At 41.4% G+C, this 144179-nt stretch overlaps 1 pseudogene; it reads right to left on the minus strand.

Moving 5' to 3' along the window:
• Nucleotides 1-24711: 24711 nt before the first annotated feature.
• Nucleotides 24712-102686, minus strand: LOC121273855 (annotated as a pseudogene).
• Between the last annotated feature and the right edge of the window lie 41493 nt (nt 102687-144179).

The raw sequence follows: 144179 nt of genomic DNA on the forward strand, positions 1-144179 counted from the left end.
GGGAAGTAATTCAGTTGGGTGTAGTCGAGGTAGTAGGGGAATCCTGCGGGGCGTCCATGTGGGTGTGTACAATAGTTACCCATAAGGTAGAGTAGTTCAGTTTTCCAACATTTTCTCAGTAACTACAGATGCAGGACAGCTGGGACTATATGGAGTTTGCGATGTAGTTTGTACTTTTGGATGGTTCCCAGCGCAGCGCAGTTGCCCATCGGAACTTCACAGATCGTGGGCAATTGCCGATAAAATCCTACCTGGGAAATTCCGCAGCTGGCTTTCCCCAGTGCATCTGCTGGGTACCCGCCAGTTAAACTGGCCTGGAGCCCGGAAGATACAGCCCAATACAAACCCTACCGAACAAGGGAGTTATCAAACATTGAGAAATGTGAAGTATAGCAATGAATTGTCTGAGTGGATCTCAAAAGTTAAAACAATGCATGGCCAACCTTATTGAATGTTGTGAGGGAGTAATAGAGTGAATGGACAATGGTGCTGTAGCAGAATTAGATGCCCCATAATAGACTTTTGAATAATGCCAGGGAATGTGGAGTCAGGGGACAAGTGGCAGAATGTATTGCTGGCAGGTTTCAAGACAGAATCCGAGGGAGTAAATGATAGTTATTCATAGTGATAGAAAATGGGAAATTGTGTTCCACAAGGAACACTGCTGGGACAACTGCTGTTCACAATTTGCACTCATGATTTGGAATCAAAGACACAATTTCTAAATTTGGGGATGACATCAGAATGCGGAGATAGTCAGTACTGAGTAGAGCTACAACAAATTACTGGAGGACCGTAATAAACTGCAGGATGGACAAATATTTGAAAGAGCAGATACAGAGAGAATGTCTCCTCTCTGGGGAAGAGCAAAACTCGAGACCATCAATACGAGCCAGTCACCAAGAAATATGATAGGGAATGCAGAAGAACGTTCTCAACTCAAACGAGCTAAAAGTGTGGATCTTGCGACCAAAGGGAGTGCTTGAAGTAGATGTAATTATAGGGAGGTTAGACAAGCATATGAGGGAGAAGGGATTGTCGGGTTACAGTGACAGATTTGGAAGTGGAAAGTTGGGAGGAGACTCGAGACAAGCATTAGCACCAACATGGACTGTTTGGGCTCAATGTCCTGTTTATGTTGAGTATTTCCTGTGTAAAGACCCACAGTGCTACTGCATGACAAGTGGCAGAATGTATTACTAGCCGATTTCTCCAGGGGGCATTTGCAGCGAACTGTTTCCTTAATGCTCACGTTTGCCCAACACATACATATTTTCTGTTTCGAAACCATTGAGAAATAGTAACAAACTTAGTTATTTAAGCCAGAGAAAAGTTGAATCAGTATTATTTGTTGTTGAACATAAACTGAATGTTGCATCTTACAAATCTTACAGCCATGTTACATTCGCTCTTCGCCACTTCACAAAATAATCATTCAGCTATGTGTGAAAATCCTCCTGCTGGCAGCGGGTGACTGGAGAGTGCGGGACCAGAATATTGCTGCTTTTCTGCTTTTCCCTTTCTCACTGACCGTGGAGATGAGGAAGTGAGAATAATTGATGGGATTGTTTGAATACAATAAATGCACAGTTTTCCAAAGGGTTCGATATATGCCCATAGTCGGTCATTTCTATTATATTTCAAAGCATTATTAATCAAAGTATTAATGTGAAAAGTCATTGGATAGCCGTAGAGTTAGCAACTTTGGGGGATATGCTTTTGCAGCCAAAGAACCCATTCATAACCCAGAAGTGTGTGACAATGAATGCTGACGATGAGAATACAGTGAAGTCTTCGTCCGCGGATGGCCTCGGAACACCCGCCTTTCACATAATAGCCGAAGGCCCTGACCAAATGCGCCGGAGACATTAATGTGTCCGAAGCCGGCAATACGCCCTAAACCAGATCGTTAGTGAGTTAAAGCTTCAGATTGTCGCTACCGGAATGACAAATGTTCTCTATCAGTTTTACTGTTCCAAAATAAAGGGTGGGACTCTCATAGTGGATACATGGAAACAACCTGATGCCACCCACTGCAGACACATGCATGCAAGCGACAGCCACTCTCCTACAACCAGCGCAGTCTCCCTTCGAGCCTTTCGCAGTCTTGTCTGTTATCAAGTATTCTGATTGTTCCGAAGCCGATATTAGGTTTGAATTCCTCATTTGCAGTTAAGAGAATCCTTCCAAAGTCTCAGATCAGTTAATTTCCCTGATAACATCAGAGTCAATGTTCCAGCGTCTTAATAAAGGGAAAGCTGCCTTGACTGACTCTGGTCAGTCGGGCAGTTCATCCTTCATTCTCCTCTGATTCCGGTTCCCAAAGAGTTTCTTGAGATTCACATTGGTTGGCGGGGAGGGTGAGGACATTGGGAAGGATGTTTTGATAGACCAGATGGGGAGAAACTATTTCCACTGACGAGGGTCTGTAACCAGAGGACTGGGATTTAAAATAATTAAAGAATGACTGACATATATTTTTATCGCGCTTTTCCCGACCAGCGGCCGTCTCAAAGTGCTTTCCAGCCAATGAAGGACTTTTTGTAGTCAGTGTTGTGATGTAGGAGACACGGCAGCCAATCACTGCTCAGCAACATCCCACAAACAGCAACGTCACAATGAGAGGATGATACGTTTCTGTGAAGTTGATTGAGGGATGAACTTTGACCAGGACATATGGCTGTGAGTTCAAGCACCTCCTCGTTTTTCTCAGTCCATATTTGCAAGTTAATTGCTCTTGTTGAACAGCCTGTGACTGATGTTGTAATTGAGTACAGGAAACGGTTTGCCACATCTATACAAAGCCCCGGTTAGATCACCCCTCGAGGGCTGTGCATAGTTTTGGGAACGGCACGTTAGAAAGGGTGAAAACTTGTCTTGAAGGATTCAGAGGAGCCGCCCTGATTAGGCTGCTGGGTTTTGGAAATTGAAAGTTGTTCATCCGCAGTTTGTGGCACTATTTCACCTCACTGTTCACTTCATTTTCATGTCTAACAAACTCGCTGCTGTTATTGGCTGAACAAGTCTTCTGTGTTTGAACTAATCATGCTATAATTCGACGCTCCCACTCCTGCCGCCCGGGTTTGGCCCTCATCAGGGAATGTTGTTTTCTTGTTGCTGTGTTAACTGTCACAATGATCTGATCCTGGAGTCTCGTTCCCCTGGGATCTACAAAACCCATCACTTCTCTTCCTCATTCATTCTCACTCTTTCATTTCCAGTTTGGTGAGAAAATGAGCAGAACCATTATAAACAGCAGTCTCTGGAGAAATGTTGTGATAATGGAGAATGCAGAAAGAGCACAATGTGAACTTTCTCTTTAATAATCACTTTTATTGCTGTGTGAACAATAGTGTAATAAAAGTAGCTTCTTTGTTCGTGGTCGAGTGATTAAAACGATGGATGCCACATCCATTGGGGTTTCACTATATAGGTTTGAGTCCTGCTGATGGTGTTGCTCATTGTTACGGATTGAACCAGTTGCCTTCAGAATTAATTATCGAAAAAGAGGAAAAGCAATCCATACACACCCGCTTTCCATGATCAATTGTCATAATCCTATAAATTTGCCATCCAAAACGAAGCACAAACTAACACAAGATGGTGACACCGTTGCTTTCTGGGTGTATGTCTCTCCATCGGCCTCTATCACTTTCTCTGTGTTTGCCTTACTTTTTTCAAATCAATTTACGGCTTGTGTGTTTCGCTGGCTGGGCCAGCATTTATTGCCCTTCTGTCGATGCAATTGAGAAGTTAGTTGAACGTTGCGCTCCATGTGGTGTGGGTTATGGATGGGGCTCCAGGAGTTTACAAAGACACTGAAGGAACGGCCATATATTTCGAAGTCAGGATGGTGAGTGGCTTGGAGTAGAACTTCCCTGTGGTGGCGCCCTCAACTATAAGGCTGCCCCAGTTCTTCTAGATGGTAGTGGTCGTCCGTTTGGCAGGTGCTGCCTAAGGAGCCTTAGCAAGTTTCTGCAGTGCATCTTGTATAAGGCAAACACCGCTGCCACTGTGTGCCCGTGGTGGAGTGAGTGAATGTTTGTGGAGGGGGTGGGGGGTAACCAAGCAGGATCCTTTGTCCTGGATGGTGTCAGGCTTCCTGAGTATTGTTGGAGCTGCACTTATCCGGGCAAGTGGGGAGTATTCCTTCACAATTCTTACTTGTGCCTTGTAGATGGCTTTGGAGAATGAGGAGATGAGTTACTCGCCTCAGGATTCCTAACCTCTGCCGTGCTTTTGGAGCCATAGTATGTATATGGCCAGTCAAGTTCAGTTTCTGGTCAATGGAAACCTAAAGGATGTTCATAATGGAGGAGTGAGCGATAGTAATGCAACTGAAAGTCAAGGGTCGATGGGTGGATTCTACCTTATTGGAGATGGTCTTCTTTGAAGTCGTGTGGTGCGAAAATTACCAGTCACTTGTCTGCCCAAGTCTGGATATTGCTGCATGTGGACACGGACTACTTCAATATCTGAGGAATCGCGAATGCTGCTGAATATTGTGCAATCATGAGGGAACATCCCCACTTCTGACCATATGATGGAAGGAAGGTCATTGATGAGGCAGCTGAAGAGGGTTAGGCCGAGGACACTACCCTGAGGAACTCCTGAAGTGATGTCCTGGAGCTGAGATGACTGACCTCCAAAAATCATAATCATCTCCCTTTTCCAAGGTATGACTCCAACCAGCGGGGTGTATACCTCCTGATTCCCATTGACTCCAATTTTTGCTAGGTCTCTCTGATGCCACACTTGGTCATATGTGGCGTTCAAAGCAAGGGCAGTGATGTCACCTTACCTCTGTCTTTCATCTCTTTTCTCCATATTTAAACAAAGGCTTTAATGAGGTCAGGAGCTGAGTGGCTTTGAGGGGACCTAAACAGGGCGTCAGTGAGCTGGTTATTGCTAAGCATGTGTAGCTTGGCAGCACTGTTGGTGATCCATTCCATTACTTTACTGATGACCCAGAACAGACTGAGGGGGCGCTAATTGTGTCGGCTGGATTTGTCCTGCTTCTTTTGTATAGAATAAAGCTGAGCAATTTTTCTGATAGCCCGGTAAATGTGAGTGTTGCAGCTGTACTGGAGCAGCTGGGCTAGGTGCGGGAAAGCTTCTGGGGCACAGATCTTCAGTAGAATTGGCTGAATATTGTCAGGGGCCATAACATTTGCAGTATTCAGTGCCTTAAGCCCTTTCTTGATTTAATGCGGAATGAATCGAATTGGCTGAAGATGTAATACTGGCGACCTCCGGAGGAGGCCGAAATGGATTATCCACTCGGCATTTCTGGCTGAAGGTTGTTACGAATGCTTCAGCCTTATCTTTTGCACTGTTGTGTTGGGCTTCCCCATCACTGCGGATGCGGATATTTTTGGAGTCTGCTCCTTCAGTGTGTTGTTTAATTGTCTACCACCATTCAAAACTGAATATGGCAAAACTGCCGAGCTTTGATCTGATACATTGGTTGTGGAATTGCATAGCTGTGTATCACTTGCCAATTATGCTGCTTGGCAATTAAGTAGTGCTGTGTTGCAGCTTCATCAGATTGGCTCCTCATTTTTATGTATGCCTGGGTAGACGCAGTGGCGTAGTGCTATTATCGTTGGATTAGTCATGCAGAGACACATTGCAATGCCAAGGGGATCCAAGTTGGAACCTCACTGTTGCAGGTGGTGAAATTTGAATTCAAGAAAAATATCGAATTAAAAGTTTAATGATGAACATGAAACCAGTTTCAATTATCGTAATAAGACCACCAGGCTCGAAATTGCTATTAAGGGAAGGAAATCTTCCATTGTTACCTGGTGTGGGGTACATTTGAATCCAGACCCATAGCAATGCGGCTGAATTTTAACTGCCCTCTGAAATAGACGAGCAGGCAACTCAGTTGTATTGATCAACGAAAAAGCCTTAAAGGAATGTATCCAAATGTGCCACCCAGTATCGAAACATGCACCGGAAATGACAAAAGCATATTGTTGTTCTTAATCACATCCAGGATTGAACCATGTTCATTCTCAAAGTTGAGGTTTGTTTCTGCTCATGTTAATAATCCTTGTAACAGGGCTGGAGTTTAATATTATGGATCTATAGTTGATTGTGTTCTCCGGGCTGCAGTTTCACTTTAAGAGCCGCTGCCTTTCATCTCTTCCCAGGATTAAGGAATTTTCATCAGAAATTAGTTTACAACAAGATTCTGAACTTTTGCTTCAATCCTAAATTGATCTTTAGTAAGAACACTAAAATTTAGTGCCTGAAACGTTCCACTGATTAACATCTCCAATTAAAAAATGTTGATTCATCCTTGCTGACAAATTTTACTGACTTGCATATTAGGCATAGTGACACTTCCATTTTGAACCAGAAAGAAGAGAATGGGAATTGGTGCAGAATCAAGAATTCCAAATTGTTAGCCCTCCCAACTGGTCCAGAACTCCTCTCGGCACGGGAATGGAGACAAGTTCAATCCAAATAACAGATTGTAAGAAATCGCTGTCTACTGACCCTATAAAAGCTACAGTAGTTTAGGTAATACTATATAAACAGCTCTCTCGCTCTCTCTCTCTCTCTAATGAAGAAAGATTCCATAGTAGCATGCTGGCTAACAAATACAGAGCTCGTCTGTTATCTCTGGCATGTATAAATCTCCAGAACAGTCCCTGAAACAAGACATTTCTAATCCTGATACGATTGGATCTCATGACCCATTAGCAAACCAATAATGTAAAACAGGCTCTCGAAAGCACAGTGATTTTGAAGTGATCGATACTGGCTTCAGCTCAACATCCACACTCATGCTCACACCAGGTAACTGGTCAGAGGAGACTGCCGCCGCCAGCTACAGAAACCAGTACTCAATCTGCATCATCCATTCGTTTAACCTCTGGATCCGGTAAACCATTCTCACCTGTCACAGGTCCTGTGTTTTTCTTCCCTATTTGTCTGATACATCATATTTAAACTGCTGCGCCTCAAGAAACCACTTTAAAATCATTACTGAGCTCTGCCCCCATTTTTGGGTAATCTGCTACTCTCGATCTTAAATCTTACTAGCTATAATTAAGACGGAAGATTTTGTCGCCATATTATAGAAAAAGGTATCGAGTCACTGGATAGGGTACACAGCATATTCGTAATCATGCACAAAATGTGCAGGTGAACATATCAGGAAAGGATTGACAGACTTGGTATCCTCTCTTGAGAAAATAAGGCTTAGGCTAATCGAAGTCCTTAAAATGCGAAAGGTTTTGCTCGTGTGGATGGACGGAGGTTGTTTCTTCTTGGTGGGGAAAGCATAACTAGGACCATTTATATAAGATAGTCACCAAGAAATCCAATAGGGAATTCAGAAGAATTGTCTTCACTCAGAGAATGTTGAGGAAGTCAGGCTCACCAGCACTGGGAGTGCTTAAAGTGAATTGTAGAGCTTTTGTTTAGTTGAGAAAGGTGCAGTGCATGGGTGTTTCTTTTTTGCTGTGTGAATACATGTAGTTTCTAGAATGTACAAGTGAGCCACACTGTGAGCCCAACTGCTGATATTTAATTGGTTGTTAGTGTACATCTTAGCACGATCAGGATTCTTCAGTAAGTGTTGTACAGTCGTGCCATCACACCTAATATTATTCAAGGGGTGAGCTAGACAAGCACAAGAGGCAGAAGGGAATAGAGGGTTACGATGATTCAGATGAGGTAAGATGGGAGTGATCTCGAGTGGAGCTGAAACACTAGCATGGACTGATTGGGCCGAATGGCCTTTTTCTGCGTCATGAATCCTGTGTAATTAAACTCCTGAACGGCCTGGCCCTAAGGCTTAGACTATACCATCTATTTCTAGACTGCCTAACCAGCGGATATAATTCACATGTATTCCCTGTCCTCCTTAAGATGATTGATTCTGCTGTTGCTGTTACAATTAAATAAATCTGGAACTCAACCATGTTCATTCTGATAGTTGGGATTTATTTCTACTGATGTTAGTAATCTCTGTAACTGTGCAGGAGTTTAATACCTTGATGTCTGTTAAATAAATCAGCTTTGTTTCAAACAGACAGTATGTCGAGTCATTGATTTCTCCAAGATAAAAGGAAACTAATTGAAGTCCTGTTAACGATAGCTCCATTTGTGGGCCTTTTGTTCCCTTTCTAGCTCTAGGTTCTTTGAATTCTCATTCCTTTTGGTTACTCTCATGGACAATTTCCAGTCTCTGATTCCTCCCAGAGATCCGTTCTTCACCTTAGGATCCAGGGAAGATATCAGCATTAAAAGCAGCAAATGCTGGAATTAATAATCCTTACTTTTCCAAGTGCCAATTGATTTTGTCCGGGATTATTTGCTCCACCCTTTCCCCACCACTGACGTGAAGCTGTCCTTTAATTGTTGTGTTTTTGAACAGAGGAGTAATATTTACAATCTTTCAGCCCTTTGACCCGCTACTATATATGTAGTATTGGAAGATTTTGACCAGAGCCTCCACAAGTTCCATCTGAAGGATGCTGTCCCTGAAAGTGCAGCAGTCCCTCAATGTCACCCTAGAGTGTCAGCCTAAATAATGTGCTCAGGTTTATTAATATTTCTTCTTATTACTGATATGGATCATGAAGAAACAATGGACTCTTATGATGCTATCCAGTCCCAGTTCAATGATGTCATTAAGACTTCTCAATAACAGCTGAATAAACCTGAAACGGTGACCATTAAATCATCACATTCTAATGGTGATTGACCTGCTGCCCCAGGTTTGTCTTTTTCAGTATTAATATATATCTTTTTTATTATCTCAACTGAAATCCAAAGGATTATATCTCCATTAAAGTCAATCCCCAACCGAGAACAAAGGAGGATTCCACTGGTCCTAGTTTTCTCATGGTATCAATAAACAATAATCTTATAAGATGTTTATGTGGGGAATTATTTTTTTATCTGAGACCTGGGATGGTGAAACTATGTCCCAAAGTTCAAGCCTGGACCTTGAGCATGAGATGTGGTGCCCACATACATGGAACACCATTACCGCATGTCCTTCATCCCTGATTTCAATCACCCCACCACTGGTGGCCGCATCTTCAGCTGCCTGGACACTAATCTCTGGAATTTCCTCCTAAACCTCTGCAACTTTCCAATTCACTTTCTTTCTTTAAGAGTCTCCCCAGAAACTACCTCATTGACCAAGCTTCTGGTCAACTGACCTAATATATCCTTATGCCCCTGTGAAACTCCGTGGGACATTTAATTATGTAAAATCTCGATATAAATATAAGTCGTTGCAGTTGTTGCTGTAGCTTTGTAGACGGGCCTGAGCCATCCATTGTACCTCTGCTTTATGAGACTAAAGACTTGGGGATTCTGTCTTTGAGAGGACCGCCACATCCCTGATTGTGTTCTGTAAAGAGATACCCTTAACCACTGCACACAACACAGGTGAAAATTGTGGATCTTCTTTTCTTGATAACTGTCAGCCGGCCATGATTCACAATCAGACCAGGTAATGAAAAGTCTGCCTTAATACACTATCCGTTTGGTCCCAAGGGTGAGATTGGTGTTAATCTATGTGTGTTTCATGAGCCAGGTGGTATCTGCTTTCCCCATATGGGAATAAAGAAATGTATAAAGTACCAGACTGTCTGTCACTGTGGAACCTGGGGAGCAGCATTTGCTAACCACTTCCAGCGGAGGGGTTGGCGGGGGATGGGGGGGGGGGGGGGGGGGGGGTGGGGGGGGGCAGTTTTGCGGGGGCGGGGGGCTGAGGGGGTGTTTACCGAGTGTGATCACTGCTGGACATGCAACACCTTGTTCTATAAAGACGGTTTTCTTGATGCTTTTCGTCAGAGAGAACAAGTTACAAGCACAGGAGAGTTCGGAAATGAATCGCTGTTGGCCTTCCAGACTTCCTTGTGCTCCCCTGCCTAATTGACATTAATAAACCAGCACAATGGGTGGATGGGGGGCGTGATGGGGGGCGAGGGCTGAGGCTCTCTCATGTAGTTCGATTGCAATGCCACCAGCTGCAAACGGTGTCTTTAATGCCAGAATCTCGTCCACATTATCCAAATGTCGTTCCAGTAAAATTTCTGCTCTAGGTGAGGCTCGAACACATAACCTTGGCATAGTCTTCTTACTGTACTGCTCTATAAGTACCTTGGCATAGCCTGTTGACTGTACTGCTCTATAAGTAGGAGACGCTAACCAATGGCGCCATCATAACACGCATTATCACGGACATTTCACTGATGACATAGATGATGCCTCAGTGACAGAATGAACAATGAGACCTCAATAAATCCTTAATGATATTAAATGAACTTAAATATATTTTGAATAAAATAAAATATTGAAAATAGTTGTTAAGTATAATGACTTAACATTTTGAATTATTTATTATTCGTGAATTTCATTCCTTATCTTTGTGACCCTTATTATTAACCTTCTCCTCCTCTGCTGGAGGATAGGGTCTGTTCCACTGGTGATGCATGATGCAAAAATCTAACGCTATATCTAAAGCTGACAGGGGAGACTGCAACATCATTCATATTTAGGAGTATAGATAGGCTCTTCCGTGGCCACATATGTGAATCCATGATGGTGTGTTGCCCTTCCCGTCCTAACGTCAGTGATGGAACACCCTGAGGGAAGGTGAACAACCAGTTGTCGTGGTCCACATCCATACCAGAGATAGAGGTAAAAAGAGGGATGTGGTCATGCAGTAGAATTTAGGGAGGTAGGTAAAAAATTATGATGCAGGCCTTCAAATATAATAATCTCCGGTTTAGTCCCAGTGCCAAGCGTGTGAGAATGCAAAAAAAAATAAAAAGATAAGACAGATGAATGCATGGCTTGAAAGTGAATACAGGAGGGAGGGCTTTAGATTCCTGGGATATTGAGACAGCTTATGGGGTAGGTGAGACAAGTAGGCCAAATGGGTTGCACTTGAACAGAATTCCTTGAGGGGTGTTTTGGGAATGCTGCTCGAAAGCAATAAGATTAACAAAGCAGATGTGTGTGAACCATAAGATGGTATTAGATAGGAGCACCAAGTTGGAGAGAGCATTTCAAGAGACAGATCTCCCTCTCATAAGGAATAGTAAGCTAATAGGCTGGGTTAGCGTACAGGCAGAAGTAATTGATTCTAATTCAAGGTTACTGTGCATGCATGTGAATGCACAGATTGCGGTAAAGAAGATTCATGAGTTAGAGCCACAGGTTGCAATGTGGAAATACGATGTTGTGTCTTTAACAGAGGCCTGACTCAAGGAAGGGCAAGACTGGTTGTTAAATATCCCTCAAAGGAAAGTATTCAGGAATGATAGGAAAGGAAGAAAGGGGGGCAGAGTTGTATTAATTAAGTGCAGCATTGCAATGCTGGAGAAAGAGGGTGACACAAATGGATCAAGGGCAGAATCCATTTGGCTAGTGTTCAGGAGCAAAAAATGTACAATTGCATTGATCTGTGTCATCTATATGTCACCAAATGATGAGGATGATGTAGAGAAACACATTTGAAAAAATTACAGAGAGGTGCAAACATTTACTTGTACTTAGAATGCTGGACATTAATTGTCCAAATATGTTTTGGGACAGTGGAAGTGTAAATGGCAGAGAGAGGAACGAGTTGCTGGAATGTGGTGAGGGACATTTTCTTCAGCATTATGTTTCCAGTCCAGCGGGGGCGTTGCTCTTGGAAATAAGATGAGCCAAGCAGATCAAGTGTGAGTGGGCGACCATTTAGGGGACAATGATCATTTTATCAAACATTTGAAGTTGTCTGTGAGAAAACACAAATAACAGTCCAAAGTAAGATAAATTAACTGAGGGGAAGCCAACTTCGATCGGGTAAGAACGAATCTAGGCAGAATTATTGGTGTGAAAAGTTGGGAGGGAAAAGATAGCTGATCAATTGGCTACAGTCAAGCAATATTCCCTCGAAAGGAAAATGCAGAGCTAACAAATACACAGCTCCTTGGATGATTAAAAGAGAAAGCAAGACAAAGAAGAAAAAATGTTTGTTTGACAGTTGTCAGGAGAAAATACCATTGAAAACCAATCTGAATGCAGGACGTTCAGAGGAGAGATGAAAAAGCAAATAAAAGAAGCAAAGAGCGATTATGAAAAGAGACTGGCAACTAACTGAAAATTAAATCTCAAAGCATTCTATGGGCATATGAATAGGAAAAGTGTGGTAAAAGGAAAAGTGTGGAAGATTAGGTACTAAAGACGGGGTTACCACATGAAGGTAGAGGGTATACCTGAAGAGTCAAATGAATATTTTGCATCTGTCTTCACAAAGGAGGAAGAAGTGACCCAGACCGTTCTGAACAATAAGGGAATTCAGGTACAAATTGGTTTACAATTGAAAAGAAAAGAATGGATATTGGATAGGTTATCTATATTTAACTTCGAGAAGGCAGCAGGACTACATGACATACTTCAAGGATACCGATGGAAGTGAGGGTGGAAACGACAGAAGCAGTGGTGTGGGATCCATGAGATGATATTAGATCGGGGTACCATAACTCTTCAGGTTTCTTTAAACTCGGGGTTCTCATGGGAGACGAGCCAAATGCAGATGTTGCAAACTTGTTCAAAGGAGGGTGTAAAGATAAGCCCAGCAACTATAGGCCACTCACTTCTACTTCAGTGGTGGAGGAAATTCTAGTCACAATAATTCAAAACTAAATCAATAATCATGGGGACAAATAAGGGTTAATTAGGGAAAGCTGAGATGGATTTATTAAGCAAAAATCTCGTTTAGCTAAACTGTTCGAGTTGCTTGAGGAGGTAACAAAGAGGGTTGTTGAGGGAAATGCTGTTGATGTGGTGTACATGGACTCCAAAGGGCAATTCCACACAACAGACTTGTGAGCAAAAGTGTAGCTCAGGAATAAAAGGAACAGTGTGACATGGATACAAGATCGGCTGAGTGACAGGAAACAGAGAGTAATTGGTGATAGATGTTTTTCAGGCAGGATGCAGGCTTGTAGTGTTCTGTGTTGGGGCCCTTGCTTTTCTTGATATATTCCTAACATAGACTTTGCTGTACAGGGCACTATTTCAAAGTCTGTGAATGATTCATAACTTGGAGTCATTGTGAGCTGTGAGGAGGACAGTATTGAACTATAAAAGGGCATAGATAAATCGGTGGGATGGTTGGTCAGGTGGTAGATGAAGTTCAAAGCATAAAAATATTAAACTAATTCATTTGTTAGGAAGAACATAGACAGACATTATCAAATAAAGAGTACCTTTCTTTAGGAAGTGCAGGAGCAGAGGTAACTGGTTGTATATGTGCATAACTCATTGAAGGAGGTAGGAGATGTTGAGAGAGTGATTCATGAAGCATACGGCATCCCGGGCCTTATTCATAGAGGCAAAGAGTACAAGAGGAGGGTGGTTATGTTGAATATAGGTAAGTCATTAGTTTTGCTTCAGCTGGAGTATTGCATCCAGTTCTGGGCTCCATACCTTCAGGAGGGTGTGAAGGCGATAGATCGGTGCTGAAAAGCTTCACGTGAATGGTTCCAGTGATGAGGGACTTCAATTATGAAGATAAAGTGAGAAAGTTAGGTCTGTTTTCGTTGAGAGAGAAAAAACGTTCAGACGAGATTTCATGGAGTTGTGCAAAATCACGAAGGGTATGGACAGAGTAGATAGGGAGAAACTGTTCCCTCTCTTGAAAGGGTCAGAAACGAATGGGAACAAAGCTAAAATAATTTTTAAAATAAGCGGAATTGATACAAGGGAAAAATATATAATGAAGCCTGTGGTTAGGGTTTGGAATGAACTACATGAAAATGTGATGGAGACAAATTCAATTGAGAAAATGATAAGGGAATTAAACAATATCGAAGAAGGAAGAGTGTTCAAGGTTCTGGGAAGAAGATGGGTTAATGATACTGCGTGAGTTGCTCATTCGAAGAGCCAGTGCTGAAACGATTGGCTAAGTGACCTCTTTTTGCGGTGTAACAATTCTGTGATTCTGTGATATGAGCAGCTACCCAGCAGTCAACACTTTATTGACAAATAATTGCCTCATCACCAGCACGAAGCTCCTGATATATAATCCGGTTATGTGATGATTTGAAAACAGTTTGTATAAAAGAACTTAATGTTATTCCCGATTTATTATTAGGGCAGAAATAAAGCAAGAGGTTTCAGGTCTATTCATCCAACCATACATCATCTTTTCCAGACAGCTCTCAATCTAATCATTGATTCTTCAATCAAAATATTCATACATCTAACTATCATACATTCGTGCCTCACCAGAGCCATGCCTCCACTCACGCTAACATGCCTCTCTCTGCGTTCAGTCTGGCAGTAAGCCTGATTATCTATTTATCTATCTATCAATCAATCTATCTATCCACACCCCCCCCCCCCCCACACACACACACACACACACATGCCTGTCTGTCCAAAGATCTATTTTCCTGTCTGCATAACGATCTTTCTGTCTAACTATCAATCTTTCTGACTTGTTTTCAATTTCTTATTATCATTATTGCTTTTATTATTAATGCTGTTGCTTTTTTTAGCAGCATTATTATCAATAAAGGTTAATTTCAGAATCAATTATATTGTTCTCAATGATAATGTATTTCAGACTATAACACATTTTATAATGCTGGTTGCATCAAAATATCAAACATTGCACTAAACTTACGGCACAACAATGGAATTACAAAAAGTCAATTTCGGGGAAAAACAGGTTTTGTACCATATCTGTCTAAAGCTACGTAAAATTGAAATTTATGTGTCAAACATTACTCAATGATCACATACAGGAAGCATGCCTGTGACATCATTCTGGATCGTTTGGCTGTCAACAGCTTGGTCATCTAGCTTGGCCATGATGGGTGAGCAACATTGTAAATGTATGCATTTAAAGGAGAAGAGAGCTGATAATGCAAGGGAAAGAGAGGGACTGGAGGCGTGCACCTTACATGGGCACGCCACATCTGTAGACGAAGAGTTAGGCTGCATCGAGGAAGGACAGGCAATCACTAACAGTGAGTCGGGGCTAGAGGTCTCAAAGAGTGATGGACGATTGGATGCTACTGCCACCGTCTGCCTAGCAAAATGCGTAGTGATCATGTGTGTGTGTACTCCATTCTCAGATGGAGCTCCACACGATGAGTAGTCAGATGGATATTTTGCCCTCTCATTGCTCTCCACCCTAGTGCAGGTCATGAAAAGAGCTGTCAGATCCAGGGTCTCTGCAAAAAACCTCGTCCTCTGCGGGGGAGAAAGAGATCACAGAGGGTGCACGTCACTTAATTTCCCTGCACCCTCTACCACAACAGGGACCCCTAACTTGAAAGCTGTAGGCATGCGAGGAGCATTAGGGTTTCAACCTGGTGAGCACCGCTGAGATGCACCCGAATAGCTGATTGTGACAGGCACTGTTGAGGCCACTAACTTTCGGAAATCCGTGGGATAGCCCTCCAGTGCTCAGTGTCAGGTCGAGGAGGTACGTCTGGAGTCATCAGCAGGATGGGAAATCCTGGAAGTGCAGCGGGAAGTAGAAATCTGATACAGGTTCAGGGACTGTGCGATGATGTGTGAACCATGGAGGAGTCCATCCAGTCCATGAGTGCAGCCAGGACGTTGGTTTGACAAGGCAAACTAGGCATTGGCAAGGAATGCTGACCTTCCCAGCGACCCTTGCATCACATGTCATAATAATAATAGTAACAATAATAATAAATTATAATTATTAATATTATTATATCATTCCTGCATGTGTTAATAAGTGTTGTTTAGAGTTTATTTGCTGGCCTCCAGAGCCATCAGGGTTGATGGAAACACCAAGCTTTAGTCACCGCAGGACAGGTGATGGGAATTCAACTTCGGACAGTTTACCGCATTGAACTGAGAGGGAATACAGCTTTTCTCATGTGTTCTTCAATTCACACGCAGGAAACGGACATAAAATACAAGTCACCTTGGAAGTGGGCCCGTGTCTTTCAGGGGCAAGAAGAAGAAATTGTGGAATTGAATATGGAATGCAATGGAAACAATGTAAAGTTCATGTTAGTTTCTTATTTTCAATGTTTAAATATTTTAACAAATAACCTCAGTGGGTATTTCACCCCATTCTTTAACTCGGCTCTGATTTTACTCTGGGTCCCAGCATAAATAAACGGGTTGATGCAGGAACTCAATAACTGAAGCATGTATCCAATTTGGTAGAGACCAAATGTGAAATCACTGAAATCGGAAACTGAAGAATAAGTAATATTCGCAGCTCAGATGTAAAGTACCGTTATAAAGAAAAACAAATATAACAGGATGAAACTGCCTGAGATAGTGAAGAGTAAAACCATGGACTTTCTCCGCTTCTCCATCTCTGGGTCACTCTGATTCTCTCCATTGCTGGTTCAGAATCTCGTGCGGTCTCTATTGGCCGTTAGAATGTGTCTGACGGTCAGAGCATTGAGCAGTAAAATCAGAATGAATGGGAGACTCGGGGTTAAAATCGAACGAATGGAGTCATATGCGACCCATGCAGGTGACGTATAAAATACTAATTTTACGTTGCAGAACCAGGGTACATTGTTAATTATGTATTTAGTTTCTGTTGCAAAATACATGAAGGAACTTGTTACGCAGTTCAGTGTTGCCACGATACCTATAACCAGCGACGCTGCCCTCTCAGTACTGAATATTACTTTCAGCTTCGGACAACAAACGGCCACAGATCGATCAAAGCTGAAAGCAACTGTTAACCAAACGGAGCTATCAATTGGCTGTGTAGATTAAGGAAGCTCGGAGGCTGCACACCGGTGTGATGTACAAGAAACTGGATGGGAAATAAATTCCCACAACCCGGCTTAATATCACAGCAGTGATCAAGACCATGAGATCCGCCACCGCCATGGACACCAGGTAGTAAGTGATACATCCAGAGAGTCCGCATCTTCTTTGAGACATGTTAGCTGTAATGGAGGGAAATATAGGTATAGAGGCAGTGGTATTTGTTTGGGAGGGAGAGAGGTCAGCCAAGCTACATGTTTGAGTTGCCAAAAAAATCTGTTTTTCATCATGATGTGTAAAATTGATACTTTTCATGCATTATCCTGATGAGCAAGACATTCGCTAACATGGAGACAATTGTTTGTAGTTTTTGCAACAATCGCCTATATTAGAAATAAGATATGTCAATGACATAAGGATACTAATTAATATATTAAGAGCCAACCGGGAACAAAAAGGCTTCGTAAACACATTGAAGCCAACACGGGAGAATCGAAATTTCTTCTTGAGTTCTCGGCCTGAAGGTAGGTTCTACCCAGAGTGCCGCAATCCCCACAACACGTAGGGCATTGAGGGAGATCCCAAATCTCCACAGGAAGGAACAGGGAGCGAACGCAGTGCTGCTATCACCAATCTGATCCGCGCAGGCCGTGCAACCAGATAAGGCAATCGATTGTTACGCCCGTCCCACAAACAGTCTGAGTTATTGTGCCAGCCATTCAATTTTACATGCATGAAATACAGTTTGTGATTAAATTTCCTGCTACAAATTTTAAATTTGAACAAACACGCTCAATGTACACCACCGCATTCTTTAACTCGGCTCTCATTTTAATCTGTTTACCAGTATTTAAAAAATGGATTAGCGCAGGAAGTGGATATCTGAATCATAACTCATTTTTGCAGGAGGATAATTGTGGAATCACTGAAGTGAGAATAAGAAAGCAAAATATTGCGACTGCTGGAGATCTGTAATAAAAATAGGAAGTGCTGGGAAAACTCAACAGGCCTGGCAGCAACTCTGGAGGAGGAACATAGGTAACATTGCGAGTCCATTATGACTTCTTCAGAATTGAAATCGGAAACTGAGAAATGAACAACATTCTCCATTCAGACAGAGGATGGCTATATAATACAACAAATATAACAGGGTGAAACTGTCCGAGATGGTGAAGAGTAAAGCAATGAACTTCCGCTTCTCCATCTCTGGGTCACTCTGATTCTCTCCAATACTCTGTGCCTGGAGTCTCCTGCCGCTAAAATGTGTCTGACGGTCAGAGCATTGAACAGTGAAATCAGAATGAATGGGAGACAAGGAGTGACAATAGACGGAATCCAGTCATATGCGGTCCATGCAGGTGCCGCATAAAATGTGAATCTTCTGTGGCAGAAAGACGGTATATTGTTAATTATGTACGAAGGTTCATAACCAAATCAAGTGCTATTTTATCCACAACACAGTGCAGAAACTATTCCTGGAACACGCGTAGCCATCATCCCGGTGAAATATTTATTTTCAGCTTCTGGCAAGAAATGTCCATAAACAGATCAAAGGGAAAAGCGACCGTGAATCAAGTCGAACTGTCAATGGCTTGCCAAATTTAAGGCAGCACTAAAACTGCAAACTGGTGTGAGAGACGGGGAGCTGGATGGAACATAAATTAGACCAGTACAGTTTAATATTACAGCCAAGACCTGTCACCGCCATGGACACCACGTTAGAAGTGACACATCTTCTATGAGACTGGAACACAAAAAAAGTCTGTGTGCGACAAAGTGAGAACAGTCAATTTTCCGATTTCAATCCAAGCAAAAGGGATGGAGCGAGAGAGAGAGACGAAGGGAGGGAGAGAGATAGAGAGAGAGATGGAGGGAGAGAGAGAGAGAAAGGGAGAGAGCTAGTGCTGCAAGCTATTAAGAATTATTTCTGCACTCAATACCGTAATTTCAATGAACAGAAGGCAGGTGAAATGCGAAGTAATGCAAAATGCGATAATCAGACTTAACTAAGAACAAGAGGAACAGAAAACAAACCGAAACCAAGATGGAAATGTGAAATAAAAACGGGAAATGACAAAACAGCACACAATAAGGCAACACATTGAAGCGGGTGAATAACACAACAGCCAGCGTAGAAATGAAGAAAAATGTAGATTATACTCATGGAGACTCAAAAGTAGATCCTTCCAACAAATTACTGTAATATTATTGACTGGTAGTAAAGCTGATGTTCAAATTTATCAAACATATCCTCAAACAGGGGTAAGTGAATGGACAAGTACCGTTTCTCTGACTTTGCAGAGGAAATGGTGTGAAGGGCGCATTTGTAACTCCGAGCCCTTCACCTGGCAATCATGTGTGGTCTTCGGTATCCATATGGATCATTGGAATTTGCAAGTGATGAGGTCCAAATTGAAGAAAGAACCTCCTACACTGCTGGACTTTCTGTCAACATTAATAATGTCCCTTCAATAAATAAATTCATGAAATTCACTCGGGAACAATTCAAAGGTTCGATTATCAAACAATCGTTAATTAAATTATTCTCCCGTTCTGTAAGTGAAAGGCACAATAGAACGATATATTCAACGTGACAACAATGTGATAATTTACCCACAATAACAGTGGTAAGAATACAATGGGTCCACATTTGTACAGTCTTCATGGTGTGTTAATTCACCCACTGGAACAGTGTCAACCACAGAATCCCTTTACCTTTGCATTGTAATAACATGTGTGACATTTTCACTTCAGTAACAGCGCCATTAACACAACAAAGCTCCATTACTCTGTGTTCACATAATGATAATTGACCGACTCTAACAATGTTAATAGCCTAATATAATTACATTTACTTATTGTGATGGCAGTGGCAAATGGCAAGGAATAATATCATTAAAACAATGGAATGTTATCAGTCACAGGGAGATACTATAAATTTAAACGAGAGAAATTATACAGGTAATGTCAAGAAACTATGTTGGCAAAGGGTACATTATTAAAGGGGAAATAGAAGCCTTTAATACTGAAAAAATAACTTGACTGAAGTGCGAAGGTAAAATGGCGAATTAATCCATAAAGGTGGAAAAATGGTTCTGTAAAAGTCTGAAATTATACCAGTTAAGGGACAGAAAATATAATGGTAAGGGTGGAATATGCATCTCATGATACTGGAGAAAGGATACCGGCATCATTGAGATGCGCTACAGGCAAAATTGTAGAATTCTTGCTGCCAACGAATGATCCTTGCAGCTGCTGACCGACTACACTATTTTACCTGGAACCCCGATAACTCCAATGACGGGATAGTAAATGGCAAATACCCGACCGTTCGGTACTCTGTGCATTTCTCCCAGGAGCCCTGAGCACGTTCTGCAATTCACCAAAAATGCTCACATTTATACCTGCTGTTAGGCTCCGGGGAGATAACCAATTGGTTTGACATTTTAAGTTAATTAAAGTTATTGCAACAAACAAATTCATGCAGCTGCCACTGGGCTGGTCTTTCTCTTTTGATGGGATCTGAAATAGTTCTAAAGTGAAATACACAGAAACTTCATAATGATAATAGTTGCAGTTCTTTATAAAATACTCAACTGTCTGGATTTTGGGGCCAGGTCAAGTCATTGGTTTTCAGTCCTGAGCGTGCTGAGGAATGATTTTTTTTAACATAAAACTGAGCCGGGTTCTCAGTCCTGTTCAATATTCAGTCGCTGTGGCCACGGAGCAGGTGCAACGTGGTTGCAAATATTTCTGAGACTTTACACACATTATAAGGCACCTGCCTGTATATTCATTGTCGACATGCCCTGTTAAAAACCACTATATTAGTTGTTAATAGGCTAAGTTCTTCATGAAAAGATTCAGTGCAGATTTTCCCAGGTTATTGTTGGCATATTCACTGATGGCAGGTCCGGTTCATCGTGGACATGTCCAGTAGAGTACAGTTGCGTTCAGTGGGAATATACCCAGTTCCTCCAAATCTCGTTTGCCGTCGAGGTGCCTTTTTTGCGTGTGAAAATTCAATGCATTCTGGTCTAGTTCAGCATGGTTACATTCTGTTCCTAAAGCATACTTCAATTCACGATGGGCCAAGTTCCTTCAAATAAATACAGAGATAAAAACAAAAAACTGCGGATGCTGGAAATCCAAAACAAAAACAGAATTACCTGGAAAAACTCAATAGGTCTGGCGGAGAAGTAAAGCATTGACGTTTCGAGTCCTCATGACCCTTCAACAGAACTGAGTGAATATAAGGAGAGGGGTGAAATATAAGCTAGTTTAAGGTGGGGGGTGGAGTGTGGGGGGTGGTGTGGTTGTGGGGACAAGAAAACAGTGATAGGAGCAGATAATCAAAAGATGCCACAGACAAGAGAACAAAGAGTTGTTGAAGGTGGTGATATTATCTAAATGAATGTGCTAATTATGAATGGATGGCAGAATACTCAAGGTACAGCTCTAGTGGGGGTGGGGTGGAAAGGCTAACAGGGCATAAAAGATATATATTTTAAAATAATGGATATGTGTGGGAAAAGAAAAATCGATATAAATTATTGGAAAAAACAAAAGAAAGGGGGAAGAAACGGAAAGGGGCGGGGATGGAGGAGTAAATTCAAGTTCTAAAGTTGTTGAATTCAATATTCAGTCTGGAAGGCTGTAAAATGCCTGGTCGGAAGATGAGGTGCTGTTCCTCCAATTTGCGTTGAGCTTCACTGGAACAATGCAGCAAGCCAAGGACAGACATATGGGCAAGAGAGCAGGGTGGAGTGTTAAAATGGCAAGTGACAGGGAGGTTTGGGTCTTTCTTGCAGTCAGACTGCAGGTGTTCTGCAAAGCGGTCACCCAGTTTACGTTTGGTCTCTCCAATGTAGAGGAGACCGCGTTGGGAGCAACGAATGCAGTAGATTAAGTTAGGGGAAAGTTCCTTCAAGCATCGTTCCATAGTTCTGGTCAGGCCGCATTCGGCATAGTTATGTTAATTGTGGTAAGATACAATTCTGTACGTTTACATTCAATGCGGCCAGATCCATGTCGGGATCAGGTGCAGTGGGGTGAGCAGTAAATCAGGACAGATGTGGTTCAGCAATCCTAAGGTCAGTGTGGATTTGCACAGCCGACATCCGACGGCATTAAATTCACTGCTAGTAGACGGAAGGACTCCTTTTCCTTCTTTTTTATGGAAGGGGGTGACCTAGAATATTTGAAGAAGGTTACTTTTTGAAATAAGCCTTTACCCACATAAGTGATTAGTGTGTAAACTTAAAGCACAATTAAATTGTTGGTAGTGTATTGAGATGGATAGAAAACTGGAAAAAAGAATAACTAATAGTGTCTGTGAAGCTGTTGAAAGGCGTTTGGATTAGGTGTGTAAGGAAGCTTTGCTGCAAACTTTGCAAACAACGCATTTGGAGTACTGTGCTCAGTTTTCGTCTACTTAACTGGGGCAGGGTAACTCTGCCATAGATTGGTGCAACCAGGTTCACCAGTCTCATTAAAGGAGGCTGGAGGGGAAGGGGTGTGCGGGTGCTGGTGGGATTCGAAATGCACAGTCTTCGCTGAGCCTCTGGAGAACAAACCACACAGATCATCAATATTATCTTCGTCGTCTTCTTCTTCTTCTTCTTCTTCTTTTCATCATCATCACCATCATCATCATGAATGTGTCAGCCTTGACCAATCGGGTTCGAGCTGCCTGGTTTAAATTTCAAACAATGCTTGGCAGTTAACTGTCAGTCACCATCGGCGATGCATTCTTCATGGTAATGCCACATGCCAACCAATCAGCGCTCTCCTCACATACACCATAAATTGTCCCCCCCCCCCCCACCCCTTTATGTTTTCATTCTTCCGAGTGTCCTGATGATTGCAGGGCGATAAGCTTAGGCCTGTCTCTTTCTCAGAAATACTCAAGCTCTGTCCGACCAAAAAACAAAATGTATTATTTCTGCATTGAGTAACGCTGACAAATGCTGATTGTTATATATGAGTGGCTATTGGTGTCCATCACAAAACGATGTTCATTGGTATCCATTCATAGCATTGATTAGTATTGGCTGTTGAATAAGAATAACCATTTACCGCCATTAAACTTAAAAAGTCGTCGATTCCAAACACATAACAATAGACACTTGCGTCGGCAAAAGAATGGATTGAATGACATTATAACAATCAATTGCATCTGTCAAGTAACAATGACCTTTGATGTCCATCAACTCAGTGGCGGGGCTATAGTTATGAATTTGGAACTTTTTAAAAATTTTGATTCGATGACTTTGTTTGTCTGCCCCACCCCTCCCAGCATCGCACCTATTAGCTGCTATAAGACGTCAAAAAGAGTAAACTGACATTTGCGATTGCCATGTTGCTTAGAAATCTCGAATTTGTGCTCATGTGAAGGTAAATGCTGTAGCAGGAAGTTGCAAATATCTTGAATGTACACCGCTTACTTCTGTACTGTATGGAATTGTCATACAGAATACAAAATCAACATGTTTACTGATCGTCATTGTGTCTTGAGGACCACAATAATATTCACCAAAGTGTGCCTTTTCCTCATCAATGTTCAAGCAAGTAAGTATTTCATGCGATTGTAACGCTTTTATTTTGTTTATTGTATTGTTATATTCCTCCAATCTTTCTTCACTCCATTGGTGAGGTCAGCTTCCTCGGCTTCGCTCACCGCTCAGTGAGTGTCCGTACAGTATCTACATTAGCCACAAGCTGATCTGTCACTGTCTCAACGGGCCAGAGAAGAGCTTCTCTATTTCCTGCGCAAACGGTAGCCTTGGCTGATGAATACACCCAGAAGGAAATTGCACGATGATGGCCTGGATTCAGTTAACTGAGGGGCGAAATCGCTGGAGCTCCGTGGTTTTTGTTGTTGTTGTTCACACTCGAAATGCATTCGACCGTCGTATTGAAGGGAATGATTTAACGTGAGCCCGTGTGCGCACGCGTGTGCGTGTGCACTGAAATGCCTCTTTCATCCAAATGAAAAAAAAATCGAAAAGTTGCATTCATAACATTCTGTTATTGTTTTTCAGAATACAGCCAACAGGATAAACTGTTCCAAATACCCCCAGTTGTAGCAGTGAGTGAAGGAGATACTGCGGTGTTGTCCTGTAACTATCCAGCGACATACACAGCTGCTTACCTATTCTGGTACGTACAGTACTCGGGAAAAGGCCTTCAGTATGTGCTGCTCAGACACACGGCTGGGAATGAAGAGAATGCACCAGCTTTTGTAAAGCGCTTTTCGGCCGTACAGAACAGGAGGAAGACAAACATCCCTTTGAAGATCACAGACACCCAGCTTTCTGACTCAGCCTTGTATTACTGCGCGGCTATGAAGCACCACGTTACATAAACCCTTACCACTAGTACAAAAACTATCATCTCCAGTTGTTGTGAATTCTCTGAATTCCCCGCTTCAATCAGATATCGCACTTCGGGCATTCATTTACAGATTTGTGGATCAGCGGTAGCACTCTGGCCTCAGAATCAGAAAATGTTATTTTAAGTCCCAGTCCGGAGATTGCGCATATAATGTAGACTGACCTTTCGGTGCAGGACTATGGGACCTTTCGAATGTATTGTTAAACTGAAGCTCCGTTTGCTTCCTCCGTTACACATAACGGATGGCATATTTCCAGAAGTGCATTGCACGTCTCCCAGTGCCCTGAATCACTACTTCAAGCCGGCAGAGCGGCAGACTCCGTCTGAACATAACTTTGATGGTGGGATGTGTTGTCAACATTCGGAAGTCCTAAGATCGCGAAATAAACACAATGAGATGAGGGGCAACGATGAAGAAACTATGTCCATTTACATGGGTTTACTTGGACAGCAGGCACGATCTGTTCAAGAGTCATATGGACTCGAAACGAAAACTGTGTTTCTCCCCGCAGAAACTGTCAGAACTTTTGAGTTTTTTCCATGTATTTTTATTTTTGTTTTCATTTAATGCAAATGTGGCTCATCCCGCCATTTGGCACCGATTACACGGTTAGCAGATTCAACATCAATATCTATTGTATAAAATGGCCAACTGCGTTTGATATTCACAAGTCTATAATTGGGTACTCCGCGGTATACCTGTGTGCGCAGGAATAGACAGTGTTAAAGTCACACGGAGTCTGCCCAATAACAGAGCAGTTGTGGTGTATCACTTGTGAGGATACAACATTCAGTTGTGACAGTGAAAACTTCACGTTACATATTGAAGGGTTGCGATGGGAGGAATGGAGATATCAATGCTGGAATGGAAGAACGAAATTAGGAAGGGGCCGAGGAAGGATGAAGTTAGGAAGGTGAGTAGGATGGAAGGGATGAAAATAAAGATCTGCCTGATCTGTTGGTTAACATTTATCCTCAACCAATATAATAAAAATGGGTTACATCGTCAGGATCACATTGCTGCTTTTTGGGAGCTTGCTGGGCTAAAGTTTCCTGTCGTGCTTCTTAACTTTCTTTTATTTCTTTCATAAGATGTCGGCGTTGCTGGCAAGACCAGCATAAGCTGTCCATGCCTAAGTGTCACTGAGCAGAATCATTTGTTAGGGTGCTTCATCAGAGGGCAGGTAACAATCAATTTGGAGTCACATAGAGGCCAGGCCAGGTAAGGGCAACAGATTTCCTTCCCTGAAGGATATGACTGAACCACACGGGTTTTTGCGATAATTCACAGACACGATCATTGAAACGAATTCTCTATTCGGATTTTGTTAAGTTAATTTTACCACCTTTCTGTGGAGGTATTTGAATATGCATCCTCCGAAGATGAGCCTGAGTCTCTGAATAATTATTCGAGTGACATTGCTACTAAGCCATTGTCTGCTCTCTAAGAGGTGATGTTGCACGGCGTTACTTTACACGCAAAGTACGTAAAGAGCAGCCTTAGTTTCGTGTATTCCATGAAAACATTCTCCCCACCCCCTTGTCTGTTTCGATCTTAATTCATGTCCTTTTTTTTTTCAAATTTAATTCTATAATCATGTCCCCAGAAATGCACTTGGAGAATGAAAATGTGATGTCACCAGTGTTTTCAAATGCTGAACCATTTTCTATGAATAATTTCCTCATAGAATTGCCCTACTTTCCGTTCAGCCTTTTTATCTGTTTCGATTCAGTTGGAGATGAGGAGCCGCCGTTAGAGGCGGAAGTGCACCTGTCTCGTTCTGACGCACCTTGTACCGCAACTGTCACTCCCAACTTACAGCAGCAGCGAGAAGGTTCACCTCACGAGGTGGTTTTAACATAACCTCAACGATTAAAAATGCCAACGTGTGTTTTATCTCTCTTGGAAGCTTTGGCAGGGCAAACGCGATACAGTTAGCATTTCATTGACAATGCAAATTATTGCACATGTTAATGTCACAGAAGGAAGTAAAATACAAAGTATCGTTTTGATGAGCAGTTGCTAACTAATAATGTAACAGAATTGTCCACAGGGGAAACCTTTTATTTATATGTCCCTTGATTATTTTTGTGAACTTCATGCAGGACTCTAATATCCGGGTGCCTTTAATGGAACTAAAACCAAAAAAGAAAGTTTCAATATTTGTAGAATATTCCCCGGAAGTGACTAACTTCTGCCACGTTCTGTGACACGCTATATTATATATAAGACGTTGGTGAACTTCAATGTACTTGGTGAAATTCAGTCGTTACTTCCAACTGTTAGTGATTGCAACAAGTTCACAAATACGTCAAGAGTGAATAATCTAAGCTTGATACTATAAAAATATATTGCTTCCCTCTGAATGCAATCTTTATCCTGTTTGGTTCTTTTAATGCTTGCAGCTTGTGCGATTGGAACATTTCCTTTCTCATTGTCTGGAGACTCGTAGCCGTGGTTTACCCCAAAGACAACATTACGACATATCAGTGGGAACATAAGAAGGGAACATCGACCCTCAATGCGGATAGTTTCAGAGATCAATTTGTGCCAGTTTCTATAAGTTCCTAAGTTAATACACATTAATGAAAGCGGCAGTGTGCTTAGTCATTTTCGGTGCTGTGTTTGGAGCACTTATTACGGGTAATTATTCTGGGAAATAATTTTGAACCAAACGTACCAGCACTTTAAAAATGGGTTAGTTTTTGACTTTATTTTCCATTTAATGCAGGCCTGACTCACGAAATCTCTGTGACACAACGCCTCCTGACAGTGGTTTGGAAGAAAGGAGGCATTACAACTTCAGACTGCTTCTATTTCAGTGCCAAGAGTTCCTTCAGATAATTCTGGGTCCTGCAATACCCTGGCAAAAAATTACAAATTCTCCTTTGCAGGTTCTCGGCTGATTACCAAATGAGAGCAGTTTTTGCTCGAAGCATTTTCTCCTTTGGACTGGTCACTACGAATGCCACCATTACCTTAAAATTTTCCAAACTGCGGCTCTCTGACGGAGCCGACGTATTACTGCGTATTGACTCTCACAGCGATAGGAACCAGCCGAAACTCGTAGAATAACTAGCTGGGCCCTTGTGACTTGTAGGTAAGCTCTCATTGCGACTGTGGAGCCTGGTAGTGAGAAGTATACGGTGTGTTGTCAGGGTCACAGGACAGATATAATGTAGAGATTCAGGTAAATATTTACAAACTGTACCAAAGCTTCAAATGTATCAACATGGCCTATAGAATGGATTGAGTTCGTTTTAATTTCCAGTTATCAATCCAAACATGAAAGTCATATTTCTCTGGTGCATCTCCAGTAAAAGAGTAAATAAAGAATTCAGCAAGGAGTAGGTTTACATTATAACTTTTTTTTCTTTTTAAAAACGTTGTCGATGAAGTGAGTTTCTGTGAGTAGTACACAGTTTAATTGAAAGCATTTCCAAGCAGTGAAGGGAGATCAGTTCATCAAGGTTAGATTTCCTTGCTTGGGAGTTCACTTTGCTTACTGGTAGAGCTAGTCTTCATTTCTCTTGCTAACCTCCAGGTCTATACGGTATACCTTCAGAAAATGCCTCCATCGAGGCCGGTGGCATTAGAAATGTGGGGACTCCCTGTTTGGCGCTGTAATTGTCTTCCGTTGCATGATTAGATTGGTAGTTCAGCCAAAGGCAATGTTTGGGGAGTGATCCTTGCTAAAACTGATATTTCCGGAGCTATACCTGGTGAAGTAATGTCCCGGAACAGGTGACATGTAATATGAGAGAAAGTAAAGATCAAAAAGTTGGTGTTAGGGCAGGTACGAATCAGCCGTTCCTCTTCAACCATGGATCTGTAATAAGAATTCCCCAGGAGCTTGTGTTGCCCGAAACGCTCTATTAAATGTAAAGTATCAATAAAATCCTTCTGCAACTTCAAACTTTCAAAGCATAGAGACTACACCTGAGCTCAGAACAAAACTGTCAATGCCAAACAGATGACTAATTTCAGAGCTATTCTAAAATTCATACCGTTAACATTGATGCGTTAATGTTCATCAAAACACTCAGAAACAGCTGGAGACGGCTTTCAACCAGGTGGAAAATCGAATTTAATGAAACATCACAAACATTGGCAATAATGTTGAAACCCATAAATATACATCGCATTATGTTAAAACATCATGAAATACGTTTTCATATGCAGCTTGTTTCTCCTATATCTACATCCATAGGTAATTCATTTTAAATCTGCATAAAGTCCTTTGGAAATCTATATGAGAAACTGTTATCAATAGTATTTCTCTATGTACGAGTAATGATTATGAAGGTGAACTTATGGCCTTGAACCTTATTAAATTGTCAGATAACGTATAAATTTAACATAGAGGGACCATTCACTAAAATTACAACACATCGATAAAAGGAAATGTCTGTCATATTTGTCACATGTCTCGCAAAGGCATCAACATGAAACACATCCCACACATCACCATCTCGGTTCTATTCTAGACGACGAAAACGAGCAGAGAAAGTTAGAATTAATATTTTTTCTATCCTATTCATATGGATAAAATAGATAAGATAAAGAAGCAAGATCATGTGATTCTGATACTCCTGGCTCCTTTGGCATTCGCTAGAATCCTGACTAAAATTATTGACTGAAATTCTCTGCGACATTTATTTGATTCTCATTGATTTCTTTGATTTCTCGATTTCTGTCTTGAATCTCTGAGTGTGAAAATTTAATGACACCTCAGTGCAAAATGGCCGATCTCTTATTTAGCACGTAATCTATTAATACAACCACAAATCCTAAATCTGGACTAGTAACCAGTATTTGACAAAGCCTTATGTGAAAATCATTCCTCTTGTAAGTATTCCTCTATTAGGAAAACGATGATCCTGTATGAATTTGAGCAGTAATCTCTGATCATCCTGCGACCTTCAAATTTTGGTTCCATAAAACCCCAGGAGCTCTTGGCCCCTGATAAAATCACGCATTTAATCCATATTACCTTTCCTCAGTATGCCTACGAAAGTGGATAATTTAATACTTCTCCGATGTAAGTGTTACCTGTTATGTGTCTGCCTATATCACCAGAATGTGTTAATTATTTTCCACGTCATTAGTGGATTACATGGTTTCCAATCATCTGCAAACTTAGATGTTATGGTGCGAAAACCAATTGAAATTATCCCAACGTGCGGACCAGATGATTCTCAGCCTTCCATATGACCTGCAGGGATCGCAGCGATTCTGTAAGTTCAGAGAGCCTGAGCTGGACAACGAGCAATTGGAGGTACTTCCTGCTTATTTTTAGAAAGAGGATACACCAATCGTCTTGGACTTCCCACATGGCACATAAATTACAGGCAACGAGACTACGTCTCCATGCTGAGTGCCGAATGCGAGCTGATTTAATGTTAAATATGTGACATTTTTCTGTCATTAATGTGTGAACATTTATACGACTTATTCGCATAATTAAAAGATAAAATTATGTAAGTACATCTCCGGACGATGAAGGTGGCTGTAACTCTGTGGATTTGTGCTCGCGAACCCTCATCAAAGCAGAGAAACTGCCCGTTTGAAAAGCAAAACAAAAAAAAAAGTGCTTAAAAGTCCTAGTTTGGCTGCATTCTAACCACTAATAATAACAAACAAAATATAAGTGTTTGCAATTTTAAAAATGGAAGCAGATATTAGTTGACATTAAATGTGGCCCGAAATCTGCTTGAGCCCCCAGAGCAACAATTCACTGCCTGTTAATCAGCGTTTGGAAGAATGTACTAATCTTGACTCATCTGTGGATCGTCACTCGTAATAGCTTAAACATGAAAGGCACTTCTTGCAATTGTCCCACTGGCTGCTGTAAAAAGTGCCTGAAACACATTTTGTTCTTAATACCCCAGAGATGGTGAACAATACTGTAAGACAACTTTTAGAAACTTCATTTAGTATAAAGCAGATCAGCATTCAAAATTTCACGCGGGTTTTCCAAAGTGTACAAAAATATCCGATATCCACTAGGTGATGTTTTAAATAAAGACATTTTTTTTCAAAAAGCCGAATGTTTAGAAATCGAACAGTTCTGAGCAATTGTTCCAGCAGTGTCAGCAGATCAATGAGCAAATTATCATTGAAATAATATCTATAATTGATTTTAACTGAAACACTAGTCTCTTATTGTGATGCGTGTCGAATCACACTGATGTATAAAACCTCGGCTGCTAATCCGCCAGCAAAAACACCTGGGCTGTATTTCAGGGCGATGCACTGGGTGTTTCTTCCTTTCCTATAGAATAGAACTGCCCCTCGTGACTCTATTTTATCAAGGGGTATCTTACCTCCTTATTATTTCAAATAAAAATGAATGACTACACACATACACACAAACATTTTTTTTTGTATTTCTTTCGCTATATTTCCAGGGTGTCCCTTAGCTAAGGACAATTACATCACGGGGTATTGGGCTAAGGAGAGCAAATAGATTTAGGCATCAGACGAAATGAGAACTAAGTGAATTTGCAACAGGTCTGAAGAATTGAAAGTCCAACACCGGCCCCTATGTTCCGAGATACATGTTGGGACTGATTGGAGCTGATGGCTTTGCTCCCGTGGTCTCTTTGTGTGTTACACGTAAAAGAAACGTTATACAAGCTTAACCATCACAGACTCCGGGTGAACAGAAAATGATATCGATACACTGCCGCAAAATCATTCCATTCCCTGTGATATATTGGTACGTTCAGCCTCCAAGCCAGAGCCCAAATCTGCTGTTAATGGCGTTGACAAGCAGTGAACATTCAGGTCGATTTAGAGCCGTCATTCGAAGTTTGGAGAAAGGCAGCTCCCTGACCATCTCAGCCTTGAGTCTCATAAACACTGCGACCTACTTCTGTGTTGTACACACAGTGTAGTAAGGAGTGGCAGCGGTCATACAAAAACCTCAGCTCTGATTACAACATCTTTAGGAACAAAAATTAATGAAGTAGGTTTTAACCTTGAATGATGATGTAAATTAGATTATAAAGAAATTGGCAGGAGGTTTTAAGTCTATCTGTTTTTGATTTTACTCTCTTTACCATACGGAAAGGTAAACCTACCCACTCAAACTTATTGTTGGCTTAAAACCTCATCTGAGGGAAAAAAATTAGATCATTAAAATAACATAGTCAGGTTTGCCAGCTATAAACTTGGTCCCGAAATTAAATACCTTCACCTCTCGGTGTTGTCGAATCAGCAGAATTATGCCAGATTAGAATATTACTACAGGTATATTATGGTAAGAAAAAAACTCTTTAAAAGTTGACTAATATCCGCACGTATAAAGCAAACTTACCATTTCTACAATATTGTTACTTATATGTGGGTTTGTGAGGATTTTAATAAGAGGCTACAACTCATATCTATATCAATACTGTCATCATCGCATAAAACCTAACAATCCTACGTAAGATAGTATAAAATTATAGATCCACTTTAATGAACAATCTGGATATTCAAACAAATACTTATTTGAAGACTTATTTGAAGAAGCTATGCTTAAAATCCAGTATAATTTCTTAATAGTATAGTGTGCCTTTGTCTTAACTTTTAAAAGGAATTCTCTCAAAACTCAACCCTTTGCATCCCAAAGATGGCTAAGCTATTTCTCTGTGGTTTTGTGTCTGGGTAATGGCTTTTACAGGGGCATGCGTTTTGTCTCTGTAGTTTACTGTGCTATCTGGCATTATTCATTGTATGCTACATATTTTTCCGTAATTAGGTCTTCTCAACCTTTCTTTAACTATGAATCCTTGAGGGTCAGATGTTTACTATCTAGCTTCTACACGTTTTTGGCTGCCTTCCAGTGGCAAGACATTCAAGATTGTTGTATGTGTTCCCGCGCTTTCTGTGTCTTGTGCTGATGGGATTTTTGGCAATGATACAAATGCTGCAAAATGTAGTTTAATTGTTACTTCAATATTGTAATTTACACCACAATTTCTTCATTAAACGGGTCATTAATTTTACATGCCAAGAAGTTAATTTACATTGATATCGACGTAAATTTAACTCGCGATGGCTGCGGTGTGTATAAAACTCATTAATTTGTTGATAGATAATGTGAATACAGTTCAATTGACAGATGGTGACAGCTGATTCTCAGGATTTGTATTTGGGCCTCAGCTTTTCACCGCATTTAGAAGGATCAAAATGAAGCAACAGTAAGTTTCGTATCCAAATTGCTGCCGAAAATAAGCCATATGGTACAGTAAATAGTTTAGAGAAGAACAGGACATTGAAAAGGGTTGTTGTTGGATAACTGAATGAGCTAACGGTGGGAGAAGGAATAGAATTTGTGGAAGGGTGCTTTTCTCTGGCGCTTTAAGCTTCAACATTGCAGGTCACCGTATTTTGTAATTAGCGTGAAACTATAAATGATATGGTAAGGTTTTCAATGTTTATGCTTTCATTCCACATGTTTACTGTTGTTCATTTTGCAATGCGTAACTTTAACAAATCATTGCAAACGATGAACAGTAATGAAGATCACATTTAACTCCGTTGCTGCTGTTAACAGCTGCATTGAGTTCTCCTAAGAAGTGCATTTTGTTGTCAAGTATGTGTGATAACCTTCAGAGCCGGAATTCCTTATTCTCATAGCCACTTTATTTAGCCAAAATTAATTTCGAAATCTCACTGTTCATTCGGAAAACCCTGGGTTTGAGCTCTACTTCTGACCTCATGTCGGAAGCCTAGCTCCATGACCCTGAGCAAATCCAACACTATCTATTCTGTCGTCCTTCTGATGAGGCTCTAAACCGAGGCCTTTCTGCTTTAACAGTTGAAAATTCTCACTACTACTGCGAGACCTAATCTCCCATTACAGCAATCACTGAACTGCAATAAAGCCTTTGATGCGCTTTGACTTGTTTCCACAGGGGCAAAACGCAAATTGAATCAATGGCGTTGGCTCAACTTTTCTTTTGCATTGTTCCTTGGTTCCTTCTGATATTTGTTAAGAATTCGTTATTACCCATATCTTATTTCCTGTCATCCGATTGGTTTCACTATTATAGTGGTTTAATGTTTCATAACATTATTTACCGTATTTTTAAATGAATAAATGTAGTGATTTTTCATCTGTATTTTTATGCCATTTTCAGGTTGCCCTTTTGTCAATTTAATACGTTAGTGAAGCTCAATACATTCAACTTCTAGGTTACATAAAATTTTCACGAATCGGAAAATAAGTGTTTTGTGTTATTTATATTCCGACTTCCACTTTATTTGAGACAATATAAATAAAAAAAGGACCAGCATTAATACATTGGTAAACTAATCAGTTCCAGCGTTGAATGAATTATTGATGGTCCATATGCCATACCATTCTCCAGCCAAACTGATGGTCCAGCTGGGAGTTTGAGCATTAATTCTTCCCTTCTCTCTCCTCTCTTTCTCTCCCTCTCTCTCTCTGCCTAAGAGCTAACTTTCTGACTATCGTGATCCGTTCCCGAGGAAGATGTGGTCTCTCGAGATACACAGTTTCTGGCATCCATGGCAGTGATGGATCTCCTTGTTATTATCATTACACTGGTATTAAGCCGGTTTACGGCTGCTAAGTTTCCAGTCAGTTTTCTGAAACATTCAAAATGTGAAACGGAATCATTCTGAATCTGAATTCATTGTATTCTACATATTTTTCCTGAATTAGGTCTTATCAATCTTTGTTTAACTGTGAAGCCTTGAGATTCAGATGTTTACTATCTGACTTCTATGGGTGTTTGGCTGCCCTCTAACAGCAGAGCATTCAAGATTGCTTTATGTGTTCCCGCGAATTTTGTGTCTCGTGTTCATGGACGTTTTGGCAATGATACAAGTGCTGCACAATGTAGCTTAATTGTTACTTCAATAATGTCATTAAAACATGAATTTCTTAGTTAAACAGGTTTTATATGCCTAGATGTTATTGATACCGACCTAAATTTAACTCGCGATGGCTGTGGTATGTACAAAGCTCATCTAATTTGTTGATGGATAATGTGAATATAGTTCAATTGACAAGAGGTGACAGCTTATTGGCAGGATTTGTATTTGGGCTTCAGCTTTTCACCGCATTTAGAAGGATCAAAATGAAGCAACAGGAAGTTTCATATCCAAATTGCTACCAGCAATAAGTCAAATGGCACAGCAAATAGTTTAGAGAAGAACAGAACATTGGGAAGGGTTGTTGTTGGTTAACTGAATGAGCTAACTGTGGGAGAAGGAATACAATTTGTGGAATGGATTTTTTGTGGCAGTTTGAGCATAACCATTACAGATCACCATATTTTCTAATTGGCACAAAATTACAAATGATAGTCAAATGTGTTACTGATATTTTCGTTTATCCTCCACTTGTTTATTCGTAAATTTAACAAATAATTGCAATCAATGAACTGTTATGAAGACCATTTTTAACTCTGATGCTACTGTTAACTGCTCCATACAATTCTCCTAAGATGCAATTTGTTATCAAGGCTGTGTGAGACACTTCGAGCCGACATTTATTACGTTCATAGCCACCCTCTTTCGGGGAACTAAATTTTGAATTCTCAGTGTTCAAGCCCTGGGTTTGAGCGCTAATCCCGATCTCGAATCCCTAACCTAGTTGCATACTCCTGAGGAAGGACAGCACTATCTGCTCTGTGGCTCTTTTGATGAGACTCTAAACCGAGGTCTTTCTGCTTCTTCAACTGATAATCTTCACAACTGCTGCCAGACTTAAGCTTCCACTACAGCAATCATTGAGCTGCAAAAAAAACTGCTAATGCTCTTTGACCTATTTTTCCACAGGAACAAAACCCGAATTGAATCAATGGAGTTCACTCAACTTCATTTTCCATCGTCCTTCAGGTATTTCTTAGGAATGAGTTTTATCCAGATCTTATTTCCTGACATTCGATTGCTTTAACTATTATAACGGTTTAAGATTTCATACGTTATTTTTTACCACATTTTAAACGAGCAAATGTACTGATTTATTATTTGTACTTAATACGTTGATCTTGTTCAATTTCTTCTACTTCTGGATTGCATAAAAATTTACAAGAATCAGAAAATAAGTGTTTTGTGTTATTTCATGTTCCAACTTGCAATTTAATTAGGAAAATATTAATAAAAAACAATAGTACTACATTGGTAAATTAATGAGTTCCAGCGTTGAATCAAGTATTCATGATCCAAATTCCATACCATTCTCCCACAAAACTGCTGGTGTAGCTGAGAGTTTCGGCACTAATTCTCTCCTCTCTCTCTCTTTGCCTTCCAGCTAACTTTCTAATGATTGTGATTTTTTTCCTGAGGAACATGTGGTCTCTCCCAATGTATCACACCGTATCTGGTAGCCGTGGTGGTGACAGATTTACTTGTCATTAGCATTACCGTGATATTAAGCCCATTTCAGGCTTTTTATTTTCCAGTCAGTTTTCCATCTATCATTCTTGTGTGTCGCCTTTGTTGCTTTAAACTTTGGTTCCAGAGGTTGTACTCTCTGGTCAACCTTCACTTTCACCTTTTACTGCTTCCTAGCCATTTTTCTCCAGGAGCTGAAAATGAAATATTGCAGTTAGAAAACAGCAGCTGTAAATTTAGGAATGATCTGTGCGCTGTTCTCTTTCATAAACACCCATTTTTATTTCATATGCAAACCCGGTGCACTATCATAGGGAACGCATTTTATATTTCATTTCCATGGAGAATGTTTGACCTGCTGGACCATATTCTAACCCCATGTCTCTCGAACCTCCTGATTTTGCTGCTTGATACTGAGACATTCAGAAATATTCTACACTAAAGTAGATCCTGCAGCAGACTCTTATCCCACAGAAATGGAGAGAATCAGAGTGACCCACAGATGGGTCTACTGTTGCAGTGTTCTCCATCTCAGGCAGTTTCTTCCTGCTGGCGTTGACGCATATTGTAAGTTTCCTGTTTGCAGAAATTACAGGAAATAGCTGTTCTATCAATTCCATCTCCAATGACCCAAAATTAATTCTGCAGGAAAGCTGATAGATGTTCTAACTCCTTAGTTCCTGCACCAATACGCCTATGTATGCAGGGACCCAGATTAAATTCAAAACGGGGTTGAAAAATGCGTTTAAATACCCTTTCAATCTATTACCAAATGGCATAAACGGTGACAATGGCTGGATATTTATCTGAAGTCATTAAGATCACGAGAAATGAGAGCCACTGTAAGCTTTTCAGCCTAACAATCCTGCTCCACCATTCAGTAAGTTCATGAGTGATGTGATCCTGGCCTTAACTCCGTTTTCCTGCGAGACTGAATAACCATTGGATCTCTTCTCGATCAATCATTTGTCTAACTACGCCTTGAATATATTCAGTGACCTTGCTGCCTCTTTTTTTCTGGGGAAGAGAATTCCAAATCTCCGGACCCTCCTCATCCACTGGTACTTTGCCTCTGAGCCTTCCTTTATCATTAACAATAGACCTGGGTTTTGTCGTGGAAAATCACAATAAATAAAATCTCTCTGGCCGAGATCAGTCTACACTGAAAATCATGCTGCAGAACCGTAATTGCGCAAATTGAATGCAAGCGCATTGATCAAGCCATCTGCACACGAAACATATCCACTGGGACATTAAAAGGTTCACGCTGGCAGTAACAGTGATCAATTGGGACTGTCCACCACAGTGAACTACGCAAGCTCACTTTAAAAGTAAGGATGCAGATGTAAACTAGTCCAGTCTGAATGCAATTGTCCATATACACATTTATTAGCACCGAGCAAACTTCGATAAGTCTACACGAAACATAAGCTTGATCAGTCGACCCTGTCTCCGTCGAATGCAGCAGTAATAAACATGAGTATTCTACATGGAATGTAAGCACACAGGAGTGAAATTTTCCACAGCAAGAAAGAAAGTGTTCACAACCGGGGCTGTGCGCATAGTACGTAGTTGTGTTACACCGGACAAAGTTGACAATAACCGGGCAAGAAGTCGTCTATGTACATTCAGTGTAACAGGATAGAAATTGGCCTGTTCGTACTGAGTGCACCTGTGCGTAAGTTAACCTGAATGCAATTTACTGAACTGGACGGTCACAATAGCGTGATTTACCCCTAAACTGGTTTTCCACTAAACAGTGATAGCAAGCGGGCTAAACGGGACTTTTTACACAGCAAATAACCATGTCGATCTGGAGTGTTCCACCATTAATTAAATCGTGCTCAACAGGAGACTGTCTTCTCTGAATGTGAGTGCACTGAGCTTGGCCTGCAAGCAGCAAGCACCAAGCACACACATACTGAACTGGATCTTGCCTCGCAAAATGCAAATCACCTACCTGTGCATATTCGTTATTGCCGGGATTGACCTGGCTGCACAAATTGAATTGAACTAGGCCACAATGGAAGTAACTGTGCAGAACTAATTGTGCGCACTGCGAATATAACTGTGCTGAGCTGCACATTTCTACACAGAATGTAAATACGCTGAATGGAATTAAGCAGGAAACGATGGAAGTACTCAAGATATCCGGCAGCATGTACGCATAGAGAGACACAGAAACCGTTTCAGGGCCGTGACCTTCTATCCGAACTGGCAAAAGTTACAGACGGAAGAGTCTTCATGCAAGTATAGAGGCAAAAAACGAGTCTGTTGGGAAAGGGTCAAAAGAAGATGCTTCTGGTAAAAGGGAAAACAGGAGAAATCAAATGGCGAAAGCAGTGATAGGGGAAGTTAGAGTGGAAAAAGGAAAAGCAGAAGACGAATGCCAAACAGAGGGCAAACTGGATATAATAGAATCAAAAGCAACAAATGCTTTCCCAACGCAACAACAAAAGAGCAAAGAAGGAAGAACAATGCAGTGGGTGTGATCACGATTGCTGAAATTTATGGCATATCCCAAAGCCTAGAAATTGGCTTAAGGAAATATGAGATTTTATTCCTGGAGCACAGGTTCCATTTCCTTGGAGCAACAGGAGGGTTCAATCCCAGACATGTCAAAGTGAGAGCGGAACAGATAATTAGAGTGACAAGTGACCAGAAGATCACACTTGTTGACGGAATGAATGTTTCTGAAAAATGATCACCAATCTACATTTAGCCTCTAGAATGTAGAGCAGGCTGCATATTGAGCAGCTAACAGGGTATGCTCAATGGATAGAAGTACAAAAAATGAATTTTCCATTTGGAAGGAGTGTTTGAGACGTTGGCCAGAGAGGAGGGCAAAGAGACACCGACTGGGGTTGCATGTTCATTGCGTGCATGGGAAGGTTCATCGGGAAAGGAAGGGTTGGATTGATTGAGGAGGAGACCAGTGCGGAGTAGAGCAAATGGCCCATTCTCAATGTTAAAAGAGTAGAGGCGAGTGGGACATATTGGGCGGTGAGAACATGCCGGATGTGCTTGAAAATGCAGCCGAGGACCCATTGATACTAGAGGTGTGTGGAATGGTAGGCGAGGGCAAGAAGAAACATATTGTGGATCCTGGAGGGGGGTAAAAGGGTGAAAGCAGAAGTGTGAGACATGTTACACGCATGGCGCTGGGTTCTCTCAACCACAGTGACGTGGAAATACTCGGCTAAAATAATTGGAAGCTATATTAGAGAAAGCTAGAAGGGATAATTGAACATATTCAGCAGAAACTGAGATGGCGAGAGAACGGAAAAGAGCCGTTCCAGTAAGCGATGTGCGCGGATGTTTGTTCAAGATAGCTGGGTGTTGGTGAGCTTCTCTTGAATATTGAGCCATCGCCAATTCTCCGATATGTCCACATCAAAGCCAAGAATGAAATATAAAAGTCAAACATGGAGCAAGTAAGGGCATGGGGAGGGTTACATTCCGAAGCAAACATTAATTCATTTCCAGTTCAGGGGTTGAACGAGATCAACACTGATCTGCTCAAGAATATACCAGGAAGAAGTGCGATGGAGGTGCCTGAGTTGGACTGGAACAATGATTCTGCTACAAATCCACCTAAAAGCCGAACAGAAATTGGACACGTGCCAATACCCATAGTATTGGCGTTTCATTGGCGGAGTTAATTGAGACACTTTTCGTCATGAGTCGACGTCCAACCAGGCAGAGAGGCTTATGATGGATGGCGACTTATTGGTTCCTCATTCAAGAAATGAAAGGGAGCCACATTACACGTGATCCGTGTTCATACGGGCTGAAAAATGATCAAGAGTGAGAAATTTGTAATGTTTTCCTGCAGAGTTTAAAGCCATGGAAGCTCGTCCACAGTGCTTAGTTCCTCAGTTAGAATTGCTTATTTGGCTTGTTAGTTGTTTATTAGGAAAAAATGAAACTTGGACTGTACTCTCCTGTCTGAGTATTTTAATTTGGAGACGCGCCAGTATCCTTGAAAACAGATTCCATTCCATCAAAAACATGAACGCGAGCAGGACAGCAGGTGCACTAAAATGTTTTTTTCAGTTAGTGTAATTAATGGTAAAAGGCCAAACCTTCTCGTTGTCTCCCTAGAGGCCGACATCATGTATAAATGTAACAGTCTTCCGATGTAGCACAGAGCACACTCGGAGCTGATGAGAGAAATGCATGGCATACCAGAAGGGCTGGTGTTTGCCATTTACTATCCCGTTCTTGCAGCTATCGGTGTTCCAGGTAAAGTATTAGGGTTAGTTACCAGTTACGAGAATCATTTTTCACTCTATCACTTCTTTAATTTAGCTGTACTGCTTCTCTATGGTTCACCCCATTAACAGGATAATTTGTTTTTTATAAAGCTTTCCCTTTTTTGCAGTATCCTTATCTCCACGTTTAGTGCATCTTCTTTTAAATGATATTAAACCTTCCCTTTCCTCGCAATGTTACTGGTTATTACTGGTCTATTTTCTCCACTTTAAGGGTATCATTTCTCCCCTTCACGAGAACAGTTTCTTCCCATTGCCAGTATACTTACTTCCATTTCAAGGTTTACTATATTTGCTTCACCAATGCCGTTTCATCTCTTTAACTGTAATTTTTCTCCCACTTAGCAGAGCCGCCTCTCAGTCTAAATGTAATTATATGTTGTTATCGATATTATTAATGTGGGTGAAATATTTAGCGCACTAGTATCACAGCGCAATGTAGATCAATTGTATTATTGGCACTGTCACCATGGATGATTTATCACGCAGTAAATGTAGCTCTATTGTGTTATTGACACAGCTGTTGAATTACCTCAATTTGCCACGTGCATATATTGCTCCTTGTGCTGGCATGAGATTAACATCTCTTAAGTTAGTTTTTATATTCCCGAGTATTTGGACCGATATTCAGTGTTTTGTTTTAGCATATCGGGTAGTGCAACTTTGCTGAAGTCCAACAGTTGGGCTTGAACGCTAAACCTTTTGACTCAAAAGTGAGATTGCTGCAAACTGAGCCACACCTGAACCATAGTAAGCATGATCAGCTTTACAAGTGGCTGTGAAGCCTTGTTCCTTTAACCTCGAATTGTTACAGCTCAGATGCACCAGATCTCCTTCATCTTCTTTTCAGTTAAGTAGTAGCTTTGTTTTTGCTGAACGTTTGTCCTCATTTGAAGTGCTTTTTATTTCTATACATTAAATGTCATCTGATAGCTTTCTCCCCAATTTCAAACTCTATACGTATCAGTTAACCTTCGATTTTCCAATACTTCAGAGTATTCTTATATTTTCTCATCTCTAATCATTGAATGAGAACAACATTGATTGTATTTCAGAGTCACAATGCAGGGCGTTTAATGTTCACCTTGGGTTAGCCCTTGCTGACAGTACAGAACAGATTGCTGTGTTTTAGGATATTTTCCTCCAGATCATCTCTCTAACATGCAAACTCGGTCCTCTCATTTCAACTGCTACCTGACTGAGAATTTCCAACATTTTATGTTCTAAATTTCTTTCTCAACATTGGCTATTCGCTGGCTGCGTTTTGCTGTCACAGCTAATCTGGCAGTGATTGTGATACTGACTCGAGGAAGATGCGGTCTCTCCAAATGTATCACTTACTATCTGATGTCCATGGCCGTGACGGATCTCCTTGTCGGGATCACAGTTGTGATATTAAACCGGATTGTAGGTATTTATTTCCCGTTCAGTCTCCTATCCATCACTCCGGTCTTCAGCTTCAGACTTGTTCTAAACTATGGCGTCATCGATTCTTCTGTGTGGTTAACAGTCACTTTCACCTTTGACCGATTTGTAGCCATTTGCTGCCAGAAGTTGAAAGTTAAATATTGCACTGAGAAAATGGCGGCTGCAGTGATAGGAACTGTCTGTGTACTGAACTGTGTTAAAAGCATCCCCTTGTATTTTATTTGTGAGCCTGCTATTATCATTGACAATATACCCTGGCAATGCAACTCAAAATCAATATTCTATACGTCACCGGCATGGGTGGCTTATGAAAGCATAATCGCCGTTTTCACCCTTTGCTTCTCATTCGTCCTTATTTTGCTGCTCAATGCTCTGACCATCAGACACATTGTAACAGCCAGTCGAGCCCGCAAGAGACTCCAGAACCACAGCAGTGGAGAGAATCAAAGTGACCCAGAGATGCAGAAGAGAAGGAAGCCCATCGTTTTACTCTTCTGTATCTCGGGCAGTTTCATCCTGTTATATTTGTTAAGACTTATAAACTTCCTCTATGTCCGAATTGCGAATCTTAGCTACTTAGACGCTTCCAATTTCAATGCATCAAATTTTCTTCTGGAGGAAAGCGCACGTATGCTTCAGCTTCTGAGTTCCTGCGTTAATCCCTTTATTTATGTAGGGACCCAGAGTAAATTCAGAGACGAGTTAAAGAATGGCGTGAAATACCCATTGAATCTGATTGTTAAATTATTTAAAAGATGCTAACAATAAAATCCAACATGAGTCATACATTGTGTTCCATCCGTTGCTGCTTTTGTTCATCTCACACAAAGTTTTTTCTACCCGGAAGCACCGTCATTTTCTTCGAGGCCCTTTTGCTCTGAGTGAATTTAACAATGTATAAAGAAAGTTGCCTGCTCCCGCTTAGTTTTTAGTTGTCTTCCTCGTGCTGGCAGGGGCCTCGAACATCCCTACCAGCCTCCAGGGCTTTGGAAATTCATGTGGGAGACAGAAAGTCCGACTTCGAACTTATTTTGGTAACCAAAATTTAACAATTTTAGGTAGGAACCTCAATGTTATTGCTTTGTGTTGTTTACACCTTGGAGGTAAAAGGCTTTCTGAAATGGGAACAAATACTGCCCTCATGCATTGTTCTCAACTCACTAGTCATCGCTTCACACTCGCACTCTCTTGTCATTGAAGATAGGAATAAGGGGCAGGAAAAAATGGACACCTAATTCACCTTCTACACTTTCAATCGGCCAATTATGATGACATCTCCTCTGTTATCAAACAGTATAAATCGAATCTAACCACAGTGTCTCATTTTCAAGGGGCATCAATCATAAACAACAGAATCATTAAAAATAACTCATCAAATTTAATGGCAAAGTCCGAATTTTACAGCCCCTTTCGGCGGCGAGATTTTTTTGGTTCCGCCAAAGCCAGTGAATGGCTCGTCACATTTTACAGCCCTGCCCCTCGCCACAGAATATGCACAAACACATTTTTTGTCATCTTGATAGCCAGACGATGACACGCCAGAGAAATTATGGACTACTCATAGCAACAAATCATTATCCCAATCTCGGGTGAGAACTGCACATGCGCTTGGGGTATGGTAGTTCTCTTGCTCCCCAACTGCAAAATGCGGCAAAGGTCTCAATCTCTGTCGTTGTTGCCCGCGGAAGATCATGAATAAGGAAGTAATTATTTGTGATCCCTCGAAAGATCTTTCAATGTCGAGGTGGAAACTGATCCATTAGCCTTCGCTTTATTTGACCTTTGTCCAGATTATTAAATAACTGCGGGTGTGATTAACATCACTAATAAGAACAGAATTGAAACTCTGCTGCTACATGTAAATTCACCCATCTGTCAGCAATTGAAATGCACAACTGTTTCGCTCCCCAACAACATATCATTTGAAAGGGTTTTCCAATTCTACCACTTGAACATACCGGACGGCGAGAAGATCAGGCAACTGTTAACATCCTCCCTCATCTATGCGGCACATGAATGACTTCTTCTCAGTGGGAATATCTCGATAAATTTGCAGTCGGGCTGAGGAAGCGAGTCCCTTCCTACAGTGTCCTCATTTGCAATGTTTCGCAGTATACCGCATCTTTGTGCTTGTGAGGTTGGATGATTAGTTGAAACTTCGTCCAGTCACCGAAAACGTGCAAGACCTCTCCCCACTGTGAATGGTGCGATGTGTTTATTTATTTATGCTGTGCAAGCTATCTTAAACTTTTTCCACACCTATTGCATTGGAACACTCTCGGTTTTTCCTGTTACACTAACGTTTGAAATTTAGTCACACTTACCATTCAGGTGAACATTTTTTCCAATCTGCTTGGTTCTGTTCTACGCCCCCTTGTTCCATTCTCGCTGCTTTCCAGAAAGTGCTGACTATGGTTGGTTTCTGGTTTCAGTTCTGCATTGACCAGTGCAATTTTCGATCCTATCCCGAAGATATTGACCCGTAGCAAATGGAGGAGGGTATTCTGGACCCGAATCTTCCCTGTCCTTCAATTAGATTATAGATAATCTGCACATTGTCTGCATTTGGTCACTTTAGTTTGGTAACCTTTAAAGCAGTTGGTAACAAAAGTCTATCAATCTCTATTTTGATATTTTCAATTGACCCCGAGTCTCCCTATCTCGTTGGTAGACGGTTTCCTCGGTGTATGTTGGAATAGTGGTCATGCTCATGGACTACTAGACCTGAAGGCTAGGTAAGTGATTCAGGGGTGAAAATCCATATCCCACCACGTCATCTGATGAACATAAATTCAGTTCACGAAATTAATCTGAAAATTATAAAAGAGCAATCACGAATGATGACCATTAAACTAGAACAGTGACAAGAAATAGCACAATCGCTTTCATTCATGTACTTTCGTGAAGGAATTCTGTTGTCTTTACCAACTTTGGCCTCTATGTGACGCTACGCCCAGGGAAATGTAGTGGAGAGATAACTGCCCCCTTAACTGGCCTAGCAAGCGGGAGAAAATGTTTGAAAATAAAAGTGATGGCACACCTGACATCGAGATAAGCACCGGAAACAACAAAAACACAACCAGTTCTGTCGATCCTGCAAAGTCTTCTTCACTCACATCTGGGGACATGAGAGCTGCCCCAGAGAGCAGTCTGGCAACAGCCTGACATAGTCAGAGTTCCGAATCGTACCGTTCAGCCAATATTCCAGGTTTCTATCACCATTCCCTGTTAGATTCTGCCATACCGCGAAAAAAAATCTTAAAGTGCTGGGTGTTTTTGCCCAAGACTAGGAAGTGACCTGCACCAAACTGGCCGAATGACAGTTAAATAATGATGAAGTTCAAATACTTCTTTGATGGTTATTTAGAACACTTAGATCTCCTGACCCTTAAAAAAAGTGATATCTTAAAAACTGCCGAATCATTCCACTCAAAATAAATGTCTACATTGATTGGTTAGTATCTCTGTCACTATCAAACAACAAATTTACGTTTGCATATTTGAAGTTAGTTTTGGAGCCAATGCACCTATGTTACAGGCCATACATCACAAAACACGTGTCACGCTTTGTTACAAATATATAAGCATGTTTTAAAAAAGGAGAGATCTGGCGACGGAACAAGAAGCTGAAATTTAAAACAAAAATTAATTATCCTCTTGGTTGGATTTGTGCATTTTGAGAAATTGCTATTAAAGTGGAGATTTGGTTAGCAGTTAAATGTTACAATTGCGTTTCACCTCTGAGACAACACGTAAGCAACAATGCCCGATATCTTGCTTAGTTAGCTTACAGATCGACTTCCATTTCAAATTATTTTCTTAAGCACATGTTCATTTGAACTTTGTGAAACTAAGAAGTTTTATTGATTCAAATTAGTGTGTTTTCTATGATCGTCTGGATTCTACCAAACAGGGCTTGGAAATTATATGTAGAAAAGCAAACACAGGTTAATAAATCAATGAAATAGAATGGCTCTGCTTTAGGTTACACCTGAGTTCGATTCTCATCTCAGTTTAATGATGTGCTTCAATCCCTTCTTACTTTCATTTTCCCACTTAAGATATTTGAACAAAGCGTTGGCTGTAAAAAGTGATACTGTAATTAAGCCATTAGAGCCAGGAATCACAAGCTGAAAAAGATGAAAGTAATTCAAAGGCAGGTATGTAACATGGAAAGACGTGTGAAAATCTCATAAAGAAACAAAACGAAAACACGCTGGAAGTTACCAACAGCTTCACCAGCTCTCTGGCAAAAGCAGACTCACCGAACTGGGCACAATGCACAGGGGCCTGTCACTGTGCCGGGTCTATTTTAAAATACTTATCCATAAATAACATTTAAAGCAGTGGTAATATGATGTTTTTAAAGTAAACTTGTAAATAATCCCTTGCGGATCCCTGACAAATGTTGCCTGCAGAGAGCACATTGTTCCATTTACGGAGGAATCATCATTATTTTCAGGGGACAGTGAACATTGCATTTAGGGGACATTAAAGATTGAATTTAGGAGAAGCTAATCATTGTAGTTAGGGGACATTGAACATTGTATTTAGCAGACAGTGATCATTACGTTTATGGGACAGTTATCATTGTTTTAGGGGACAGTGAACAATGCATTAGGGGACACAGATCATCTCATGTACAGGGCAGCGAGCATTGTATTTAGGGGACAGACCAGACTATATTCAGGGAACAGTTATCATTCGCACAGATCTTCCGAATTCGGGAGGTGGGTGTGGGAGGGGTCGCACACGGGAAGTGCCCCAGAAGATACACACGGGGCCCCCCAGGAATTTCTCATGTAAACATTGGACAGAAATTGCACAGGAAGTTCAAACTGCGGTTGGCCAATTTTCCTGGATGCCTTGGAATCATCTGGAAATCAACTTTATATTGGAGATCATAGGTATCTCCACCAATCTTAGCAGAATAGATATCCAGGAAAAGTCAGGGGGCTTGAAATCATTTCCAACTGCGCGATTCCCCAGTTGACCCTTAATATTCCCTCCACCATTGCTCATTCGGCCATCCCTGATTATCCTCCTGCCAGCCCGACTACCTTCCCGTCCCTGACTACAACCAAATCCCCCTGAATAACCCGACTACAAAACCATCACCCCATTATTCGTCCCTCCACAAATAGTCTCACCCACGCCTCGAATGACCACCAGACACCCGCAGACACAAAATACCCCTGGACTAATTCTCTCCCCTCCGACCCATCCTCCCCACTCCACCAATCCTACGCCCGACGCGTCCTATTCCCCTGAACCATGCCAGCACCCGACGCATCCTATCCCAAACCAACTACCCTAAGCCCGGGACCATCCTATGCCCCGACCCATACTGCCCCACTCAACTCATCCAACCCGGCAGCTACATTTTATATCACTGAACCATCCTACCACGCTCCACCACTCTACCCCTGATCCATCCATCCTGTCAGGCGCACCCAACCCCACCCGCCCCGTCCTACCTCCAACCCATCATACAGCACTCCAGCTATGCTACCCTCGAAGCACTCTATGCTCCTAGCCCATCCTACCCCCATCAACACATCCTGCACCCAAGACCTAGTCTACAGTCTGGACCATTCTAGCCCAGTCTACCTATTCTAACCACTTTACCTCGGCGACCCAACAGACACCCGGAACCAGCTAAACCATCCGACCATTTCTGCCACGAACAATCCTGCCCCACTTGAACTATACTACAAGCCTGACCACTGATACACCGCTGGCAAAACCTACCCCTGAAACAACTTACACTACATCAACTATTTGAAACACCTTAAACATTCCGTCAGTTCAAAGCATCCTACCTCACTCGGGCTTTCCTAATCCCGATCTACTCTACGGCTGACACATCCATTGACCAGAAACTGAACTGGGCTAGCCATATAAATACTGTGGCTACAAGAGCTGGTGAGAGGCTAGGAATCCTGCGTCGATTAACTCACCTGCTGATTCCCCAAAGCCTGCCCACCACCTAAAGGCTCAAGTCAAGAGTGTGATTGAATACTCCCCACTTGCCTGGACAAGTGCTGCTCTAACAACTCTCAAGAAGCTTGACACCGTCCAGGACAAAGCAGCCCGCGTGATTGACACCCCTATCCACAAATATTCACTCCGTCCCCTGCCGACGCACATTGGCAACAGTGTTTACCATCTGCAAGATGCACTGCAGGAATGCACCTTAGACAGCACCTTCCGAACGCACATCCACTACCATCTCGAATGACAAGGGCAGCAGGTAGATGTGAACACCACCAACTGGAATTTTCCCTCCAAGTCACTCACCATACTGACTTGGAAATATATCGCCGTTCCTTCATTGTCGCTGGGTCAATATCCTGAAACTCCCTCCCTAACAGAACCCTGGGTGTAACTACACCAGATTGACAATAGCTGTTCAAGAAGACACATCATTAACACAATCTTCTCAAGGGCAATTACGGATGGGCATTAAATTCTGACAGGACCAGGGATGCTCACATCAACGAATGAATAAAAACTCTAACAGAAGCCTCACCTTACCTTTGATTTTGTAACTGATATCGTGTCTAATCGTGACCAAGTATTGATACCCGACTCTAACATTGACCAAGTAACTGATGCTTTGGTCAATTACGTTGAATGGCCACATGTGTTGGGCTCCTTATCCTCTTGCAAGTAATTGACCAATTCCCCTTTGAAGCATTTTCTGCCGTCCTCGCACTGATTGCCTGAATTAACAAACTTTCCTGATGGAAAGACACGAAGAGTTGGGCTCGTGAATCTTAAACAGTTTCGGCATATGCAGTGTTTACTCGTGCAATTTATTTCATACTAAATAGTCAAAAGTCGGTTATACTGAACAACTCGGTTCTCATTACTCTGAATGGATATGCGCATTGTAATTCCATTTACTGTACAACCATTGAACTGAGGATGTAACAGAAAAGGAGAAAAGCTTTGCTACAGCTGTGCAAATCCCTTCTTAGATTACATGCTAGATTACTTGTACAGATCAGGGAACGGAACATTAGAAATGATAAACATTGGTCTGGAAACAGGCCGGCACTGATCTACCAGAAAGCTTGGAAGATTTTAATAGTTAGAATAAGGCGCCATGCCAGTTATTACAGGAGGACAACTGTTGGTTTTCCCCTGGTGCCTCAGCTTGTAATGAATTTCAGGATGTTAGAGTCTATGTCCAGCAAATATCCAAATGTATAATTACTTTTGCTCAATCATTAATAACACCATGCAAATTTAAACAACTATACTCAGTATTTGTTCCATGATACAATGTTTAAAGTCAGTGTTGTAATATTTGTATTCACATTTTGAAATTAGGCACTCTCCAGTCGCCGACACAAAACGAATTGTAAACCTGGCGGAGTTGCACCATTGCTTGCAGCGAAGAAAGAGGCCATTCGGCCTGGAGTGCTGCTTTCAAAGGTCAGTTGTAATCGGTTGATCAGGAGTAATGTGTGTATTGCTGAAAACAGCAAGAAGAAACATCTGTGCCATTGCAACCAATATTCAGCCTTCCACCATCTTTAGTCAGTTAACTTTTTGTGGATTGCGTATTATCACAGCCCATTCCACCCCTTTCTTTTCGCGTCCTATCTCCGCCTCTATAGCTGTTCTTGACCAGTGGATACGAGAATTTTCCAGCCCTGATGGGAAATGTCAACTCTCAGCCCTGGCTTCCTGCTTGCAATCAATAAGTAATTCGTGCTAGTTTTGACAATTTGCATGATATCAAGGGTTGTGAGTAGCCAATCTGGTACTTCGTGTTTTTTCGCGGTTTTTTTTAGTTTTAACAATTGAAGTCTTACATGTGGGTCGCATGGATTTCTAAAATTGTTAAACAGCCTTACAATAACTGCAATTCAATGGATAGTCCTGTCTACATAAAAAGGCCTGATGTGCCAGTGTGAATTCCTTAAAGATTAGGCTGCTTTTCATGCTGGGGACGAGATATCTGCAGTTGTTTTCAATAGGGGTTCAAATAGTCATGCAGCTCCCAGATCAAAGAAGCTGAAAGTGCCGGAGAAGACATTAGGGCCTGTGCATTAGACAGGCCCAGGTTTTTGGACCGGATCACTTTGTTTTGGCTGATTTCCTTGTTGCGTCATAGAGGCCCCAATATCCCACAGGATTCTGCGCCATCTCGTGCCTGAGAGAACACAAATTCTAGCCAAAGCTTGCAGAATATCTGTTCAATAATATGTCTATATCACACCTGCATCGGTGCCAATCTCTCGGAATCATTCTTAGGTTTTTTTTGCTCAGTTCAGCGTATGAAAGCCGACAGGATATTGTCTCGACGGTGTTTATGTGCCATATATTTCCCGCCCTCTAAAAATTAGCCTATGGTTGTGCCAACGGCAATGTCAGTGTTAGATATCGGCTCTGAGACTGCTCTGCTTTGTAAGTATTTAGTCGGACAGTGCGGAGGGAATTTTACTTCGTGTCTAACCAGTGCTGTAGAGGCCTGGGAATATGTTATGGGATATGTAAATAACGTATTCTTCCTCAAACATTGTCCTGCATTAACCTCTGAAGGAACAGTGCCTTTATTACTTAGAACGACCCGACGCTGACTGTGACAGATCAGAGACGTCACTGAGTTTCTCTTCGCCGTTCCATCATTCTGCTTCTGGTTTTTGCCATAAAAGGGAAGAGGTAAACACCTCTTTACATGGATGGGGCGTTCGGCGGCGATTCGTTCTTTCACTGAAGCGCCTCGAGTTCAAACACATCGCAGACAGGATTCGTGATAAATACCAGTCGGGAGAGGAGGAAAACGTGAAATAGGGAAAATGCAGCGGTGCCGATGAACCGCGGAGAAAGGAATTCAGCAAAGTCGTACTTGATGCAAATATTACTCAAGATTTATTAACAATTTCAAGACACATTTTTGTAGAAATGATTAATTTAAAGTTGACAGAAGTGAGTTTATCGTTTGAACGTCACATTGAGACGACCCCATGCGCACTGAGCTGCCAACTGTTAGTATCAGTGTAACATAGGTCAGAAAGAGAAAACAGCAGTTCAGCATAAAGGGAAGGGGACAATAGCGAATAAGGAATGACATATTTACAAATGCAATTCAAGCTACAGTCAAATTATAAGCTACAGCTATATTACAATAATAATTATCTCTCACATTTCAGACAGAAAGGCGGAAATACTGTCCACGAATGTCTCAATTACAGATTCAGAATCTTAAAATGAAGACATTTCACTCTTAGAGTCACCAGGAGAACATATCTTAAAGTCGGAATACAGAGATCTCAATAAACAACTGAGGAACAGCCAAGGAGGTCCGAAAATCAACCGATCACTTAAACTGTAAACGAGGGGGAAAATAATGAAGCAGATATTAACGACCTGGGACAATTATGTTGGAGTTTTTAATCAGTGAAATATTTGGAGATTTTTCAAACTGCTCCTGTCATATTGATCTGTGCGTGGATTGAATCTTCTCACCATCACCAGAGTGACGGCAGCGCCATAGAAAATGCTGAAGAAGAACATGGCGATGAACGTGGAAGCGGTAGTCCAGATGTTCCTGTTGTCGTCCTCATAGTCTTTAATCCAGAGGCGGCCCGTGGAATCTATGGGGATGTAGCCGAGGAAATGTATTTAACATGTATATTAATCCAGGACGTCCCATTATCTTTTGCACATGCAAAAAGATACTTCTGTATCTTCTTCAAGCTTTTGGCTTAGTTTCGAATTAAATTTTCATGCATGCCTATTATTACATTAGTGGCTCGTGGTAAACTTTCTCTGTTACTAACACTGCAGCCATTCTTGCTTTACATTCCTCATTCTGTTACTATCGGAAAATTGTATTTTTAATGATTCAGTGCCAGTGTGTTTTGGATCAATTTCATATGACCTGTTATTGGACATCGCGGGACAATTACTACTTGAAAACGGTTACTTTAATGATAGGAACTCATGGCTACTAAATTGCAGACTCTGCATGTTATCTTTTACGTGATCAGTTGGGGATTCTCATCTTCTTTCATAATTTGTGATGAAAATGCTTGGAAGGTCATTCACTTAAAATCACTTTCTAAGTGAGAGCGTTGTTTCAATGCATTTGCAGGGTCTGCATGTGTTTGAAAGTATTATTGGAGGATACGACTGTTAAGTACAAACAAAGGATTATAATTTCGGCTCGGAGAGAGCAGAAGCCTGTTTTATGGAGCTGATCAGAATGATGCTAGACCAAGGCCGCTCCATCATTTCCAAGAGCTTCTCCCAAAGGCACATTCCAGAAAGTGTTATTACTCCGACCACAGCTCTTTCGAGGGCAGAGTGGGTACACGTTGAGATTCTGGGCAGACAGGGCGGATCTGACAGGGGAATCCCATCTGACCAAAAGATAACCAAATTCAAGTTGATAGATTGAAGGTTATAAAGTAAGCTTTCATCAGCTGCTAAACGTGAAACACAATGGACCAGATGTTTTGGATGGTCATTCTGCCATTTTTAAACCCCTTGCCTCGCAGCTCCTCATTTCCCACCTGCACTTCAGAAGCGGGCTTCCTGGGAAGAGCAGGGTGTAGAGTCCTCCTTCGGTGTGCAGGAATGTCGGGGAAAGCCAAAGCAGATCCTTTCTGTAGCTCTAGCTGCCGTGTAGCCGTAACTTTAACGATTACAAAACCAGATTGACACAGTGTGGAGAGAAGGTCATTGTGCAAGATAGCAGGGTCAGGTAGTCTGGTGGCAGCTAAAGGGGAATAGGGTAGGCTGGGGGATATCAGGGAGTTCAGCGTTGTTGACGTTTCGACGGGGAAAGGGGGTGGGTAGAGGGTGGGCGTTGAGACGGAGAGTAGGCAGCCTGGGGTGGAAGTGCGGTAGCGCTTGGGTTATCCGGATGGTTGTCGTGGGGGGGGAGGGGGAGATTCGGGGGTTCAGGAGGATAGTCGGAGGTTGGACGCAATGGGAATATGGGGAATTAGTTTTGGGATAGGGGATGACCCGGGGGTTTCGGTATATTAGTCAGGGTGGGGATAATTGGGTTTTGGATTGTAGTCGGGGGTCTGTGGCACATTCGGTCTGTCTGGACAGTAATCGGGATGTCCATTCTGGAGTTTGCGATCGGAATTCGGGTTTCCCAGGAGCTGGGACTGGTTTTAATCCTTCTCACGGTTCCTAGGAACCTATTCTGCGAAGTAAGTCAGGGCATTCCAACTCCTCCAAATCTAACTCAAGGTTCAGGAGTGTTCCAGATGCAGAATAATTGTCCAACAGATGTTGAAAATCCGCGGGAAGTTGCCGTGCCGTCCTGAAGCGGGGAGTTACATGGGATCGAACATAGCATTTCTCTGGTACCTCGGGGTCAGGCCATCCACTGGTCAGAAGATCTGGGACATTTTGACCATACATTCTGATCTCTGTAGGGCCGCATCCAGGAGGCACCTCGAAGATGCTGTGGGAGACACACAACCTCAACCTCACCGACCCCGGCCCGGAAGCCCCCATGTGAGGACTGCACGGGTATTGACCAGAATATTCAAACATCTGAAGAACATCAGGAACAATCCAAACCATCCGACACGTGGATTTAAATCAGAAACTTCAGATCGTTATGCCTGTCCTGGAGAGCAGTTTCCCAGGAGGAGTGAGAAGAACTAAAATCGCTTCCAACTCCTGAGACACTATAGAAATGAGACCACCGACTCCCCCCACTGGAAAACTCAACTATTTCCCCCACCAGCCCGACTGCCCAAGCTGTCCCGCCTACCCTCTCGACCCGCACCGACCACTCCCCATTATCTTCCCCAACCCCCGACTAACCACCGGCCCACAGGCTGCCCTCCCGACCCTCGATGAACCCCAGCACCCGACTACACCTCCACCCACTGAAGACCCAACCCTCTTCATGAATAGCCCCGCCAACCTGCCGTCTAACCTCCCAACACATCGAATAATCAGCAAGCATGAGATGGACAATCTCCTCCAATTCCCCAAACACCATCCAGACCCCTAATTACCCCATAAGCCTTACAACCATCTGTACAGCCCAGGGTATCTCTCTAACACAGCGACCACCATTTCAAGCACCCCGAAGTCTCTGCTGGTATCCAAATGTAACAACTCTGGACACAGCCAATGATTCCAACACCGCCCCCAACCCCACTGGAACGTCTCGCCAATGAGCCCAAATTGCCGAATTATCGGCCCCTGCTGCATTACAAAGCAACACTGCAGCACCAACGTCTTGTAACAATCCAAAACCCATTAAGTGTCAACTAAACTCGCCTGCCTTCCACGCTATGCATACCCCAAAATCCTGCTCACCAGTTCAATGATAAATGGATCGATTGAGTATTGCCAAAAGATAGACTGAGATTGTTAATATTGGTTCATACAATGTAAACGCAACCCCTGCCGCTGTCAAGGAGCATTAAAGGGTCTGGCTCCAATTCCACAGAATGCATTTGGCAGAGCTTCGCCTCTTCATAGCCAACACTGCATTTCAAATGTAACGTTGCTGGTCCAGAGGCATCGCAACCGCTGGCCCCGCTGCAGCCTTTCCGTGGACACATCATCAGATATGATGCCTCTCCTTACAGGATGCAGAAGCGTCATTTGGGAAATCCAGAAGCTAATCACAAGGCCTCCAAAAACAAGCCTTAATACCACCATATAGTTTGTGAGAGGAGAGCTCCAAACTGAATTCCATAATATTAAGGTGCCAAGCCCATCGAGAAACGCTGGTGGAGTGTCAATTTTGCCTTGGTTGAGCTTCTGTTTGCCGAATGATGTATCAATGCGTTGTCTAGTCCACATTTGGTATCCTGCCATCCATGGTCGGGATGTGTGACTTCAATGTAACATCAATTCACCTCCTCCAGGCACATATGGGGGATACTCCCACAGGCCAACGCTCACTAAATGGAATTCTGGGTCATGGTGGAGGGTGCCCCAGCAAACAACAGCTAAACCTCAGTAGCACTGCTGCAAGTAATTTCGCGCCCTGAATATTAAAGCTATGCACTCACATTTTACTTGCTTCACGTAGGTGCTTGTTGTTGAATAATTGTTAAAGATTCATTGGAACGATCAGCGAACTCTTGACCGGGAGGTGGTGGCGTAGTAGTATTATGACCAGGTTAACATTGCATAAGACCTAACCTAATTCTCTGGGAACGTACGGTCACATCCCACCACTGGAGGTGGGGACATTTGAATTCAATAAAAATCTGTGATTAAGTGTAAGATGATCATGAAACCATTGCTAATTGTTGAAAAAGCCCATTTGGTTTAATGATGTCCTTCAGGAAAGAGCATCTGCTGTCTGACCTCTACGTCACTCTTAAATGCTCTCTGAATAAGAGCAGTTAGCGATTGAACGAATAAAAAAATCCTTTCCACCTTTATCAAGTGGCTAACAGGACCGGAGGAAACGAAATCGGCTGAAGAATTATAAATGATAAATGAAGATAATGTTCTCATGCAGTTTTATAACTTGTTTTTATTAATGAGTTTGTTGGTCATGTTTTCGGGCCTCTTTAGAGATGGGACTCTTCCCAATTGGCCAATGGAAAGCGCAAAAGGTGAATTGATGGTGGTTTGCCATCTCAATCTCGCAGTCCGCTGCTTGTATATTTAGGGGCTCAGGAGTTTGCTGTAAAGTCGTGCTTGGTCAGTGGAGAACAATTGGTGAGGATAGTATGTGCGTCCATTTCAAAGTGTATCCAACCATCAAGATCAGAATCATTACCGGGGCGGGAAGCGGGGAGATTGAAGTTGTTTTATCAGCATGGCATCTTGGAATGTGGTAACAAATCAGAGATACTACACTTTGCCGTCCACATGAACGTAGAGATACTACGAGGACTACAAGGATCATTGTTTCTGATGGGAATAAGACAGACCACAGAAAATATGGGAAAGAGAACTTTCAACTACGAGAGAACAGATACCGACACTTAATTGTGCTCGGATGCATTGCGCCTTAAACAGTCTTAATTTCAAACTGAGTGACTGTTAACTAGGATGGAAAACCATGCGTGGCATCGACAAGAAGGGGAAAGGATGGAATCTTGTGTACAGCTCAAGTTGGATTCCACTGTCCTTATCGTTCCAATAATTTAACAATTAAAAGTAGTGGATGTTTCAGTCTATTCTTTAACTTCTCTCTGAATTTACTCTGGGTCCCTGCATAAATAAACGGGTTGATGCAGGAACTCAAAAACCAAAGCATATATACTTTTTCCTCAAGAATGAATGTTGAAAGATTGATTTCAGAATTTGAAAAGTAAGTAACATTTCCAATTTGTACATAGAGGAAAGTTGTAAAAAGTAACAAATATAACAGGATGAAACTTCCTGATACACAGAAGAGTAAAATGATGGACTTTCTCCTCTTCTCCATCTCAGGGTCACAGTGATTGTCTCCATTTCTCTGGGTCTGGAGTCTCCTGCGAGCTCTACTGGCTGCGAGAATGTGTCTGACTCCCAGTACATTGAGCATTAAAATCAGAATGAATGGGAGACAAGGACTTAAAATGTGATGAATGCAGTGATAGGCGATCCATGCAAGTGACGTATAAAATATCAATTTTACATCGCAGAACCAGTTTACATTGTCAATGATGTACAAAAGTTCGAATATAAAATACTGGAAGGTGTTTTTGACACAGCTGATTGTGCAGATTGTCCCTATAACCCGTGCCGCCGTTTTTTTTGGAACAACATTTTATTTTCAGCTTCTGGCAACAAATGGCCACAAATCGATCAAAGGTGAAAGCTGTAGTTAACCAGGCAGAGCTGCCTATGGATCAATATATTAGGGCTTCACAGAGACTGCATACTGATGTGATTGTCAGGAAACTGAGTGGAAAATAAATACCAGCAATCCGGTTCAATATCACAGCAGTGATAATGAGCAGGAGATCCGTTACCGCCATGGATTGTAAATATTAGGTTATACACGTGGAGAGACGGCATTTCCCTCGTGAGAGGATCATAATCACCGGCAAGTTAGCTGCTTTAAAGACAGAGAGGGAAAGAGAGAAGGTGGAAAGAGACTGGGTTTGTTTGTGTGAGTTTTGGGGGAGAACGAAAACAGGAAGGTTACTGCTCAAACTATAAACAAATCAACAATTTTATAGGATTCTGCATGAATTTGTACCTTTCAGATGTGGTCTCCAGTTGCGCGATTGCAAATGGCAAGTGATTCAGTTTTGGAAATTGAAATCTTAATTCAATATTGGACAGGTCAAAGTTATACGAATGTCAAAGAGTTTAATGAAAACTAATGGAGAACAAAAGGCATCGTTAACAGAGAAACCAATGTAGAATTTTTGAATAAGCAAGAAGTTGAACGCATCTGCAAAGCATTGCAGGAAATAAAAACGAAGGTAGATAACAAAACAAGCAACACGAAGTTCTGAAACTAACAAGGGCACGGAATATATCTCACTGAAGATCAATATAGTTCCCTTCCAATCAATCATTGTAAACTATTCATTGTTGGGAACTTTGGGAATTAAGCTTGCTCAAAAACATCCACATACAGCGAGGAGTGAAGGGGCAATGAGTGATTTCTGATCTTCCAGACAGGGCGTTTGCTTGCATGTGAAGATCCATCCTAGCTCCTCACATAGTAGTCAACTGGAAGATCGGAAATGGCGGAAAACGAGGTCTCCTCCCGAATGAGTTCCCTCTTGCAATGCAGCACTGACTCTGTACTGCACTGCACTGTCGGGATCAACTATCAACGTTGTCCTGTAGTGGTTATTTGAAATCAAAGCTTTGCGCCTCAGAGGCGACAGACGCAGCCAATTTCGCAGCCTTGCGCAAATACGGACAAACAGCGGAGACGGGAAAATGGGAGACATTGCCCGGTGCAATCAGCAGAAAGAAATTCTGACGTTAACAATGGTCAATGCAGAAGCTTCAGCAGCAGCTCATGCAGAAGAGGTGAGACGGGCTGAATCAATGAGTGTTGGAGACTGAGACCAGAAACACACCTCTGTGATTGTGGTGCTAATATAGAATATTTATCGGACGGCTACTGTCACATTGTTTGTACATCTGTTAGAAACTGGTGCTCATGATGTCCTTCCAACAAATTCATTGGGGGAATATTGAATGTTACAATGCTCTTTATCAGTGCATCATTCGTTGGAACTTTTCGATCATTGTCAATGTGAACAACACAACAGGTTTACATTAACACCGTGAGAACAGTGTGATAGCTCAACCACAGTTAGGCTGTCAGTAATAGAAGATGATCACATTCGCACCGTGTTTAAAGTGTGATAACTTAAGGACAGTTAGACTGCCAGTAAGAGAACACGATCACATTCATACTGTGATTAAAGTGTGATCACTCAACCACAGTTAGACTGTCAGTAACGGAAGTTGATCACATTCACACCGTGATTACAATGTGATAACTCGCCTTCAGTAACGATACCGGAAACAGGATGGAAAGACATTAAGACTGCAATGTCAGTGTTAAAATACACCTGCAGTAACAGAAGATGATCACACATGCACCGTGATTACAATGTGATAATTCTCGTCCAGCAACGATGCCAGTAACAGAATAGAAAGGCATTTGCACTGTGATAACAGGGTGAAAATACACCAGAACTAAATGGTGCAAAACACCGTTGAAGAGGGTAATATAATACCACTTGCAACGAAAAATTACACCCTTATAAGGGTGATATTATACCGGTAACAGCGAGAAATTTCACCCTGAAAAGGGTAATATTTTACCACTAACAGCAAGAAATTGCACACTTAGCAGGGTGATATGATAGAAAATGCCCCGAGTCAAGAATTTTCAAACAGGACAGGAAATGTGCATTCAGGCTGCAGGATTGTCATGTGATTATCGATATTAATATGCTTGTCTAATGCTATAAGTTGCAATGTGAGTTTTTAAAGCAGCCTCAAGATAATTGTGCACTTACTGCCTTGGAAAGTATGCACTGCATCACCTTACTGCAATTCTCTCATAAATTCGGCCACGCTGCCTCTGGCTTTCCGTTTCATAGCCTTCCGATTTCAACAGGATCAAGGAAGTGCAGGACTGGATGCTATTTATTCCTGTGTACAAGGTGTGCAGGAAAGATTTTGCATGAAGAAAAGGACGGGGGTGACGGTATTGGTTAAGAAGAGCATTGCAATGCTGCAGAAAGAGGATGTCCCAGAATGTTGAAGGACAGAATCATTTTGGCGAGAAAAAAGTGCCATTAAGTTCTCGGTGTTGTCTGTCGTCCACCTGCCAGTGGGAAGGATGTAATGGAACAACTCTGCAGGGTAATCACAGAGGTGCAAACATGAAAGAATAGTAATAATGGGGGACTTTAATTACCCGAATATAGACTGGGATAGTCGCAGTGTAAAGGGCAGACAATGGCAAGAGCTCCTAGATGTGTTCAGGGGAATTTTCTCCAGCTGTTTGTGTCCAGTACAATAAGAAATGACGCACTGCTAGACTTGGCTCTTGAAAATGAGGTTGGACAGGTAGATCGAGTGTCACTGGGAAACGTAAAGGAGATAGCGATCATTGCCTCATAAGGTTTAGGGTGAAGGTCGAAAAGGATATAGGAAAATCCAGAGTAAGAATAATGAACTAGTGCACAGCCGACTTTAATGAAAAAAAAACTAATCACAGTGCAGCGACGTGTTCGAAGAATTGTGACGTCATTCGCTACATGACCAATCGACGAAGGCCATGTTATTGTGAAGTCATACCCTGCTCGTGCCTGCTGTTTATTGAAAAGAGTGTTTCGATTGAAAGAAAAAAATACTTCCCTTCTCATTAAAATAGCCACTCAATTTCAACACTCACGGGACCATAACATATATCGACCGTGATTCGTAATTTCCCGCAATCGAGTGATCACTGGCCGTCCACAGCCTCCGCTCAGCGGGGAGATTTGTTCCGCCTGTGACTTTTGACTCAGGACTGTGCCCCCCAGGGAATGAGTTCTTGGCATTTTAAAGGGACCGTGCGTCCATTGAGTCTTTCCGAGCCTGGGAAAGGACAGAGAAACTGGGGAGCACAACGGTGGTGGCTAAAAATAAATACAGCTAACAGTGGAGGGATATCCTGAACGGTAAAAGCAAAATACTGCGGATGCTGTAAATCTGGAACACAAACAGAAAATGCTAGAAAAACTCAGCAGTTCCAACAGCATCCGTGGACAGAAAGGAAATTAACGTTTCGAATCCGTATGTCTTTGCTTCAGAGAAGAAAAAGACTACGAAGAAGAGTCATACGGACTCGAAACATTAACTCTGTCGTTTTCTTAAAGGATGCTGTCAGACGTGCTGAGCTTTCATAGCATTTCCCGTTGTTGTTTCAAATGTCCTGAATGGTAGTGTGAGAGAGGATGGGAAACAGATTGGGAGAGATAAAGTGTTTAAGCATTAATTTCACCGATTCACAAACAGCATTCCGAGTCTTTAAGACGCGTCGGTAATTTTTCACTGCCTCACCCTTCCTACATTCAACAACAAGCAACCTCGCCCGTGAAATCTGGGATTTTAGAGACAATGTTGGAAGATAGTAGGTTGTGGAGAGAAACTTCTGCTGATATTCCCGTGATCGGGAGGCTTTGAAGGAACCTCTGAAAAAACAATGAAGCAGATGGAACGAAACGATAAAAGAATAAAACTGCGGATGCTGGAAATCTGAAAGAGAGACAGAAAGCGCTGCAAAAGCTCAGCACGTCTAACATCATCTGTGGAGACAGGAACAAAGTTGACATTTCGAGCCATTATAAACTTTCATCAGACGGACTCGAAACGTCAACTCTATTCGTCATTGCAGAGGTGCTGTGGCGCCTGCTGAGTTTTTTGTAGCATTTTCTGTGTTTAAGTAACCCTGGGGTGATGTTCAGTTAGTTCAGGGAGATGGTATCAGAAGGAATGGAGCAGGCAGAGAGGATCCCTAGGGTGATGTTCAGTGAGAACAGCATGATAGTACCAGAGGGAATGGAGCAAGGAAAGAGGATCCCTCGGGTAATGTTCAGTGAGTTCAGGGACAAGTTATCAGAGGGGATGGAGCAGGGAGAAAGGATCCCTGGATGATGTTCAGTGAGTTCAGTGAGATGGTATCAGAGGAAATGTGCTGATCATGTGGAGACAGTTCATTATCGAAGCAAAATGGAGAATGACAGTGCTAATGGTTTTAAAAGAAAAGGTGGAAGTGGAGAGTCAGTGTGTGTCAAGCGGAATCTTGACTTATGCTTAACAGAAAGGCGTTCGTTTGGGTGGGGTGCGAATAAAGTCTGTTTGTGTATTTAAAAGATAATTCAAAGCCAGTGTCTCAGTATCCAATAGGCCCCAGGATCAAGGAGCAAGCCTCATGTTTGTGGTTACTTATTGCATCATGTGGAAACCCGTCTGTGGGCATTTTAGCGGTTTTGTCCCCCTGCTATGTCCAATAGACCTAAAGATCTGTAATAATTTACAGGATTTTCACTCTATCATATATCAGTGCCAGACACTGTCCAGTCTCTGGAATGGCCCCTTGGTTAGTGCTCCCTGCTATACCTGTGCTATATATCTAGCTAGTGGCATTCCTGCCTTCTAAGTGTTTAATCGGGCAATGCAGAGGGATTTTTACCCTGTTATGACCATGGCAGTACCAACCGTGGGAGTGTTGCTTGGGGCAGTGTAAAGGAAGTTTTCTGCTCCAACATCCTGTCGTGCGTCAGCCTCCGAAGAAGCCGAACCCTACTGTTTAAAATTACCTGACATGTGCCTGTGACCGTCCAGCGTATGAGTCAAATCACCGAGGTGGCCCTCTCTGTTCAATCGTTCCGCCTCAGGCAATTGCCAGAAACAGGCAGAGGTAAAGGTCCCTTTGCATGGACGGGGCGATGGGTGGCCCAGTGGGGCCTTCTGGGCAAATAGATCCTAGACAGGCTGGTGAAATAGGGGGAAATGTGTAATAGGGAAAATGGAACAGTGTCAATGGACCTCGGAAAAAGGAATTCAGCAAAGCCATATTTAGTTCACTTTTCGTTCCACATTTATTAGCAATTTCAGAGAATATTATACAGGAAAGTTTATTTTAAAGTTAACAGAAGTGAATATAATGCCTGAGGTCTCGTTGAGAACAGAACGCATGCGTTCTGTGTGTGTAAACCGCATGTACCACTGGAACATAGATCAGAAAGAGAAAACAGCCACTCAACGGAAAGGGAAGGGGGCAATTGTGAATAAGGGACGAGAAAAGTTAATTAATTACAAATGGAACTCTAAGTCTATGGAAATTAGATGCTCTAATTTCATTACAACCACTAACATCTCGCACATTTCAAACACAAAAATGGAAATTCTGTTACAGGTTCTGTTACAGATAGGGAATCACAAACTGAGAACCTTTCAATTTTTCAGTGACCTAGAGAACATATGTTAAATTGGAAGTCAAGAATCTTAGTAACCGGCTGGGGAAAGGCTACGGGGTCCGAAATTCAGCCGATCAATTGATCTGTAAACGAGATAAAATAGTGAAGCAGATGTTTATGATCTGGTAAATTTATATTATAGATCTGAATCGTTCAAACATTAAGAAAGTTTTCAAACCGCTTCTGTCGGATTGTAGTCAGTAGATGGAATCTTCTCACCTTCACCAGAGTGACGGTAGTGCTGTAGAAAGTGCTCAGGAAGAACAGAACGATGAATGTGGAAGCGGTTGACCAGATGTTCCCTTTATCGTCCTCATAGCCTTCAATCCAGATGCGGTCTGTGGAATCTACAGGGATATCACCGAGGAAATTTAATTACATTGTTAGAAATCGAGGGCATCTTACTTTTCAAAATATGTATTAATTCTATTGTATCTTTCCCAAGCTATTGATTTGTTTTCTCATTAAATTTTCACTGCATTTCTGCTAATAAGTTGGCGACTCTCAGCAATATCTGCCTGTCACTAACTCCACAGCTGTTCTCACTTTACATTCCCCATCCTGCCCATTTTGGAAAATGTGTTTCTTTTCCCCCTTCCGTGACAGTTCATTTTGGATCAATTGCGTGCGGCGCATCATTGGATTGTATTATGATGTAAATTGCAAGAGGTTTAATAATTGATAACAATTATTTTAATGATTGGTACTGATAGCTACTAATTCTGAGACTCTGAACTCTATGTGAATTTTCATCTTGTTTGTTTATTTGTGGTAGTAATGTTCGGCATATAATTAACTTAAATTGGCTTATAATTAAGAACATTGCCTCAGTGTCTTTCCTTGGTCTTCATGTGCTCCCAGCTATTTTTGGAAGTTGTGTCCGCTGAAAAAGTACATTTGAAATACACTTCTGTCTATAGCCTGACATTTATCTTTTTAAAAAATATTTGCGCATGTGTGCACGAGTGTCTCTTGCTCTGCATGTAACTGTGTTTGTGTGCCGTGTTGTATGAGTGTTGATGTGTGTGTTCATATGGCATAAACATGATATGCTTATTCATGTGTGGCACGCCTGTGTGTGTATTTTTTTTTCATTTGTAAATGTGTGTGTATGAATGTGTTAATGTCCCTGTTTATGCGTTGATGTTTATGTTCACTTATTATTGTCTGTGCTAAAGAGTTTGTTTATGTCCATAAAAGCAAAATACTGTGGATGTTGGAAATCTGAAACAAAAACAAAAGTAGCTGGAAAAACTCTGGAAGTCTGACATCATCTTTGGAGAGAAATACAGTTAATGGTTCGAGTCAGGATGACTCTTCAACAGAATTAAGGAAAAATAGAAATGAGGTGAAATATAAGCTTGTTTGGGGGAGCAGGGAGGGTGGGGGGGGGGGGTGAGTGGTGGCGGGCGGTGGTGGTGTTGGCAGCGGGGGTGGTTGGGGGTTGGTGGGTGGGTAAGTGGGACAGGTAGAGCTGGATAGAGGGCTAGTGATAGGTGGAAGCAAAGAAGAAATTGCCAATGATGTCATAGACAAAAGGGCAAAGGTGTGTTGATGGAGGTGATATTAGCAAAGGAATGTGCTAATGGTGACCATAAGAGTAGAAAGCAGGACGAGCAAATGAGGGGTGGGGGTGGGGTGGGGGAAGGGATCGAAATAGGCTAAAAGGTGGAGATAAAAAATGAATGGAAATAAATTTTACAATAATAGAAATAGGTGGGAAAAGGAAAATATATTCAAAAAATGCATCGTAGAAATTATAAATTTTTGGAAAAAGGGGATCCGAAAGTGGGTATTGATGGAAGAGAGAGTTCATGATCTAAAGTTGTTGAGCTAAACATTAAGTCCGGAAGTCTGTAAAGTGCCGAGTTGGAAGATGAGGTGCTGTTCCTCCAGTTGGCGTTGAGCTTCACTGGAACATTGCAGCAAGCCAAGGACGGACATGTGGGCATGAGAGCAGGGTGGAGTATTGAAATGGCAAGTGACAGGGACGTCTGGTTAATGCTTGCAGACAGACCGAAGGTGTTCGACAAAGCAGTCACACAGTCTGCACATTGTTGAATATTTGCAATAATTTATAATTTTTAAAAATATCATTTTTGAATACATTTTTCTTTTCCCACCTATTCCTAATATTTTTAAATTTATTTCCACCCATTGTTTTATCTCCACCTTTTAATCTCTTTCGATCTCTTCCCACGACCATACCCCCACGAGGGCTATCTGTCGCTTGCTCGTCATGCTTTCTACCATTAATTTCCCCATTAGCACATTCTTTAGCTGATATCACCACCGTCAAAACGCCTTTGTCCATTTGTCTATGATACCTTTGGAAATATCTTCTTTGCCTCCAACTGTCACTGGCCCTCTATCGAGCTCTACCGGTCCTACCCCCCTAAAGCAGTTTATATTTCACCACATTTCTATTTTTCCTTAGTTCAGATGAAGACTCATCTGGATTCGAAACGTTGACTGTATTCCTCTCTACAGATGCTGTTAGACCTGTGGAGTTTTTCGAGCTATGTTTGCTTTTGTGTAAGTCCATGCATTTTCATGTATCTGATATTATGACGTTTTATGTTCTGTGTTTGCTCTGTAAAAGATGTTGCCCCCATGAGCGTGTGAGTATGTTAAAGTGTGCCTTTATGTGTTGATGGATGTTTATAACTATGTATTCATCTCTGTTTATTTGTCCATGTCTACTAAAATGTGTGTTTATGTGTGTTTTTATATCATTGTGATTGTGTGAATATTTCATATTTGTTTCTTGTTCTGTTTGTGAAAAAGCAACTGCCTGTTCATCGAGGTGTCTGTGTGCCTGTGTGTCCATTTGTTAATGTGTGTGCAGAATATATTTGTATTTGTGCATGATAGTGTGCCTTTAGACCTATATTGTTGTGTTCGTTGAAGCATAGAAATGAACATGTTCATGTATATGCTTACATGTCCTGTATGAGTATGCTCATGGGGTTGTGCATATCTGCATTTGTGTCTGTTGCGTTTATTAATGCATGTGTGTTTGTGTGTGTGTGCACACACATGTTTGAATGTGTGTGACTCTGAGTGCATGTGTTTGAGAGAGTATGCATACTTAGGTGTGTGTGCTTGTGTGTTTGTGTGTGCGCATGCGGGTACAATGGCATGCGCCTGTGTGTGTCCAAGTGTGTGTGTGTTTGTGTGTTCCTGTGTTTGTGTGTGCGTGTTAGTGTGTGCATGAGTGTGTGTGCCTGTTTGTTGAGAGTGTGTGTATATTTGTGCGTGTGTGTTTACATATGTGCGTGCTTGTTGTGTGATACTGTGAGTGTGCATGTTTTTTTTCCTGTATATATGTGCTCTTGTGAGTGTGTGTCTGCGTGTCTGTGTGGGTTTGTTTGTGTGTGTTTGCCTGTGTATGTTTATCAGTGTGTGTGAGTGCTTGCATGTGCATCTGTGTACGCTTATGCAAGTGGCTCTGTCAATACTCGTCTGTGTGTACCTTTCTTTGTGTATGTATGTTTGTGCTTGTGCTTGTGTATGTAGGTGAATGTGTGTGCAATTGTGTGTGTGTGTGTCTATTTGTTTATGTATGCTTGTGCATGTTTTTGCATGGGCGTCACTTTTTCCATGCATGTGTATGAACCTGTGTATGAGTGTGTATGTGTGTGTGTGTGTGTGTGTGGTGGATGTGTGTATAAGCACATGCATGTGTGTGTGTTCGGCGTACCTGTATATGTTTGTGTGTGTGTCAGTGTGTGTGTGTATGTGATCTTCTGCCTGTGTGTGGTTCTGTGTGTATAGTTATCAGTATGTGGAGGTGGGTGTTTGCACTTGTGTTTGTCTATTTTGATCATGTGACTATTTTTGTATATGTGTGTGTATGCATCTGTGTGTTTGTGTGCATGTGTATGTGTGTGTGTGTGTGTGTGATCTCGTGTCAGGATGTGTGTGTGTGTGTGTCTTTGTCTCTTTGTATGTGTGTATGTTTGTCTTTCTGTCTATCTGTCTGCCTGCGTGTGTGCCCGAATGTGTGCATGTCTGTGTGCGGTATGTGTGCTCATTTATGCATGAGTTTGTGTGCGCATGCCTGTGCCAATGTCTGTGTGTGTTTGTGTCTACCTTTGTATGTGTGTGTATGTGTGCACTTGTTTATGTATGTTTGTGTGTGTGTGTGTGTGCCTCTGTGTCTGCCTTTGTGTTTTTGTCTGCCCGTTTGTATGTCAACCTGTATTTATGTGTTCGGGCATGTGTGCAAGATCCAGTGTGTGTGAGTGTGTGTTTGGTTATGTATGTTTTTGGTGTGTGTGTGTGTACCTTTTTGTTTGTCTGTTTGCTTTTGTCAGTCTGTGTTTATGTGTTCAGATATCTGTGCATGATCCATTGTGTGTGTATGTGTGTCTGCCCTTGTGTATGTGTGTGCATGCAATTTTGTTTCAGTGTCTGTGCAGGTACGTGTTTGTGTTTGTGCCTGTGTGTGTACGAATATGTGTGTGTGTGGGAGAATGAAATTGTGTCAGAATGTGTGCGTACTTCTTTGCATTTGAGTGTGCTTATGAACTTGTGTCAGTATATGGCTGTATGTGTGCTTGTGTTTGTTTGTGTGTGTGCATGAGTGTGTGCATGCATGTGTATTTGTGTGTGTTTGTCTCAGAGAGAGACATCTTGTGTCATAATGCGTGTGTATATTTGTTCTGTGAGTCTGTGCGTGTGCAAGTGTATATGTGTGTGTGTGCATGATCTCGTGCCAGGGTTTGGGTGAGTGTGTCTTTGTATGTGTGTGAGTGTGTCTGTCTGCGGGGGTGTGTGTGTATGTGTGTATGTGTGTGGATGTTTGTATGTGCGTGTGTTTGGGTGTTTGTGTGTGTGTGAGTCTGCGTTTCTGTGTATGTGTGAGTCTGTGTGTGCGTGTGGGTGTGTATGTTTGTGATCTTTTGCCAGGGTGTGTGTGTGTATCTTTGTCTGTGTGTGTGTTTATGAGCTTGTGTCAGTGTGTGTGTTTTTTAATTGTTGTTCTACGGATCACTGAACATGAATAACGGGGCGTGACTGTGAAGGTATTATCGATGGAGAACACTATTTGCCATTTTGTGTATGAATGTGTTTTCTGTGGGTTTCAATGTGACATCAAGCGAAAGAATGCAACAATTAAACAGAAGAACTCCAGAAACAGAACCGGAAAAACGGGAGGATGGAATCAACAGTTCAGTTTTGGATTATGAGAAACCGTTGGCAGCTTCTGATTTACAAGAACAAGAGATTGAAAATAATTTTATAGATATCATGCTGCATTATGATTGCCACGATTGAAGTTTACAATCTGAGCGCAGCAAGCTAAAAGCCGCCTTGTACTGAATCCATATCGTAGACAGCCGTTAGTTCTAAACCTGGGACTAGGAGTTTAGTGAGTTAATGTTCCGCTCTCCTCTCCCTCTCGTTGGCTAAACAATTTCCTTCCTGGTTGTCTCTGTTGGGTGTGTGTGTGTGTGTGTGTGTGTGTGTGTGTGGGTGTGTGTGTGTGTTGGGGGGGTTGGTGGGGCGGGTGTGGGGGCGGTGCAGGTACATTGCGTTAACTAATGCCGTCTCCGCTCCCAATGCTGGCTAAGTGGAGATACAATTCGCTTCCCCGTGTGACCCTCACTTCTGTTCCCATTGGGTGCGATGCGGCAACTCCAACAGGTAGAATTTTGAATGGATGGACCTTAAGTGAAACAGGAACGACATGATCTAAATGCTGCTGCTGTCTGTGCTTGTGGGAAATGGGAAATGGTCAGAATTCACTCAGCGAGGGGCAAATTAGTGCACTAACTTTGCAGAATTCTGTAATGAATGAGCATTATTCTGTCTCTATCCCAGGGAGTATCTGAGCTGGGGGCACTGATTGTACAAGACTCGGGTCTGAGACCTGTGAATTCCCGACATCAAATAAACAGGTCTAACATTAGCAAAACTGGAAAACACAATTAATTAAGTGGTTGTACATTTACTTCAGAACTGGAGGAAAATACTTTATTATTTCCACTAAAGTACGAAATGTAAGCGATAGATTCTCATTGACATGAATTTACGGTGTCCCTTAGTGCAAGGGAAACGTTCACAACACTCGGTTAACCGCTGGATTTATCAACCGTTCTGTTGATGATCTTCAGGGGAATCGCTTCATGTCCCACCACACAGGAGAAAAAAGCACAGTTGGCCCACTCCTCCGCTGTACATGAAGGAGTTATTGCCGTTCTCCGCCATCACCTCGGTGTTCTTGTAGTTCGCGGGATTCACCGGCTTGTCATTGACGATCCACTTGACGAAGATCTCTCGGGGGGAGAAGCCTTTCACTAAGCAGCTGAGGGAGATGAATCTCTGAGCGGAGACTTCCCCGTAGGTGGCAGGAGGACAAAGACGGACGGTTCCCGCGGATGTTTAGCAGCAAAAAAATTAAAATAAATATCAAAAAAGCTGGAGAATTCCAGGCTCAATGAAACCGGTGGTTACATCTGAGAGAAATGTATTATGTGTTGATTGTCAAGGTCACCATTTTCCACTTTAGGATCTGACCGGTTTTCTAGCTCGGAGCAGAGGCGGATGCAATCATTTCTCTGAGAATATGCGGGATTGGACTGGAAAGTTTAATCAGTAACAGTAACAGGCCACTCGGCCCAACTGCTCTGTGCTGGTGTCTAAGCTCCACACCAGGCTTCTCCAACCTTTTTTCGTTAACACCGACAGAACCGTTTCTTGTTCATTCACCTACCTGTTAACTTTTTGCTGAAGTGCATCATCTACGGGCCTGGATGTTTCCGTTAGCGAAATTCCCAATCAGACTAGCCCATTCATGCACGGAACACGAATAATTGTCCCTTACACTTACACTGCGTATTTGCACAATGGCTCAGTTATCGGTTCACTTTGACCACTCACCTTCTTCCTTGTGGATGGAATTTCTTAAAGGACTCGGCAGAGCCTGATGGCTCACCACGCAGTAGAACAGAACCCCACTCAGCTGGCTTGTGTTGAGATGTTCAAGTGGCTGATCACGCTGTTAAGATCCTCTCCCGGCTGGACAGCAATCTTTAATTCCAAAGGTTTCTGTCCTTGTGTGCAGGACACGAGGACTCAATTAGCGGCGTTACTCACGATGCAGGTTAAGGTCAATGTCGCCTCCAATAAGACCTGTTCTTTTTGTGGTGGCTGTACCGTAATTACGGGATCTGTGCAGCCGAAATCGCCTGTGAAATACTAATGAAAGCCAAGCAAAATATCATCTTCAGAATCAGAAACCTGGTATTAAGCTTTCACTCTCACAAGGAGACTATTTATTTCTGATATTTGACCTCCCCCTGTGCTGTAAACGCCATTATTATTTGAAGGTCAGCGAATTCCAGGAGACTCCATAACATTCCCTTCGCACTTCCAGCCAGAACCACCGGGAGTAACAAAACTAAATGCCGGTGCAACAGTGTGAATAAATCCAGGCACAGTCGTGTTGTTGAAAGAGTATCACTCGTCCCGAAATAAAGGAAACAGAGAATGATAGAATGCTAACCGGAGGAGACCATTCAGCTCTCTACGTCTCTCTGTAAGAATAAGATGTGCCTTAACCATCTTTATCCTCCCAGTTCTGTCACATTGTCAAAAAAATGTCAAATCTCTTTTTTTGAAATGACAATTGTTTCCCAGCCTCAGAAAGTGTTGGGGAAAATGAAAGTGATAATATTTCACAGTGTGAGAAAAAAGTTGCCAAAATCACCTTCCTCAGAATATTTCCCTTCTTAATTCGGAGGACCCAGTCCAGAGGAAGCATTTTCACTACACCTCCAATTTCATTAATTAACCGAAACACCACAATTCGATCAGTCATTAGTATTTTATACTCAAAGAATGCAGCCGAGACTATGCAAAATACTATCAGCGCTGCTCAATCTGAAAGCAGCAGCAGAAATAAAGTGCACATCTTTAGTCGTCGACAATTACCAGCAATTAGTAGCAAAGGTCAGCTACTCCCAATATGAACAATCAATTTCAGATAAAGCCAAAACGAATTACTCCTAACTCAATGTGCAGCTTTTGAACAAAATGTCACTGTGTTTTGTGAATTGATGGAATCCTGAACACCGGGGGATTCTGATTCAGAAAGAACATGGGTTCAGTCCCCACTCCAGATTTTTGGTAACAAGTATAGCTGACACCAGCAATGTAGTACCGAGCGAGTACTGTGTTGTGGGAGGTAACGACTTTAACCTCAACTGTTAAGGCCAGGGGCTGCCTGCCTTGTCAGTGTGACATCACACTTCCCCAAATTCACCCAAGTTTTGTGTCGTCCACAAACGTTTAAACTGTCCCCTGCAAACCAAGATCTAGATCATTTATGCATATAAATATTTATCCACTTTGCTACTGTCTCTTTACTTCCATGATCTATAACTTTTCTCACAAGTCTGTTGTGTGGCACTGTATCGGATGCCTTTTGGAAGTCCATATGCACCACGTCAACGGCCTTGCCCTCATTAACCATCACTGTTACCCCTGCAAAACATAAATCAGCAATTTAGTTAGACAAATTTTTCCTTTACTAAATCCATGCTGACTCTTTCTATTCAATGTACATTATCCCATATGATATTAATTCAATCGGGAATAATTATTTCTATCAGTCCCCTCACCACCGAAGTTAAAGCGACTCGTCTGTAATTGCAGAGCAAATTTTTACAACACTTTTGAACAAAGGCGTAATATTTGCAATTGTCCAGTGCTCCAGCGAGGTTCCCCAAATGCAGAGAACACTGAAAAATGATTGGTAGTGTCTCTATAATTTCCACTCTCACTTCCTTCAGTATTCTCCCCGCCCCCCCCCCAACCCCCCCCCCCCCCCCCGATCCCGGTGCCTTATCAACTTAAAGTGCCGACAGCTGATGCAATAGCTCCACCTCATCAGTTTTAACCCCTTCTGTTGACTGAGTTTTCTCCTCTGTCAACTGAAAGGGCTTTGATGACCATGGACTTCTGTGATTGGTCCATGGCTATGCTTGGCAAAGTAGTGAAGTGGGTTGCTGTTGCTTTCTGCAGATGGCTGACCAGGAAACTCTCCTGCTATTACCGTCACCCATAGAGGTTTGGGAAGGATTTGCATGTCAACCAACCCATTTGGCCACTTTATTTTACACACCTTCCCTGGCCAACAAGTTCCCAGAGGTAGGGACATTAATCACTTCCCTACAAGACCTCTTGGTAAGCTCATTCTTTTTGCAAAAAAAAACCTGTCACAATCAAATGAGGGAGGAGAAGTGGGGAGCAATCCTACCCCTCCTTACCTGATTGTAGCACTGTAGTAATTTATCAAAGGCTTCCCGAAAGTTCGTGTGCAATACCTGCACTGTATCTCACACATCCATCATACCAATCATGACTTCAAAGAACTTGAATGGATTTGGTCAAGCACAACTTTTTCCAAAAAAAATCTCTCGAACACTGTAGTTCACATATTCAAGAAGAGATTACAAAGTGGGAGGATAGATTAAGTGATACTTTTAAAGTCCATTGAAGATTAATGTGATGTGGTTCGCATAGGTTGATGACTTGGGTGAATCCAGGCTGAACTTGGTGGTCCTTCTGCTTTCGGTGTTGGGGAAGTTTAACGATGTAGATGGACGATTTCTGTCCTTCTGGAAACGGCAACTGCTGGGTTGAATTCTTAAATCATCTTATTAATCTAGCTATGTCGTAGTTTGATCTTTATAAGACTCCAACCAATCCCAACTGTAGAAACTACCTGGCCTGCAATTGCCTTGGTTAGTTAGCGAGATAGCCTCACTAAAGTGATCTGTTTCTATCTTTTGATTTCTAATAATCAGATTGACCAATTGAACCTCCTTTGTACATCGATCTTCTCCACTGCATATGATCACTCTTTCAACAATATTGCTGGCATTCTATTTTACTTGCCTGTTCTGTCCATCTTATTTTCACTATAATCAGTTGTGTTTATATTTGCCCTTCCTCGGTGATTATATGTTGAAAAAATTATGACCTCTAGTGTACATTGTCAGAATATAATAATTTGCCTGGGTTCTCTGTCATCTGTGCAAAATATATGGCTAGATCAGAGATGTTTAGAGGTTGAAGGAGGCGAGGACTTGAGAGTGAATAGAGGTGGGAAAGGATAGAAAGCAAGGGTAGAACAAGAGGGTGAGCATAGCTGGTAGCCATTTCAACTAGGCAGTTATCAGTGGGGCTACTGATTTTAGGATGTGTGAGGAAGAAAGAAAAACCTCTTGGATCTGTATGACAAACCCTTCACTTTGAACAGTGGAGTGAGGGTTAGTTTTTTTTTAAATGGAGGAAAGGAAGTACAATCTGTTGATTTTTATATAAGTTACTGCTGCTTTTTTTCTAATATTTTGTTATATCTAATGATGTGTTAAAGTGCTTCAAAGGCAAAAAAAAATATTTAGGAATGCACTCACTATTGTTATGTAAGCAAACATAGCATCCAATTTGCAAGCTACAAGTCCCAGAAATAACTATGAGTTATGTGATCAATGGGTCTGTTTTGATGGTTTTGACTGAGGGATAAATGATAGCCAGGACACTGGGCGAATTGACGTTTTTTGAATTGTGCTCTCACAACTGAGTTAGAAAATTGAGAGATGAAGGGCGTGAGCTTGTATCTGCGCCTGCCCTCCCAGCTAGATGTAAAGATCTTCTAACTCCAAGGAGAGAGTACTGCTATTGACTGCAGTTAAGATTTAAGTGCATTTGCCTCGCATAGTGAGAAATATTTTAAATGGACTTCAAACCAACTGGTCGTTGTCGAATTCACTGTGTCAAATAACTGGAATGCAATATTAATTTATGCAGACATGGACAGAACAGAATATGACAGCCTAGTGACTGAGGAATTCCTTAGATAATTTTGACCATATGAGACAGATATTCAGTTGCATTAGAGATGTTTTATCAATGCCTGCAATTAGGGAGTTGGTTAGCAAATCAAACAGCTGTTTGGTTGATGAAATATAAATCCCTGAAAACCTAGAGTTTTAGACAGTGCCAACGAGAAATAAAGACTGGAGAAAGTTGTGGAAACAAGAGCACAGAATAAGAGCATGGATGCAAATGTATAACTAGAAAGTTTCTCTGTTATGTTTATTATCCATGCACACTCTAGTGCGGTCCCTTTAAGAAGATGTTTGATGTCAGTGTGTGAAGTTCTCTAAGCAACTAATTCATTTTCTAGAGGTGTCCAGTTATTGAATGGTTATAAAGAGTTCAAGATTAATTTACACAAATTTATTTTTTATGCGGGTAATATTTGATCATGTACTTCTAGGTGTGTCGCCTGAAGGAACAGATTTTGGGGAAAATACATCTTAATTTTGCCACGCATCTTGGTATTATCTGCACTTTGCAGCCTAACATTTCAGAATATGTAAGTGGGCAAATATTTATCGACCTCGTGCACCTGGTACCAATTGGATTTTTTTGACAACTATAGAGAATCAAAATTTGTAGTGAGGCATGGAAGACATTAAGAAAGGTATCAAATTGGAGAGTACATATATTCAGAAGGAAATTTATCCACAGTCAGATTTCATGTTATCTCCTTCACAAGGGCAAATCTCTCATAGAAGACACTTCTTAAAATTATTACACTACTGGCTACAAATTTCAATTAAAATATAGAGCCTACAGATTCTAATGATCTGAAACAGATTTGATCCTCACAAATAAACATAGAAAAGTTACAGTGCAGAAAGAGGATAGTCAGCCCATCATGTCGGCGCCAGCCAAAAAGAGAAAGAAAGAAACTAGCCATTTGTTTTAATCCTACTTTCCAGCACATGGTCTGTAGTCTTGGAGGTTACAGCACTTCAGATGCAGATACAGGTACCTTTTAAATGAGTTGAGCGTTTCAGCCTCAACCACCAGTTTAGACAGTGAATTTCAGATGCCCACCACTCTCTCTCTGGGTGAAAAACCTTTTCCTCATGTCCCCTCTAATGCTTCTAGCAACCACTTTAAATCTATGCCCCTTGGTAATTTTCCCCTCAGCTAGGGGAAACAAGTCTTTCCTGTGTACTCTATCTAGGCCCCTCATAATTTTGTATACCCCAATTAAGTCACCCCTTAGCCTCTTCTGTTGCAAGGAAAACAACCTTAGCCTATGCAATCTCTCCTCATAGCTTCAGTTTTCAAGCCCTGCAACATTCTTGTAAATCTCTTCTGTACCCTCTGCAGAGCAATTATACCCTTCCAGTATTGCGATGACCAGATCCATGCACACAATTCCAGTTGTGGCCTAACTAGTGTTTTATACAGTTCCATCATTACATCCCTGCTTTTGTATTCAATACCTCGCCCAAAAACAGAAAGTATTCCATAGGCTTTCTTGAGCACCTTGTCCACCTGTCATGCCACCTTGAAGGACCTGTGGACATGCGCTCCAAGGTCTCTCACTTCCTCAACCCCTCTCAATAACTTTCTATTCATTGAGTATTCCCTTGCCTTTTTTGCCCTCTCCAAATGCATTACCTCACACTTTTACTGATTTAGTGCCATTTGCCACTTCTCGATCCCCCCAGGAAACCATTGATATCATTCTGGGGAGGGCATGGCGTAGAAATATTGTCGCTGGAGTAGTAATCTAGAGACCCCACCTTCATTACAACTACTCGATTATGTTTACACCACTTGCTCCTCGATATCTTCCCATTAGCTATCGTGGTCTATGCATTACACCGAGCAATGTAATTTTGTCCTTCTTATTCCTTTGCTCTAGTTCTGGTTCTGGTTCTGCCCTTGAATCCCCTATTCCATCCTTGTTCTCCAGTACTGCAAAACTGGCCTTAACCAGAAAGGCCGCCACCAACAACACCCCCCACCCCCACCACCCCCACCACCCCGTTTTTATCCTTTCCTGTATTTTCTAAACATCTTGTAACCAAGGAATATTTAAAACCCAGTTGTGCCCCCCCGCCCCCTCAAGCTTGGTCTCCGTTATCGTCTTATAACATCATAATCCCACAAAACAATCGGTGCCTCTAACTCCCAAATTGTATTAAAGGTAGCTGAGGTAACTTATATGGATTTCAGCAAAGCTTTGATAACGTCCCACATGGGAAACTTAGAAAGAAGGCAAATGCAAATTGGATATAGGGTAATTTGATAAGGTGGATTCAAAATTGGCTTCGTTGTAGAAAACAGAGGCTGATGAAGAAGGATGCTTTAGGGACTGGAAGCCAGTGTCCAGTGGTGTATCACAAGAATCTGTGCTCGGTCCCCGTTTAGTTGTCATTTATATAATCGACACAGATGACTATGTCAGAGATAGCATTAGTAAATTTGTGGATGACACAAAGATTGGCCTGGTAGTTAATATTGAGTTTGAGTGTATTGGGCTACAGGAAGATATAGACGGGATGGTCAAATGGGCACATAAGTGCCAGATGGAATTTAACCCTGAAAAGTGTGAGGCGATACACTTTGGAAGGCTTAATTTGACAAAGAAGTATTCAATGAACGGCATGACAGTAGGACGTTCTGAGGGACCTTGGCGTCTGTGTCCATAGATCTTTGAAGGTGGAGGGGCATGTTAGTGTGGTGGTAAAAAAAGCATACGGGTCACTTGACTTTATCAATCGAGGCATATATTACAAACGTAGGGACGTCATGTTGAAGTTGTATAGAAACTTGGTGAGGCCACAGCTGGAGTACTGTGTGCCGTTCTGGTCACCACACTATAGGAAGGGCGTGATTGCACTGGAGGGAGTACATAGGAGATTCACCAAGATGTTGCCTGGGATGAAACCTTTAAGTTATGAAGAGAGGTTGCGTAGTCCTGGGCTGTTTTCTTTGGAGCAGAGAAGCCTGACAGGCTACCTGATCGAGATGTACAAGACTATGAGGGGCATTGACAGGGTGGATAGGGAACAGCTGTTCCCCTTAGTTGCAGGGTAAGTGACAAAGGGACCTAAGTTCAAGATGATGGGGAGGAGGTTTAAGGGGGATGTGCAGAAAAGCTTTTTTAACAAGAGGGTCGTCACGGTCCGGAATGCACTGCCTGGGAAAGTGGTGGAGGTGATTTGCCTCACATCCTTTAAAAAAGTACCTGGATGAGCACTTGGCACGTCATAACTTTCAAGGCTATAGGCCAAGTACTGGTAAATTGGATTGGGTAGGTAGATCAGGTGTTTCTCACGTGTTGGTGCAGGATCGATGGGCCGAAGGGCCTTTTCAGCATTGTTTAATTCTGTGACGATACTCCGTTCATGCATTTGCATGCAGTGCAAACCTGATTTAGACTTCATTGCTTGCTCCCTTTCATCGACTCCGTCTATTAACGTACTATTCCCTATTTTAGTGTTACCTGCCTGTCCCAGAATTCCATGCACCCAGGTATAACTTTCTGACATTCTCTCCTTGTTTCCACGACCCTGTTGAGTTCGGTTATACCATCCCCAACAGCAAAACCAGTAATGCTCTTCAGTTCTGAAAGCCAAATACAGCTGGAAATCTGAAAAAAAAATAAGGAAAACGATCGAAATATTTAACCGAAATGTGTCTGTTTTCTGGCCAACATATATCCCTCAACAAACAGAATGAAACTAATAAATAAATAGATAAATCCAGTCAGCATCATGTCCCAGTTTCTAGGAGACGTTGTGCAGCAAATCGCTGCCGAATATTCCAATTTACGAAAATTAGCACATTTTCACCGTTTTTCATTGGCTGTTAAGTGCTTTGGACAATCTGATGCTGGTCAAGACGCTGTATAAATGAATGGATTTCTCTAGTGTGTTTGGTTTCCTTTGGAAGGAAACACAAACGGGCAAATTAGTAAATGGGACACATTCTGAGTTTTAATCATTCCAATATAACTCTTGGCTTGGAGAGAGTTTAGCACAAAGAATGACCTTGAACTTCCTCGGGTTGCGACTCTTACACTGAGGTCTGGTGATTTTTTGGCTTTGAGTGATCCCATTATGAGCGACCTGGCAGGTATAGAGCGTGTTACTGAAGCAGTCCCCAGCTGGGACACTCAGTCGACTGGTCGCTGAGAAGTTCCCGTTCACTTCAAAGCCGGGAGAGGTGACGAAGCTCGAGTCCATGGCCGGTCCATTCTTCAGCCATTTCACGTTGATTGAATTTGGACGGAAATCAACAATTGAACAGACGATGGTTGCAAATCTGCCGCTTGTGATTTCTTCACTGGGGCTCACGGTGAGGAGAACAGTTGGATGATGCACCACAATACCTGCAAGAAAATACATATTTTTTGGAATTAATTTTGCTTCAAGCCAAACAATTAAAAACTAAAACTATTTACATAAAATCCACTGAACAGAACCAGACTATTCGGCCCCATATTTCAATGCTTGAGTTTAGACTCCACGTGAAAATCCTCTCGCCCTACTTCATCTTGCAGTATCAAATCCACTGAATTTTCATTCTCCCTCATGTATCCATTAAGATTCCCCTGAGCAAGATCTAGGTAACGTCTCGCTTACAAGAAGTTTCACATTTTGCTCACTCTTTGTGTAAAGAAGATTCAGAATTTCCATTTTCTTTTTAAACATTAGGACATACATATGAACTCTAATTCTTATCTAATCTATCAAACTATTTCATAAGTCTGGGACTTTTATCCGGTCACACCACAAATTGATCCTTTGTAGGGAATAGACCACCAGCCTATTCACTCGTACTTAACAGTTGTAATCTATCAGCTCTGGTATTGACCTTGTAAGTAGTTTAGCTCTTATTGCAACGCTCCTGTATCATTCTCCTTACATGGAAATCAGAACTACATACAGTATACTTAGTGTGATATGGAGGGGATAACTGTACACAGTACACTAATTTAGATGTGGGACCGTAATTATGCAAAGTACATTATGTTGTGATGTGGAGAACAGAACTGTTCACAGTACACTAACTGTTATGTGAAGACCAGATCAGCACAAAGCACACTAAGTGTGATTTGGAGACCAGAATTTTACATATTCCACTAGGTGTGATGTGGAGAATGCAAGTGTCCACAGTACACTAAGTGTGGTATGGGCACCTGATGTACACACAATACTCTCACTCCATTCTAAACCATGTGATGCAGAATTTGAACATAACTCATTTGCTGACCACCTTTCACCCTTCATCCAGCCCCGCCATTGCCGCCCCGTGCATCCCACAACACAAAACTGGCATTTCGTTCCGCCAGACCGACCCGCTCCGCCGAACCTCGCAGTAGATTTTGCTGCTTCCCACCTCTGTTTCGGTGATGGTTAACTGGCTGTGCAGGGTGTGAGTTCCCTTCTTGTTCAACACTGATGGTTAAGTCTGCAAACCAGCTGTGATGGTCTCTTGATCTTTCTTCCAGGAAACGCTGGTGATTTCGGCGGAGTAGTCCGCAGCCAAACAGCCATAGGTCACGGAGCCGGCAGTATTTCCTTGTTCACAGGAGGAGTGCAGGGCGTAGAGGATGGGGAGAGACAGTTTCGCTGGGAAAGAAGAGTCAACTGAACAAGTGAAAATTTGATTGGTGCTGATGAAAAAAGTAAATTGGTTGAAGTTTAATATTGGTATAATTAGGTTCCAAAATACTGTGATCATAAAATGACTTTAGGAGATGATAGACTCGAAAGGACACGCCCTCATGATGGTCACTCTTGTACACAAGATGAGGCGCAAGTCCGAAAAGGGATATTCTACCCATGAGGCCACATAATTGTGAGTTAAATAAGGTTTATTGTAACCTCGGCTTCCTCAAGCCCTTGCTTCTCAGTTGAGGAAAACATCAATCATTCCCCCGACACTTTCACTTTAGATCCTTCCACGTTATTTCCACTGAGCTCTCGCTTAATTTTTTTCACTGTCAACCTCTTTTCATTAGCAAATTACTATTTTACTACAGCAAAATGTAACTAACTGTGGGCCAGAATGACTGGTTATTTTCCATTGAGGGCATCAGTGAGCCAGAGGGGTTTTTACACAAATGTATTCTAGTTTCATGATCAACGTGTTGTTGCTTTCAGGGGATACACTTCGATGATTCTCGGCAGCCTTTGCTCTAAAAATTATGCAACTCTGACCAGTAGATCAGACAAATGTGTAGCACTTTTGTAAAGCATGACCCACAGTTGATAAATAATATTATTTGATGGCACGGATGGTAGGCTTTCAGTCAATCACACTTCTGATTTAACACTCCAAGATTGGCAATGCTCAACGATGTTTACAAATAATCCATTATATTCAGCCATTTTGGTTAGATAAATAGATAGGGAAGGTGAGATTGGGAGAGGGAGCGAGAGAGGGAGGGAGAGATGGAGAGATGGGAAGATAGAGAGAGAGATAGTGATAGGGAGAGAGAGATGGAGACATAGATGTAGAGAGAGAGAGAAATAGAGAGAGAGAAATAGAGAGAGGGAAATAGAGAAATGGAGAGAGAGATAGAGGGAGATATAGACTGAGAGAGAGAGAGAGATAGAGGGAGAGATAGAGAGAGATAGATAGAGAGGGAGATAGAGATAGAGAGAGGTAGAGAGAGGTAGAGAGTTAAATAGGTAGTTAGATACGTAGCTCAATCGTTCAACAGCTGGATTGGTGGATGGAAGAATGCGTGCATAAATAGATAGAATCATCTACACTGCCGAATCAAATGTTCACGGTCCACAGACTGTACTGATTGGATCCAAGAGAGAAGAACATTGAAGTTCCACATCAAACCCCTCGCCCTATTAAAGTCCTTGGAACAGTAGTAAAACTGCCTTTATGATAGTTCATCAAATGCCCTGAGGACACTTGGAATCGGGTTGTGCATTCAATTAAGTTAACTTCATATTTTGCCATCTTTCATTCCCCGTTTACTTTGTATTAGATACGGGGTAAAGTCCCATACTGTCCATTTAAGTCGTACAAATTATTTCCAGATTCAAACATAATGCAACCAGTAACGTTACAGCCACTTCCTTTAACTGTCCTGAAATTGAGCTTTGGAGCAGGTCAATCTGATTCAATTAACCTCTGATATTGAAAATGTTAAACCATCATCCCTTCATTAGAAACTTGTTTTTTTTAAGAATGAAATGTACATTAAATTTACGATCTGTTATTTCATCAGAGGAATTGATGCATTTACTTTTATATATCTAATTCGGAGCACTCGATATGTTTGATAGTAATTATAGTTCCTTGAACATTGGCAGTGCCAACACTCTCATGTCAGATGCAGAACAGTTGAATGATACTAAAACTCTCTTTGCACAGTCCTGTGAAGCGCTGTATTTCCGGAATAGTAATGGTGGGATGCATTCTAAAACGCCCTCTATTCTGCATTGTTAGTTAAAACTTGCGCTTAGACTGAACCATCTACAAATCGCCAGCTCTGATACAGCAAACACTGAACAGAAAGAATATCTTTCTACACTTTGCATTCCTTCTGAATTCCACAAACTGGGATAATGATCTTATTTCTGAGACACCTTCTCAAAGTTCAGAACAGATTTGCACTTTTCTCGGAGATACAAAATTCTTAAATAAATGGTTCGAAATTAATCCCCTGAAATACGTGAGAATGAACCAGAAAATTCACAAATTGCCAGAGGCCTCCTGATTCTCACCACACGCATAGAAACAGAACAGACAGAAACAATGCAATACTCATTCTATTAAAGATAGATTTCTCCAGTATGCATTAATCCGTTTGAATAGATTAGAACTTTAATATATTTATGTCCACGTCACTTCTTTGAAATGAAGCTGATTCTAAATTGAAAACCTCCCTTTGAGGGGCCGCCATTTCTCCCTGTCTGTGTACAGTTTTCACAACAGCCTTAGAGTTAGTTTGGCTGAGACAGTTCGATCAAAATAATTTACATTCAGGGTAATTTTATGTCTATAACAAGGACAGTGTAACAGAGCAAGAATTTAACAAATCTGGAGATACTTACATTGAACTCTGATTATTCACTGACATAATTTCAGAATTATGTGTAACTTGTGAAACTGCTGAGGCAAAACACGAAGATAATTAATTAAATTGTACAGCAATAAAATTTTTAAAATTCTCCAACCATGTGTTTTAACTTTAATCCTGAACTCAGCGCAGCACATTGGAGAGAGGTCATTTATTTCTAATGAACTCGCCCTGATCTTATATTCTATTTTCATATTGGTGATGTTTTACTCTATTATGTCAAATTAGTTAATAATTGTATTCCTCTTTCTGATTTGTCTCTTGTTAATAATAGACTTAATGAAATTAATGTAACACTTCTTAAATTAAACAACAATTCCACACACATTCGGTCAAATATATAGTTTTATTTTAATAAATGAATATAATCAATAATTTATAAAAATGCTGCTCTACCTGCACACCTATAAGCTTTTCATGTTTGTTAATATGTTGACACGACATAAAAGCTCTTCTGTTCTAATCTTGTATTTCCCATGATAGATTTATAAATGGGCAAATTAAAATTGTTCAAACACTATTCGGGTAATCACATTAGTAATAAAAAATGGAGTGCAACACCCTCTAGTCACTAAAGCAGGACTCCAGAGATTAAACATAATCCCAAATTTCAACAGCAGTATTTTTTTTTAATAATACATATAATCCTGGAAATCTTTTGCCCTTTTCGGAGCCTCCCCTAGAAAATAATACAATCAAGCTTTGATATACCACTCCCGTAATCCACACATTGTGCGTAAATGAGTTTAAAATATTTGACGAAAGCAATGTGGATGTTGGGAATTTGATATAAAAACAGAAAATGCTGGCAAAACTGAGCACGTCTGGTAGCATCTGTGGAGAGAGAAACAGAATTAATGTTTCGAATCCGTATGACTCTTCTTCGGATCTCTGCTTCTCTCTGCACAGATGCTGCCAGTCCTGCTGAGTTTCTTTTTCCGCATTTTCTGTTTAAGTATATAATGTTACGTATTGAAATTAAGACCCACAGTTATCAATGCAGAACTGAGAGATAACAATTCTTCTGCTTCATCTGAGACACTTTTGCCGTCGCGTTTATTTTGTTCTGCACGTGTCATATGCGAAACATAGTTTCATTAATCTCATCCCGTAAGAAACGCAATTTCGATTGACATTGCCTAATGATTCATTAGCTGATGAATTTGATTCCAATTTGTTGAACAACACATTCACCCCATATCTCTCCTACACAGAAAGTGGCAGGAACCCAGGGAGGAGCGATAAATCACTTTGCAATTTACAGGAAACATCTGTGGCTGTGGTGCGGAAACTTCAACAAGCTGTTTCCAGTCCGCTAGTCAGAAATAGAAAGCCAACTAAAACTCGGGTATTAGGAACGGACCCTATTTATGCATAGATCTGCCAGCAGCAGTATGCTCAAACAGTCCAGGCTCATCTCCATTGGACGTTCATTTCGAATGAATAAAAAATTGAGACTGATTCCTAGAACCTGTGACCTCTCTAAGGGACAAGGTGTATGAATCCTAGGAATGATTCTCGGAGCATTGGGCAATTGTGGCGCACTATTGGAAACAAACCGAAGGAATGATTCCTTGAGCCTGGGGCCTATCTGACGCTCCAGGGAGCAGATCGCCTTGATGGGATTCCTGGAGACTGGGGAATATTAGAAGCATTAGGAAGCATAAATCCTGTGGTTAGTATCAAACACCTGGGTCCAGCCAACTCACCAGAGAACACAAATGCTAGGAATTATCCCCAGAACCTGGATCTATCTGACACATGACAATCTAGTTGTTCAAACCCTGAGAATTGCTTCAAGGTGCAGGGATTATCTACTACGAAGTGTCCTTGAAGCACAAACCCTCTTAATGATTCGCAGTGGCGGGGCCAATGTTACACAGGCACATCTTGAATTATAAGCCTTGAGCATTATCTCCAGATGAGGGGCGGAAATGAACAGGCGTTCATGCGAACACAAGCTCTATGTTTGATGCATTGTTACTGGTCTTATATGACACCGACAGACGTGGGAGCAGAAATCCAATTATTTATTCCCTGTTTCTGGATCTACATGATGCAGGCAATGAGCGGAGCACAAAATCTCTGAATGATTTCTTTTTTGCAGTTCTATATTACACAAACACTGAGGGAGCATAAATCCAATGAATGATTCCCTGTTTCTGAATCTACATGACACAGATGGGCTAGGAAATACCAGCAAGGACTGGTTTTCTGCAGTAGCGAATCTATGTCCAAGCTTAAGTAATAAAGCGATTAAATATCAATGGGCCCAGCGAGGTATTTCTTGGAAAATATTGGGGAAAAACAATGTAAGTAATATTAACACGAAAGTGTGACTGTGCAGAAACAAATAGAGTGTAATTCACGGAAATTTGTTGTTGCCTCCCCAATCTATTCATACACGATCCAGCGCCTTATTTCTGAACCGCTCCTATCTGGTTGTGGCACTGCCAGGGGACTAAAGTGCGTTTATTAAAGACACAAATAAGAAGCGTTGTGTTTGTGACAGGGGAACTATCCCCAAGTTTCTACAGTTGTCAGCAGCTTTTGACATGGTTATGCGCAAGTTCCTTCTCCCACTCCACCCGCCCCCCAACCCCAGCCCCTTTTCATTCTTTCAGTTTCCTAGCTGAGCAGCATTACACTCGTCTGGTAAGACAAACATCCCTGATGGTTTACCTTCTCTCTACCGCGCTGTTGCCTCTGGTGTACCACTGGGATCCAGATTTCACTCTCTTATATTTCTCATCCACACACTGCTCGCCAGTGACATTATCCATAGGTACCCGTAGTTCCATATGTATGCTTACCATGTCCAGCCCCAAGTCAATTCCCCATTTCCCAACTCCTCCATGGTTTTAATTTGCCAATGTGATTATTCAACATCGAGTACAGGATAAGAAGAAATATTGTCAATTTAAACATCTGGAAAAATGAGCACATTGCCTTCCGTTTCCCGACAAAATTAATTCCCTCGCCACTAATTACCTCCCTCTCCATGACCACTATCTGTAGATGAACCAGATCATTCGCAAGGTTTGGCGCCCGATCTGACCCTCAACTGAGATTCCTGCCCAAAAAGCATTCAAATATACCACCTCCACCATCTCTATTACGGCCCCCACCTCAGCAATAGCCTCATCACAACTGTTGCTAGAACCCTCAGATATACTTTTTTCATCTCTAGACCTGAATGTTCCAATGGTTTCGTGACTATCCTCCCAGAAGCCACCTTCCATAAATAGGAACTCAACATAAAGTCTTCTGCCCGTACCTTAATTCACATAAGGCACGTTAGCCCGTCAACCCCGTTCTACCCGACCTACCTCGGCTCTCGGTTAAGTAATTACATAATGCATCAGTAATAAAATTATCGCAGTTTTTTTTCAAACTCCGAGCATGGCCTCCTCCCTCCCTGCCCCTGCCAGCTCCTTCAACCTTTCAATCCTCCGAGAGTTATTCCCTCCTCGAATTCTCACATTATTTGCATTCCTGAATTTTATCAATTGCTGTCAACTGCCAGGAATTCATTCAGAAATCCCTTCTTCCTCTCCCGTCCTTTATGCCCCTCACTAAAGCTACAAGGTTGACGTAATGTATGGTCATAAGGCCTTGCGTTTCCTTATGTGGCTCGGTATGAAACTTGGTCTTTCCATGGTCCTGTGAGTCACCTTGGGGCGATTTGCGACATTAAAAGTCATTTATATATGCAAGTTGTCATTGATTAGTATTCAATTTCAATCTAGGTGAAACTAATAATAGGTCAATTGGCATACAGTTTTATTAATCTTAGGTCAGGTGTAGTGAGATTTTCACATTTACTGTAACATGCCAAAATCATTACATGTTCGAGGTATATATTCAGTGCTTCTATGTGTTGCTGGGATGATCAACTAACAGAGTCACAAAGAACAACGTGTTAATATTCATTATGCGTGCTCCGATTTAACCATGTTTCCAAATGAATTCTGAGGACAGACAAACATTGCCTTAGGAACAGAATGGGACAATGCGATCTAAACATGAGCACAAAATGAAAGAATCATCAATGCATGACCTAAAATTATATTTTGAATCAAAAGAAATAAAATGTTGAAACATAAGTGGAAAACATAATTTATCTTTGCGGAATTCGCATGGAGACATTACGAATGATGTGTTTCAGACAAACACACACACACACAGCCACATACGCGCACACAAACAGAAACACACAACACACGCACACATACGCGCACGCACACAGATATACACACACACAGGCATAAACACACGCGCACACACACACTCATACACACACGCAGACACCTACGCGCGCGCGCGCGCGCGCGCACACACACACACACACACACACACGCACACGCTCGCGCGCGCACGCGCACGCAAGCACACATACAGACGCACACGCGTTCCCTGATCAAATGTTTTTCCCTTCGGTTAAAGTCAATAACTACACATTAATATCAATTAAGAGGATTTGAACCACTTTGTTCTTTTGCTAATGTTTCCTTGTGCGAAAAACGTGCACTTATCTGGAATTCTTAGCATTTTTATCCTTTGTGGCTACCTGCAGAATGTAATGATCTTGTATATCATTGTGGCTTGTTTCTACATGCGTTAATATGAGAAACAATAACCGATAACCACATTTGACAGTAAAAGCAATGACAATCTTTCGTCACCAGATGGCTGTTATTTCGTGATTGCTTCCATGAAAACATACACGAACTGCGTCAATTATTACTGCTCCATAGCATGTCTATGTTTATATCACAGCAAACCTTCACTCAGTTATTACTAGCTTTACTTCATTCACGAAAGTTGACATCTCTGTTAATGCCGACATTTATTAGCCATACGTAAATGCCCTGGAGAATGTGTTGGTGAGCCACCTTGGAACGCTGCAGTGTGTGTGCCACAAATCCAATAACAGTGCTGGTGGGAAGGGAGCTCTGGGAATTTTACTCAATAACAACGAAGGAAAAAAAATTCAATTCAGAATACTGTGTGTGACTTGAAGCGGCAGTTGTAGGTGTTGGGGCTCTCATTCACTTGTTGTCCTTGTCCTTCTATGTAGCAGAGCTCTCGGGTTCCGAAGATGCTGTCGGAGGATTTACCAGAACGGGGTGAGGGGCTTTTGTTATGTGGACAAACCATAGAAGTGGTATCCTAGAGCAGAGAAAGTTAGGAGATGTTTTGAAAGCGGACTTCAAGTTTCCGAAGGGCTTTGATAGGCCATAACCTGACCATGTCATCGTCCATATTATATTGCGCCCAGTCACGGATATTAGTGCAAGAAACTCTTTGTCCATCCATACTTTACACTAGGCCCTTTTTAAGTTATTTCTGCACTAAAGCATTAGTCAGTTTATATTGCACCCATTTATTTACAGCAAACTAGACGTTTTCTCGCTTATTCCTGCACTATATAATGACTCCTTATATATTGCATGAGACCATCTCCGTGTTTATATTCGAATGGGTCTGACATAATTATTCGTGCACTAATGTGCTCATTGTGCAGGAGAGCATATCGTTGCTTATCTTAATTAAGGCCCCTTTTCAGTAATGAAAGCACCGAATGCCACCTTAGTTCATATTAGTCTATGGTCAATGTTAGCTATTCTGATACTGTAATTTTTTTGTGTGTGTTAGATTAAAAGACGGATGGATGAAGGGCGAGTTGATCTCATAGTAATTGAAGATATATATTTGACTGGGTGGGAAGATGGAATTTATTTGATTAAAATGTGCGTTTAGTCTTGGTCACAGCCATCAGAAGCTGTGTGCAATTTCCCATTGCTCTGGTGTTAGGTGGGTAACAGTTTTCTGGAAAGGACTGGTCGAATTTTGTGACAATCTCGGAAAGTTGAACTGGATTGAGGGGCAGAAGGAAAGGTGAGTCAGGGTGTACTGTAGTTTCTGATTAATGGAAGCCTCTGTTGTGGTTGTTGCACACAGAGTTTTAATGTTAAGGATTTTTTTTTTCCTGAGGGCCTTTACATTCAGGTTTCCGTGGCTACTGCTTGTACTCCCGAGCCTAAACATGTGTCTATGCCTGTATTTGTGTCTTTGAGTGTATGCCCATACAAAACAAAGCATTCCTAATGTTTGCAAGTTACAACCACAGAATTGGATTTACTTCACCAGTTATTGTTACAGTATTTATTTCCCTTTAATTAAAAATGCGTTGAAGTGGAATATAAATGCAAATTTGTTTCTTGATACGTTTCTATCAACAACAGTACGAAGGTCGACGTTTTCACGATAGCAGCAATGGCAATGGTTGGCCACCAGGTGGTGGTGTATAATGGGTTGCTGAAATTGTACAAACAAGCACTGCCTGAGGCAGCAATAAGTGAAAAAGGGCTTAGTGTAATGTATGGATGGCCAAACATGGTTTATATTACATTAGACAGTCTCTAATGCTTTACCTATTTTTTTATCGCCTGATTTGGAATAGTTGTTAAGTCAAATATCTATGCCCATTCCCAATTCTCCTTGAGAAATGGCGATATGCTACCTTCTTGAAAGTATTAAGGAGTTTAACAACTTTGAAACTGGATAAAGCCCAAGGCCCGCCCGAACTGAATCCTCGGCTGTTATCGGGGGGAAAAAGATGGAATGACCAGCATTTTGTAGTTATTTGCAACTTCAGGCAATGAGACAGGGCGAGAGGACAGCTGACTTTGCGCCCTTCTTCAAAACGTAGAAAGGGTTATTCAGAGTAATTACAGGACAGTAAGCATGATCTCGAAGCCGGGAATTGTATTGGAAAAGACAATTCTAAGGGACAGGATGCATCTACATTTGGAATGATAGTGATTAATCAAAGCTGCATAGCAATAATCTGTTGAAAGGCTAAATCTGACTATTATGGTTTTTTTTTTGAAGAGGTAATAAGGAGTGTCGATGGGTACAGTGCATTCGTTGTAGTGTATGTGGATTTTAAAACGATCAGGTTCTACATGGCGGAATGGTTCCGAAAGTGATAGCCTATATGATCCAAGGCAAAGTATCTAGGTAAATCCAAAATTGTTTCAAAGCCAGAAAGCAAACGGGGAATGACATAGGCGATTCTGTAAATGGGAGTAGTATTCCCCAGGCCTTAGTAATAGGACCCTTGCCTTTTCTTACATATAGAACTTACTTACATATGACTGAAAAGTTTATGATTAAGAAGGCTTTTGATCATACACAAATTGGCTGTGTGATTAAGGATGAAGCAGAAAGCTGTAGCCTGCAGGACATCGACTAGTCAGCTGGACATAAAGATGGCATAAAGGTGATTGTGAGGTAATGCATTTGAGGAAGGCTAACAAGGAAAAGGACTAAACAGTAAATGATACGACACTGAAAAGTACAGTGGGACTAAAGAACACGGAGATTCCTGAAGGTGCCTGCTCAGGTAGAAAAGGTAATCAAGAAACAAGTGGGATTCTTGCTTTTATGATCCGAGGCATAGAAAATACGAGTTGAGACGTTCTGGTGGAACTGTTTAAATACTATTTAGGCCAGAGTTAGAGTATTCCTTGCAGTTCTACGCCAGAGTCTGTAGGAAGGATGTGATTGGACTAGAAAAGTTACAGAGGAGAGTTCCGATGACATTACCTCAACTGCAGGAGATTGACTACTGGGGAGGATAGGATAGGTTTGATTACTTTTGAACAAAGGAGACTGAGGGAAGATATGACTGAACTGTATAAACTATGAAGGATCTAGAGACTGGAGCTACAGAGACCAATTTCACCCTGGTTAAGGTTATGGCAGGATCATAAAGAATAGGCGGAGGATTAGGCCATTCAGCCCATCGAGCCTGCTCAGCATTGAAGAATATCAAAGCTGATCTGATTCTGGCCACAACTCCATTTCCCTGCCTGCATCCCATAACCCTTCAATCTCATGTTGATCCGAAATTTGTCCAACTCAGTCATGAATATATTGAATGACACAGCCTCCAGCACTTTCTGAGGAGGTGAAGTCCAAAGATTAATGACTCTCTGAGAAAAGAGATTCCCACTCATCTCTGCCTTAAATGGAAGAACACCGATTTTGAATCCCTGCCCCTTAGTTGCACATTCCCCTGCGAAATGGAAACCTTTTCTCAGCATTTACTCTGCAAAACCCCCTCAGAATCTTTGAGATTTCAATAATATCACCTCGCTATCCTCTACTCTTTAGTAAGTACACGTGTAATCCGCTCGACTCTTCCTCATAAGCAACCCCTTCCTCCCAGGCATCAGCCTAGCGAACATCCTCTGAAATGATTCCGATGCACGCATATTTCTATTTGCAGAGACCACAAATGTACTCAATATTCCAGGTGGTTTCTCAGCGATGGCAAGTCCAATTATATCAATAATTCTCTGTTTCAAAAGTCCATACACTTGCAACAAAAACCATTATTCTATTTGCCTCCCTAATTCCTTGCTGTGCCTGCGTGCCTTTTGTGATCCGTGTACAAAGACGCGCTGATCTCTCTGCACTGAATAATTCTGCAGCCTCTCAATTTAAATATTATGTTGCCTTTCGACTTATCCTGCAAAATTAGGCAAACTCATATTTTCCAACCTTATATTCCATGTGCCAAACTTTAGCACACTCACTTAACATACCTACATGTTATTGTGGCCTCTTTGCATCCTCCTTGGAACTCGATTTCCTTTCTAATATTCTATCATCAGCAAATTCGGCTACAGCACAGTCGACCCCTTCATCCCAGTGTGAATAGATCATGGCAAATGTTTTCTCCCAGCGTATGATGGGAATCTAAAAGTCATGATGTGAAAGGGTTGTAGAAACTTGAAGTGAAACAACCTACAAGTTACAGAACAAGAGCTATAAAGTTGGGCCAGGCTGGTTGCTGTTTGTTTGCTGGAATTAATGCCCTTCTTCCGTGCTATAGATTTCTATGACCCTATGATTCATTCCTGTTAGATATTGAGTTTCAGGCTTTTTAACCAGCGACAGTGAAGAAAAGACGATATATTTCCAGGCCAACATTGCTTTTGAGCTTGAGGGGAACTTGTAGGTGTTGGTCTTTCCATGAGTCGGTTACACTTGTTCTTCAAGGTGCTAGCAGTCAGGGGAAGAAAATGTTGTTCCTCGGGCATACTCTGAAAGTGTATTGTTGGAAATGGCCTTATCCAGGCAAGTTGGGATATTCAATCACTTTCCTTAGGTTTGCATGGACATGGCGAAGAGGCTTTGGGAAATCAGGAGGTGCGTCACTCGCCAAACAATGTGCTGCCTCTGGCCTGTTCTAAATTCCTCATATATTGCTGGTTCAATTAACTTTATTTTCTGCTGTGGCCCCTGGAATGTTGCTGGTGAGGGATTCCGCGATGATGATGTAACAGAATATCAACGGGCGATGGTCAGATTCTCTCTTGTTGGATTTGGTCATTGTCTGGCACTTGCAACATCTAATGTCACTTTCGACTCATCAGCCAAAGGTTGAATGTTGTCCACGTGTTTATTTTTCCTGCATGGAGGAACGAATTTCTTCAGCCTCTGAGGAATCGTGAATGTTACTTAAAATTGTGCCAACATTAGTGAACATCGTGGCTTCTGACATGATTATTTAAATGAAGCAACTGAAGATGGCTGGGCCTGAGGAGCTCTGAATCGATGCTCTGGCGTGGGGTTTTGCCCTCCATCAACAACAAACATTTTCCTTTGTGCTAGGAATCGTTCCATTGAAAGGAAACTTTTCCCAGTGATTCTCAATTACTTCAGTGCTGATACCCGGTCAACTAATACCTTGATGTCAAGTGCTGCAACTCTCATATTAGAAATTCAACTGTTTGTCTTTGTTCAACTCAACAACGTGATGTAGTCGGGAACTTAAAGGCCCTGGTGAATCTTAACTTAAGCATTGGCGAGCAGCTTGTTGGTGATAAGCTGTTGTTTGATTGCTCTGTCAATGACACCTTCCATCAGGTTGCTGATGGCTGAGAGTAGAATGATTGAGGATCAGTGGACCGGTTAGGATTTGTTTGGCATTTTTCAACATGTTGCAGCTTGATCAGGCTGGCACCCCATTTTTAGATACGCCTGTTGCTGCATATGTCCTGCTCTTCTGAACTCATCATTGAACAATAGTTGATCAGCTGGCTTCATCGTAATGGTAGAGTGAGGGTTATACATCCCATATATTGGGGGAGTAAGAATTTTGCTCATGCTAATGGCCTCAATGATGCACATTAACTGCCAAATATTCTCTAAATCTATCGCATTTAGCACGTTGATTATGCCACACAACGTGATGGGCGGAGCTCTCAGTCTGAACATGGGTCTTTGTATCCAAAATAATAGTGTGGTGGACACTCCCACCAATATTGCCGTGGAGAAACATATGTGTGCCAGGTAGATTAATGAGCGCCATCTCCAGTAGGTTCTCCCGTTGCCTTCTCTAACCAGCTTCCGACGGCCGGCCTGGTAGCTACGCCCTTCATGACTCGGCCACTTTAGTCAGTAGCATCGGTAGCGAGCTATTATTACTGATGCGCATTGAAGTTCCGTTCCCTTTGCTGTTCTCAATGTTTCTACAAAATTCTGCTCAACATGAAGACGCGCTGATTCATTATTTAAGATAGTAATGAGGAAGAAGATTTTCCACCCTTGCCTGATTTGCTGCCATGAGAATACATGACTTCTGGAGTCAATCGTGAGGACCACCAGGGGCAACACTTCCCAACTAATGTCCTGCCATCTCTTGTGGGTCAATGAAGCATGGGGATATTGGTTGGAAGGTATTAACATTGACCATGACTATGTCAGGCAGATGTTAAACCAGTCTGCAGTCAGTGTTTCTCAGATGTTAGTGTGGAGAATTTTATAGAGTTTTATAGAATTTTATGGATGGCCTGTATCTTTGTATGTGCGTCGGTTGATGCCATTTAGCTTTTCTGACTGTGCTCATATTGCTTTTTCTCGGAGCAGTTTAATAAAAAAATGACTGCACACTGAGAATCTTTAGAGGGATACTAAAAGTTAACCGCCTTGCTCTTTATCTGGAGTGCCATCGAGAAAGAAACAGGCAAAGGGGGGAAATTTATTTATGAAGCAGACATTTATATATCAGATGTTTTTGATGACTCTTGAAGATGCACGTTTCCCATTATTGATATTGGACGGATTTTTAATAGTTCAGATGTACACAGTTAACTAAGTTTAAATTCCCAAAAGCTTTGGTCAAGGTTGAACTCATGTAATATCTGTTTGTGTTACATAAGGTCCTTTCTCAGTTATTGCTGTACTGAACAGTTTCCCTTTATATTTCAAACGAATTTTCACAGTTTGTAATGTACTGGGACATGTTTCAGATTATTACTGGAGCAGCTTTGCATTTATATTGTACTAGACCCTATCTCTGGTCATATTACACTGGACCCTAACTCAGGCATAGCCTGTCCATGGCGTTGTTGTTGTAATGTCTCTAGCCTAGCCATCCAGAGGCCCGACTCATCTTCTGGGGACATGGATTCAAATCTCACCACAGCAGCTGGTGGAACTTAAATTCAATTGATGCAAGAAGCTGGGAATTCCGCAATAGTCTGCCCACTATCTGCAAGGCACATTTCAGGAGAGTGATGGAATACTCTCAAATTCTCCAGGCGACAAGATTTGCAGAAGCACAGGCACAACATCAACTGCAAAGTCCCTGTTCCTTCCTTCATTATCCTTGGGTCCAAGTCATGTAACTCCCTTCCTAGCAGCAACTTGGGTGTTCCTACAACACGTGGACAGCAGCGGAACGCGAGGTTTGCTCATTATCACCTTCACAATGACAATTAAGATTGGCCATTGAATGTTGGTTTAGCCAAAAGCACCCAAATCCCATGAATGAAACAAACGGAAATAGAGAAGGATGATTATAATGATTATGGTTGTAAACGCATCTGGTTCACTAATGAACCTGCAGTGAAGTAAATCTGCCATCCTTCCCCAGTCTGGCAAAATGTGACTCCACGCCCACAGCATGTGGTTGACGCTTAAATATCCTCCGATTCTGAAAGTGCTTAGCAAGTTATTCAGCTCAAAGAAAACTGAACATGGGTGGAAATTCTGGCCCTGTCAGAGACGCTCACATCTCCAGGATAAAAAGAGAAAAAATACTCCAGCCTAGTTAATGATTAAAAACAAAATCTGTTTAAGCACTCCCCATTGTGTTTCCATGAGTGTTATACATAATATTCCGGGAATTATGTTTTATGAAGCATTTGAAGGCCGTGGAGAGGATGAAGAGGAGATTGATCAGACTGTTACAAGATTTTGGAGTTCTTGGATCTTTTCCTTAGAATGGAAGATGTTAAGAGGGTTTTTATCCGAGGTATTCAAGACAATGGATGGTCTCGATAAGTAATGACTAGTTCATGCCTTTCTTTAAATTACACAGACGCTGCCTCAGATAGTAGTGCAAAAGGCGAATTCTCTATGTGTGATTTCCACTTGACCCTGTTCGAGTAAGTGCATTGCTGCATACAGCTGTTTTCATTTGCCAAGACCGTCGGCCTGTTTGTATCATACGAGACACTTAAAAGTTTAATTACCTGGAAAACCTCAGCAGGTCTGGCAGCATCGGCGGAGAAGAAAAGAGTTGACGTTTCGAGTCCTCATGACCCTTCGACAGAACTGAGGACTCGAAACGTCAACTCTTTTCTTCTCCGCCGATGCTGCCAGACCTGCTGAGGTTTTCCAGGTAATTCTGTTTTTGTTTTGGATTTCCAGCATCCGCAGTTTTTTTGTTTTTTTTTACACTTAAAAGTTTATTTAGCGTTAAACTGTCTATATTACCCTTGCTATTGTATATCTCGATCTCTCTATCTGCCTACCCATCTAACTCCGTACCTACCTGTTTGTCTGTCTGTCTATATATCTATATATCTATCCATCCATCTATCCATCTAGCTATTTCAGATCATCTATTACCGTTAAAATGTCCTGATGCTGACGTCATTTTCGAGTTCTTGAGTAGAAAGTGCCTATTGAGATTCCAAAATTAGTTTAACTGCCCTCAGAATTGAGTTCAGAAGTGGATTAAATCGCATGGAGAATTAAGGACGTTTAACCACCATTCTCTCTGTTTGTTGACAAGTGATCACTTGTGCGTCACTGGAGGGTGTGATGATCTGTGCAAGAGACGGTGAAAATGTAACTGTATCTACAGCTGACGTGAGCATAATAAATATCTGTAATTCTGTCGCTTGGAATGGAATGTAACACTTTCCAATCTCAATGAAATTCAATAAAATAAAAAAGAATTTGTATATGTTTGTGCTGCCTTGTGCTACATGTTACCTTCACTATTTCCTCATCAGTTTCCATTACATTTGCCATGCTCGGGATTACTGGTGCTGGTAAAATGTTAACTGAACAGAAACATAACGTAGGGCATTAATATCTGAGAAACATATGAACAGATATATTCTCTAGTGTAATTTTAATAGAATCATAGTGTAAAAGATTATAAATAGAGACAGTCTCCAGTGCAGTATCAACAGAGACAGGATCTAGTGTAATACTAACACACACATACCCTGGTATAGTAATAACTGAGACATGTTCCAGAGTGAAATAAGCAGACACGGGGTATGGTTCACTAATAACTGAAACAGAGAGTTTTATAATATAAATAGAGAAATGCTCTGATGTAGTAATAACTGATGCGGGTGCCGATCTGAAACAAAGATTTGATTAGCACAGTCATAACTGTGGCGGAGCTTAGTGTAATACCAATGCAAATACCATTTTAAGTATCCAAAAATTTCACAGGTTTGAGCAAAACTAAAACTGCGACTTGAACTCATAGAGCCACAATTGAGGCAGGATCTGGTGTAATGTAAAGGGAACCAGTTGCTAGCGAAACATTTCTCTTCATCGCCCGTTTACAATTCTGCTAATAAATTATACATATATATATATTTAAATCTATGATCACTGGGTATTGACGCAATTAACAGAAGGAATTGGTTATCTCTGCTAATTCTCTCAAAACCTCTCATCATCTTAGAAACAGCGATGACGTTATTGCTTAATCTTCTTTATCACAAACAGAATGCTCCTAATTTGTCCAATTTATCGTTTTTACAAAAGGTGCTGATCTCTGTTAACAAACTGATTACTCTCCACTGTACACGTTCTGAGACCTTAGCACACTTCATAGGATCTGAAAATGGTAGACATGTGCCGCACCGAAAGAGAGCATTCCGCACAACCTGTCCATAATGGCTGGAAATGATCTATCGAGACTATTGCCAGTTCCCAGCTTTTTCTCCAAAGCCCTTGAGGCTACATTACTTCAAGTGAACATCCAAATATTTTTCATCTGTGATGAGGGATTCGGTCTGGATCGCCATTTCATGCAGTGAATCCGAAATAAAACGAAACACTCCTAAGGACAGATACAGGGCAGTTCAGGCACAGAATAAAGCTGCCTCTTCATTGCCAAATTCCGGGGTGAGGGACAGTGTAAAGCTCTCTGTAACCTATCCAGACAAACACTCGCAGGACATGTATGGCCCTGTATAGACATATGATTCGGTCGAAGGCTCCCACGGATGATACAACACTATGAGATTCAGAATAAAGATCCCTCTACAGTGTCCCATATATCACTCACAGGAAGGTATAGGAATGTTAATATGCAGAGTCGTGGTCCCTCTAGACTGTCTCATTAAATACTCCCATGTTGTTGAGTGCAACAGGCACATTTTAGATTTAAGCTCCTTCTGTGAACAGCCATCTATTTGGTTAACAGTCAATGAATAGGGCTGGGAATAAACTTTGGAAAGATACTAACTTCATGTCATGAGTTAAATACCATGACACGTTAAAGAGAGCCAAGGCACGACTGGGATAGGAGTGGAAGGGAGGCAGAGCGGGATAGAATGCAGGAAACTCCACAAACACATTTTCAATGCTGCTATATACAGGGATCAAAAGAGTCTTCGCCAGTTTTGAACACAGATATCATCTTAATATTGTTATTCAAAATATCAATCATTACTGAAATCCTTTGTGTGATTTGCATTTCTCTCTGTTGACATTTCTATCTTCTGTTGGTGGGGAAACATCTATTTTATTTCTGTCGCTCAATATTCTATTCTGAGGCTTCTATTTCTGTGTTTATTTACATAAACGCCTCACTAGTTTCAAAGTGGTGTTCATGGCAGCAAAATCAGATCAACTGTCAATTGTTGATTATCTTCAGCTCAAAACAAGTTTATTTTAAAAATATTCACGAATGATATAAGACAGAAGCATAATTATCCGAAAACCAATTGGTAAAAATGTTATTTATTTTATGCAAAAGAAGTAATTAAATAAAAAAAAATGTTTCTGAAAGTTCTGCTGCTTAAATCATTTAAGCATTTTGAATAACCTGATATTCCGCTGAAAAAAAAGTTAACACCTTTAACACAAACATGTTTAAATAATGAACAGAAAAATGACCTATAATCACATTAATCTCAGACTTTCAAATACATCACCACGTGTGTTTTGAAATGTTCACGTTTAGTAAAAACTTTGTGTATATACAGCATATTTCACCATGTCAGAATGTCCCAAATCATTTTGACTTCATTGATGTACCTTTTTTCGAATTATAATCACGCGTGTCATGTATGAAACACAGGAGGCAATTTGTGCACAGGAAGCTCCCACTAACAGAGATATGATAACAGCCCAGATCACTTGCTTGTTAGTGATGTTAGTTGCGCGTTAAATATTGGCCCGAGATGAAGGGGTAAACTGTCCTGCACTGTAAAATAGGGTCAGCGGAGATTGATGCTGTGTATTTCCAAATTTTCTGGCCTTATCTTAGATAGAGAGAATCCGTAATATTTTGCAAAGCTTTGAACGTTGTTCTTATTTGTTCTTTTGTTGTGAACGTCGAAAGCAAGGCCAACCTTAACTTTCCAACCACAAGTACCCCTGAGAAAGTGGTGTGGAGCCGACATCTTGAAGAGTTGCAGTTTGTGCCTTGCGCCTCTTACTTGACTTTCCAAGATGTGCTTTGACCCAAACAAATTGCCCTCTGGGCCATTCCAGTGGCCGTTAAGAGTCAACCACGTTGTTGTGGGGCTGGAGTCTCACGTCGGCCAGGCTGTTAAGGGTAAGACTTCCTCCCTGAATGACATTAGTGAGCCAGTTGGAACTGTACAGCAATTCGGTTGTTCGATTATTAATGCAATGAGTAATTTTATTCCAGTTTCGGTCTTAATGAATTAATTGAACGTAAATCACGCCAGCAGCTGTCGTGGGATTATAAATCATGTCTCCGGAGCATTTGTGATGTTCTCTGTATTACTAGCCCAGTTAATGTACCTCTTTGCTGCTGTTCCTGAAGACTGAAGTGACATTACCATAGCCACATCTGAAGGAGCACCCTACTGGCCATGCCTCCAACCTGCAGTTGAGGCTCTGAGGAAGAGTCATACGGAATCGAAACGTTAACTCTGTTTCTCTCCCCTCAGACCCCGCCAGGCCTGCTGAGTCTTTACAGCACTTTCTGTTTTTTGTTCAGTAGTGGGTTACTGGCCAAGTATGAGAGCCACTAATGCACGGGATTGGACATATTGCAGTTGCTATTTTGAAATTATAGCATTTGGTTCTCTGTATCTAAACTTCAGGAGCAGACTCTAATCTTACACACATCAATTACGTTGCAAGGGATCAGTTGTCCTCTAGCCCGGTGTCTTAGCCTGAGCCTTTAGTACCAGTGCACTGTATTTCCACTGGGCCCACATAACAGTGTCAGCGATTGCTAAATGATCATTTCGAAGAAACAATGCAGAAGGTTTCCTGGAACTTAATTTTGCACCGCAACTAACTATTTGCACAACGGGGAACTAGGATTGCTCTCCTCATCATCGAGAATTTTACGACAGATCTATTAGTAATGGTCCAATGTGTGAGGGACTTTTTGTATAATTAGGGAGAAGCTATTCCACTGGCAGGTGGATCAATGATGCAGGTGCGTAGAGTAATTTGATATTAATGCACTGATTATATTGCACATTATGATGTTTCTAATGATGTAACACTAACCCCGTCTCTCTTTATATTGCACTAGGTTACCTATTAATTGTAACTTCGTTACACTCTGCCCCTTTCAAAATGTAGCAAAGCCCTGCATCAATTGTTTCCACACTAGATTTATCCCTGGTTGATTTACACTTGGTGCTAGTCAGTGGTTATCACTTTAGTCCCTCCCTCAGTTTTATTAAACTGGGCCCAGTATCAGTAATTCCTGTCCTGTCGCAGTTGATATTACTCTAGGCCATCTACCAATAATCACTGCACTAGACCCTGTCTCTGTTTATATGAATACAGACCTTGTATATGTAATCACTGTAATAGGCCATGTCTCAGTAGATATTAATCCATACCTTGTATCAATAACCACTGAAAGAGACCCTCTATCAGTCCATATTAATATAGAAATTGTATTAGTAATCACTGTAATATACCTTATTTCAGATTATATCAATACATACATTGTAACATTTATCACTGTAATAAAACCTGCCTCAGTTGATATTAACCAGTACCTTGTATCAATAATCAAAGGAGTAGACCCTGTCTCAGTTTATGTTAATCTACACTATGTATCATTTATAACTGTAACAGACCCTGTCTCAGTTTATTTTAATCAATACCATGCATCTGTAATAACCATAATAGACCCTTTCTCAGGTTATATTAATACCAGAAATTGTATTGGTAATCACTGTAGTAGATACTGTTTCATTTTCTAGTAATCTGGTTTCCACATCAGTAATCACTGTACTGGAGCCTGTCTCAGTTTATGTTAATCTAGACTCTGTATCAATAAGCACTGTAATAGAACCTATCTCACTTGATATTAATCTATGCCTTGTATCTGTAAGTACTGCAATTGGCCCTTTCTCAGTTTGTATTAATACTGATCTTGTATCAGTAATCACTTTAATAGACCCTTTCCAGTTTATCATAATCCATACCATGGAGCAATAATCACTGTAATAGACCCTTTCTCCATTTTTATTAATCCAGATTCTGTTTCAGTAATTATTGAAATTGACTGTGTCTCCGTTTATAATAATCATTATCAGTAATCACTGTATGAGGCCCAGTCTCAGTCTATAATAGTCTAGGCCGTGTATCTGTAATCATTGTAATAGAAGCTGCTTCAAATTATATCAATCCAGACCCTGTATCAGTACTCATTATAATACATGCTCTCTCAGTTTACGCCAATCCAAACCTTTTATGACTAAACGCAATGATAGATGCTTTCCCCTTTAATGCCAATCCATACCTTGTATCAGAAATCACTGTATCTCACCATGTCTCAGTTTATATTAATCCAAGCCCTGTATCAGGAATCACTGCAGGAGGCCCAGACTCAGTTTATATTAAACTTGGCCCTGCATCAGTAATCATTTATTGTACCAAGTCTCATTATATCAATTCAGACTGTGTATCATTAGTGGCTGTAATACACCCTGTCTCAGTTTACACCAGTCTAGACCATGCATCAACAATCACTGTAATGGACCCTGCCTCAGTTGATATTAATACACACATTGTATCAGTAATCAGTGAAAGAGACTCTGCCTCAGCTTACATTAATGCAGTCCTTGTATGAGTAAAAACTGTAATATACCCTGTCACAGTTTATATTAATCTTGGCCCTGTATTAGTAATCATTGTACAAGGCCCAATCTCAGATTATATTAATCCAGGACCTGTATCAGTAATGATTTACTGGACCCAGTTTCAGATTTTATCAATCCAGGGCCTGTAGCAGGAGTCACTGTAATAAGCCCTGTGTCAGTTTACACCAGTCTAGTGCTTGTATTAGCAAACACTGCAATAGAGTCTGTCTCGGTTTGTATGATTCCATGCCTTACATCAGTAACCAATGTAATGGACCCTGCCTCAATTGATATTAATCCATACCTTGTATCAGTAACCACTGAAGTAGTCCCTGACTCAGTTTATATCAATCCATACATAGTAACTGTAATCAACTCTGTCTCAGTTGATATTAGTCAATACATTATACCATCAATCATTGTAGTAGACCCAGACTCAGTTTATATTAATACAGATCTTGTTTCGGTGATCACCATAACAGGCCCTGCCTCTGTTTACTTGAATCCATACCATTTATCAGTAATCACTGCAATAGACCCTGTCTCCCTTTATATTAATACAGACATTGTATCCGTAACCACTGAAAGAGAACATGTTTCCAAATATATTAATACAGATCTTGTATCATTAATCAATGTAAAATACTGTGTCTCTCTTTAAATCGAAACATACATCGTAACAGTAATCAAGGTATCAGACCCTGTTTCTGTTGATATTAATCAATATATTGTACCAGTAATCACTGAAGTTTATATCAATCGAGGCCTTGTATTGATAATCACTGTAATAGACCCTCTCTCTGTTCATCAAAGTCTAGACCATGTATCAGTAATAACTGTAACAGACCCTCTCAATTTAGTTTAAACTGTACTCTGTATCAGTAATAACTATAGGCACCATCTCAGTTGATATGAATCCAGACCTTGTATCAGTAATCTCTGTAATAGTCTCTGTCCTATTTTCTGTTAATACAGACCCTGTATCAGTAATCACTGTAACAGACCCTGCATCAGTTGATATGAATCCATCCCTTGTATTAGAAATCATTGTAATAGACTCTGTCTCAGTTTATATTAATCCGGACGTGGTGTTGTTAATTACTGTAATTCACCCTGTCTCAGTTTATGTTAATCAAATACTTGTATCGGTATGCACTGTAATAAACACTGTCTCAGTTTACATTAATACAGACCTTGTTTCAGTAATCACTGTAATGGAGCATGTCTCAGTTGATGTTAATACAGACATTGTATTGGTAATTATTGTAATACGCCTAGTTTCAGTCTTTATTAACCTAGATCATGTGTCAATAATCATTTTGATAGACCCTGTCTCCATTTATGTTAATCTGGACGCTGCATCAGTGTTCAGTGTAATAGATCCTGTCTCAGATTATTTTTTTTCAAGGCTCTGTATCCGCATTGACTGTAATAGACGTTGCCCCAGTTTGTAGTCACTGAAGCACTGTTTCTATAATTACTACATTAGGCCCTGACTCAGCTTATAATGCTTAGGGTGTGGCTATTACTGCATTCTTCTCTTTTTGGTTAATACTGATCTCGTCCCTAGTTCTGTAATCATTCCACGAGACACTGCCTTCGTTCATATTAATATAGACGCTGAATCAGAATTCACTGCACTATGTTCTATCTCATTCTAACTTAATGTAGAGACTGTCTCCTTCTTCTTAGGCATTCCCTCATGGTGGAGGATGACATGCTGCTATGAAACCTCTGTAGGTTCTGATAGGGCTGTTAAGCCCAATGCACAATCTGCAGACAATGCTGAAGATGGTTGGACCGAGAACATTACTTTAATGAACTCCTACAGTGATGTTCTGGAACTGAGATCATTGATCTCCAACAACGACAACCATCTTCCTCCGTGCTACATATGACACCAACCAATAGACAGTTTTCTTTGTGCTGCCCATTGGCTTCAGTTTTGCTAAGACTCCTTGATGCCACACTCCGTAAGATGCTGCCGTGATATCAAAGGCAGTTGCTCCCAACTCACCTCTAGAGTTTAGCTCATTTGTCCATATTTGGACCAAAGCTGAAATGAGATCAGGAGCTGAGTGGTCGTGGTGGAACTTACCTGAAGGGCTTTATTCGACTTCAGAATTCCTGAATAATCTTCTTATAATTTGGTCGGCCACAAATTAGGGACCCCCATAATTTGGCGGATATGTTCGAACTGTTCAGGGATGCTTTGAGCACATTCCTCGAGCACTTTTGTTGCCTCCTGCTGCGACAGAGTTTCTCGTGGAATAATTAATTTCGGGGATTTGTATTAGGCACACGAACGATATGTTCCACCCCGCAAAGCCGGTATAGAGCGATGAGGGCCTCTCTGTTGGTCATGCTGGTTTGAGAGAGGACGCTGCTGTTTCACTGCCTTTCCTCACATTGGATTTGTAGAACCTTCTGACAGTACCGCTGCTGTTAATTCTCTAGAGCTTTGATGTGCCTGCTCTTCATTGTCCAGGTCTCTGGAACATTTAGGTGCACGGAGATCACTGCTGCTCAGTAAACCATGGCCTGAGATTTGGGATTGGAATTCTAGTCCTCAAATACTTTGATCATCTGTCGGCAGAAGGCTAAGCTGTTGCGTTGAACTTACTGACGAATTTTGTTGTTCAATCCTGTCTTCGCCGAGAAAAGTCTCAGGAGATAAGGAAGATGATCCACGTTTTCAGGGTCTTGCCAATGAGGGAGGTTTTGTTGGCTGGGAGTTGGTTGGAAGTGGGTCTCAGTTTTCTGGGTGTTTAATGAAAAGCCAATTTTTTTCATATCCTTCGAAGAAGGTGTCAGAAATGACCTGGAGCTTAGATTTCAGTCAGCATGTACGCAAGAACCACCTGCTTACTGAAGCTTAATGAATGAGTTTGGGAGGTTTTGGTTTTGGATTGAAAGTGGTCTCGGTTTCCCCTCTGACTGTAGATTTTCCCCACGCCTGTGGGTAACCTGCTGGAGGTGAGGTGAACTATTCAATTGAGGAAACAATGAGGAGAGGTGTGTTGCGATGACAGAAGCCTGTCTGTTACCATTTATCACTAAGGTACCGTCTGTACTGGTTCCATTGGTAAGATTCACGGATTGCAATCCATCGAGGAATAGATGGAGGATGGTGACAAATTTCTGGCGGCAGCCGAATTTGACAAGGATGCTCCATAAGGCGTCAGCACTGGCAGAGGAAAAGGATTTTGCGATGCCGAGAATGTCTGTGTGCAGCGGTTGCTGCTGCTCCTTGTACTTCCCGTGTTTTTGCCACACAGTTAACATCATGGTGCCTCTCGATGGGCGAATATCACACTCCGTCTCTGTAAAGAGCTCTGCGGTCACGGTTAGAGTGTGATTCAGGAGGATGCTTGCAATGATCGCCCCTTTGGCAGGCAGCAAAGTGGCTCCTTTTTGGTCACTGCAATCAGGCTTGTCTTGAATCGACTCATGATCAGAGCACCCCGAGGTCCATTTCACCCGGCCCATTATCAGTAATAACTGCATTTTCCCCCATCCCATGTTATATTCACGAAGGCTCTTAGTCAGTAATTTCTTCACTAGGTACCGTCTCAGTTTACGTTAATCTCAAAACAGCAACTGCACTTGGCCCTGTCCGAGTTTATATCACGTTAGACCCTATATCAGTAATCACTGCACTTGCCCCGGTCCCAGTTTATATTAACCAAGACTCTTAATCAGTAATTCCTTCCCTCCGCACTCTCTCAGTTTATATTTATCAAGGCACAGTATGAGTCATCACTGAACCAGGCACTGTCCCAGTTTATATCAATCGACATCCTGCATCAGTAATCACTGCACTTGACAATGCCTCAATGAATTTAAATGTATATCCTGTAACACAAATCACTGCCTCAGTTAATATTCACCAAGACTCTTAATCAGTAATCCCTTCACTGGGCCCTGTCATAACTTATAGTAATAGAGCTTTACATTGTCAATCACTTTTCTTGGCCCTGTCTCAGTTGATAATAATAAAACCCTGTATCATCAGGGACTGCACTTGACCCTGTCTCAATTTATATTGGACAAACCCTGTATCAAGATATTATACTCCAGATATTTTATACGCAACGGCTGCACTAGATTCTGTCTTAATTATCACTGCATTAGATATTGTTACTGTTATTGTTCGAGCTGAAGCTGCCTCACCTACTATTGCAAAAGTCTATATCTCTATTTCTATTAAATTAGCCCCTGTCTCATTTATCACCTTAGAGCCCAAGTCTTTAAAACTACACTAGGCTCTCCCTTGGTTAGACTGATCAAAAATGCTGGCTTTGTTACATCACGCTAGGCCTCAGCTCATTTAAGACTACATTAAGCACCACCTTTTAGACAGACAGAGAGAGACAGATAGATAGATAGATAGATAGATAGATAGATAGATTGAGAGTGAGTGCGAAAGGCGAACAATTATTCACTCTGCTCAGTGAAAACCTGTGTTGTATTAAAGTTTACACATTCGCACTTGTCTTGTACTGTGCAAAGTAACCCCCTTCCTTGAAGCTTCACAGAACTCACTTAACCTCTCTCCCTATCTCTCTCTCTCTCTCACTCTCCATCTCTATCTCTCCCCCCATCCCCCTCTTTCTCTGAGACACCAGCATCCCCAATGGTCCTCATTTTCTTTCCAAGACAGCAACTCACTCACTTAAACTTTGTCCCGCAAAACATTAATTATTTAACCCGGCTCTCACACAGAGCCCATTTAATCTATTAAACTCTCTACTCAATTTCTCAGACAACATATGATTCATTTAAAACATTCTTTATCCAAATACTCATCCGGGAGGGATTTTTTATTTTTATTTTCTCTCACTTCTCCAATTGGTAACCCTCACTCCACCTCGACGTTCAATCAATAGGTTAAAATGAAAAGAAGCCCTTTCGTTTCTTTCTTTGACATGAGAAAGGAGGTGAACGCAATGTTAAAAGTAGGAACAATCTATGACGTGCTTCTTGCTGCAGTCAGAGTGAGCTCACCCTCAGAGGCAGGAAGACTGTTCATGGTGATAACATGAAACTGACGCTTGCTGTTCCATTCTCAGGTAACACAACTTCCTGTTTCTCAGCTGCCGGTTCCTAACCGCACATCTAACTTCTGAGCAGAGAGGTAAATCCAGGGGCAATAACCTGTTGGAAAAATCTATCAAGGCGGCCTATGTCTGGCCACAGAGTCAGTGCAGAGTCTCACATATCACAGTCTGGTGAGATTTACAAATAAAACCGCTGTGATCTGTTTCGAGCTTCCATTCCAGGACATAGCTGGATGTGTCTTTGGATCAGTCACTGATTTTTCCCTGTTCTCTAAAGCCGGGAAATGACCGCTTGCTCCCTTGTATTTTGGCCATTTTCATTGTGTTACTTGTTTGGTTTATTGCTGAACTTTTCTCTCTCACCGCCTCTTCCTTTTGTCCCTTTCCCCTCGCTTAGTTTTATGCTCTGTCTGTCAGTTCCAGGATCTCTCTCTCTCTCTGCTTCTACCTGTTTAACACACATTCTCAAAAACATTAAGAGTTTAATGCAGTAAAAAAAAGAGAGCTCATTTCAACTGGCGCAACAATCAGTGATCAGAGAGGTTAGATTCAGATTAATTGAACTAGATGGTGAGATGAGGAAAACTGTTTTTTTTTTAAACAAAGTTATCATGAGCTGGAACGCACAGAGCGAAATGGAGGAAGGAGCAAATTCAACTTTGGAAAGGGGATAAATACTTTCGTGCTTAAAATCGGCTGGATAATATAATTATAGAGGCATAGAAAAGTTATGGTGCAGAAAGAGGCCATTCAGCCTATCGTGCCTGCGCCGGTTAAAAAGATAAATGAAGAGAAATTGCAGCTGATTTGAATCGCGATGTCCAGCACCTCGCCCGTAGTCTTGCCGGTTACAGCATTTCGTTTGCGGTTCCAGGTATCTTCTAAATGGGTTGAGTGTTGCAGCCTCACCCACCAATTTAGGCAGTGACCTCCAGATATCCACTACCAGCTGGGTGAACAATTTTTGATCACGTCCCCTCTAATACCACATCCAATCGCCTTAAATCTATGCCGTCCTGGTAAGTGACCGTTCAGTTACAAGAAACAGGTCTTTACCGTCGACCCTATCTAGACCCCTTTTATTTTGAAAACCAGAATTATTCACCCCTTAGCCTCCCCTGTTCTTTAGATAACCACCCTAGTCTGTCCAATCTCTCCTCATCAGTGCAATTTCCAAGCCCTGACAACATTCTTGTCAATCTCCTCTGCACTGTCTACAAAGCAATTATGTCCTTCATGTAAGGTGATCACCAGAGCTGTACACAAAATTCCAGCTGTCCATGAGCCACAATTCCATCTTTAAATCGCTGCTTTTGTATTCAATACCTCGCCTAATAAAGGACAACCATCCCTTTGCTTTCTTGACGACCTTGTCTACCTGTTCTTCCACCTTAAAGGACAGGTGGACATGCAACCCAAGGTCTCGCCTATCAACCTCTCCCAATAACTTCCAATTAATTGAGTATTCCTTTGCTTTGTTTGCCCTCACAATTGTCTGGATTCACTTCCATTTGCCATTTCGACGCCCAATCAACAAAGCAGTGATATCATTCTGGAGTCGCTAGCTATCCTCTTCACTATGAACTACACAGCCATGTTTGCATCATCTGCAAATTTCCCAATCATGTCTCCCACATTTAACTCTAAGTTATTAATATATACAACGAACAGCAAGGGGCCCAGCACTGAGCCCTGTGGTACACCACTGGAAACCGTTTACCCATCACAAAAGCATGCATTGACGATTACCCTTCGTTTCCTGTTACTGAGACAAATTTGGATTCAAACTGTTACCTTCCTCCGTATCCCATGAGTTCTCACTTTCCTGACCATTATGGGGAATGTCACTAATTGGACAGACTTTTAAAAGAGTAGATATACGCACCGTGTGCTGGTTGGACTTTTCCACTGATTTTAGGCCTTTACTACTGTTTCCTTTTCTGTATTTATGTATCTTCTTGTTGCAGCATCATTTCGGCACCTACCTCTGTACTTTACTGGGCCCAAATAAAATATGATAATCACATGCTTTGCATCGTGGACTCATCCTGTCGCCTGAAAGTGCCAGCACTTATAATGCTGATAATTGTCAGGCAGCTGTCAAGAGTTTATTCATAAACTTTAAAGTGAATGTCACTGGATTGAAATCTTATCAGAGAATCACCAACTCCTTGAAACTATGTGGCACAGAATTTTTCCCTGGGGCGATTTAGTTATTTGATCTTTTCAGTGACAATGAGCATCAAGCAGAAGATTGAAAATGTTGGTTTCTTTGCGTGGCCAGACTCGGCCCGTGTGCCTCTGTCCAACTCCTAAAGTGCAAGAAAAGCTGTGAAGCAACAGATCCGTTTCTTTTCCACTGACAGATGTGTCACTGTCACCTCAGGTATCAGAAACCTCTGCAGTCGCCACGCCCTCATTTTCTCCCCCTTGGGTACAGCCATCCTTCGTCACTCTCAGTCACGGTCCTCAGTCAATACTTCTCCATTACTACCTTCTCAGAGAGCACCCTGCTCCACTCATCATTACATAGGGCCCTGCAATATGCACAAAACACCATGGCGTTCCACCAGTTTGCCTTACAATTAAAATCGAATGTTCTTCGCTCATCCACCTCGCTCAATGTAAGACTACAAGCGGTAACAACGGCCTCCGTCGTTATATTTCAGTCGGCCTCTGTGACCATTATTATTCCAGGATCCAGTCTGCTCCAGGCCCTGTAATCGCCCTTTTTTCGTAAATCAAAATGGAACAGTTTTCTTTTTTATTAAACACAAATGTCAATCTCATGATTATGTCGCAGGAACCGCTGCCTGGCTGGATAGGGAAGGTGCAGAATTGTTCTGACTGCTATATTCCCTCGCCGATTCTAAGTGTAAGAAAATACTTGGAAAAAGGACGCAAAAGCAAATGAAGTTGAATTTATACTGACACCTGGAGAATCCATCCAGATTCTATGGTGCAGTCTTTTTTTTTTAATTCATTCATGGCATTGGGGATCCCTGGCTGGGCCAGAATTTATTATCCATCCCATATTGCCCTTGAGATGATGGTGGTGAGCTGACTTGTTGAACAACTGCAGTCCATATGGTGTAGCTAACCCCACAGTGTTGTTCGGGAGAGAGTTCCATGATTTTAACTGGACGGTGACTTGAACCCATAAACTTTGACCCTGGAGTGAGAGTGCTGTTAATTATTGAATATGGGCATGTTCTGTTCACAGTTCCGATCACACCAGAACGTGTCTGTGTTGTTAAATAATTCTTATTCCATTCAAATTTCAATGGTCCTTGATTCCGTTATTCTGCAAAAAAATTACAATGTTTCTGGAATCACACGCCCTAACTTCGGTTTAGGTGCACTGGATACCGCCTATGCTATCAGCAAACTTTATGCAGTGATGTGTTCAGTAACACATAGCATCCTGCGGCTGTAACTATTGGGTCGAACACTGTCTTGGTTACACCAAATTTAAACGTGCCTTTGCTGTAATCACACTGGTCTCTGAATGCATTATTATTGGATTGCCTCCTATTTTGTTATTTATTAAACTTCACTCCCGCCACTGGTCCAGTCAGAAAATAATCTGCTTCTTGTTCCAATTCTTGCGCACGCCTCTTATGGGATCAGCAATCCCATCTATTTTCAAGAGTAATGTGCTTCTAACATTAATGAATTTGACAGTCCTCACTTAGTGATACACTGTTACCTATTTCCGGTATTATTGTACAAAGTATTGCATCCACTATCATTAAACATAGACTTCTTTCTTCTATTTTTACACTAAGTCCTGCATTTGCTATTCATGTCGTAGTCCATATCTTTGTTTACACCGCGCCCTGTCTCTGCTTTAACTGCACTAGATTATCTCTGTTTTTATTACGTCAGGTCGTACCTTTGTCATTGCTGCACTAGCCCATATCTCTGTTTATAACACATAGACCCTGTCCCTATTTATGGTACAAAGGGCCTAATACTTTATATAGAATATACAGTATAGGAGCAGAATATTCAAAGCAAAAAGGATTAGTGCAGTTATAGTGGAAACAGTGGAAGTAACTTTCAAAGGTTGTAGAGACAAAAGAGTGAAAATTCCTTGGAGATCAAGGAATGTTTCAAGCCTTTCCATCCCTAGGAATAAGAGGTTAGAGAAGTACAGTTGTATTAACATCACAAAAGGTACAATTTCAATTTGTCCATCTTACTTCCACAAATAATAACAGCCTCGTGGTATAGACAGGAGTTTCAGTAAGTTGCTGCTGTGATCATTTGTTGATAAACTGCCCTTATTCTCGAGGTAATTCAATCCACTTTCCATCTAATCACCAGAGAGATAAATCTACCTTGGAAATGACATAATCAGTCTCAAATCACTTTATAAAAAGAGCACGCAGCAGAATGGTTATTAATAAATATTTACAATCTTAAACGAACTTCAGGTAAAATACATGAGTTGTTCTTTATGAGGTTTGAACACACTTACTGAAGTTGCTGACAGACTGAGAGGTGTGTGTGGTGAGAGAGAGAGAGAGAGAGAGAGAGAAGCAGACAGACAGTGAGTTAGGCGCTGCACCAGGTAGAGAGGAGAGCGAGAGATTGCTGATAGACACCTTCATCTTATAACGAAATGGTCAACATGACAAGAATTTGTACATAAGGGCACATAAGAGAAAAATGTTATGATTTTTCTTTCTGCATTCAAAGGTCGGCAGCCTCAATTTGAATAATGGAAAATAAATTCCAACAAAAATATGGCGAAGGTAAATCATTTCTCTGTGAGGAATTACAACACAAGTATGATGCATGATTGCAAGCATGTAGGACAGGCGGTGTCTGATACATGAGACTGTCGAGTATAATGAAACTGAATATCAGGCACTGCGCTGAATTGGCGGCCGACCTACTGCCGCCCATTTCTGGCCAAGGCCAGGGACCATTTTCTAACTCCATGCCTTTATTTATATTATCTCTCCATTTCACATAGACAAAGACTAGTGCAGTAATAACTGAGACTGGGTCTAGCTTAAGTTAAGCTGAGACATTGTCTTCTGAAGTAGTAATAGAGATCGGGGCTGCTGCAATATAAATAGAAAAGGGGTCCAGTTTAGCATTAGAAAATGCAGTGTCTAGTGCAATAATAACTGCGACTGCATCTTCTATGATGTGAGACATGGTCTGGTAGAGTGTAAACAGATAGTGCTAACGTAATATAAGCAGAGACATGGAGCAGTGCAGCATCAACTAAAACGGGGCTTAGTGGTGTGTATACAGACCCTGAATCCAGCGCAGTAAAAACTGGGACTTTGTCGTTTGTAATACAAAAAGAGACATGGAATAGTTGCAGAAAAACTGAACTGGGGCCAAGTACTGATATAAATGAGGCAGGATCTGGTGTAATATTATGATATGGTACAGTTGGATATAAACTAAGAAAGGGTCAGGTGTAGTAATTCTGAGACATGGCAGAGTGCACCAATTATTGCTACATCTTCAATAATATAAAGGGAAACTGGACTTAGTTCAATCATTACTGAGACAAGATCCAGCGTATTAGTTATAACGTGGCCTTGTGTAATATAATCATACGCATGTACAGTAAATACAAAGACAGGGTCAATATCAATATAAACAGATGCAAGGAAAAGCCCCTCGGAATGTAAGCAGTAAAATGATCTAGTTTGAAATAAATAGAGAAATGATCTGGTGTAACGTAAACAGAAATGTGATCTAGTGGATTATAATGTGAGACAGTGAAGGGTGCAGCAATAATTGAGACAATGCCTGGTAATTGTAAAGCAACCTCGGCTACACTGCCATCAGCTGGACAAATGTTGCTATTGTCAATGCCGTGTTAATGCCAATTTCAGCGAAAGATTATGATAATAATTATAGAACTATGGAATGCTTGCAGCACAGGTGGAGGCCTCTAAAGCTTAGGAGATTTTGAGAGATAAAACCATTTTTAAAAAAAAATCTACGTTCCGAATTCTTGGTTTATAATAATGGAGTATTCAATTGTGGCTGACCTGACAAGTTCTGAATAAGCATTATTTATGGATCAAGTAGGCCTTATTAAACAGATTTCCAGAAAGAGAGCTGCAAAGACTCACGACCCTCTGAGAGAAATAAAAATCGCCTAATCTCAGTTTCAAATGGGCAGCCCCTTATTTTTAAACAGTGAACCCTAATATTAGATTCTCTCACATGAGGAAACACCCTCGCCACATCCACCCTGTCAGGACCCCTCTGCATCTCATACTTTTCAATCAAGTGGCCTCTTATTCTCCTAAACTCCAGCGGATGCAAGCCTAGTCTGTCTAACCTTTCCTCATAAATCAACCCGCCCATTCCAGGCATGAGTCTGTTAAAACTTCTCTAAACAGATTCTAAAGCATTTATATCATCCCATAAATAAGGTGACCAATACTGCACACAGTATTCCAGGTGTGCTCTCACTAGTCCTCTGCATACCCGGAGCATAACATCCCTACTTTTTTAATTCAATTCTTCTCGCAATAAATGATAACTTTGTATTAACTTTCCTAATTACTTGCTGTACCTGCATACTAGCTTTTTGTGAATCATTCATTAAGACACCAGATCACTGTATCTCAGAGCTCTGCAATATCTCTCCATTTAGATAGTATGCTACTCTTTTTTCCTTCCTGCCACAATAGGCAATTTGAAATGTCCGATATTGTACTCCATTAGCCAGAAATTCTCCCACTCATTTCACATATCTATGCCTTTTTGTAGCCTCATTATGTCCTCCTCACAACTTACTTCCCTACCTATCTTTGTGTCATCAGCAAATTTGGCAACCATCCCTTCCATCCCTTCATGCAATCATTTATATAAATTGTAGGCAGTTGAGTTCCAGACTGAGTCCTGGGGCACACTTCTCTTTACAGCTTTCCAACCTGAAAAATCTCATTTATGCCGACTGTCTTCTTGTTAGCCAGCCAATCATCTATCCCTGCCAATAAGTTACCCCCTATACTTTAAGCTTTTATTTTCCACAATAGCCTTTCCTGTGGCCCTTTATCAAATGCCATCTGCAGTATATCCACCGGGTTCCCCTGTGTCCACAGCCCATGTAACTTCCTCAAAATCATGCTTGTTCTGCTTGATTGCCTTGGTTTTATCGAAGTTATCTGCGACAGCTTCTTTCATAGCAGCTTCTAACATTTTCCCTATAACAGATATCAAGCTAACTGGTCTGTAGTTTCCCGTTTTCTGTCTCCTTCCCTTTTTGTATATTGGAGTTACATTTCCTTTATTCCGATCCAAAGGGACCTTCTCTGAAACTAGGGAGCTTGGAAAAACATAAAACCAAGGCATCAACTTCCTCACTAGCCACTTCTCTTAAGACACCAGTGTGAAGTCCATCAGGACCCAAGCACTTGTCATCCCGCAACTCCAACAATTTACTCAGCACCACTTATCTGGTGATTGCAATTTTCCTGAGTTCCTCCCTACCTTCCATCTCCTGATATACAGCTGCCTTTGGAATATTGTACCCTCTATAGTAAAGACTGAGGAAAATGCCTGGTTGATTCACCTGCCAATTCTTTGGTTCCCATTATCAATCCTTCAGACTGACATTCTCTTGTTCCAACACTCAGTTTGATAACTCGTTTGTTTATTAACAACATATTCCTGGAAGCAGTTACTATCTGTTTTTATATTTGTGGCTAACGTTCTCTGGTACTCTATTTTATTCCCTTCCACATTAAATTTTTATTCATAATTTGCTGTTCCTTCTCTTCTGCCCAATCTTCCGGTATTCCACCTTTCTTCAAACAAACATATATTGTTTTCTTTAAGTTTGGTGCGATCTTTCACCTTCCTAGTTAACCAGGGATGATGTGTCATCCCTTGGAATTTTTTTTTTACTCGTTGGAGTATATATCCTCTTAATTTTGATATATCCCCGAAAATGTTTTCCACTTCATCTCTATTCACCTATCCCTTAACTTAATTTGCCAATTCACTTTAGTCAGTTCTGGTTTCATGCCCTCATAATTGCCCTAATTTAATTTAAGAAACTAGTCTCAGACTCACTCCTCTCTCCCTCAAACAGAATGTAAAATTCAAACATACGATGGTTACTACTACCGAGGGGCGCCTTCACCATCAGATCAATAATTAATCCCATCTCGCTGCACAACACAAGGTCTGGTATTTCCTGCTCTCTAGTTGGCTCTAAAACTAAGAAACTATCCTGGAAGCATTCTTTCAGTTCCTCATCTGGGCTACTACTATTATTATTAATAGTGCGGCTGAATGTCTTGGGGTACAGCAAGATATATATGGGTTGGTCAAATGGGAAGATAAGTGGCAGATGGAATTTAACGCTGAAAAGTGTGAGGTGATACACTTTGGAAGGAGTAATTTGACAAGGAAGTATTCAATGAACAGCATAACACTATGAAACTCTGAGGAACAATGGGCCCTTGGCGTGAGCATCCATAGATCTCTGAAGGTGGAGGGGCATGTTAGTGGGGTGGTGAAAAATGCATACTGGACACTTGCCTTTATCAATCGAGGCATTGATTACAAAAGTAGGGAGGTCATGGTGGAGTTCTGTAGAACCTTGGCGATGCCAAAGCTGGAGTACTGTGTGCAGTTCTGGTCGCCACATTATAGGAATGATGTCATTGCACTGGAAGGAGTGCAGAGGAGATTCACTAGGATATTGCCTGGGATGAAACGTTTAAGTTATGAAGAGTGATTGGATAGACTTGGGTTATGTTCGTTTGAGCAGAGAAGACTGAGGGGTGACCTGATCGTGGTGTACAATATTGTGAGGGCCATGGATAGGGTGCACAGGGAGCATCTGTTTCCTTTAGTTGAAGGGTCGGTCACTAGGGTGAGGGGCATGGGGTTTAGGGGGGATTTGAGGAAAAACATTTTTACTCAGACAGTGGCGACAGCCTGGAATGCGCTGCCTGGGAGGGTGGTGGAGGCGGTTTTCCTCACATCCTATAAACAGTACTATGATGAGCAATCGGCACGTCATAGCATTCAAGGCTATAGGCGAAATGCTGGTGAACGGGGTTAGGTAGGTAGGTCAACTGTTTCTCACGTGTCGATGCAGACTCGATGGGCCGGAGGGCCTCTTCTGCACTGTGTGATTCTGTGTGATTCTGTGCTCTTGTGATACTTTTTCCCACCTGACTTTTCCAGTCTCTCCATAGATTGAAATCCCCCATGATTATGGTCGTGCCTTTCCGACAAGTTCCTATTATTTCTTCCTTCATGTTCAATCCTCCCTTTCGGTTACTATTAGGAGAAGGATGACGCCTTCAAGCGATTTGTTTTCTTTCCCATTGTTCATCTTTATCCAAACAGTTTCCACATCCTTGTTTCAAGAGCTGGGTCAATAACACCATTCATATCTTCCACCTCTTAGCTGCACCTCCTTCCAAACATTGCAATGTATTTGCAGGGCTTATTTCAAGATTTAATGTTTAATAATAATATTTTAATACTTGTTTCCTCATCTTTAAGGAGCCCATATTGCCCTCTGTCACCCTGTGAGTCGGTGAATAATGATGTCAATCTGATTAAATAAACACATTCATTGTTGCTGCAGACTATGAGAAACGCTGATCTGCCTATCGAGTGACAATCAACACTTTCATCACTTTAATTGTTCTGTGTGTCATAACCTTTTCCTGCTTCTCATTCTGTGGAAATTTTTTGAACAGCTTTGCTAAAAGGTTATGTAGTTTAAAAGGCAAGATTGCCAAAGAGATTGTTATAGAAATTCAATCTGTGTAATAATGATGCACTTAAGGTCTTGATTTGCAGAAATAGAATTGGGGTGGTATTTCCTGTAATGCTGCAGAGAAATTGACATAGAAATGGAATGGTAAATTAGCACAGCACATTAGGAGACTATTCGCCCCACCGTATCTATGCCAGTTTCTCTCAAAAAGCTGTCCAGTTCTACTCAATATCTTTTTCTTTCTCCATAGCCCTGAGCTTTCATCTCTCACGTCATTGTCCAATTCTCTTCCGAAAACTGAGTTAAGACAAACAATATTGAAACATTGTGCCCGCGCACAGTGTACACAAATTAACAAAGTTTTCCTGACCCAGTGACACGAAGAGCTGGGCTGAAAAAATGAGTTCAATCCCTTGGGGAACTGACCCAAAATGGCACACACATATACACCGACACAGACTGAGACCGAAGTAGAGAGAAACACTCTGAAAGCAACGATGCCACCAACTTGGCAAACTCTTCTTACATTCCCAACAGCAAATTGAATGAATTTTCGCAGACGAGCGGAAATAAGAAACACAAGCAGGTTTGGATGTGTTTTATTCCATCTGATCGACGCCTAATTCTGCAGAGAGTTTGTTAAAATCACGAATGATGTAACAGGTGATGCAACATTCGAACCTGCATGAGAAAACCATTACTGCTTTCAAGTTCATTACCTTCACCACTTGACCATGCCTAATTGATGCTTACCCCATACTGTTTGTATAAAACAATATACTGGATATGAGGAAATAACAAATTTGAATCCATGCCTTTACCCCAGACTTCCCCAGTAATTAAAATTGCCTTTCCTCATTCTTTGAACCGTAGTACAAGACCGCGCAAGCCAACTGCACCTTGTGCTCTCGTTGAACCTTTGAGTTTCATAGCAACAAAATACCCCAAAATTTGATAATGGTGGCAGTCGAGCTGCCATCACCACAGAGACTAAAGCCTGAAACAGCACCTTAACCCACTCGGCCACGTCACCACAGTCAGCTTGGAAGCACCCATTGCCTTGGCGCTGAATTAGAACATTAAAAAAAAATCAAGAATGACCATTCAACCCTCGTGCATTCTCATCAACTTTTAAGAAGTTCATGTGAGAACTTCAATCATTTTCCGCTTGGTAACATGCTTGCATTTAACAACATACTTGCTTTGATGTCCTTGGAATAAAATCAAAGTTGTCTACAGAAGAGAAGCCGGACACTCGGCCAGCCGTGTCCATTCCGGCTCTCGAGAAGGGCAATTCAGCTCCTTCCAACCCCGCAACAGGAATTCATATTTTTATTGCCTCTCCTCGTTCTTCCTATCGAAATAAAATATAAATAACTTCAATGCAATGAAATTGAACCTGGTGCTTCTCTTTGAAACGGCATTTACTGAAATGCGAAAAAAAGAAAAAATAATGGCGGTGGTGGGATTACAACACACGTTTCCACAGAGACTGTCACCTGGATTTTAATTACTGGGGAAGTCTGGGGTAATGGTATGGATTCATTGGCGGTGAGTCACCTTCTCAAACCGCTGCAGACCACGTGCTGTAAGTACACCCACAGATCTTAATATTCCTTATTCATTCATGGGATGTGGGCTTCACTGCCACGCCAAAATTTATTGCCCTAGTTGCACTTGAGAGGGTGACGGTGAGCTGCCTCCTTGAACCACTGCAGCCCATGTGTTGTGGATACCCCCTTGTGCTGTGAGGAAGGGAATTCCAGGATTTTTACCAAGCGGCAGTGAAGGAACGGCGATATATTTCCGAGTCAGGATGGTAAGTCACTTGGAAGGGAACTTCCAGTTGGTGGTGTTCCCATCTATCTGCAGCCATTGTCCTACTAAATGGTAGTGGTCGTGAGCTTGGAAGGTGCTGTCGAAGGGGCCTTGGTGAATTCCAGCAGGGCTTTATGTAGATGGCACACACTGTTGCTACAGTGCGTCGAAAGTGGAGGGAGTGAACGTTTGTGGATGTGGTGCCAAACAAGCGGGCTGCTTTGTTTTTTTTGGTGTCAAGCTTCTTGGGTGTTGTGGGAGCTACACTCATCCAGGCAAATGGGAAGTATTCCATCACCCTCCTAACTTGTGCCTTGTAGATGTTGGACAGGTTTTAGGGAGTCAGGAGGTGGGTTATTTGTCACACCATTCCTAGCCGCTAACCTGTTTGGAAAAGAGCTACAGCATTTTGATTCACCGACAGCGAAGGAACAGCAATGTATTTCCATGTAAGTGTGGTGTGTGGCTTGGAATGGAACCTCCAGGTGCTGGTTTTCCCATGCATCCGCTGTTCTTCCCCTCCTAGGTGGTAGAGGTCGCAGGATGTTGTCAAAGGAGGTTTGCAGTGCATTTTGTAAGTCGTAGACACTGTTGACTCTGTGCGTCGCTGTTGGATGGAATGAGCATTAAATTTGATGAATGTGATGCCGATCAAGCTGGCTGACTTAACTCCGCTGGCGTAGAGCTTCTTGAGTGTTGTTGCAGCTGCACTCATCCAGGCAATTGAAGAGTATTCCATCACACTCCTGACTTGTGGATTGCAGATTGTCGGCAGGTTTTGGGGTGCCTCAGAATCCTCGGCCTCTGACCTCCTCTTGTAGCCACAGTATTAGTAGAGTATTTCAGTTTCTGTTCAATTGTAAACCACAGAATGTTGATAGTTTGGGATTCAGCGATGGTAATGCATTGAATGTCACAGGGACTTTGGTCAGTTGGAATCTCTATAATAGGATTTGGTAATTGTCTGGCACTTATCAATTACTTGAACTTTTAATTTCCCCAGCATCTGTCAAAGAATTTATGAAGTAATATATCTGGAGCATTACTGCATTACTCCAGGCTTCTGGATTACTGTTCCAGTAACAGAGCAGAAAATAATGAAGGCATTACAGTCCTGGAAATTGACCTTTGAAATGGCTGAACATGCCATTTAATTGAATAAGCGGCAGCTAAACACTGCCTGCTCAAAGGAATGTAATGATGATCAATAAATAATTGGCTACCAGCGAAATTCAGATCCAAAATAAATACACACACACATTTGTGTTAAGCTGCATTCCTTTGGCAATCCTTGAATCGGAGTGTTACTGTCTTTTTCATTTCAATATTCACTATAGAACGAAGTTGATTGTTTATACCGCCAGACAGCGCAGTCCTGAGAGAGTTTTGTATTCTCGGAGGGCCCTGCCCCAGAATGAAATATCAGCCACTGTGAGATCCGATGGTTCAGATGCACACCGAAAATCCCAGATAACTATCAGGAGAAGACCCAGGCGTTAACACCCCAGGCGTTAACACCCCAGGCGTTAACCCCCCAGGAGTTAACATCCCAGGAGTTAACACCCAGGAGTTAAGACTGTGTCATCACCAAAGCATCATCTGCACATCCTAATCGCTCACTGCCCATTAGTTTCCTCCGTTTCGGAATCTTTTCAACCAAGTTGACTGCCAATTTTTCCAGCAGTAAAGTGGTTAACAGCAAATAACTTGGGGAAAGCGTTTTAGATCTTCAGAATGATATAATTCGTTCCATATTCAAATAATTTTGCTATTGTCGTGTAAGGTTCAACTGTTGTCACCGGTTGTTGTATCATTAATTACACTCTTCAATATCTCCCATATTGTGTTAAAATGTTATTTTTCGCTTCTATTGTATATTCCGTGTTCGTATCATTGGGTTTTTGTTGTTTCCCTGGTCTCATTATGTTTCATTGTAATATTACACAGCCCGAAGTGATTGACACTTATTATTTATCATGTGGATGGTTACTACAAACACAGAAACAAGTGCCCGTAGCTTAGGCAATATGCTAGGCATCGCATGCCAAAGGTGTAAGGTTAATAAGAAACCTGAAAAATAGACAAATTTCCTGGGGCACAGATCAGTAACATTCCTTTTCTAGCCCTCTTACACACATTCACCCTCTTTCCCTCTCCTTCGCTTCTTCCTGTCTCTCTGTTACAGCTAACTGGTCAGTTGCTGTGATCCTGTCTCGCGGAAGATGTGGCCTATCCAGATGTATCATTTACTACCTGGTGTCCATGGTGATGGATTTCCTTGTCACGGTTACCTGCGTGATATTAAACCGGATTGCTGGGATTTATTTCCCTGTTTGCTTCCTGAGCATCGCACCGGTGTGCAGTTTCAGGTCTCCCCTAAATTATGCAATCATGGACTGTTCAGTTTGTTTCACGGTCGCTTTCACCTTTGATAGATTTGTGGCCATTTACTGCCAGAGGCTGAAAGTAAAATATTGCACTGTGAAGACGGTGGGCCGGGTTGTCGTGATAGTTTGTTTACTGAGCTGTGTCAAAAATACCTACTTATATTTTATATATGATACTTTGAATACAGTTAACAACATACCCTGGTTCTGCAACATAAAATGAATATTTTATACGTCAACTGCATGCGCTGCATTTGACTGGATTCAGCACATTTTACCTCCTTGTCTCCCATTCATTCTGATCTTGTCGCTGAATGCTCTGACAGTCAGACACATTGTCGCAGCCAGTAGAGCCCGCAGGAGATTTCGGGCCCAGAGCGACGGGTAGAATCAGAGTGACCCAGAGATGGAGAAGCGGAGGACGTCCACGGTTTTACTCTTTGCCATCTCAGGCAGTTTTATCCTCTTATATGCATTAGTTCTTATAACGTTCCTCTATGTGTGAATCGCGAGTGTTAGTTACTTCTCAGAGTCAAACTTCAAGGAATCAAATTTTATTCTCGACGAAAGTGGATTCAGGCTTCAGTTACTGAGTTCCTGCACCAACCCGTTTATTTATGCAGGGACCCAAAGTAAATTCAGAGAAGAGTTAAAGATTGCGGCAAAATACCCATTGAGTCTAATGGTTAAGATTTTTAAATTATAAAAAACAGCAGAATCCAATAAGAATTCCACACTTCCTTCCACATTTTTTTCTGTTCTTGCCCATGTTACACACCCCGAACCCTCATATATGCATTGAGTTCCTTACCCTCGGAATTTTTTAATGTTTCAAGAGCACCGAATCGCTGCACATTTCAGTGTTGTAATCAGTTCTGAGCTAGTTCCCGGTTACCCTCCCTGTGCTTGCTCAAGCCTGGTAGATCCCTATCAGCTCCAAGGGCCCAGATTCATGCAGAAGTCATTATATCCGATCTCTAATCCATTATTGGATATCAGAGTTTACCTAATTAATGATGGAACATTAATATCCCTATTGGGAATGTTTCGGATCTTTAAAGGTAGGGTATACTCTGAAATGGAAACAGATACTTCACCCATCAATTTTTATCCAATCACGTGGCACCGTGTCCAGAAATATCGGAACAATGGAATTGCCGGGTAAAAGAAACAAAAACGGCTTCAAGTTCACAATCTAATGTTTTCATAGACCAATTAGAACGACACTACTATTGTCAGCCAACAAATTCGAATCAACGTAACAAAATACCCCTCTTTTTAAATGTATGTGCAGAATATACACTAAAATTGTTAAAAAAAATAAGTATTTCAAATTATTGCAGCAAATCGCCTTCAGTCTCGACTCTGCACTCCGGTCTCGTTCACTTTCCACTATCCTGTATTCCAATGATACATGATAATGGAGGGTTTGACAAATTGCCGCAATATATCGCGTTTAACCAGTCTACAGCAAACCCAGATATCAAATTACAGAACTCCAGCAGTGGAGTGTCCTAGGAAATATCAACCAATACCAGCTCACCATATATAAAGTCACTCAAAGGTTATATCTCAAAAATGAATCCCACGAATTAAAGCTGTTTTATTTTCTTTGTAAACATGGTTGTAAGAACAGAAAAAAAACTAATTTTGCCCAAAGAATAAAAAGGAGCATTTTTAAAAGGTTCAAATATCGTGAATATTGTTGCTCAAAAAGACTTGGTTTTGCTTGTAAAAAGAACGCAGGAAGTTAGAAGGTGCAATAAAAATTAGGAAAGCAAATGGCATGTTGACCTATATTGCAAGGAGATTAGGTGACAGGAGTGAAACGCTCTTCCTGTAATTATTTTGATGAGACCACATCTGGAAGTGCTGTGTCCAGTTTTGATCTCCATATTTAAGGTCGTAAACAATTGCATTCGAAATAGTGTAGAGAACGTTCGCGAAATTGGTCCCTGGGATAAGGGGGCTGACATATGATGAGCGGCTGAGTAAATTGCCCACATATTCTCTGGGGTTGTGAAGAAGGAAAGGCGCTATCCAGTAACATATACAATCCTGAAACGGCTTGATAGGGTGGCTGAGAGATTGTTTCCGCTGGTCGGAGAATCGAAAACACCGGGAACGGTCAGAGGATAAGCGGTCGATCATATTGGTCTGAAATAGGGAGAAATTGTTTCCATCAAAGGGTCGTGAACCTTTGGAATTCTCTACCCCAGAGGCTTCTGGATTGTCCATCCACTTAATGACGGGATAGGCAGAGTTACAGTGTCTCGGGGATTTCAGGGGTATGGGCAAAGGGCGGGAGCATGGAGTTGGAGCCCAAGTTCAGAAAGACAGAGCAGCTTGACGGGCCATGGCGCTTACTCCTGCTCCCAATCTTGTGTTCCTGTAAGAATCAATATTAAATTTTTCCACGTTTTCGAGAGTGTACTCCATAGATTGAACACCCAGTGGAATATTAACCTGAACTTTCCAGATCCATTTGAAGCAGGCTGGAAGGTGGAAAGGTTGGCACTATGCCGGGGAAGGCGTCAGGAAGCGTTGAGAGAGGGAATCTGTGTCTGTCCCAGGGCCTCATTTGCTTTGCTCATTGTTGAAATAAATTCAACTCTTGTCAGTCAGCAACCAATTTTTTTTTCATTTTCCATGCAGGTTATTTTTTTTTCCATATGTGATATTTCCTTCCTTGATACCTTATGTTCACGTGGCAAACTTTAAATTCCTTACCGGGGATTGCTATCCATTGCCTTTCTGCCCATTTTTCAAGCATTTAAATCCGCCCATATCTTATCCTGATCAGCTGTGAACCTATCATCTTCATTTGCCTTTTCTCACCCTGCAGTTGTAAGCATTGTTCTTCTGGCTTCTACTACCGGGTAGTTTATTACCACCTTAAACAAATGAGGAATGAAACAGAAAAATGTGGGATACCACCGTTAACTTTCTTCCAGTCCGAATACAATCTCTGTATCATTACAATCTGGAATCTATCAATCAACTAATTCAGATTCCCTTGCATTCCCCCTGTGATTGTGGCCATGTTTCTCCCAGAGTTTCATCCTTTCCAGAGGAACTGTTTAGAAAGCCAACAGGAATCCAAATGCATCACATCCACTGTCTGTCTTGCCACTATGAATCACTTTCAAATTGACCAGCCAACTGGATAAGCAAGTCCTCTCCTTCATGGGCACTTACTGGCTACAATGAAATGTTCTCCTTCTCTCCGCATGCCCCATAATCTTTTCATTCTCACAGGTAAACCAGATGTAACTCAGGGTCTGTAGTTTCCTAACTCACTTTTGAGAACGTTTTACCTAAAAACAATAAATGCTGCATTTTATTTTATCTGCTCGCCAGGCACGTCTCAAGAATTCAACCATTTTTCACAGATTTATGACTGAGAACCTGCTGATTTCTCGCTAATTTCCATTAAAAAATCCTCGGACGCATGATATCTGGGCCGTGGACTGATTCAGCTAAATTTCCACAACTCTTCTTCAAACATGCCGGTGGCAATGTAATACATGTAGCAATTTACTACTTAAAGTCTTATGGTCTCAGTTGAGGACCAAATAAATATATTAACTGCTGCCTCTTTCATAGAAAATGAAGCACAAATACATATTTAACCGAATTATAGCCCGGCGAGCATCAGTTGTGTTGCACTCACTCGAATATATTTTCGCACTCCAACTATGTTATTTTCTTGTAACAACAACAAAACCATATTAAGTTCTATTCTCTTGCATTACTCTATTTGAAAGTAGATTTGGTAGAGATATCCAGAATGATGACGGTCCGGTCAGAGTAGGCAGGGAGAAAGTGTTCCCACTTGTGCAAGATTCGAGAACACGAGAGCATAGATTTAAGATAATGAGGGAAAAATGCAACGGCGACATTTTTTTAAAAACAAACTTTTGTTTTCGCGAAGTGAGTGGTTGAGATTTGGAGTAGACAGCCTGCGAGTGTGGTGGAGGCAGATTCAACTGATGCTTTCAAAGATAAATTGCATCATTTTCGGGAAAGGGAAGAAAAATGCTGGACGAGTGGTAAAAGAGTGGAACTAGGTCAATAGCTCCTTTAGAGGGTTAGCTTGAAGCAGACAAATCGCCTCCTACTTTTCTATAAGAATTCTTCGATTCTGTGATTGATATCAGAAACAGTAATTTAAATCGACATTTTCACAGCATCTGCAACACCAAGGTTTGTCCAGCGGAAGGAACGGAAACCGTGATTGTTCAAATTGCGTGAAGCAGCATTGTCTTAATGGTTACTCCAACAGACCCAGTCTCCACTAGGCCCCATATCTGTTTATATAACACTAGGTCGTATCTCTGATCATATTAGAGCAGGTCATGTCTCACTTATTTTTGTATTCAGACCAATCTCTGCTGTTAGCATTCTCGACCAAGTTCCTCTTTATGTTCTGTGAGGCACTCTAAGTTATGACTGCACTGAACCATGTATGACGAAATGTCCTGTCTCAATTGTTACTGCATGGTACCCTGGCTCTCCATGTAGTAAACTAAATCATGTACCTGTTTGCATTGCAAGAATCATTGCTTTGGTGATTACAGGGGTAGACCCTGCCATGTTTATATTAAGCTAGAGGATGTCCCAGTTCATGCTGCACCAGTCCATCTTCTGTTTATATAACACGGTGCCCTGCCTCTTTTGTTACGAGTGCCAGATTGGTTAATGAAGCAGATGGTGTCTGAGGCTTTATAAATAGGGGCATAAAGTTCAACAACAAAGAAGTCTTTAAACACTGTTAAAGTCTCAACAGGAGTATTTGCGTCCAGTTCTGGGGACCAGACTTTAATAAAAGTGTGAAGGTATAATTGAGAGAGCAGGAAAGATTCACGAGAGTAGTTCCAGGGACGGGGCTCTTCAGTCACACAGATAGATTAGAGAATTTGGGACTGATTTCCATAGAGAATAGATGGTTGAGAGCAGAATTTATAGATGTATTCAAAATAAATGGGTCTGTACAGAATAGAAAACAGAAAACTGTTCGATTGGTGCATGGTTCGGGAACCAAAATGCATAGATTGAAGGTAATTGGCAAAATAAGCATTAGCGACACGAGTAAACGCTTTTGCTCATGCAGAGAGTGGTTAGGAATTGAATGGACTGCCTCAGAATGTGCTGGAGGCCGTGACAATCGAGTCATTCAAAATGAACTTGGATAATTATATGAACAGGAGGGAAACATCTGACCGATGGGGAACAGACAGGGGGTGGCCGGAGATGAATTACTGATTCACAGGACAAGAACAGTAAAGACGGATGGAATGACCTGTAAATAGCGATATTACTACGAATATTACAGGGGTTTATGTTGGTCTGAAGTAATATTTATGTTGTCTTTACAGCTCAGGCTGAGTTTCTGCTGCTGAGGCAATTTAGTTTTAAGTGGGGGGGATAGGATAACAGCTCTTTGCGAGGAACCAGTTTTATTGTCTTAAATACTTTTGGGTGCCGAGAAGTCCTGTGTTAATGAATTGCATTTGTTTTAATTGAACTGTGCAATTGTGGATTCTATGCCAGCTTCAAAGGGATAAAGGAAAAAAAGTGAATTCAGCAGTTTTAACTTTACTTGTCGGCTCATCTTAAAATTTTACGATGTATGGTTTGGTTGAATTGATTAATCATTTCCGTAGAGGTGAAGATCTGTATTGGAGGACAGCCTTCCTCTTGGCATCAGTGTAGGAAGTGTTATTACCATTTACTATTAGTGGCTTTCGTAGCTCTGTTATGGTGTTGAATCAAGTGTTGATGTGACTGTATACGATAAGTTGTATTATTGATAAGAGGATGTAACGTTGTTTGCAATAGCTCTGTATTTAAAATGGTGTGTTGATTACTCACAATTGAATGTACATCCGGGGGCCTAGGGAATAAGTGATGCAGGTTTGCCATCAGTGTTCATGCCTTTAGGTACAGTCATGTGGTGACACTAAATGACCCTCACATCAAGCCAACGAAAGAGGTTAATTTTGATTCTTTGCAAATAAATGCACATCTATAAATAAAGAAGTACGATTTGATAGGTGCAGGACGACATGGATTGGGATTGGAATATCAAAGGGATTTTGGAAGGACCTGAAGAGAAGAAACGGTGGGATTGGCCCTGCTAGTTAATGATGGTTTAGCAGATTAGAGAGGGATGACCCAGCTCTTGAAACAAGGATGTGGAAACTGTTTGGATAAAGATGAACAATGGGAAAGAAAACAAATCGCTTGAAGGAATCATGTGCAGGTCTCCTAATAGTAAGCAAAAGGGAGCATTGAACACGAAGGAAGAAAGAATAGGAACTTGTCGGAAAGGCACGACCATAATCATGGGGGATTTCAATCTATGGAGAGACTGGAAAAGTCAGATGGGAAAAAGTATCCCAAAAGCACAGAATCACACAGTGCAGAAGAGGCCCTTCGGCCCATCGACTCTGCACCGACACGTGAGAAACTCATGACCTAACTACCTAACCCCATTCACCAGCATTTCGCCTATAGCCTTGAATGCTATGACGTGCCGATTGCTCATCCAGGTACTTTTTATAGGATATGAGGAAAACCGCCTCCACCACCCTCCCAGGCAGCGCATTCCAGGCCGTCGCCACTGTCTGAGTAAAAATGTTTTTCCTCAAATCCCCCCTAAACCCCATGCCCCTAACCCTAGTGACCGACCCATCAACTAAAGGGAACAGATGCTCCCTGTGCACCCTATCCATGGCCCTCATAATATTGTACACCGCGATCAGGTCACCCCTCAGTCTTCTCTGCTCAAACGAACACAACCCAAGTCTATCCAATCACTCTTCATAACTTAAACGTTTCATCCCAGGCAATATCCTGGTGAATCTCCTCTGCACTCCTTCCAGTGCAATGACATCATTCCTATAATGTGGCGACCAGAACTGCACACAATACTCCAGCTTTGGCCTCGCCAAGATTCTATAGAACTCCAACATGACCTCCCCACTTTTATAATCAATGCCTCGATTGATAAAGGCAAGTGTCCAGTATGCTTTTTTCACCACCCCACTAACATGCCCCTCCACCTTCAGAGATCTATGGATGCTCACGCCAAGGGCCCATTGTTCCTCAGAGCTTCATAGTGTTATGCTGTTCATTGAATACTTCCTTGTCAAATTACTCCTTTCAAAGTGTATCACCTCACACTTTTCAGCGTTAAATTCCATCTGCCACTTATCTTCCCATTTGACCAACCCATATATATCTTGCTGTACCCCAAGACATTCAGCCGCACTATTAATAATAATAGTAGTAGCCCAGATCAGGAACTGAAAGATTGCTTCCAGGATAGTTTCTTAGTTTTAGAGCCAACTAGAGAGCAGGCAATACCAGACCTTGTGTTGTGCAGCGAGACGGGATTAATTATTGACTTCATGGTGAAGGCGCCCCTCGGTAGTAGTAACCATCGTATGTTTGAATTTTACATTCTGTTTGAGGGAGAGAGGAGTGGGTCTGAGACTATTTTTAAAAATTAAATAAGTGCAATTATGAGGGCATGAAACCAGAACTGGCTAAAGTGAATTGGCAAATTAAGTTAAGGGATAGGTCAATAGAGATGAAGTGGAAAACATTTTCGGGGATATATCAAAATTGAGAGGATATATACATTCCAACGAGTAAAAAAAAAAGTCCAAGGGATGACACACCATCCCTGGTTAACTAGGAAGGTGAAAGATCGCACCAAACTTAAAGAAAACAATTATATGTTTGTTTGAAGATAGGTGGAATACCGGAAGATTGGACAGAAGAGAAGGAACAGCAAAGAATGAATAAAAATTTAATGAGGAAGGGAATAAAATAGAGTACCAGAGAACGTTAGCCACAAATATAAAAACAGGTAGTAAGTGCTTCCAGGAATATGTTTTTAACAAACAAACGAGTTATCAAACTGAGCGTTGGAATAAGAGAAAGTCAGTCTGAAGAATTGATAATGGGAACCAAAGAATTGGCAGGTGAATCAACCAGGCATTTTCCTCAGTCTTTACTATAGAGGGTACAATATTCCAAAGGCAGCTGTATATCAGGAGATGGAAGTTAGGGAGGAACTCAGGAAAATTGCAATCACCAGATAAGTGGTGCTGAGTAAATTGTTGGAGTTGCGGGCTGACAAGTGCTTGGGTCCTGATGGACTTCACACTGGTGTCTTAAGAGAAGTGGCTAGTGAGGAAGTTGATGCCTTGGTTTTATGTTTTTCCAAGCTCCCTAGTTTCAGAGAAGGTCCCTTTGGATTGGAATAAAGGAAATGTAACTCCAATATACAAAAAGGGAAGGAGACAGAAAACGGGAAACTACAGACCAGTTAGCTTGATATCGGTTATAGGGAAAATGTTAGAAGCTGCTATGAAAGAAGATGTCGCAGATAACTTCGATAAAACCAAGGCAATCAAGCAGAACAAGCATGATTTTGAGGAAGTTACATCGGCTGTGGACACAGGGGAACCGGTGGATATACTGCAGAGGGCATTTGATAAAGGGCCACAGGGAAGGTTATTGTGGAAATAAAAGCTTAAAGTATAGGGGGTAACTTATTGGCAGGGATAGATGATTGGCTGGCTAACAAGAAGAAGACAGTAGGCATAAATGAGATTTTTCAGGTTGGAAAGCTGTAAAGAGAAGTGTGCCCCAGGACTCAGTCTGGAACTCAACTGCCTACAATTTATATAAATGATTGCATGAAGGGATGGAAGGGATGGTTGCCAAATTTGCTGATGACACAAAGATAGGTAGGGAAGTATGTTGTGAGGAGGACATAATGAGGCTACAAAAAGGCATAGATATGTGAAATGAATGGGAAAAATTCTGGCAAATGGAGTACAATATCGGACATTTCAAATTGCCTATTGTGGCAGGAAGGAAAAAAGAGTAGCATATTATCTAAATGGAAAGATATTGCAGAGCTCTGAGATACAGTGATCTGGTGTCTTAATGTATGATTCACAAAAAGCTAGTATGCAGGTACAGCAAGTAATTAAGAAAGCTAATACAAAGTTATCATTTATTGCAAGAAGAATTGAATTAAAAAAGTAGGGATGTTATGCTCCGGATATACAGAGGACTAGTGAGAGCACACCTGGAATACTGTGTGCAGTATTGGTCGCCTTATTTATGGGATGATATAAATGCTTTAGAATCTGTTTAGAGAAGTTTTATCAGACTCATACCTGGAAGTGGCGGGTTGTTTTATGATGAAAGGTTAGACAGACTAGGCTTGCATCCGCTGGAGTTTAGGAGAATAAGATGCCACTTGATTGAAAAATATGAGATGCAGAGGGGTTTTGACAGGGTGGATGTGGCGAGGGTGTTTCCTCATGTGAGAGAATCTAACATTAGGGTTCACTGTTTAAAAATAAGGGGCTGCCCATTTGAAACTGAGATTAGGCGATTTTTATTTCTCTCAGAGGGTCGTGAGTCTTTGCAGCTCTCTTTCTGGAAATCTTGTTTCATAAGGCCTACTTGATCCATAAATAATGCTTATTCAGAACTTGTCAGGTCAGCCACAATTAAATACTCCATTATTATAAACCAAGAGTTCGGAACGTAGATATTTTTTTTAAAAATGGTTTTATCTCTCAAAATCTCCTAAGCTTTAGAGGCCTCCTCCTGTGCTGCAAGCATTCCATAGTTCTATAATTATTATCACAATCTTTCGCTGAAATTGGCATTTATTCGGCATTGACAATAGCAACGTTTGTCCAGCTGATGGCAGTGTAGCCGAGGTTGCTTTACATTAACCAGGCATTGTCCCAACTATTGCTGCACCCTTCATGGTCTCACATTATAATCCACTAGATCACATTTCTGTTTACCTTACACCAGATCATTTCTCTGTTTATATCAAACTAGATCATTTTTCTGCTTACATTCCGAGGGCCTATTCCTTGCATTTGTTTATATTGATATTGACCCTGTCTTTGTATTTACTGTACATGCGTATGATTATATTACTCAAGGCCACGTCTATAACTAATACGCTGGATCTTGTCTCAGTAATGATTGAACTTGGTCCAGTTTCCCTTTATATTATTAAAGATGTAATAATAATTGGTGCACTCCGCCATGTCTCAGCATTACTACATCTGACCCTTTCTTAGTTTATATCCAACTGTACCATATCATAATACTACACCAGATCCTGCCTCATTTATATCAGTACTTGGCCCCAGTTCAGTTTTTCTGGAACTATTCCATGTCTCTTTTTGTATTACATACGACAAGGTCCCAGTTTTTACTGCGCTGGATTCAGGGTCTCTATACATACCACTAAACCCCGTTTTAGTTGCTGCTGCACTGCTCCATGTCTCTGCTTATATTACATTAGCACTATCTATTTACACTCTACCAGACCATGTCTCACATCATAGAAGATCTGGTCCGCACGTTGGGATAGTTTCAATTGGTTTTCGCACCATAACATCTAAGTTTGCAGATGATTGGAAACCATGTAATCCACTAATGACGTGGAAAATAATTAACACATTCTGGTGATATCGGCAGACACATAACAGGTAACACTTACATCGGAGAAGTATTAAATTATCCACTTTCGTAGGCATACTGAGGAAAGGTAATATGGATTAAATGCGTGATTTTATCAGGGGCCAAGAGCTCCTGGGGTTTTATGGAACCAAAATTTGAAGGTCGCAGGATGATCAGAGATTACTGCTCAAATTCATACAGGATCATCGTTTTCCTAATAGAGGAATACTTACAAGAGGAATGATTTTCATATAAGCCTTTGTCAAATACTGGTTACTAGTCCAGATTTAGGATTTGTGGTTGTATTAATAGATTACGTGCTAAATAAGAGATCGGCCATTTTGCACTGAGGTGTCATTACATATTCACACTCAGAGATTCACACTCAGAGATTACCTTCAGTAAGTGTGTTCAAACCTCAAAAAGGACAACTCATGTATTTTACCTGAAGATCGTTTAAGATTGTAAATACTTATTAATAACCATTCTGCTGCGTGCTCTTGTTTATAAAATGATTTGAGACTGATTATGTCATTTCCAAGGCAGATTTATCTCTGTGGTGATTAGATGGAAAGTGGATTAAATTACCTCGAGATAAGGGCAGTATATCAACAAATGATCACAGCAGCAACTTACTGAAACTCCTGTCTATACCACGAGCTGTTATTATTTGTGGAAGTAAGATGGACAAATTGAAATTGTACCTTTTGTGATGTTAATACAACTGTACTTCTCTAACCTCTTATTCCTAGGGATGGAAAGGCTTGAAACATTCCTTGATCTCCAAGGAATTTTCACTCTTTTGTTTCTACAACCTTTGAAAGTTACTTCCACTGTTTCCACTATAACTGCACTAATCCTTTTTGCTTTGAATATTCTGCTGCTATGCTCTATATTCTATATAAAGAATCAGGCCCTTTGTACCATAAATAGAGACAGGATCTATGTGTTATAAACAGAGATATGGGGTAGTGCAGCAATAACAAAGATACGTCCTGACATAATAGAAACAGAGATAATCTAGTGCAGTTAAAGCAGAGACAGGGTGCGGTGTAAACAAAGATATGGGCTACGACATGAATAGCAAATGCAGGACTTAGTGTAAAAATAGAAGAAAGAAGTCTATGTTTAATGATGGTGGATGCAATACTTTGTACAATAATACCCGAAACAGGTAACAGTGTATCACTAAGTGAAGACTGTCAAATTCATTAATGTTAGAAGCACTTTGCTCTTGAAAATAGACGGGATTGCTGATCCCATAAGAGACGTGCACAAGAATTGGAACAAGAAGCAGATTATTTTCTGACTGGACCAGTGGCGGGAGTGAAGTTTAATAATTATCAAAATAGGAGGCAATCCAATAATAATGCATTCAGAGTCCAGTGTGATTACAGCAAAGGCACGTTTAAACTTGGTGTAACCAAGACAGTGTTTTACCCAATAGTAACAGCCGCAGGATGCTATGTGTTACTGAACACATCACTGCATAAAGTGTGCTGATAGCATAGGCGGTATCCATTGCACCAAAACCGAAGTTAGGGCGTGTGATTCCAGAAACATTGTAATTTCTTTGCAGAATAACGGAATCAAGGACCATTGATCTTTGAATGGAATAAGAATTATTTAACAACACAGACACGTTCTGGTGTGATCGGAACTGTGAACAGAACATGCCCATATTCAATAATTGACAGCACTCTCACTCCAGGGTCAAAGTTTATGGGTTCAAGTCTCCTTCCAGTTAAAATCATGGAACCCTCTCCCTAACAACACTGTGGGGTTAGCTACACCATACGGACTGCAGTTGTTCAACAAGTCAGCTCACCACCATCATCTCAAGGGCAATATGGGATGGACAATAAATTCTGGCCCAGCCAGGGATCCCCAATGCCATCAATGAATAAAAAAAAAAGACTGCACCATAGAATCTGGATGGATTCTCCAGGTGTCAGTATAAATTCAACTTCATTTGATTTTACGTCTTTTTCCTAGTATTTTCTTATACTTAGAACGGCGAGGGAATATAGCAGTCAGAACAATTCTGCAGCTTCCCTAACCAGCCAGGCAGTGGTTCCGGCGACATGATCATGAGATTGACATTTATGTTCAATAAAAAAGAAAACTGTTCCATTTTGATGTACCAAGCAAGTGGCGATTACAGGGCCTGGAACAGACTGGATCCTGGAATAATAATGGTCGCAGAGGCCGACTGAAATATATCAATGACGGAGGCCGTTGTTACCGCTTGTAGTCTTACATTGAACGAGGTAGATGAGCGAAGAACATTCGATTTTTATTGTCAGGCAAACTGGTGGAACGCCATGGTGTTTTGCGCATATTGCAGGGCCCTATGTAATGATGAGTGGAGCAGGGTGCTCTGTGATAAGGTAGTAATGGAGAAGTATTGACTGAGGCCCGTGACTGAGAGTGACTAAGGATGGTTGTACCCAAGGGTGAGAAAATGAGGGCGTGGCGACAGCAGAGGTTTCTGATACCTGAGGTGACAGTGACACACCTGTCAGTGGAACAGAATCGGATCTGTTGCTTCACAGCTTTTCTTGCACTTTAGGAGTTGGACAGAGGCACACGGGCCGAGTCTGGCCACGCAAAGAAACCAACATTTTCAATCTTCTGCTTGATGCTCATTGTCACTGAAAAGATCAAATAACTAAATCGCCCCAGGGAAAAATTCTGTGCCACATCGTTTCAAGAAGTTGGTGATTCTCTGATAAGATTTCAATCCAGTGACATTCACTTTAAAGTCTATGAATAAACTCTTGACAGCTGCCTGACAATTATCAGCATTATACGTGCGGGCAATTTCAGGGGACAGGATGAGCACACGATGCAAAGCATGTGATTATCCTATTTTATTTGGGCCCAGTAAAGTACAGAGGTAGGTGCCGAAATGATGCTGCAACAAGAAGGTACATAAATACAGAAAAGGAAACAGTAATAAAGGCACAAAATTATTGGAAAAGTCCAATCAGCACACGGTGCGTATGTTTATTCTTTTAAAAGTCTGTCCAATTAGTGACATTCCCCATAATGGTCAGGAAAGTGAGAACTCATGGGATACGGAGGAAGGTAACAGTTTGAATCCAAATTTGTCTCAGTAACAGGAAACAAAGGGTAATCGTCAATGCATGCTTTTGCGAAAAGTAAACGGTTCCCAGTGGTGTACCACAGGGCTCAGTGCTGGGCCCCTTGCTGTTCGTTGTATATATTAATAACTTAGAGTTAAATGTGGGAGACATGATTGGGAAATTTGCAGATGATGCAAACATGGCCGTGTAGTTCATAGTGAAGAGGATAGCTGGCGACTCCAGAATGATATCACTGCTTTGTTGATTGGGCGTCGAAATGGCAAATGGAAGTGAATCCAGACAATTGTGAGGGCAAACAAAGCAAAGGAATACTCAATTAATTGGAAGTTATTGGGAGAGGTTGATAGGCGAGACCTTGGGTTGCATGTCCACCTGTCCTTTAAGGTGGAAGAACAGGTAGACAAGGTCGTCAAGAAAGCAAAGGGATGGTTGTCCTTTATTAGGCGAGGTATTGAATACAAAAGCAGCGATTTAAAGATGGAATTGTGGCTCATGGACAGCTGGAATTTTGTGTACAGCTCTGGTGATCACCTTACATGAAGGACATAATTGCTTTGTAGACAGTGCAGAGGAGATTGACAAGAATGTTGTCAGGGCTTGGAAATTGCACTGATGAGGAGAGATTGGACAGACTAGGGTGGTTATCTAAAGAACAGGGGAGGCTAAGGGGTGAATAATTCTGGTTTTCAAAATAAAAGGGGTCTAGATAGGGTCGACGGTAAAGACCTGTTTCTTGTAACTGAACGGTCACTTACCAGGACGGCATAGATTTAAGGCGATTGGATGTGGTATTAGAGGGGACGTGATCAAAAATTGTTCACCCAGCTGGTAGTGGATATCTGGAGGTCACTGCCTAAATTGGTGGGTGAGGCTGCAACACTCAACCCATTTAGAAGATACCTGGAACCGCAAACGAAATGCTGTAACCGGCAAGACTACGGGCGAGGTGCTGGACATCGCGATTCAAATCAGCTGCAATTTCTCTTCATTTATCTTTTTAACCGGCGCAGGCACGATAGGCTGAATGGCCTCTTTCTGCACCATAACTTTTCTATGCCTCTATAATTATATTATCCAGCCGATTTTAAGCACGAAAGTATTTATCCCCTTTCCAAAGTTGAATTTGCTCCTTCCTCCATTTCGCTCTGTGCGTTCCAGCTCATGATAACTTTGTTTAAAAAAAAAACAGTTTTCCTCATCTCACCATCTAGTTCAATTAATCTGAATCTAACCTCTCTGATCACTGATTGTTGCGCCAGTTGAAATGAGCTCTCTTTTTTTTACTGCATTAAACTCTTAATGTTTTTGAGAATGTGTGTTAAACAGGTAGAAGCAGAGAGAGAGAGAGATCCTGGAACTGACAGACAGAGCATAAAACTAAGCGAGGGGAAAGGGACAAAAGGAAGAGGCGGTGAGAGAGAAAAGTTCAGCAATAAACCAAACAAGTAACACAATGAAAATGGCCAAAATACAAGGGAGCAAGCGGTCATTTCCCGGCTTTAGAGAACAGGGAAAAATCAGTGACTGATCCAAAGACACATCCAGCTATGTCCTGGAATGGAAGCTCGAAACAGATCACAGCGGTTTTATTTGTAAATCTCACCAGACTGTGATATGTGAGACTCTGCACTGACTCTGTGGCCAGACATAGGCCGCCTTGATAGATTTTTCCAACAGGTTATTGCCCCTGGATTTACCTCTCTGCTCAGAAGTTAGATGTGCGGTTAGGAACCGGCAGCTGAGAAACAGGAAGTTGTGTTACCTGAGAATGGAACAGCAAGCGTCAGTTTCATGTTATCACCATGAACAGTCTTCCTGCCTCTGAGGGTGAGCTCACTCTGACTGCAGCAAGAAGCACGTCATAGATTGTTCCTACTTTTAACATTGCGTTCACCTCCTTTCTCATGTCAAAGAAAGAAACGAAAGGGCTTCTTTTCATTTTAACCTATTGATTGAACGTCGAGGTGGAGTGAGGGTTACCAATTGGAGAAGTGAGAGAAAATAAAAATAAAAAATCCCTCCCGGATGAGTATTTGGATAAAGAATGTTTTAAATGAATCATATGTTGTCTGAGAAATTGAGTAGAGAGTTTAATAGATTAAATGGGCTCTGTGTGAGAGCCGGGTTAAATAATTAATGTTTTGCGGGACAAAGTTTAAGTGAGTGAGTTGCTGTCTTGGAAAGAAAATGAGGACCATTGGGGATGCTGGTGTCTCAGAGAAAGAGGGGGATGGGGGGAGAGATAGAGATGGAGAGTGAGAGAGAGAGAGAGATAGGGAGAGAGGTTAAGTGAGTTCTGTGAAGCTTCAAGGAAGGGGGTTACTTTGCACAGTACAAGACAAGTGCGAATGTGTAAACTTTAATACAACACAGGTTTTCACTGAGCAGAGTGAATAATTGTTCGCCTTTCGCACTCACTCTCAATCTATCTATCTATCTATCTATCTATCTATCTATCTGTCTCTCTCTGTCTGTCTAAAAGGTGGTGCTTAATGTAGTCTTAAATGAGCTGAGGCCTAGCGTGATGTAACAAAGCCAGCATTTTTGATCAGTCTAACCAAGGGAGAGCCTAGTGTAGTTTTAAAGACTTGGGCTCTAAGGTGATAAATGAGACAGGGGCTAATTTAATAGAAATAGAGATATAGACTTTTGCAATAGTAGGTGAGGCAGCTTCAGCTCGAACAATAACAGTAACAATATCTAATGCAGTGATAATTAAGACAGAATCTAGTGCAGCCGTTGCGTATAAAATATCTGGAGTATAATATCTTGATACAGGGTTTGTCCAATATAAATTGAGACAGGGTCAAGTGCAGTCCCTGATGATACAGGGTTTTATTATTATCAACTGAGACAGGGCCAAGAAAAGTGATTGACAATGTAAAGCTCTATTACTATAAGTTATGACAGGGCCCAGTGAAGGGATTACTGATTAAGAGTCTTGGTGAATATTAACTGAGGCAGTGATTTGTGTTACAGGATATACATTTAAATTCATTGAGGCATTGTCAAGTGCAGTGATTACTGATGCAGGATGTCGATTGATATAAACTGGGACAGTGCCTGGTTCAGTGATGACTCATACTGTGCCTTGATAAATATAAACTGAGAGAGTGCGGAGGGAAGGAATTACTGATTAAGAGTCTTGGTTAATATAAACTGGGACCGGGGCAAGTGCAGTGATTACTGATATAGGGTCTAACGTGATATAAACTCGGACAGGGCCAAGTGCAGTTGCTGTTTTGAGATTAACGTAAACTGAGACGGTACCTAGTGAAGAAATTACTGACTAAGAGCCTTCGTGAATATAACATGGGATGGGGGAAAATGCAGTTATTACTGATAATGGGCCGGGTGAAATGGACCTCGGGGTGCTCTGATCATGAGTCGATTCAAGACAAGCCTGATTGCAGTGACCAAAAAGGAGCCACTTTGCTGCCTGCCAAAGGGGCGATCATTGCAAGCATCCTCCTGAATCACACTCTAACCGTGACCGCAGAGCTCTTTACAGAGACGGAGTGTGATATTCGCCCATCGAGAGGCACCATGATGTTAACTGTGTGGCAAAAACACGGGAAGTACAAGGAGCAGCAGCAACCGCTGCACACAGACATTCTCGGCATCGCAAAATCCTTTTCCTCTGCCAGTGCTGACGCCTTATGGAGCATCCTTGTCAAATTCGGCTGCCGCCAGAAATTTGTCACCATCCTCCATCTATTCCTCGATGGATTGCAATCCGTGAATCTTACCAATGGAACCAGTACAGACGGTACCTTAGTGATAAATGGTAACAGACAGGCTTCTGTCATCGCAACACACCTCTCCTCATTGTTTCCTCAATTGAATAGTTCACCTCACCTCCAGCAGGTTACCCACAGGCGTGGGGAAAATCTACAGTCAGAGGGGAAACCGAGACCACTTTCAATCCAAAACCAAAACCTCCCAAACTCATTCATTAAGCTTCAGTAAGCAGGTGGTTCTTGCGTACATGCTGACTGAAATCTAAGCTCCAGGTCATTTCTGACACCTTCTTCGAAGGATATGAAAAAAATTGGCTTTTCATTAAACACCCAGAAAACTGAGACCCACTTCCAACCAACTCCCAGCCAACAAAACCTCCCTCATTGGCAAGACCCTGAAAACGTGGATCATCTTCCTTATCTCCTGAGACTTTTCTCGGCGAAGACAGGATTGAACAACAAAATTCGTCAGTAAGTTCAACGCAACAGCTTAGCCTTCTGCCGACAGATGATCAAAGTATTTGAGGACTAGAATTCCAATCCCAAATCTCAGGCCATGGTTTACTGAGCAGCAGTGATCTCCGTGCACCTAAATGTTCCAGAGACCTGGACAATGAAGAGCAGGCACATCAAAGCTCTAGAGAATTAACAGCAGCGGTACTGTCAGAAGGTTCTACAAATCCAATGTGAGGAAAGGCAGTGAAACAGCAGCGTCCTCTCTCAAACCAGCATGCCCAACAGAGAGGCCCTCATCGCTCTATACCGGCTTTGCGGGGTGGAACATATCGTTCGTGTGCCTAATACAAATCCCCGAAATTAATTATTCCACGAGAAACTCTGTCGCAGCAGGAGGCAACAAAAGTGCTCGAGGAATGTGCTCAAAGCATCCCTGAACAGTTCGAACATATCCGCCAAATTATGGGGGTCCCTAATTTGTGGCCGACCAAAATATAAGAAGATTATTCAGGAATTCTGAAGTCGAATAAAGCCCTTCAGGTAAGTTCCACCACGACCACTCAGCTCCTGATCTCATTTCAGCTTTGGTCCAAATATGGACAAATGAGCTAAACTCTAGAGGTGAGTTGGGAGCAACTGCCTTTGATATCACGGCAGCATCTTACGGAGTGTGGCATCAAGGAGTCTTAGCAAAACTGAAGCCAATGGGCAGCACAAAGAAAACTGTCTATTGGTTGGTGTCATATGTAGCACGGAGGAAGATGGTTGTCGTTGTTGGAGATCAATGATCTCAGTTCCAGAACATCACTGTAGGAGTTCATTAAAGTAATGTTCTCGGTCCAACCATCTTCAGCATTGTCTGCAGATTGTGCATTGGGCTTAACAGCCCTATCAGAACCTACAGAGGTTTCATAGCAGCATGTCATCCTCCACCATGAGGGAATGCCTAAGAAGAAGGAGACAGTCTCTACATTAAGTTAGAATGAGATAGAACATAGTGCAGTGAATTCTGATTCAGCGTCTATATTAATATGAACGAAGGCAGTGTCTCGTGGAATGATTACAGAACTAGGGACGAGATCAGTATTAACCAAAAAGAGAAGAATGCAGTAATAGCCACACCCTAAGCATTATAAGCTGAGTCAGGGCCTAATGTAGTAATTATAGAAACAGTGCTTCAGTGACTACAAACTGGGGCAACGTCTATTACAGTCAATGCGGATACAGAGCCTTGAAAAAAAATAATCTGAGACAGGATCTATTACACTGAACACTGATGCAGCGTCCAGATTAACATAAATGGAGACAGGGTCTATCAAAATGATTATTGACACATGATCTAGGTTAATAAAGACTGAAACTAGGCGTATTACAATAATTACCAATACAATGTCTGTATTAACATCAACTGAGACATGCTCCATTACAGTGATTACTGAAACAAGGTCTGTATTAATGTAAACTGAGACAGTGTTTATTACAGTGCATACCGATACAAGTATTTGATTAACATAAACTGAGACAGGGTGAATTACAGTAATTAACAACACCACGTCCGGATTAATATAAACTGAGACAGAGTCTATTACAATGATTTCTAATACAAGGGATGGATTCATATCAACTGATGCAGGGTCTGTTACAGTGATTACTGATACAGGGTCTGTATTAACAGAAAATAGGACAGAGACTATTACAGAGATTACTGATACAAGGTCTGGATTCATATCAACTGAGACGGTGCCTATAGTTATTACTGATACAGAGTACAGTTTAAACTAAATTGAGAGGGTCTGTTACAGTTATTACTGATACATGGTCTAGACTTTGATGAACAGAGAGAGGGTCTATTACAGTGATTATCAATACAAGGCCTCGATTGATATAAACTTCAGTGATTACTGGTACAATATATTGATTAATATCAACAGAAACAGGGTCTGATACCTTGATTACTGTTACGATGTATGTTTCGATTTAAAGAGAGACACAGTATTTTACATTGATTAATGATACAAGATCTGTATTAATATATTTGGAAACATGTTCTCTTTCAGTGGTTACGGATACAATGTCTGTATTAATATAAAGGGAGACAGGGTCTATTGCAGTGATTACTGATAAATGGTATGGATTCAAGTAAACAGAGGCAGGGCCTGTTATGGTGATCACCGAAACAAGATCTGTATTAATATAAACTGAGTCTGGGTCTACTACAATGATTGATGGTATAATGTATTGACTAATATCAACTGAGACAGAGTTGATTACAGTTACTATGTATGGATTGATATAAACTGAGTCAGGGACTACTTCAGTGGTTACTGATACAAGGTATGGATTAATATCAATTGAGGCAGGGTCCATTACATTGGTTACTGATGTAAGGCATGGAATCATACAAACCGAGACAGACTCTATTGCAGTGTTTGCTAATACAAGCACTAGACTGGTGTAAACTGACACAGGGCTTATTACAGTGACTCCTGCTACAGGCCCTGGATTGATAAAATCTGAAACTGGGTCCAGTAAATCATTACTGATACAGGTCCTGGATTAATATAATCTGAGATTGGGCCTTGTACAATGATTACTAATACAGGGCCAAGATTAATATAAACTGTGACAGGGTATATTACAGTTTTTACTCATACAAGGACTGCATTAATGTAAGCTGAGGCAGAGTCTCTTTCACTGATTACTGATACAATGTGTGTATTAATATCAACTGAGGCAGGGTCCATTACAGTGATTGTTGATGCATGGTCTAGACTGGTGTAAACTGAGACAGGGTGTATTACAGCCACTAATGATACACAGTCTGAATTGATATAATGAGACTTGGTACAATAAATGATTACTGATGCAGGGCCAAGTTTAATATAAACTGAGTCTGGGCCTCCTGCAGTGATTCCTGATACAGGGCTTGGATTAATATAAACTGAGACATGGTGAGATACAGTGATTTCTGATACAAGGTATGGATTGGCATTAAAGGGGAAAGCATCTATCATTGCGTTTAGTCATAAAAGGTTTGGATTGGCGTAAACTGAGAGAGCATGTATTATAATGAGTACTGATACAGGGTCTGGATTGATATAATTTGAAGCAGCTTCTATTACAATGATTACAGATACACGGCCTAGACTATTATAGACTGAGACTGGGCCTCATACAGTGATTACTGATAATGATTATTATAAACGGAGACACAGTCAATTTCAATAATTACTGAAACAGAATCTGGATTAATAAAAATGGAGAAAGGGTCTATTACAGTGATTATTGCTCCATGGTATGGATTATGATAAACTGGAAAGGGTCTATTAAAGTGATTACTGATACAAGATCAGTATTAATACAAACTGAGAAAGGGCCAATTGCAGTACTTACAGATACAAGGCATAGATTAATATCAAGTGAGATAGGTTCTATTACAGTGCTTATTGATACAGAGTCTAGATTAACATAAACTGAGACAGGCTCCAGTACAGTGATTACTGATGTGGAAACCAGATTACTAGAAAATGAAACAGTATCTACTACAGTGATTACCAATACAATTTCTGGTATTAATATAACCTGAGAAAGGGTCTATTATGGTTATTACAGATGCATGGTATTGATTAAAATAAACTGAGACAGGGTCTGTTACAGTTATAAATGATACATAGTGTAGATTAACATAAACTGAGACAGGGTCTACTCCTTTGATTATTGATACAAGGTACTGGTTAATATCAACTGAGGCAGGTTTTATTACAGTGATAAATGTTACAATGTATGTATTGATATAATCTGAAATAAGGTATATTACAGTGATTACTAATACAATTTCTATATTAATATGGACTGATAGAGGGTCTCTTTCAGTGGTTATTGATACAAGGTATGGATTAATATCTACTGAGACATGGCCTATTACAGTGATTACATATACAAGGTCTGTATTCATATAAACAGAGACAGGGTCTAGTGCAGTGATTATTGGTAGATGGCCTAGAGTAATATCAACTGCGACAGGACAGGAATTACTGATACTGGGCCCAGTTTAATAAAACTGAGGGAGGGACTAAAGTGATAACCACTGACTAGCACCAAGTGTAAATCAACCAGGGATAAATCTAGTGTGGAAACAATTGATGCAGGGCTTTGCTACATTTTGAAAGGGGCAGAGTGTAACGAAGTTACAATTAATAGGTAACCTAGTGCAATATAAAGAGAGACGGGGTTAGTGTTACATCATTAGAAACATCATAATGTGCAATATAATCAGTGCATTAATATCAAATTACTCTACGCACCTGCATCATTGATCCACCTGCCAGTGGAATAGCTTCTCCCTAATTATACAAAAAGTCCCTCACACATTGGACCATTACTAATAGATCTGTCGTAAAATTCTCGATGATGAGGAGAGCAATCCTAGTTCCCCGTTGTGCAAATAGTTAGTTGCGGTGCAAAATTAAGTTCCAGGAAACCTTCTGCATTGTTTCTTCGAAATGATCATTTAGCAATCGCTGACACTGTTATGTGGGCCCAGTGGAAATACAGTGCACTGGTACTAAAGGCTCAGGCTAAGACACCGGGCTAGAGGACAACTGATCCCTTGCAACGTAATTGATGTGTGTAAGATTAGAGTCTGCTCCTGAAGTTTAGATACAGAGAACCAAATGCTATAATTTCAAAATAGCAACTGCAATATGTCCAATCCCGTGCATTAGTGGCTCTCATACTTGGCCAGTAACCCACTACTGAACAAAAAACAGAAAGTGCTGTAAAGACTCAGCAGGCCTGGCGGGGTCTGAGGGGAGAGAAACAGAGTTAACGTTTCGATTCCGTATGACTCTTCCTCAGAGCCTCAACTGCAGGTTGGAGGCATGGCCAGTAGGGTGCTCCTTCAGATGTGGCTATGGTAATGTCACTTCAGTCTTCAGGAACAGCAGCAAAGAGGTACATTAACTGGGCTAGTAATACAGAGAACATCACAAATGCTCCGGAGACATGATTTATAATCCCACGACAGCTGCTGGCGTGATTTACGTTCAATTAATTCATTAAGACCGAAACTGGAATAAAATTACTCATTGCATTAATAATCGAACAACCGAATTGCTGTACAGTTCCAACTGGCTCACTAATGTCATTCAGGGAGGAAGTCTTACCCTTAACAGCCTGGCCGACGTGAGACTCCAGCCCCACAACAACGTGGTTGACTCTTAACGGCCACTGGAATGGCCCAGAGGGCAATTTGTTTGGGTCAAAGCACATCTTGGAAAGTCAAGTAAGAGGCGCAAGGCACAAACTGCAACTCTTCAAGATGTCGGCTCCACACCACTTTCTCAGGGGTACTTGTGGTTGGAAAGTTAAGGTTGGCCTTGCTTTCGACGTTCACAACAAAAGAACAAATAAGAACAACGTTCAAAGCTTTGCAAAATATTACGGATTCTCTCTATCTAAGATAAGGCCAGAAAATTTGGAAATACACAGCATCAATCTCCGCTGACCCTATTTTACAGTGCAGGACAGTTTACCCCTTCATCTCGGGCCAATATTTAACGCGCAACTAACATCACTAACAAGCAAGTGATCTGGGCTGTTATCATATCTCTGTTAGTGGGAGCTTCCTGTGCACAAATTGCCTCCTGTGTTTCATACATGACACGCGTGATTATAATTCGAAAAAAGGTACATCAATGAAGTCAAAATGATTTGGGACATTCTGACATGGTGAAATATGCTGTATATACACAAAGTTTTTACTAAACGTGAACATTTCAAAACACACGTGGTGATGTATTTGAAAGTCTGAGATTAATGTGATTATAGGTCATTTTTCTGTTCATTATTTAAACATGTTTGTGTTAAAGGTGTTAACTTTTTTTTCAGCGGAATATCAGGTTATTCAAAATGCTTAAATGATTTAAGCAGCAGAACTTTCAGAAACATTTTTTTTTATTTAATTACTTCTTTTGCATAAAATAAATAACATTTTTACCAATTGGTTTTCGGATAATTATGCTTCTGTCTTATATCATTCGTGAATATTTTTAAAATAAACTTGTTTTGAGCTGAAGATAATCAACAATTGACAGTTGATCTGATTTTGCTGCCATGAACACCACTTTGAAACTAGTGAGGCGTTTATGTAAATAAACACAGAAATAGAAGCCTCAGAATAGAATATTGAGCGACAGAAATAAAATAGATGTTTCCCCACCAACAGAAGATAGAAATGTCAACAGAGAGAAATGCAAATCACACAAAGGATTTCAGTAATGATTGATATTTTGAATAACAATATTAAGATGATATCTGTGTTCAAAACTGGCGAAGACTCTTTTGATCCCTGTATATAGCAGCATTGAAAATGTGTTTGTGGAGTTTCCTGCATTCTATCCCGCTCTGCCTCCCTTCCACTCCTATCCCAGTCGTGCCTTGGCTCTCTTTAACGTGTCATGGTATTTAACTCATGACATGAAGTTAGTATCTTTCCAAAGTTTATTCCCAGCCCTATTCATTGACTGTTAACCAAATAGATGGCTGTTCACAGAAGGAGCTTAAATCTAAAATGTGCCTGTTGCACTCAACAACATGGGAGTATTTAATGAGACAGTCTAGAGGGACCACGACTCTGCATATTAACATTCCTATACCTTCCTGTGAGTGATATATGGGACACTGTAGAGGGATCTTTATTCTGAATCTCATAGTGTTGTATCATCCGTGGGAGCCTTCGACCGAATCATATGTCTATACAGGGCCATACATGTCCTGCGAGTGTTTGTCTGGATAGGTTACAGAGAGCTTTACACTGTCCCTCACCCCGGAATTTGGCAATGAAGAGGCAGCTTTATTCTGTGCCTGAACTGCCCTGTATCTGTCCTTAGGAGTGTTTCGTTTTATTTCGGATTCACTGCATGAAATGGCGATCCAGACCGAATCCCTCATCACAGATGAAAAATATTTGGATGTTCACTTGAAGTAATGTAGCCTCAAGGGCTTTGGAGAAAAAGCTGGGAACTGGCAATAGTCTCGATAGATCATTTCCAGCCATTATGGACAGGTTGTGCGGAATGCTCTCTTTCGGTGCGGCACATGTCTACCATTTTCAGATCCTATGAAGTGTGCTAAGGTCTCAGAACGTGTACAGTGGAGAGTAATCAGTTTGTTAACAGAGATCAGCACCTTTTGTAAAAACGATAAATTGGACAAATTAGGAGCATTCTGTTTGTGATAAAGAAGATTAAGCAATAACGTCATCGCTGTTTCTAAGATGATGAGAGGTTTTGAGAGAATTAGCAGAGATAACCAATTCCTTCTGTTAATTGCGTCAATACCCAGTGATCATAGATTTAAATATATATATATGTATAATTTATTAGCAGAATTGTAAACGGGCGATGAAGAGAAATGTTTCGCTAGCAACTGGTTCCCTTTACATTACACCAGATCCTGCCTCAATTGTGGCTCTATGAGTTCAAGTCGCAGTTTTAGTTTTGCTCAAACCTGTGAAATTTTTGGATACTTAAAATGGTATTTGCATTGGTATTACACTAAGCTCCGCCACAGTTATGACTGTGCTAATCAAATCTTTGTTTCAGATCGGCACCCGCATCAGTTATTACTACATCAGAGCATTTCTCTATTTATATTATAAAACTCTCTGTTTCAGTTATTAGTGAACCATACCCCGTGTCTGCTTATTTCACTCTGGAACATGTCTCAGTTATTACTATACCAGGGTATGTGTGTGTTAGTATTACACTAGATCCTGTCTCTGTTGATACTGCACTGGAGACTGTCTCTATTTATAATCTTTTACACTATGATTCTATTAAAATTACACTAGAGAATATATCTGTTCATATGTTTCTCAGATATTAATGCCCTACGTTATGTTTCTGTTCAGTTAACATTTTACCAGCACCAGTAATCCCGAGCATGGCAAATGTAATGGAAACTGATGAGGAAATAGTGAAGGTAACATGTAGCACAAGGCAGCACAAACATATACAAATTCTTTTTTATTTTATTGAATTTCATTGAGATTGGAAAGTGTTACATTCCATTCCAAGCGACAGAATTACAGATATTTATTATGCTCACGTCAGCTGTAGATACAGTTACATTTTCACCGTCTCTTGCACAGATCATCAC

Source organism: Carcharodon carcharias (genome assembly GCF_017639515.1).
Source record: "Carcharodon carcharias isolate sCarCar2 chromosome 27 unlocalized genomic scaffold, sCarCar2.pri SUPER_27_unloc_2, whole genome shotgun sequence".
In the NCBI taxonomy this organism is placed as follows: domain Eukaryota; kingdom Metazoa; phylum Chordata; class Chondrichthyes; order Lamniformes; family Lamnidae; genus Carcharodon; species Carcharodon carcharias.